Genomic DNA, 132598 nt, shown 5'->3' on the forward strand with positions numbered 1-132598 from the left:
TTAAGATCCTCCTTCCTCAGCCTCCCAAGCCCTTGGGATTACAGGTGTGTACCACCGCACTTGGCTCCCAGCCCATTTTTAAAAGTTGTGGTTTTTTTTTTTTTTTTTTTTTTTTTTTTTTTTATACTGGCGGTTTATTCCTAGGACACTGTCACAGAGCTACACCCTCCAGCTCTTTTTTTTTTTTTTTTTTTGAGACAGGGTTTTACTAAATTGCCAAAGCTGGCCTCAAACTTGCAATCCCCATGGCTCAGCCTCCTAAATAGTTGGGATTACACACACATACCACACAAACTCACTTTTGAAACTGATAAATACAAGAGGTTATCTCCTGGCAGATAAGATAGGTATTCGTGATGGTGGGAAGGGAAAGATAAAAACTATGAAAGTAGAGTAACAGAGAAGCAATTCCATTTCGGAGCAGACATTGACATCTTGGGAGATTTTAAATTGAGATGAATAGATACAAGTATTTTTTTGAGCTGAGTGCCATGGTGCACATCTGTAATCCCGGTGGCTCAGAGGCTGAGGCAGGAGGATCACAGGTTCAAAGCCAGCCTCAGCAATTTAGTGAGGCTTACAGCAACTCAGCAAGACCCTGTCTGTGAATTTAAAAATATAAAAAAGGGCTGGGGTGTGTCTCAGTGATTGAGTGCCCCTACATTCAGTACCCAGTACCAAAAAAAAAAACAAAACAAAAAAACATTTTTCTTGGAATTCCTCAGCCAGACTCGACTCTGACACCCAGGAGAAACATCAGGCTTTATCCCAGCAATTTCCTCAACAGAATGTGAGGAAATTTCCTCAACAGAACTAAGACTCCCCATCAGACTGACCCCTGAGGGTTCAAACAGGACTTAGTCACTGTGACTTCCCCCCACCACACTGTGTCCACACTTGATACCTCTTTCTAATCTGTTTCTGCAACCCCTCAGAACTAGTCATTGAGTCCCTATCACCAGGCTGCTGATACCTGGTACCTTTATTGTTTTTCTCCTCAACCTTGGTGTAATCTCTTTCTTATAAACATAACATATAATACCCAGAAGTGGCTTCTTTCTTTTCTTTTATTTCCTTTCCTTTCCCTTTCTTTTCCTCCCTTCCTCCTCACTCCCCCTTCTGGCATTGAGCATGCTAGACAAACACTCTACCAATGATCTACTTCCACAAACCTCTTTAGTTTTTATTCTGAAATAATTTTAGATTTACCAAAGAGTTGCAAAGCCCTCAGAGATCCCATACCAATCATCTACCTCCCCCTAATGTTAAATTTACTTAACTATGGTAACACTTTGTGGGGTGCTGGGGAGCATTTAGGGTCTTAACCATGCTAATCAAGTGCTCTACCACTGAGCTACATCCCAGATCTCCCCCACCTCCATATGGCACATTCATCAATACTAAGAAAATAGCATTTATAGAGTACATTTAGCTCAGTTTCAGACTATTTGAGTTTCGTGGATTTTCCCACTAATATCTTTTCTGGAATAGGATCCAAGTAAGGATAATACATTAGTTATCTATTCCTGTGTAACAAATGATCATAATCTTAGTGGCTAAAAAAAGCATGTTCATTATCTCTCATGCTTCGTGGGCTAGGAATTCATACTGGACTCACCTGGGTCCTAAGCTTCAGAGTCTCTCTTTAGGGCACAAAGAAGGTATTGGATTGAATTGAGGAATCATCTACAAGTGACTGGGAATGGATCAGGCCCACATGCCTCTGGTTGTTGGCAGGATTCAGTTCTGTGCAGCCTGTCGAATGGTGGGCCCCAGTTCCTCGATGGCTGTCAGCCAGAGATGCCTTCAGTCCTTACCATGTTTGCCTTTGTGTAAGGCATCTCACAGCATGGTAGTTTACTTCATCAAAGCCAACAAGAGAGGGGCTGGGGTTGTGGCTCAGTGGTAGAGTGCTCGCCTAGCATGCACGAGGCACTGAGTTAAATAAAGATAGTGTCCACCTAAAACTTAAGAATAAATATTTTTTAAAAAAAGCCAACAAGAGAGTCAGAAATTAAAACAGAAGTTCCAATCTCATATAATCTAATCATGGAAGCGACATCCCCTCCATGTTAAAGCAATCTGTTGGTTTGAATCAAGTTACTCAAGGGGAGGGGATTACACTAGACCATGAATATCAGTAGGAGGGACCACTGAGGGACATCTTAGAAGCTCCCTACTACAGATACTGTGTTGCATTTTAGTTGTCATATGTTCTTGATATCTTCTGAAAGGTTCTCAGTCTGTCCACTGAGAAGGAAAAAAAAAAGCTATTCCAGAAATAACAAGTACCTCATGCCCAGATCTTGGTTTATTTCCTTTTGTTTTCTTTCTTTCTTTTTTTCCAGTACTGGAGATTGAACCCAAGGACAATCTACCACTGAGCTACACCCCAGCCCATTTGAAATTTTTTCTTAGTACATTATAGGTGTACTTAATGGTGGGATATGTTGTTACATATTTGTACATACACCTAACTATGAGTTCACACAGCCCTGAGCTCTAGCCACAGCACTACCCCCCCCCAAAAAAAAATTCCAGAAACTACATGTAGAAGGAATGAGAAAAGTAGAAAACTTCCTTTTAGAATACCATTATATTAAGCCAGTTCAGTGGTGCATGCCTATAATCCCAGCAATTTGGAAAACTGAGGCAGGAAAATCTCAAATTCAAGCCAGGCTCAGCAACATAGTGAGGCACTAAGCAACTTAGCAAGACCATGTCTCAAAATAAAAAAAGAGAAAGGACTGCTGTTCAGTGATTAAGCACCCCTGGGTTCAATCCCAAGATACCAAAAAAAAAAAAAAAAAAAAAAAAAGAATCCCACCATAACAATTGCTGCAGAGCAAGCACAGTAGCACACACCTGTAATCCCAAGTGCTTGGGAGGCTGAGCCAGGAGGATCAGCCTCAGCAACTTAGATCCTACCACAAAATAAATAAATAAATAAAAGGGGCTGGGTATGTAGCTCAGTAGTTGAGCACTTCTTTAATATGCCTGAGGCCCTTGGTTCAATTCCAAGTAGCTGGGGGGAATTCACTAAATGCTAATACTAGTAGGCAAAACTTTAAGGTGAAACATGATAGTTACACAGCCTTAAAGTCTCACCTCCAAAATATATATTAAATATTTGATTCTTAGACTGGAGTTGTAGCCCAGTGGTAGAGCACTTCTTAGCATGTGTGAGGCACTGGGTTCAATTCTCAGCACTGTGTATAAATAAATACATAAAATAAAGGTCTATCAACAACTAAAAATATATTTTAAAAATATTTGATTCTTATCCCTTTAAGATATGGGGCTTAAATCCTCTCCTCCTTTTGAATGTGAGCTGGTCTTAGGGAATTGCTTCTCCTGACAAGACTATGCAAAGTGAAAAAAAAAAGTAACTTTGCAGTAGAGAAACCTGGCAGGCATCACCTTAACCAAGACTTGAATGTTCCATTTTCATCATGATGCTTTATAAATGAAAGTGTTTTATAAAATATTCAGACTAATTGTATAATAGATGGTGTTCTCTAGAAGGCAATAAAATTAGACAAATATGGTGAAATAGTCTCTGGGTGATTTTACATGTTATGTTTTTTGCAAAAATCAATTTATCTTTTAAAGGATCACAAGAAACTATTGGAAGTCCCATTTTGGGAATGTTTCTAAACATAGTTGAACTTTTCTTTAAGGTTCTGGGAATTGAACCCAGGGCCTTTCACATGCTAGGAAAGTGCTCTACCACTGAACCACATTCCCAGCCTATAAATGTAGTTGTAAATCAATATAATAATATATTTAATCATTCAAAGCGATCTTTATCTTAATCTTTATCTTATTTTTAATAAATTTAAAATGCTACTGGGAAATCATGCAAAAGCTAAAATACCTTTTGTGGTAAAAGACACAAAATCTATTTCCCTTCTTTTTATTTATTTATTTTTTCATTTCATGCAATTCCTGGGGATTGAACCCAGGGACACTCTACCAGTGAGCTACATTCCCAGCTTTTTTTCATTCTATTTTGAGACAGGGTCTCATTAATTTGCCCTGGCTGATCCTAATTTGCAATCCTCCTGCCTTAGCCTCCCCAGTTGCTGGGATTACAAAATATGTGACTTTACCAGCTGTTTCTATACTTTTTGATTATACAATATATGTATCCCATCATTTATTATGTATCAGATCATAAGATATATCCGCATTAGGAATAATGCTAGCACACATATAACCCCAGTGTCCTGGAAGGCTGAGGCAGTAGGATTGCAAGTTAGAAGTCAGCCTTGCAATTTAGGGAGGCCCAAAGTAACTTGCACCCCACCTCCAAATAAAAGATTAAAAAGGGCTGGGAATGTAACTCAGTGGTAAAGTGCCCCATGTTCAATCCCCAATGCCAACAACAACAACAAATTAAATAAGGATTCAACAGAAGATTTATTGTCTTTTTTTAAAACTGGTAAGATTTATTTAAGTTGTAGATGAACACACAATACCTTTATTTATTTTTAATGCAGTGCTGAGGATCAAACCGAGTGCTTCACATGTGCTAGGCAAGTGCTCTACCACTGAGCCACAACCCCAGTCCCAGATTTATTGTCCTCATTGAACTAAAGAAAACCCTGGATATAGTTTGTTTATGAATCTGTTAATAAAAGGAAAAAATATGACATTGACTTAAAAACTAGTATGGCTGGGGATATAATAATAGAGCATATATGGTAGGAATATACAAGCCATTATTTCCCAACAAAAGGATTATACTAAATTTTTGCCTTACTCAGCTCATCATCATTTTTTATGTGTGTTGTTTTAGTGCTTGAATCCAGGAGTACTTTACCTGAGCTACATACCCAGCCTTATTTATTTTTATTTTTTTTAATTATGAGATAGGGTCTCACTTATTTGCTGAGGCTGGTCTTGAACTTCAAATCCTCCTGCCTTAGCCCTCAAGTCTCTGTTATTATAAGGTTAGCGTTACTGCACACAAGGCTCATCATCTTAATATAAGATGCAAAATACTACACCTGTGAATTTAAATATGATAACCTTTTTTAGTACCATTCAAAGGATATATGTATTTTGGTGAATTAGATAGGATATTCTTATGGCAGCTCTACTGCATTAAAAACATATATACCAGCTACTCAGGAGCAGAGGCAGGAGGATTGCAAATTTAAGACCAACCTGGGCAATTTAGTGAGATCCTGTCTCAAAATTAAAATAAATAAATAAAAAGGGCTGGAGATGTAGCTTAATAGTAGAGCATTTACCTAGCATGTGTAAGGGCCTGTTCAATCTCTAGTACCACCATGGCATACACCTGTAATCCCAGCAATTCAGTAAGCTGAGGCAGGAGGATCATAATTTTGGGGGGTAGAGGGGAGGGTACTGGGAATTGAACCCAGGGGCATTTAACCACTGAGACACATTCCCAGCTTTTTACTTTTATTTTTATTTATATATTTATTTGTTGGGTACCAGGGATTGAACTCAGTGGCACTCAACCACTGAGCCACATCCCCAGCCCTATTTTGTATTTTATTTAGAGACAGGGTCTCACTGAGTTGCTTAGTGCCTCGCCATTGCTGAGGCTGGCTTTGAACTTGCAATCCTCCTGTCTCAGCCTCCCTAGCCACTGGGATTACAGGTGTGCACCACTGCACCCTGCTGAAAGTGGTTTTGAGAACATTTTATTTATTAGTGTTTCCCAGCTAAGGGCCTGCTCAAGACCAGGGCCTCCTGCAATGTTAAGTAAGTGCACTATGACTCAGCTATGCTCCTAGCCCCAAAAATTATTAAAATTTTTTTTTTTTTTTTAGTTCTGGATGGACACAATACCTTTATTTTATTTATTTATTTTTATGTGGTGCTGAGGATTAAATCCAGTGCCCTACATGGGCTAGACAAGCACTCTACTTCTGAGCCATAACTCCAGCACCCCCCCCCCCCCCCGCAGAATGTTTTAATACTACCAATCATAGTGTTGTCCTACAAAATAAGTTTCTGTAAACTGAAGTTTAAAATTACTTCTATTGTTACTTGGTCAAGAGAGCTGTCAAATATGGCAATTGTCTCAACTGAAAATGAAATAAGCAAAGAAATATATTTTGAAAATATTATGGGTGAATCTGCTCCATTAAAGTAAGAACAGCAATATACATAATTCTGAATTTGTCAACATTTTTCAATGACTTTAAGGTTCTAGAATTTTTTTTTCTTTTGGTTCAGGGGATTGAACCCAGGGGCACTTTGCCCCTGAGTTACATTCCTAGTCCTTTTTGTTTTTTATTTTGAGACAGGCTCTCACTAAGTTGCTAAGGCTGGTCTCCAACTTGTGAATCTCCTGCCTCAGAATCCTGAGTCACTGGGATTACAGGTGTGCACCATTATGTCCACATTGAAAAAAATTAACCATTAAATATTTTTTTTTAAAGAGAGAGGGAGAGAGAGAATTTTAATATTTATTTATTTATTTATTTATTTTTAGTATTATGGCGGACACAACATCTTTGTTTGTATGTGGTGCTGAGGATCGAACCCGGGCCGCACGTATGCCAGGTGCCCCTTAACCATTAAATATTACATAAAAGAGCATGCACAATGGGCTGGAGTTGTAGCTCAGTGGTAGAGCACTTGCCTTGCAATTGTGAGGCACTGGGTTTGATCCTAGCACCACGTAATAACAAATAAAGGCACTGAGTCCATATACAACTAAAAAAAAAAAAAAAAAAAAAAAAAGAGCTTGCACAAGGCCCTAATTTCAATCCCCAACACTGGCAAAAAAAAAAAAAAAAAAAAATCATTATATATGAGTGTGTGTGTGTGTGTTTTCTTTCTACCTCCTGTCCATTATGGCTTGGGATGGCATTGGGTCCTATTCTATGCTGTCTACAAAAGAAACACACTAAAACAATAACAGTTAAAAGCTGAAACATAATTGGGGCTGGGTTGTAGCTCAGTGGTGGAGTGCTTTCCTAGTTCATGAGGCACTGAGTTCTATTCTCAGCACTGCATATAAATTAATTAATTAAATAACAATCTCATAAAAAACTAAGAAAAAAGGTTAAAACATAATGGCTGGGGGTGTGGTTCAGCAGTAGAGCACATGCTTAGCAAGTATGTGGATTCCTTGGATTCTACCCCCAGACACCCTGCCCAATTAGAGCACAGAAAATATATATGATGCTGGGCTGGAGTTATAGCTCAGAGGTAGAGTGCTTGCCTAGCATGCATGAGGCACTGGGTTTGATCCTCAACACTGCATAAAAATAAAATAAAGGTATTGTGTCCACCTAAAAGTAAAAACTAATTTTGTTTTTAGAAAAAGAAAAAATATATATGATGCAAACACTAAGTTTAAGAAAACTAAAATAGCTGGGTATGGTGTAACACAGCTATAATCCCATTAGCTCTGAGGCTGGGGCAGGAAGATAGCAAGTTCAAACCCAGCCTCAGCAACTTAGTAAGGCCCTAAGCAACTCAGCAAGACCCTGTCTGTAAATAAAATATAAAATGGGCTGGGGATGTAGTTCAGTGGTTAAGCACCTCTGGGTTCAATCTCTGGTATCAGATAAAGAAAAAAAAAAGGAAAGAAAAGAAAAAAGACTAGAAGTCTTTCCCTGGAGAGGGGTAGAGAGAGGGACATTTCATAATGATAAAAGGGTGAATTCATCAGGAAGACTTAATATTACATATAAATTTAAGACATCTAATAATAGGATTTCAAATTACATGACAGCCCAGTGTGGTGGCACATGCCTGTGATCCTAGTGACTCCAGAGACTGAGGCAAGAGGATACAAGTTAGAAGTCAGCTTGGGTAAGACCCTGCTTCAAAATAAAAAAATAAATAAATAAAAATAAAAAGGACAGGAGACATAACTCAGTGGCAAAGTACCTCTGTTCAATCCCCAGTACTTAAAGCAAAACAATGAACAAACAAAAAGTCATGACACAAATCCCAACAAAAATAGAGAAATAAGGCTGGGGATGGATATAGCTCAGTTGGTAGAGTGCTTGCCTCACATGCACAAATCCCTGGGTTCAATCCCCAGCACCACCAAAAAAAAAAAAAAAAAGTAGGGAAATAGTCAAATCCACAATCATGATCACAGGTTTTAATATCCTGTGATCAATAATTGATAATATGAAGCAGTAAAGAGCTTTCTATTTCCAACCAAGATGGAATAATGGGGACCAGATTTGCCCTCCTGCCTGAAACAAATAGAAATCCAGACAAATATATGAAACAACAAATCTCAAGATACTGGACCTCAGACAATGAAGGAAAGTGATCCCTGAGAGATGATAAAAAGAAACAGGGTGAGCCTTATGATTACCCAGCTTGTCGCTTGGAGATAAAGGGCCAACTCATGATGAATCTTTTTTTTTTTTAGCTGTAGTGGGACACAATATCTTATTTAATTTATTTTTGTATGTGATGCTGAGGATCGAACCCAGCGCCTTGCACATGTTAGGCAAGCTGAGCCACAACTCCAGTGTCATGATGAATCTTGAAAATATTATGTTAAGCTAAATAAGTTAGACAGAAGACAAATATAATTTAATTTCACATATACCAGGATCTAGAATAGGCAAACACCTAGAGAAAGAAAGTAGAATAGAGGTTACCAGTGGCTGGGTGGTGAGGGAGAATGAGGAGCTATTGCTTAATGGGTACAGAGTTTCTGTTTGGGATGATGAAAAAGTTCTGGAAATAGATAGTGGTGATGGTTACACAATGTTATGAATGTACTTAATGTTCCTGAATTGTATGCTTAAAATGATTAAAATGGTAACTTTCATTATCTATATGTACCACAATTTTTTTTAAAAAAAAAGGATAATGGGGAACATTATGAACAACTTTATTTTGAAATAATTTCAGACTTGTAAAAATGTTGCAAAACAATAATATTATATTCTTCATCCAGTTGCTCCAGTGTTAACATTTTACCACCTTTCCTTCCTCTTGCTTTGTCTCCTTATCTCTGTGTAATTATGTTGCAAGTCACCAGGACAATCCTCCAGTTTGGTGGCTCAGATCAGACACACACACACACACACACACACAAACAAACAAACAAACAAAAAACAGGCGGTATCTGAGAAATCCAGGTACAGGCTTTTTTATGTTCTATAACTCCACGAGCAAAGAAGAAAGGGTCACAGCCCAAAGTCTAGAGGAAACCAGGCAAAGCTTCAGAGTCCTCTCTCAGTGGAGCCACATAAAATTCAATTCCTCCAGCAATGCGTATGACATCCAGTGTGAGGTATTGTCTACCAGGTAAACTCATAGAAACCCAGTGCCCAAGGTTTTTAGTGGAGGCTAGTCAGTGGGTGCCTCTATCCAGCACATACCAAAATCCCAGACTCTGAAGGAATGCAGGTGTTTAGCATAAACCACATTGTTTCTCCAAACAGTTTCATCATGATGAACCACTTTCTTGTGTGTGTGTGTGTGTGTGTGGTGCTGTAGGTGGAACTAAGTAAGGGCCTGGTGCTTTCTAGGAAAGCATTCCAGCATTGCTCTTTACCCCAGACCCAGCCACCCTCATTAGGAAAAAATGTTTTATCAGTGTAGTGAACTGTTTACTACCAAGTTACCATATAACAGTCAAGAGCCAACCCTACAGTTAGGTCATTTAAAGGCATTAGTCTTATTTTTTTTTTCTTTATGAGGACATATAAGAGAGAAACATTGTCTTATAAAACCACAATATCAGTGTCAACATCAGGAAATTTAAAAATGATATGGAACTGGGGATATAGCTCAGTTGGTAGAATGCTTGTCTCACATGCACAAGACCCTACTGATGTCCTTTATAGAAAATTGTGGGGTGGGGGTAGGGAATTCAACCCAAGGGCACACTCCAACTGAGTTACATCTTCAGCCCTACTTTAAAAAAAAAATTGTGACAGGATCTCACTAAATTTCTGAGACTGGCCTCGAACTTGCCATCTTCCTGCCCCTGTCTCCCAAGTTGCTGGGATTACAGGTTTCCTTTATAGTATTTTTTTTTTTTTTGGTACCAGAAACTGAATCCAGGGCACTTAACCACTGAGTCACATCCCAAGACCTTTTTTTTAATGATGTTATTATATTTTTATACCTTTATTTTATTTATTTTTTAATGTGGTGCTAAAAAACAAACCCAGTGACTCACACATGCTAGGCAAATGCTCTACTGCTGAGCTACAACTGCAGCCCCTTCTCAGACCTTTTTTCATATTTTATCCTAGAGACAGGGTCCCACTAAGTTGCTTAGGGCCTCACTGTGTCTGACTTTGAATTTGAAATCCTCCTGAACCACTGGGATTACAGGCATGTGCCACTGTGTGTGACCCTTTATAGTAAAATCTAAACAAACTTATGGTACAGGCTTCAATCCAAAATTGTTGCATTTTAGTTGTCATGCTCCTTTGGTCTCCTTTAATCTGGATCACTTATTCAATTTTTCATGTCTTTGATGTTTTGAAAAATCCTTTAATTGGGATTTGCCTGATATTTTCTCATGAGTCTATTCAAGTTATACATTTGTGGCAGAAATACCCCAGAAATTATGTTGTGTCTTTCTCAATACATTACATCAGGAGACCCATAATACCAGTCTGACCCCACATAGGTTTTTTTCCCCAATACAATTTTTTTTTACTTTGAAAAGTTATTTTATTTATTCAAGGATAGGATTAATATCCAACATATATGAAGAATTTCTACCAAAGTCAGTTCTTTTGACATATGTGTATATGCTATGAGCAATTCACAGCATATAATCGTGCAACAAGATTCAACAATCTGAAATAATCAGAAACACAGATTAAAAGCATAATAGGCCCCAGTATAATTAAGAAGTAATTTACTTGGAAGGCTGAGGCAGGAAGATTGCCGGTTTGAGGCCAGCCTTAGCAATTTACTGAGGCCCTAGGCAATTTAGAGAGGACCTATCTCAAAATATAAAATAAAAAAGGTCTGGGGATATAACTCAGTTGTAAAGCACCCCTGGGTTTAATCCTCAGTACCAGAGGAGAGAAAGAAGTAATTTTCAGGATATTACTTTTTTTTTTTTTTGTACGAAGGATTGAACCCAGGGATGCTTAACCATTAAGCAACATCCCAAGCTCTTTTTGTTATTGATTAATTGGTACTGGGGATTGAATCCAAGGACACTTAACCAGTGAGCCACAACCCCAGACCTTCTTTTAAATTTTGAGACAGGGTCTCCCTAAATTGCTGAGGCTAGCCTCAAACTTGCAATCCTCCTATCTCAGCCTTTTGAGTTGCTAAGATTACAAGAGTGGGCCACCAGGGCTGGGGATGTGGCTCAAGCTGTAGCGCACATGCATGGCATGCACGGGGTGCTGGGTTCCATCCTCAGCACCACATAAAAATAAAATAAAGATGTTGTGTCCGCTGAGTACTAAAAAATAAATATTGAAAAATTCTCTCTCTCTCTTTGAATAAAGTCTATCTTAAAAAAAAAAAAAAGAGTGGGCTGGGGATGTGGCTCAAGCGGTAGCACGCTCGCCTGGCATGCGTGCGAACCGGGTTCTATCCTCAGCACCACATACAAACAAAGATGTTGTGTCAGCCGATAACTAAAATAAAAAAATAAATATTAAAAAAATTCTCTCTCTCTTTCTCACTCTCACTCTCTCTAAAAAAAAAAAAAAAAAAAAGAGTGGGCCACCAAGCTAGGCAGGGCAATTCTTTAAACCTATGTAAATATAGTGTTCCTCATCATACTCATACCCATTAATTTTCACCCTTGATGACACTTGCCTGAGGCAATTACTACATCAGTGGTTGCCAAATGGAGATTTTCTGATTCCATCATTTCTTCTGCATTAATTAGTTAAAATTGTTTCGTAAGGAAGTTTTCACTTCCACTCCATTTATTTATTTAGATCAATTTGGATTAGTGGATTCTTTTCTTTTAATTCAAATTAGATCATTGGATGGTAAAATGAGAGGCTCCAGACTAATCTTGTGCTTTTCCTGCACTAGTCCTGGAATTGGCTTCTCTTCATGGGTCCCTCGTTGCTGGTAACAGAAAATAGTAATTAGATAAGAGAAGTCAGTTAGAAGCAGTCTGATTGATTGGAAAAAAGAAATAAACATAGCTCTCTTTTCAGATTATATGGTTTTGTATTTGACAAACTCTAGAGAATCAATGATAAAATAACTCTAACAATGAAAGTACTCAGTAAAGTGGAAGGATATGAAAATAACCTATAGAAACAAATGGCCTTTATACATACAAACACTAATCAGTTTGAGGATATGATGATAGTGAAAAAACCTCATTTACAAAGGCAAGGAGTGGATGGGATGAAGCTCAGTGGTAGAGTGCTTGCCTAGCATGTGTGAGATTCCTGATTGGATCCCCATACCCACAAAGAAAAAAAAATAATAGCAACAAACAAAATAGTATACTTAGGAAGGAACCCAAAAGGAAATGTGAAAAAAAAAAACTTATGTGAGGAAAACTAATTTTATATATATATATTTTTTTTTAAAGAGAGAGAGAGAGAGAGAGAGAGAGAGAGAGAGAGAGAGAGAGAAAGAGGATTTTCATTTATTTATTTATTTTTAGTTTTCAGCGGACACAGCATCTTTGTATGTGGTGCTGAGGATCGAACCCAGGTCGCACACATGCCAGGCAAGCGTGCCACCGCTTGAGCCACATCCCTAGCCCTCAATATTATATATTTTTTAAATGTTTATTTTTAGTTGTAGTTGGAAACAATACCTTTATTTTATTTATTTATTTTTATGTGCTGCTGAGGATCAAACCCCGGGCCTCACAGGCTCTAGGTGAGCACTGTACCTCTGAGCCACAACCACAGACCCCAATATTATATTTTTTATTGGTTCTTTTTAGTTATTCCTGACAGTAGGTTCTATCTTTTATTGTATTTTTATACCTTTATTTTATTTATTTATTTTTATGTGGTGCTGAGGATTGAATCCATTGCCTCACATGCTAGGCAAGTGCCCTACCACTGAGCTACAACTGCAGCCTCGGATACACACACACACACCAAAAAAAAAAAAAAAAAAAAAAAAAAAAAAAAAAAAAAGAAAGAAAGAAAGAAAAAAAAAGCATAGAATACATCTTATTCTAATTAGGATCCCAGTCTTGTGGATGTACATGATGCTGATATTCACTGTTGTGCATTCACATATATATGTAGGAAGGTTATATAAGGTTCATTCCACTGTCTTTCCTATTCCTATCTTTTTTGCCTTCCCTTCATTCCATTTTGTCCAACCCAATGAACTTCTATTCCCCCACCACAACCTTATTGTGGGTTAGCATCCACATATCAGAGAAAACATTCAAACTTTGATTTTTTGTCATTGGCTTATTTCACTTAGCATAATAGTATCCAGATTCATCCATTTACTGTCGAATGTCATAGTCATTGTTCTTTATGGTTGAGTAATATTCCATTGTGTATATATACCACAATTTCTTTATCCATTCATCTGTTGATGGGAATCTAGGTTGGTTCCATAACTTACCTATTGTGAATTGAGCTGCTATAAACATTGAGGTGGCCATGTCTCTATACTACGCTATTTTTAAGTCCTTTGGGTATACACGGAGGAGTGGGATAACTGGGTCAAATGGTGGTTCTATTCCAAGTTTTCTGAGGAATCTCCATACTGCTTTCCAGAGTGGTTGCACCAATTTGCAGTCCCATCAACAATGTATAAGTGGACCCTTTTCCCCACACCCTTGCCAACATTTATTGTTACTTGTATTCCTGATAATTGCCATCCTGATCAATAAATGGACAACAGAACTATTTTTTAATTTAAAAATGCACTTGATGGTGCATACACTCAGAAACAGTTGTTACTGCCTGCATATTTGCAAAAATAATAAAATGGGGGTACCATTCAAAAAAAATTTTTTTTAAATTAAAATGCACTTGACACCAGGCATGCTGGCTCATGCCTGTAATCCCAGTGACTAGGGAGGCTGAGGCAGGAGGATTGCTAGTTCAAAGCGAGCCTCAACAATTTAGCGAGGTCCTAAGCAACTCAGCTTAATTCTGTCTCAAACAAACAAATAAATAAAAATAAAAAGGTCTGAGGATAGTCTCAGTGGTTAAGTGCCTCTGGGTTCAATCACACACACACATACACACAAACATGTTAAGGGCTGGGGATGTAGTTTAGTGGTAGGGCACTTGTCTAGCATGCAGAAGGCTTTGGGTTAAATTCCCCCCAAAACACCCATATACATATATATTAAATTAGTCCTTAAACATACTAAAAGATACCCAGTCTCACTTATTCTAAGAGGAACACAAATCAAAACTACACTAAGGTGGGTCTGTGGTTGTGGCTCATTTTAGAGCGCTTGCATAGCACCTGTGAAGCACTGGGTTTGACTCTCAGCACCACATAAAAATAAGGTTCCTTTTGTAATTCCAGCGACTGGGATACTGAGGCAAGGTCGAGCTTCAGCAATTTAGTGCCATCCTACCTCAAAATAAAAAGGGTTGGGGTCGTAGCTCATTAATAAAGATTTCCTTTTTTTCCCCCACCGAGTCACATCCCAAGCCCTTTTTATTTTTTATTTTGAGACAGAATAGCGAGACAGGATCTTGTTGAATTGCTTAAGACCCTCCCTAAATTGCTGAGGCTGACTTTGAACTTGCGCTCCTCCAGACTCAGCTTTCAGGGCCACTGGATTTACTGGAGTGCACCGCCATGCCTGGCAAATGGGTGCTTTAATATAGTGAGATAAACAATGTATCTCAATAAAGTTCATTGAATCAAAGAAAAAAAAAAGAGCTCTGGCATTTTAGTATTAATTTGAATGTTTCATCATTCAGGTCCCCTCCTCCACCCTCCAGGTGCCAGAACACAGGATTCTACCTTTGGAATACACCCTCAGCCCTTGCTTTTGTTTTTGTTGTTTTAATAGAGCGCCCCTCCCCCCCCACCTAGTTCACTGCCATTCTTTCCTCTCAGGTATTTTTAATTTTTTGGTAGCTAGGGTCCTTTACCTAAAATGATGTTAATAAAATCATTGTCAAATCTTAGGAAAAAGGGGGTTCACCAGAGGCGGGATTCCCCTCAGGGGTCACTGGAAGGAGGGCGGGAACCAGAACAGAGGAAAGCTTCCGCTTTCATTTCTACGGTTATTAAGTCAACCATTCTTATTAAAGGAGTAGCGCAGAAGGGTCATTTTTTGTCGGCAAACACTTCCCTAGCGAAGAGTTCACTTATGAGACAGGGATGCCATAATGTCTCACAACAACTGGTAACCCATAGAAGTTTAAAAGGCAGATAGGATGATTTGAAATCTAGTAAAACATTATACTAAAATCCATCTGACCTATCAGTTTTGTTTTCTTTTCTCCGTTTCCCAAAATCTGAACTTCTGAATTAGGTTCCTCCCCCTCTATTCCTGGCCATTGGTTCGGTCCGAACTTAATACTGACAGGAGGCACGAGCTGCGTCTGCGCATAAAGCTGAAGGGGGGGTGGGGGGAGGAACATGGCGCAAGCTCTGTCTGAGGAGGAGTTTCAGCGGATGCAGGTGCCGCTCGCTGTGGGAAAGACCACCGGGCTAGGCGACGAGGGGGAGGGGTATAGAGCGGTCATGCCACCGGCTCTGAGAATGAGTTGGCTGGAACCGACATTGAGTCTAAGGGATTGATCTGGAGAAGGGAAACTGAGGCTGTGATCGGCGATACTCTTTGATTCTGAGATATTTGGGCTCTGAAGATTAGATTCTGTTAGGCTTGTGGGCAGGGGAGAGTGTACTTTACTAGGCAATACCTTACTCAGAACTGGGGGGACGAGATCTTTGTGTCTGTATAGGGGGGATACCATTGGTGGGTGATGATAATTTTGGGCTTTGAAAGAAGGAGATCCTGAGGGCGAAACCATTTTGTCTGGAGAGGAAGGAAGCTGGCGTTGGGCCGTTTGCGTCACGGTGGGGGGAGCCCTTGAGAGGGCAATACCATTACCCTGTGGGAGGTGGGAAGTTTGTGGGAGATACTACTATGCCAGGGGATTGGGGAAAGACCCCAGGTGTGTTCCTGGGAAGTGGAGATACTGTGCCTTTGGTGATAGGTGATCCTCAAAGGGCCAGTACCATTGGATTATTAGGGGTGATCCTTTAGGCCTGGGGTAAAGAAGGCCCTGAATGGGTAATACCATCAGTCCCTACAGGTGTGTGGGGGGGGACCAGAGAAGGTAAAAAAGTGGTATCTTGGACTACATGGAGAAAGGATCACTGCACTTTTTGGAGGTATCCTGAATTGGTACTATGATTACTTGATTCTTTTAGGGTGGGAACTCTTGAGAATGGATGAAAGGCCATAGCATTGCTTCAGGAGTGGGCTCTTCTCTAGAGAGTTCCTTGCTGAGAGAGTCTCTGAAAAGGAGAAAATCCTGAGAAGTGTCCTGTGGGTGAAGGGCAGGAACTCTGAGAGAAGACAAATAATTCTTTTGGTCCTTGAATGAGGGAAAACAGTTGTTCCTCACTGGGACTCTGGGGGATGAAAGGGCGAGATCTTTGAACCATTAATTGGAAAGACTTCCCTAACCTTCGCAAGGGATCTGAGTAATCCAATTGTCCCACCCAAGGCTTTGTATTTGAGAGAACTTGAAGTGTGTAGAATCATCCCATTCTACTCTGACTGGGGAGATCTTGTTGGGAGGTGGGAATCCTTGGGTGAGGAAGGTTGATCCCACTATGCAGTGAGTGAGAGAAAACCATTTCACTCTGTTGAGGAGGAAATCTAAGGGAGTGAAAAGAAGTGTTCCAGTTGGACCAGGACGTGGAGAGGGATCACTGAGTCCTGGTGAAGACAGGGGCAGGAAAAGTTTTATAGAGACCAAACCCTCTGACTTTGAGCAGGGGAAGAGAGGTAGATGTTAGTGTGTTTTGAGGGAGGAAAAAGGTTCTGGTGGGGTAGGGGATAGTGAATGAGTCTGGGACGAACCAGCTTCAGAGCCCTACAGGGTTTGTAGAAAGGACTATGCTGTTTAGAATGGCCCAAATTTCACTTTTTCTTAATTCTTCTATTTCTTTTTTCTCTCCTTTTCGGTAATAAGGATTAAACCCAGTGAGCTGCATTCCCATTCCTTATTAATTTTTATTTTGAAACAGCGTTCTCACTAAATTGCTGCTGGTTTCACTAAGTTGCTGAGGATGGCCTCAAACTTGTGATCTCCTGAGTCTCTGGGATAACAGGCTTGTGCCACTGCACCTGGCCCTTTCCCTTTTTTTTTTCTTTTTTTTTTTGGTCCTGGGGATTGAACCCAGATAGCCTAAACACTGAGCTACATCCCCGTCCCTTTTTATTTTTATTTTTTAGACAGGGTCTTGCTAAGTTGCTTAGTCCCTCTCTAACTTGCTGAGACTGGCTCTGAACTTGTGATCCTCCTGCCTCAGCCTCCTGAGGGAGTACAGGCATAGATCATTGGCATGCCCAGCCCTTTCCTTAATTTTTGAAGGGGGCCTGGAGATGTTTTGAGAACCTTTGTAGTTACAGGATCTTGGGAATGCTCTTGACTTAATGAAGGTTGGGGAGGAAAATACCATACCCTCTTCCCTTGGGAAAGAGGTGGGAAGGCAAGCCCTTGTTCCTTGCCCTCAGGGGCCTCCAGGTTTGGTAAGATAGTGTTCAGTGTGTGAAGGAGTCAGCCAAGATGAGAAAGAGAAATTTTATCGCATGTGTATGGACCAGCGCTCACTGATGGCTGGAGTGCAGAGTGGATTGGAGGGGTGAGATTGGTTGGGGTTATAAGTGGACCTGGAGGAGGTGGGACAAGGGCTCAGAGCCTGGCAGCTCATTTTAGGATGCAGTATGTTTAAGTAATAAGGAGTGGCTGAGGAAGCACTTGGAGGGTACCAGTCCAATCCATAGGGTTTAGGAGCTCGGTTCCCTTGTGGTGGGGGTGAGAGCACTTTTCCTAAATTTTTTCCCTTCTTTTTTCCCCAAAGGCTCAGCTCCTAGAACTCCGGACAAACAACTACCAGCTTTCAGATGAACTACGCAAGAATGGCGTTGGTGAGCCAAGAGGGTCTCATTAGGTGGGGATGAATTTGGGAGCCAGAGGCTGAGATTTTTACCTCAGAGGCCTGGCAGGAGGAGCCTTCAGCTCCTTGCCACTGCCTGAGGTTGCAATTCCCTGCTTTCCTCACACCAGAACTTGCCAGTCTTCGACAGAAGGTTGCCTATCTGGATAAGGAGTTCAGTAAAGCTCAAAAGGTACCTTTCTCCACCCACCCAGCCACCCACTCTCTGCTACCCTTTATTTGTCTGACTCATTCATGTAGCCAATGAGCACCTACAGTGAACTAGACCTAATATTAAATGCTGTTTTCATGTAGTCATTTAAATAATTCTCATGGAGATCTCTTTATTTAGCTAGTTTTACCTAATCCTGCTTAATTTATTGATTAACTTAATTTATTCTTATTTCATTCTGTGTTCAGTTACTTATTCATTCTTAGTCACTAACTTTTGATTGAATAGTCTAAGTTAATCTGCCTTCAATCTGCATCCCAACTTCTACCCACATTCCCACTTTGTCCCCCTATCTTCCATCCCTATACTGGTCCTGTTGGTAATATAAGACCCAACCCACCTCTTAGATCCCATAAAGATGAGATAGAATATAACCTATTAAAGCTCCTCAAGACATTCAAGATTCTCCTTTGTTTTCTTCACTGCTCTGTCCCCCTTATTACAATGTTATATGTAGTACATTCTGGATAAATATTTGTTGGATAAACACTAATACAGATTGCAGAAAATCTCACTGTCAGGAGGCTGGGCTTCTCTTTGTTAGGGTACTAATTCTTCAAACCTGACCATGCCCTCGGCTGCTGAGAAGCACTTTCCATGTTCTATGGGAGGGATCCATATAGATATGTTTGGATGATGTAGCAATAAAGCCACAATTTCTGAGCTTGGAGATCCAGCCTGTAAAGGGTTAAAGTCACAAAGGGTTAAAGTCATACTAAGTCACACCTCAACCTCAAGAACACAGAGAAAAGGAAGATTCTTATGTGCTGTAGCACCAAAGCAGTATTCTCGTTTGTTCAGTCTCTTATTTACTCACTCATTCATTCTGTTATTCCTATGGGCTCCAAATTGTCAAGAAAGTTCTGAGGTTGAAGACAATCTCAACCTATGACCCATGTCATCATTGTCCTCCATTAACACTAGTCACAGTAGTCTCCATACCCTACTGAGGGTAGGATATATTCATCGCTGTTCACTTTAGCTGTCTTTCCACCCCTCACTTTAGGCACTGAGCAAGAGCAAGAAAGCTCAGGTAAGGGGGCTCATGGTGGGCGAATATGTCTGAGAGACTCTAAGTGGGAATATATCTCTGTGTGCTGGGATCTCTTCATATTAGCCTGCCTTTCTCTGTGTGTGCTCTTGCATCTACCATTTCCTCACTGTCATGTTCTGTGTCTGTCTTTGTTTTCCTGTATTTGTCTTATATTCTGCCTCTCTGTGTTTTTCTTTCTTTCTCCATTTCTGTCTTTATTCTAATTCTGTCTATTCCTGGCTCTGTCTTCCTGTTTCCTTCTCTCTGACTCTTGTTTCTTTCCTCAACCCTCTCTTTGTCTTTCCCCAACCTGTTCTTATCTCTGTCATCATGTGTCTTTTATGGTTTTTTTTGTTTGTTTGTTTATTTCTCTCTGACTCCTTGTTTCTCTTGTCCATTCCATTTTTTTCTTTTTTCCCCTTTGTTCCTTTATCTCATCCTGACTCATTTCATACCCTGACTTTCTCACTTCTCTCTCTGATCTGTTTTTTCCCTGGTGATTTCTCCCTGTTCCTGTCTTTTCTTTTTCTTTCTCTCTGATCCTTCTTTCCTTTCCTGTTATTACCTTTCCTTTTCTTTTCCTGTACTCCCCCTTCTTTGTCTGTCTCTCCCTCCCTGTTTTCCTTTCTTTCTACTTCCCCATGACTCTCTATCCATCTTTCCTCTCTCTCTCATTTTATCCCTCCCTGTATGTTTCTCTCCTGTATCACCCCTTTCTCTGTACCTTATGCTCTTCCCCCACATCATCTTCTTCTGTCTCTTTCTTTGCCATACCTCCTCGTCTTTTCTGCCTCTATTGGAGTCCTGGCCCATGTCTGCCACTGCAGGAAGTCGAGGGACTGCTGAGTGAAAATGAGATGCTGCAGGCAAAGCTGCACAGCCAGGAGGAGGACTTCCGTTTGCAGAACAGCACACTTATGGCCGAGTTCAGCAAGGTGCTGGTGCCTGGGATAGTTGGGGGAACAGGAATGCTGTGTGCGTGCTTGTGTGCATAAAGTGTGTGCAGGGGCTACCCAGGCTGAGACCTGACAACAACTGGTGGTTGGACAGGGTCTGAGCTTGGATCACTGTCCATGGTGCTGAAACAAGTCCTGAAATACTGTTGGGGGGGCAATGATTTGACAGATGGTGCCTTTCACTGTGGTGCAATCAGATGGCTTCAAGCCCTGAGGTCAGCTGGTTCCTGGCCCAGGCACTCCTTTTCTTTGAACTTCAAGTCTCCATAAAATTGGAGCTGATGTATGGAGCATCAGGGTGTTGGGGAGTTTTTAGCTAAAATTATTATGCTTAATATGGGTTGGAAAGGTATTTGAAGTGCTTCCCTTTTGTCTTCCTTCCCTTTGTCTGACATAAGCCTGGAGTTGCACTTCTTGCAGATAATTCATCCTGGATCAGTTAATTCTATATCCTCACTGATTTTAGTGTCCTGGCTGCTTTTGAAACTACTGGGCAGTTGGAGACTTTGTCTTTTTGTTCTCTTATGTATCTTCTGTTTCCATGGCTAATTACTTTGTAAATCTTTAGCATATTTTCAGGAAAAAAGTCCCTTGGTAGCAAAAATGGTATTTATAAGGCTCCATCTGATAAAATACTTCTTTTTTTAATTAATTTTTATTGTTGGTTGTTCAAAACATTACATAATTCTTGATATATCATATTTCACACTTTGATTCAAGTGGGTAAAATACTTCTTAATACCTTAATAAAACAAAGCAAAAATCAACCTTTAAGCAAGTACAGTGCCAGGAGAGGCAGTTCAGTGAGCAGTTGTTCTAAACATGTAGTCTGGTACCAGAAGACCCAGATTAAAATCTTTTTTTCCTCTCAGCACTGAAGATTGAACCTAGGGATACTTTACCACTAGGCTACATCCCTAGCACTTTTTAAATTTTATTATTTTTTTAAAATTTTGAGTCATGGTCTTGCTGAGTTGCTGAGGCTAACCTCAAACTTGTGAACTTCCTGCCTCAGCTTCCCTAGTTAGTAATATTGTAAGTGTGAGCCACCACTCCCAGCTAGGCCTAGATTAAAATCTTGGCTAACTGTGACCATGGTAAAGTCAATTCTCATTCCCAAATGTTTAAATGATGGAAATGATGGTGGTCATGGTGGCTCACACCTGTAATCCCAGCAGCTAGAGAAGCTGAGGCAGGAGGATCGCAAGTTCAAAGCCAGTCTCAGCAAAAGTGAGGCACTAAGCAACTCAGTTAGACCCTGTCTCTAAATAAAATACAAAATACAGCTGGGGATGTGGCTCAGTGATCAAGTGCCCCTGAGTTCAATCCCTGGAACAAAAAAAAATGGAAGTGCTACTGATAACAGTATTTGTCTTGCAGGGCTTTGTGAGGATTAATTGGATAAATGTATGTAAGTCACAACAGAGCCTTGGATGTAATATCAGCTATGGAAATGTTAGCTGATGATATTATCCTTCTATTGATTCAGTCTTACTCTAAAATATATTTTATTTTGGCATTGTTGGGGATTGAACTCAGGGCTTTGCATATGCGAAGCAGGTGCTCTGCCACTGAGTCACATCCCTAGTCCTCTAAAATATTTCTTGATTTTTGGGAAATCCTAGAGATTGAACCTAGGGACTCATGCATACTAAACACATATTCTGTACAATTGAGCTACATCACCAGCTCTTTCTTGACTTTTTAAGTTTTGATATTCTGGGGTTGGGGATATAGCTTAGTGACAGAACACTTATCTAGCCTGGGTTTGATCCTTAGTGTCATACACAAAAGCCATCAAGTATATGACTGGGGATATGGCTCAGTAGTAAAGCACCTGCTTAGCATGCATGAGGCCCTGGGTTCAATCACCATTACTGGAAAAAAAGTTTTATATCCATCCTATGGCCTTCACCTGCCTCAGCCCTTACTACCTCTCATTTGAGATATATATATATTTGGGGGTGGGTACTGGGAATTGAACTCAAGGCACTCAACCACTGAGCCACATCCCCGGCCCTATTTTGTATTTTATTTAGAGATAGGGTCTTACCGATTTGCTTAGTGCCTCACTGTTGCTGAGGCTGGCTTTGAACTTATGATCTTCCTATCTCATCCTCCCTAACTGCTGGGATTATAGGCATGTGCCACCATGCCCAGATTTACTTGCTACATTTTCACAACCCTCTCTCTGGTTTTCTCACTTCAAGTTTTTTTTTTTTTGGCAGGGGGTACCAGGGATTGAACTCGGGGTCACTCGACCACTGAGCCACATCCCCAGCCCTCTTTTGTATTTTATTTAGAGACGGGATCTCACTGAATTGCTTAGTGCCTCACTTTTGCTGAGGCTGGCTTTGAACTCACAATCCTCTTGCCTCAGCCTCCCAAGCTGCTGGGATTATAGGCCTGCACCTGGCTTCAAGTTTTTTTATTTATTTATTTTTATGTGGTGGTGAGGATCAAACCCAGTGATTTCATTTGTGCTAGGTAAGCACTCTACCACTGAACCACAACCCCAGCCCTCGAGTTTTTTTTTTTTTTTTTTTTAATTGGTCCATTCCACATAGGTTGTTTTGACCTGCAGGTCTGCCTCATCACTACTTTAAACATTAACTTCTGGTACTCCCCACCCGCTAGTTCCATGTCCCTGGTGCTCACATTACCACTGGTCTCACAGCCTTACTTGTCTATGCTTTTTGCCTCCATGGTATCTTGGTTCTAATGGGGTGAGGTAGGTCAGGCATTTTTCCATAAATCTAGCTCATGTTTCCCTGTACTACCCAGGGCTGGGTACTGGACCAGGTGTGGAGACTTCCTTCATAGTCACTTTCCTACTCCTCCCAGGCACTGGAAGTGCTCACAGGGAGGCATTGGGATCAAAGCCTGTATCCACCCCTTGTTTGCCAAGATATTTCAGCTCAATTGTTTCTTCAACAAATAGTTATTGAATGCTTGCTATGTTCTGTGTGTTCTGGAAATACAATTGTGAGCAGCACAGAATGTTCTCCACTCTTGCATAACTTACATTCTGGGGATGGGATTAGGAGAAAGACATAACATAATAAGCAAATAAAATTAGTAGGTAGTAATAACTGACATTTATATGGCATTTCCTATGTACCAGTTCCTATTTGAAGTGCTCTACATTATTTATTCATTTTAATCCTAGAAATAGCCTATGAGATATTTTTAGGATCCCTATTTAACAGATGTGGAAAACTGAGCCCCAGGGAGATAAAGTAATTTGTCCCAAGATCACCTGGTTAGTAAATGGCAGAGTATAAATTCATATCCAAGCAGTCTGGTTTCAGAATCTGTGCTTGTGACTGTTAAATTGTGATTAAAACCAGATAAGAAAGAAGTGAATGCAGTGCTTTGATAGAGTAGAATTTCGATGTTGAGGGATACCAATTTTTTTTCTTTTTGGTTCTGTGGATGGAGCTCAGGGCCTTAAGGCTATGCAAGTGGTCTCTCGCTGAGCTACACCTCTAGCCCATAGGATACTATGTTAAAGGTGACATCTGAGCAGAACACTAAAGGATGCAATCATGTGGAGAACTAGGTGAAAGAAATAATGTTTGGGATAGAAAATATCCCAGTCAATAAAAATAAAGATTTTCCTGGGCCTCAATGTTATCCCCTGAAAATGGGGACAAGGTATCATCTTGGAACTTCTATGAGAAGTGTACTTCAGTCAGGAAGTGAACAGGGGGCTGGCTTAGTTTTATTTTTATTGTTTACTCTCCAAGGCCAGGAGTTAGCAAGGCAGGAACTATAAGCAGTGCTGGCCCTGGAAATACTCTTAAAGTATTCTTAAAGTTTTCTGTGGTGCCTGAGCTGAGAAGGAACTATCCCTGGGCGTAAGACCCAGGACACAAAGCTGTTTATAGAAGTCACGGCATTGGGACTATCCATGGTGCTGACAATTTCCAGAGGAGTGTGAGGTCTTAGAGTTTATCTGAGATGTTGGGAACAGGCAAAGGGGAAATTGTTCTCACCATTCTCAACCTTTTTGATTCTGCTAAACAGATGTATGAATATGAAGTTGTTTAACATCTCTGTGCTTCAGTGTCCTTATCTGTAAAGTGTGAGAGCACCTATGTCATAGGTTCTTTATGGGAATTAAATGAATTATTAACTGCCTGGTCAAGTGCTATGTATGTTTCGGTGAATAGTGTTCTGATTTGCTGCTTCTGTGCTTCCTTACTCTTCCCCTTCTCAGCTCTGCAGCCAGATGGAGCAGTTGGAACGGGAGAACCAGCAACTAAAGGAAGGGGCTACTGGAACAGGTGCTATCCAAGCTGGACCCCATGTGGATGGGGAGCTGCTAAGATTGCAGGCAGAGAACACAGCCTTGCAGAAGAATGTGGCAGGTATGTAGAGGCTCTCCAGGGTATGTAGGGATCTCAAAACTTGAGTGAAACATAGAAGAATGTCTGCCTCTCAGGGGAAGGAAAAGGGCTTTAGGGCCAGGCTTGGCCTTGCTAAGAACTGCTGTGTGGCTTTGGACAGGCCAGTTTACCTCTCTGAGCCAAAGGGTCCTTATCTGCACAGTATACACAGTGATGGCTGCTACCTGAAAGATGGAAGTAGGAAGAGTTGGTATCAATCTGCATTTGGTTCAGGGCCTGGTCCCTAGCAAATGTTAGAGAGCAGCAGCATGAATGTTGAAAGGGATCTATTTACCAAGTGAAGAAAGTGAATGAAGGAGCTCAGATCATAGGTGGGGTTTGGGATAAGAGCTGAAAGACAGTTTGGTATATTGTGGGAAGGTCCTAATGCATGGACTTTTGGTGAACAGCTGGGGCTTGTTTGGTGGTGGGTGCTAGTTCCATGATCAGGAGGGAGACTTGCTAGAATGTGGATGGGTATTCTGAGTTTATAGTAAGGATTTAGCTATAAGTAGGGGAATGGAGCATGGCAGACAGGATCTCAGAGGTTGGTAGGATTTGTAAAGGCATGAATGGTGCTTGTGGGCATTTGGAGAAGGGTTTCTGTGACCTGAAGGATTGAAGGCCAGTTTTCCCTCTATTTGAAGCATGGCAAGGAACTTCAGAGACTACCTCATCCATCATAAACATACATAGCACTCCATCATATATTCTTATTCAACCCACTAGCCCTGCAGGAGCGCTATGGGAAAGAGGCTGTGAAGTCCTCAGCTGTCAGTGAAGGCCAAGGGGACCCCCCAGGGGGCCTCACTCCCACTATCATGGCCCCCATGCCATTGGCAGAGGTGGAGCTGAAATGGGAAATGGAGAAAGAGGAAAAGAGATTGCTCTGGGAGCAGCTGCAAGGCTTGGAGGTAAACCTGGGTCTGTTGTGGCTGGGATGTCTGGAGGCAGGCAGATGCCCTGGCTCTGCCTGTGGTCCCACGGAGATGTCTGTGACATCACCATCTCGTGGGCAGAAGGGAAGGGGTGAGGGAGGCAGGAGGACAAGGCGAAGCAGAGGCCTTCCCCTGTCCTTACTAACAACAAGCCCATCCCTCATCTTTCCTTGCAGAGCTCAAAGCAGGCTGAAACATCCAGGCTGCAGGAAGAACTCGCTAAGGTGGGGCTGCCCAGCTTATTCCTGGCATAGCATAAAGGAGCATTGTGCCTCCCTCAGAGCCTCAGTTTCATCATGGGGGAAGTGGAGAGACTCACACTTATCTTTCAGAGTTACTTTCAATATGGAATGGGCTAATGTGGCCCCACTCTATTTTGTGCGTGTCAGGCCCTATCCCTTTTGTCTCCTTCCAACTTTGCCCATTCATTCATTTATCCAAGCATTTACAGATTCCTTATTCTTATTTTAGAACCTAGCGGTCCAGCATTAAGATAACCAGTTAGGATCCTGATTTCTAGGCCTCCCAGACTAGCCATTCTAGGATGTGGCTATTGGCCACTATTTAGAGGACATAAGTGCTGGCCTTTGGAGCCCAAGGGATCTAAATGGAGATAATGCTTTTGCTGCTGACCAGCCAGGCAACTAAATTACTTATGCCTTCTGAGACTTAGTTTCTCAGTTTGTAAGACTGGTCGTAGTCACTTCTCAGGGCTATTTTGAGGATTCCATAGGATAACATAAGTAAATCATGTCTTTCAGAAAGGGTGCAGTGAAAATTATGTGAAAATATTAAGTTAATTTTTGTCTTTGTTAATATAATTATCATTCATCACTTGTCTACTCCCCTTTGTTCCTCCCATCCAGCTCTCTGAGAAACTAAAAAAGAAACAAGAAAGGTACACTTCCTTTTTATATGGTTTTTAGGAGCCTAAAGGGACACTGACTTATAAAACTGACCCATCTATGTCTGTCTTTCTGTGTCCAGCTTTTGCCGTCTACAGACAGAGAAGGAAACACTATTTAATGACAGCAGGTAACTGCCAGGGTTGGGAGCACTGGTAGACAGAGACTGGTCCATGCAGAATTACCTGAAGATCACAGGGGCAAAACTAGGAATCTGAATCTTGAGCCACATCCAGTGTGCCCTATCCCTGTCACCCCCAGGAACAAGATTGAGGAGTTACAACAGCGGAAAGAAGCTGATTTAAAGGCTCAGTTGGCTCGTACCCAGAAACTGCAGCAGGAACTTGAGGCTGCCAATCAAGTGAGAAGCTCAGTCCTGAGATCCCTGGGGTGGGGACTTTTGTTTGGGGAGGTCTGTGGCTCATGGAGACTGGCTGGGCAGTCTGTAGTATTTCCTATGTTGGAAATTCAGAGATTGGATGGGCCTAGGCCTTCCCCAGGAGGTAGAAAAATAGGACCTTAGGAGCCCCAAGAGTTCTAAGATTTGGGATAAGGGTCTGTATGGATCAGAGGTCCTGGGGCTGAGGACTTAGGGGATTGTGTGTCACAAGTTCATATCAGTCTGAAACTACCACTGGGGTTTAGGACCAGCAATAGGTGTGAATCTGAACTTCCTGGAGACTAGGTGATGTTGAGACCTTTAAGAGTAGGGGTGTCAGTAAATTTGGGATCTCCAGAGGCCTAGGGCATGGGACAGTTGGTACTAGAGGTGTAGTGCATTTGAGACTCTCAGGGTCTGGAGGTTAGTTTGGGTCTAAGATGTTTAGGAAGTGGAATTGCATGGGCTAGGTGGTCCTGAGACCCCTGGGGAAAGTGAACAAAAATCTGGTCAGTCTGAGACCTTCAGGGGCTGGTATAAAAGTGTAGGTAGTTCTGTGGCTCTTGATGGTTGGGGGCTGGCTGACTTTAAAGCCTCTAGGTTTTCCTCTAGAAGGGGTAAGTCATAAGTCCATTGGAGAAGGGAATATGGTGGTTCATGGTACTAAGGCCCCTAGAAACTGAGAATAAGGGAGCTGTAACAGGAGTCTAAGTAAGGCTGAGATGCCCCAGGACCTGGTAGTGATCTGTCTCTGAAGATCCTCAGAGAGTGGGGACCAGAGTAATAGGTGGTGGGAGTAAGTCTGAGACTTCTCTAGGAGCTGGAAACTAGAAGATTGAATGAACTTGAGACCTCTAGGGTCTGGAACTAGGAGTTTGTGTGGATCTAAAACCCTTAGAAACTTGAGCCATGGGGGTTTTAGTGTTTCTGAAACCCCTGGTAGTCAGGGCCTGGAGTCTCAGTAAAGCTATTGTCCCTAGATATTGACCACATCTGTGATTCCTGGGGTTTGTATGCATCTTGAGAATCTGGGGCTCCCAAGCTGGAATCTGAGTTAGTGTAAGACATCTTATGGATGGGGGCTAGGGGAGTTTGAGTCCTCCAAGAGCTAGGACCAGGAGCTTAGGTGTATCTGACATGCTTGAAGGATGAGATAGAGGGTACAAGAGTGTCTAAGGCCACCTCAGGTTGTGACCTGGAGTCTGGTGAACCTGACATCCTTGATGGGTAATCCAAAACTCACAGGTGCTGGGGACACACTGTTGGTTACTCAAAAGGGAGTCTGTATGGTTATATGTACCTCAGGGGTGGCTGAGGTCTGGAATGGGCTCCCCTGACCTCCTGGTACCCACAGAGCTTGGCAGAGTTAAGAGATCAGCGGCAGGGAGAGCGCCTGGAGCATGCAGCAGCTTTGAGGGCCCTACAAGATCAGGTACGTTGTACTGGGTGGGTTTGGAGATCTGAGGTTGAGGGAGTTGGCAGCCTGAGTGAGTGGGTGCTACACAGGTAGGCAGGTCCCTGGGGGTCTTGCTTCTCCTAGTCCTGGTCTGTGGTCCGTGTGTCTGTCTGTTTCCTTTCTTTCTTGGCTGCGGGTAGGTCCTGCCTTCCTGTTCTGGACCCGCTCTCACCTGTCGTGGGGGTGGGGCCAGGTGTCCATCCAGAGTGCAGATGCGCAGGAACAAGTGGAAGGGCTATTGGCTGAGAACAATGCCTTGAGGACTAGCCTGGCTGCCCTGGAGCAGGTACAGGACACATGAGAGCCCTTGCTGATCCCTCCTCATTCTCCCATCACTCTTCTTTCTGGTTCATACCCAGGCAGGGTGTTTGGATACCATGCTGTTTTCTGGCACCTATTTCTGTTTTTGTTTTCTGTTGGCTCCAGCCCTCTTCTCTCTGGTCATCCATCCTTGCTTCTCTGACATTCTAGTTTCTCTCCTGTAAAGTGCATGAAATATAATAATCTTAAGTGTATAACTCAGTGAATTCTATCTCTCTATCTCTCAGTCTTCCTATTTTTCTATCTCCACGTAGCCACCTCCCAGATCAAAAAATAGTGTATTTTCAGTACCCTAGAAGGTCCCCTTTACCCTTTCCAGTCAATACTCCCTCAGAAATAACCATCATTCTGACTTTAGCAACATAGATTAACTTCATTTGCTCTTTACTTTATATAAATGGAATCAATGTTACTTTGTCTTTGGCTACTTTCTGGCCCCTTTGTATACATGAGGTTTATCCAAATATAGCTTGGGTTCTTTTATCACTGTGTAGTACTCTATTGCATGAATATACCACATTTATACATTATCCTCACTGGTTTTCTTTTGAAATTTTCTCTCATTCTACTTTTCTTCATGCCTTTCTGGAACTGAGAGGCCCATGCCTCATGCCTGGGTCCCTGGGGCCCCTTCACTCCATATCCCATCACCACACTTTCTGCAGATCCAAACAGCAAAGACACAAGAACTGAATATGCTCCGGGAACAGACCACTGGGCTAGCAGCTGAGTTACAGCAGCGGCAAACTGAGTATGAGGATCTCATGGGACAGAAAGATGACCTCAACTCCCAGCTCCAGGTGATACTTCTGGCTCTGGTCTGTCTTACAGTTCCCTAGTACTGGTTCAGTGGAATCCCCAAGAGGTGCAGTAGGGGAGACTGTATAGTCAGGAGGACCTAGATTCCAGGCTGTTTCCCTGACTTTATTAGTATCCATATGTCCTGGCACAAATCATTTTGCTTCTCCGGAGGTGGGCCTCTTCAGTTCATTAGGATATACATTCTGATTCCATAGTATAGGTTATGTGTCCTTTATCCAACCTGTTTGGGATTAGAAATTTTTCAGATTTCTGATTTTGGGGATTTTAGAATATTTGCATATACTTACCAAGATGTATTGGGAATAGGACCCAAGTCTAACCACAAAATTCATTTGTTTTATATATACCTTATACATATAGCCTGGAAGTAATTTTATATCATATTTTTAGTACACCTGTATTTTTCCCTTGGGGGAGACAGATCTTGCTAGGTTATCTAGTCTGGCCGTGAAATTGTAATCCTCCTGCCTCGGCCTTCTGAGTAACTTGGATTATAGGTGTGTACTACTGTGCCTGGCTTGTACCTGTGTTTTTCTATTTTTTAATAAACCTTTTTAAATTTTTTTAAATTGTAGATGGACACAATACCTTTATTTATTTGTTTATTTATTTATTTATTTATTTATTTTTATGTGGTGCTGAGGATCGAACCCAGTGCTAGGTGAGTGCTCTACCACTGAGCCACAACCTCAGCCCCACACCTGTGTTTGACTGTGACCTATCACAAGAGGTCAGATGTGGAATTGTCCACTCTGGTCTCATGTTGGTACTCAAAAAGGTTTAAATTTTAGATTTTTGGATTAGGGATACACAAGTAGAAACTAGAATAATAATAAATTAAATAAGAGAGAAGTTTAAATCTCTTTCATGTAAAACTCCAAGTAGGTTGTTTAAGGATGAGTGATGGCTCTGCAATCATCAGTGACCCTCATTCTTTTTCCATTGCTCTTCTCCCACCTTCAACACAAGACTTCTATCTTGGCATTCAGGGTGGTTGCTCAAGCTCCTCCACCATCATTTTTGCATTCCATCTTGAAGGAAGAAGGAAATAGGGCAGGGAATAGTATTCCCCTTTCCTTTAAGAGCACTACCTGCCAGGCATGGTGGCGCACACCTCTTAATAGCAGCTACTTGAGAGGCTGAGGCAGGAGGATCCCAAGCTTGAAGTCAGCCAGGGAAACTTAGTGAGATCCTGTCTTAAAATAAGATAAAAAGGGCTGGGGAATGTAGCTTAGTGTTTGTCTAGTATGTGCCAGGCCCTGATCTCAATCCCCAGTACCAAAAAAAGCATAACCTAAGTTACATCAACCAATTTCATACATAAAAAGTAATCACATGAGTTGAGGGTAGTGGCACCAGCCTGTAGTCAGTCCAGCTACTTGGGAGGCTGAGGCAGGAGGATCCCTTGAGCCCAGGAGTTTGAGGTCAGCTTGGGCAACATGGCAATACCCTGTCTCATAAAATAAAATAAGAAAAAAATCACATGGGTACACCTAACTTTGAAGGAAGAGGGGTAATGCTTGCCAGACCATCATGTACCCAACCACAAACTCTGTTGCTAGGAATGTATGGGAGAATGAATATTGGGGAGCAACTAGCTGTGTAGAGGTTGAGATTATAACACTCACTTGACCAATGGAAAGGGAGATGGTCTACCAGAAGCATCCCAGGTAAATCAGCACCTATTAGCTCTTCATCAAACTCATCCCCTTTGTTCCTGCATTAGGAGTCATTACGGGCCAATAGTCGCCTTCTGGAACAACTTCAAGAAATAGGGCAGGAGAAGGAGCAGTTGATCCAGGAACTTCAGGAGGCTAGAAAGGTAGGGCACCATGGAGAGAGGTGGAGGGACTGGCTCAGTCCAAGGAAATTGGGAGATGTAATATGTTCAAATCCATGGGAATGAGAGGGGGAAGAAAATGACCCATTTTCTGAAGATGGGAGAGTGACTCAGCCAAATTGATTGGACTGAGAGAGGGGTGTCTGGCTAATTCCTTGGCCATGGGGACAGGGTGGTGGCCCTTTCCCAGTATTAGGGGAGGAGGTTGATTGCCATCCTTCTGGCCCATCCTTCTGACCCCCCCCCCCCCAGAGTGCTGAGAAGCGCAAGGCAATGCTGGATGAACTAGCAATGGAGACGCTGCAGGAGAAGTCTCAGCACAAGGAAGAGCTGGGAGCAGTCCGACTAAGGCATGAAAAGGAGGTGCTGGGGGTGCGTGCCCGATACGAGCGTGAGCTCCGAGAGTTGCATGAAGACAAAAAGCGGCAGGAGGAGGAGCTCCGTGGGCAGATCCGGGAGGAGAAGGTGGGTGGGTAAATTACAATGCCCTTCCTCCTCCAAACCTTGGGGACCACAGTGTTGTTGATGAGCCAATGAATGGCATGTGTGAGGTGCCTGGTCCTCAGCCTACCTTGCCCTGGATGCCCCTTCCAGGCCCGAACACGGGAGTTGGAGAATCTCCAGCAGACAGTGGAAGAACTTCAGGCTCAGGTACACTCCATGGATGGAGCCAAGGGCTGGTTTGAACGGCGCTTGAAGGAAGCTGAGGTGAGTTGGTAGTGCCCAGTGAGACATAGAGGCTGCTTATGGGGCACCCAGGCCAAACCAGGGGAGTAGAAGTGGTCAGGACCTAGAACTTTCTGAGACGTCCTGGACTTGTGTCTGTAGCCACAGTCCTGCTGGCTCAATAGCAGCCTTCTAGAGTAGACCAAGGAATGGCCAACAGACAGGGCAAAATGTTAGGTGTGCAGTGCCACCTCGCCTTTGTGCAGATTTGAAAAGGTACCTGCTCTTCCTGGAATTTTACTTCTGTCAGGAAATTGTTGTGATATACTGATTTGATTTGAACAAGAGCTTTTATTGCCATTTTCTGGAAAACTCAGGACAATACATAAGAGGAAATGTCAAGCAGCAGTGAAGAGCACAGACCAGAGCCAGTTTGCCTGGGTTTGAATTCTGGCTGGGCCATTTGCTAGCTGTGTGTCCTTGGGCAAGTCATCTGACTTCTCTGTGACCTGTTCTCATATTTGGTAGAAAAGGGATAACAATAGGGTCTGGGGTGTAGTTCAGTGGTAGAATATTTTCTTAGGGTGCATGAGGACGTGGTTCAACTCCCAGCATAAATAAATAAATATAATGCCTACTGTCTAGGGATTATGGGAGGATTAGGGAAGATGAGTTAATATATGCAAAACCCTTTAAATATTCCTGGCATGTAGTAAGTGTTATGTTATGTGTTGTTAAATAAAAGAAAATGTAAATGCAAATCTAGAGTTATATGAATGGCACAGGCTTAAATGTAACACTTCTGCCTAAGGGCATGTGGTGTTTTCCTGCAAGAAGTTCTTTTCTGCATGCCTGAAGGGCCCCACTGCAGTATACCCTTAAACTGGGCATAATGTCTTCTGGGGGGCTGTGGCCAGACCCAGGACTTGTCTTGTAGGAATCTTTACAGCAGCAGCAGCAGGAGCAAGAGGAAGCCCTAAAGCAGTGCCAGGAGCAGCATACTGCTGAGTTGAAGGTGCTTCTCCTTTGATGATGTTCCTCTTTCCGGGTACTGAAGGGCCCTCAAGGGAGTACAGAGGCTTCCCAGTCTGCAGCCTGAGCTACTCTATGCTTTGCAGGGCAAGGAGGAGGAGCTACAGGGTCTACGCGATCAGCTCCAGCAGGCCCAGGAGGAGCGAGATGGCCACTTGAAGACCATTAGCAACCTGAAGCAGGTCAATGGTCCCTCTATGGCCCCAGACACACCCTTGGGTAAAGAGGGGGTGTGCTGCAGGCAGCTGTTCTGGCATCTGTCAGCCATGCTGCCTTTACCTGACAGGAAGTGAAGGATACAGTGGATGGGCAGCGGATCTTGGAGAAGAAGGGCAGTGCTGCGGTAAAATGGGGAGGTGCCCTCATACAGCCCTTTCCTGGCATGTATGCCCTTCCTTTCCCTATGGGTCCCTTGGCCCTCAACCCTCATCTTCCCCCGTCCCTGCACAGCTGAAAGACCTCAAGCGGCAGTTGCACCTGGAGCGAAAACGGGCCGACAAGCTGCAGGAGCGGCTGCAGGATATCCTCACCAATAGCAAGAGCCGCTCTGGTGAGGCACCAGGACAGGAAGAGAAGGCTACGGTGCAGGGTAGCCAGGGCCTGGGCATATGGGTCCCGGGGCCTTCTTGCACCTCCATTGATCCTGCTCTCTGGCTTCTTCTGTCCCTCTTGAACTCTGTTTCTTACCTGTTTTCTTCTGTTTCTCTCTCTCTCTCTCTCTCTCTCTCTCTCTCTCTCTCTCTCTCTCCCTTTTTGTTTTCTCTATGTTTCTGTGTTCCATTTGTTCCCTTTCCTCTTAGTTTGCCTTTATCTCCCTGCCTTCTTTCTGTACATCTCTCCTTTTCTGTTCCCCACTTTTTATTCTTTCTGTCCATTTATCTCATTCTTTCTCTATCCCCTCTCTATGTCTGCATTCCCACTATCCCCACGTACACACTCCTATACCTCACTCGGTGTTTCTAAATCTGTTGTATCCATTCTCTCCTTCTATAAATTCCCACAGTCAAGTCCAGGGTTCCTGAAACAAAGCCCCCTGATTTGCTCCCCTCTAGGAACTCCCAGTGGAGCTAGGGAGACAGACATCCATGCAAGCGGCAACATTGTACTGTTTTATTATACAACCAAATCCAATTCATGTTATTTCTGCCACTTAAGGCAAAGACGGACATAAAAATTAGGTTTGTATTCACCTTTTTTAGATGGGGGTGGCCTATAAATACATTGAAATAAGTAAGATGCAGTGATAACTCTGTTGCATCTCTCAGATCACAGCCTCAGAGAAAACTCTTCTCTCTTGTTCTCCCACTCAGAGTACATGTGGAACCTCACTCAGCACCCCACCCATGCTAGAGAGCCCTTGGGGTGTGCTATTAACATACCCTTCTTGACACTGAGAAACAGCCACAAGAGCAGTGGCACAAATTCAATGCCCATGTTTTAAGTGACATGGCAAAATGAATGTTATCTCATTTCAAATCAATTTCTCTGTGAGGTACTCAGTTTCCTGAAGTTACCTCTTTATAACAGGAATTTTGTTTCTGTTTCTGTTTTGTTACAAATTAAGAGGCACAGAACAGATTAGAATGGTATACCATACCTCCATCTTGTCCATTAAATGGAACTGAGATCTAGGTGCATGGCTATGAGTCTGTCTCCATCATTTTCTTTTACTTAACAGTCTGGGGGTTGGACACAGGGGCTTTTACCACTGAGCTACATTGCCAGCCCTTTTTATTTTTTATATTGATACAGTGTCTCACTAAATTGTTGAGGGTCTTGCTGAATTGGTGATGCTAGTTTCAAACTTGTGATCCTTCTGCCTTACCCTTCTGAGTCACTGGGATTATAGATGCATGCCACCAAGCCTGGCTTCTCCATCATTTTTCTCTGCTCCATGTCTTTTGCCAGGGTCTCTGATCGTCTCCATCATCTGCTCTAGCTTCCTGACCCTCTGGGGTTTTCTCTGTGTGTGAGTGTGCCCTATGCCCTCTCCAGGGTTCTGTTTTCCTTTCTTCATGCCCAACTCTGAGTGCTAATGCTACTTGAGGCCCAGGTATCCCCTATTTCTCCTGGCTTCTTTCACCTTGGCTCTCTTTTATTGTGTGTATTTGCCAACTGAGACAGCTGTTTTTTGTTTTTTTTTTTTCACTGTCTTTCCCTGTCCTGTCTGCTTCTGACTTTCCCATGCCCTAGTGTGTCTCTTTGCCTCCTTCAAATCTATTTTCTGCCTCTTCCTGCCAGTTGGTGCCCTGGGACCCAGAGGGTTGGGCTCAATTTCTCTTCCCTCCACTTTCCAGGCCTTGAGGAGCTGGTTCTTTCTGAGATGAACTCACCAAGCCGGACCCAGACAGGAGACAGTAGTAGCATCTCCTCCTTCAGCTACCGGGAGATCTTGCGGGAAAAGGAGAGCTCAGCTGTTCCAGCCAGGGTAAGGGACAAGGAAGAGTGTGCAATCCCAGTTTTTCCTGCCCCAAATCTGGAATTGGGGCATCCCCCTATTTTTTTCCCTCAGCTGCAGCCACTCTGAGTCTAGCACAAGCATTTTTGTTTTCCTTCTTGGTGCTAGGATTTGAACCCAGGGCGTCAGGCATGTCAGCACATGCTCTACCACTGGAACTACAACCCAATCCCCTAGCACATGCATTTTTTTTGACAAGTTCTTCCCAATCTCATCAACTTGGATTGTTACATGGGGGACAGGCCAATCGTTTTCTCTCTTTGACCATCATGTTTCAGCATTTGTCAGCTAATTCCACCTTTCTGGGAGCCATAAAGTATGTGGTGTGTAGTAAGTGTATCTACCCATGTAGGAGGTCCCTTCTTCCAAATCACACTTATTATTCATTATTATTGCTATCTGTTATGTCAGTTTCCTTGCTAGCCAGTTTTATTTGGAAATTTTTTTATCATTCCATAAATCATATGTGTACATTATAGAATTTAAAAAAAAAAGTCGGTATGGTGGTGCATTCCAGTAATCCCACGTACTCAGGAGGCTGAGGCAGGAGGATCAAAAGTTCAAAGCTAGCCTCATCAACTTAGTGTGGCGCTGTCTAAAAATAAAAAGGGACTGGGGATGTAATTCAATGGTAAAGTGTCCCTGAATTCAATCTCTAGTACCAAAAAACAAACAAAACAAAACAAAACAAAAACAAGTGAGTAAAGATTTTACCACTCAAAGGACATTATTATAAATTCTCAGTTCAAGTTGGGCACAGTGTTGCCCATCTGCAGTTCCAGCTATTCAGAAGGGCAAGGAAAGATCATTTGAATCCAGGAATTCAAGGCAAGCCTGAACAACGTAGTGAAACCTTTATCTAAATAAAAACTTAGTTCATACCCTTCCAGATCCCTCATTTTAAAATCCTAAACGGCACTAAGAACATGTTTTAGTTCACCTGGTTTCTACCTTCCCAATTTTTAAAATTGTCATCTAATACTCTAGTTTACCTTAATCATATTTCTCTAGTTGGCCCCAAAATGTTCTTTGTTGCTGTTTTTCTGAAAACTGAAAATCAGCATTCCATTTCAGAGCACATGTTACATCATCTCGTTATTTTCTCCCCCTTTAATCTAGTGTGGTGGTCTTTTTAATTTTTGGTACTGGGGATTCAACCCAAGGCACTGACATGAGCACTGAGCCGCATCCCTAGCCCTTCTTATTTTTGAGAAGGGGTCTTGCTACATTGCTTAGGGCCTTGTTAATTGCTCAGGTTGGCCTTGAACTTGTGATTCTCCTCAGTCTCCCAAGTCTCTGAGATTACAGGCAGCACCATCATGCCCAGCTTTCTTTTGGTCCCTTTTTTGTGACATCATCTTAGGAACAAACCAGGACAGTTGACTTATAAGAAGTGTCCTACCTTTTGAATTTTTTTTACTTGTTTACTAGTGGTGCTTTTTCAGCTCTCACCTCCATTTCCTGTTGGCTAAAAGATCTCATTTGCTAATGTATCTCCCTTAATTTTCTCAGTAAGGCTCTGATGTGGTAGTTATTCTCTACCTGCCTTTAGACCAAGGGGAACACAGAGTTTCTGAGGGTGCCAAGACTGACCAACAGCTCCAGCCACAGGGCCCACACTTTCCCATCCAACTCCAGCTCTTGACTTGTGTCTGGGGTGGGCAGTGATGAATCTGGGGCTGGTCACTATCTCCTCTTCCTTACAGTCCTTATCCAGTAGCCCTCAGGCCCAGCCCCCTCGGCCAGCTGAGCTGTCAGATGAGGAAGTGGCTGAGCTCTTTCAACGGCTGGCAGAAACACAGCAGGAGAAATGGATGCTAGAGGAGAAGGTACTGTCTGTCTCTCTGCTTATCCCCATTTGAAGTGCTCTTGGCTGGGCAGTGAGGAGGGGGTCTGGTCAGGCCCTCCTCCTCTCCTCATGGGTGATCATGTGCAGTTGAGGGGTCTGATGTGGGCTGGGCTATTTTGCAGGTGAAGCACCTGGAGGTGAGCAGTGCTTCCATGGCAGAGGACCTCTGCCGGAAAAGCGCCATCATTGAGACCTACGTCATGGACAGCCGAATCGGTCAGTGCCCCCTCCCCTGTCCTCACCCCTTGCCATCCAGCCTTTACTTGGCTCTCCAAGTACTACTTTACTCATTTTCCATGTATGCTGTGGCTTTTCTCTTCTTGGAACTCAGTGCCTCTATTAACAAAATTACAACCCATGGAGAGGATAGCAAGGAAACTGTCTTTTTATCTTTCTTCCTCCCCTTTTCTGTGTACGTGTCATTCCTTTACTCCCCATTCCTCTAATGTGCTTCTCTGGCCTTCTGTCTCCTTTCTTTTCACCATGTCTCGGCTTTCTCCTCTCTCTCCCTTCTGTTTTCTCCTTGTGTCTTTTTTTCCGACCCCTCTCCTTCACCTTCTCTTACTGGCTATATTGTTCTGCCTCCACAAATTTTAATTCTCTGTACTTTTATTCTTTTTGAGGTTCTGATCTCTTCTCCCTCCTTCCTCACCCTCTCTTCCTCTCCCACCTGTCTCCTGCCTTCTCTCCCCTTTGCTCTTCCTTTCTGTCTTTATTTCTTTTGCTCCTTCTTTCAAATCTTCTTCTCCCCCTGATTTTTCCTTAGCAGAACAATACCTACTGGCATGTGCTGAGGGTTTACTGTGTGCTCTATAATTTGCATGCAGTCATGCATCTTTCCAACTCCATGATTTAGATATTTATCCCCATTTTCAGGGTCACATCGCTAGTAAGTGACAAAATTTGGTTTCACATGTCAAAATCTCCACCCCTCTACATAACATGGCTTCTCTCCCTCCCCTCTCCTCTGCTCTGTTCTCCTCTTTTCTCCTCTGGCTCTGCCCATCTCTCCTCTGGCTCTGCCGAGGGGGTAGTGCTCAGCTTGGGCCCTTGCAGATGTGTCTGTGGCAGCAGGCCACACAGACCGCAGCGGGCTGGGCAGCGTCCTGAGAGACCTAGTGAAGCCAGGAGACGAGAACCTTCGGGAGATGAACAAGAAGCTGCAGAACATGCTGGAGGAGCAGCTCACCAAGAATATGCACTTGCACAAGGCGAGTGTAGCCTACTAGCCTCCCCATCTATCTAACCACATGTCTCCCTAGCCACAGAGCCCCAGGTCTTCTGCCAGTCCCTGTAGTCACTTACCCAGACTTTGTCCTCCCAGCCATTCTCCTATTCTTATATACACCACCCTTTCATGCTCTCATCTTTCATCTTTGGGTCAACTTATTATTCTCTGACTCATCTCTCTTTTCTTCTACCTACCCATCCATCCATCTATTTATACACCCACCCAACCATTTATTCATCTGTCCATATACTTACTCTTTTACCTATGTAATCATCTTTCCCAGGTCTTCCAACCATATCCTGACCTATCCTTCTCTTTCCTCACTCACCCATTGTCTTACCTTGCCAACCTACCAGATGACTTGCCTCCCTACCTGTTGTCCTCCCTATGGCCTTTTCACAATGCATTTGTGCACCTGTTTGCCTGCCATAGATCCCTGATGTGTTTACCTACATGTCCATTGGCCCATCTCTCTCACCCAAATATTCCTCCCATCTCTGGGGGATTCATAAAGGAGTCAGACCCAGCTCCTACCTTGGAGAAGCAAGTTCACATTTAATAGAAGACAAGGTGGTGAGGGTGACAATTATATCCTCTGGCAGCACTGGGCCACAGCAGGTGACCTACTACATCTCCTTAGCTCCCATCTTCTCCATGTTCAGCCTTCTGTTGAAGGCTCTGTGAACTCCAAGAACCTTCCCAAACCAGGCCAGACACCATTGGAAATGAAGGAGCCTCCCCTACCTACTTCTCTGGCCCATTATGGCTTTTTTGTTTCTTAGGACATGGAAGTTCTGTCCCAGGAAATTGTACGACTCAGCAAGGAGTGCGTGGGGTCACCTGACCCAGACCTAGAGCCTGGAGAATCCAGCTAAAGACCTGCAGGCTGCATCCACTCCCTCCCCTTGTCACCTCCCAGGATGCTACTCCCTTGGGCTATGGAGGGAAATGGGGGCTGACACCAAAATCTAGTAGTTTGGGAGACTGGACATTAAAGGGGCTAGAGGCCTGATGGCTGATGTAAATGACCTGGTCAGGGCAGAGGGCCCCCACCCCAGTGGGAATCCCCAGGGAAGGGGTAGGGATTTCTTCTTGGCCCAGGCTCCCAGGGACATCTGCCTCCATCTCTGCATGAGCTTTCCCTCCCAGAGACCAACACTTTTTTATTTTATTTTATTTTTTAATTTATGTCTGAAAGCCTGACTACTCTGCACTTGGGATTGGGGGTGTCGGGTGGGGGTGCAGTCTGTGTTCAGCGTCCTAGCAACGTGTATGTGTGTGTGCGCGTGTGTGTGTGTGTATAAAGGCTGTGCAGCCAAAATACCATCTGGCCAGACGGGCCCACCCACTGACTGTCTGGTCTCATTTTTTTTTCAATCAAGGGGGATGTTCTGGGGGTCAGAAGGTCACTCTGTTGCATTGGGGAGGGAGTTCTATGACTGCAACTTTGTTATTTCCTCCAACCTCAACTCACTTGTCACCTGACCAACCTCTCAAACTAAGTGGAGCATAAATATCTGCAGATATATGTATGTGGGTAGATGTGCGTGGGGTTGTGGTATAGATCAGTGGACAAATGGGAGGATGGATAAGTGGTTGGATGGACTGATGATAAATAAGTGGAAGTTTGCATGGATCAATTTTGTTTAAGTTGGGAAATGGATGGGTGGATTGGTGGATGAATAAATGGATAGATGGATCAGTAAGTGGATAGCTAGAGAATGGATAAGTGGATATATAAATGGACAGATGATGTCTAGATGGACAAATGGTTGAGTGGATGAATTGAGTTCATGTAGCTGGATGGTTGGATTTATGAACAGGTTGGGAATAAACTCTTGGATGAATAAGGGACTGTATGGATGGATAAGCTAACGAATAGGGAGGGTAAAGAGTGGGTGCATAAGTGATGAGTGATTGGACAGATGAATGGATACTGATACATATGGATAGGTTGGTGAATAGTTGGATAGGGTGAACATACAATGGATGAGCAAGTGGGTTGGTGGATTAATGGCTAAATAGGTGGAGGGGTGGGTACAGTGATTGCTTATGTAGATGGGAGGGTGGACAAATCAAGAGTGTGATAAGTGAGCAAATGGAGGAATCCAATGGGTTGGTAAATGGATTGAAAGGCTACACTTCCTGTGTTACTGTGCCCTCATCACACAACTTTAGTTATCTAAGATTAGAAATCATCTGTGCCAGGCCCTGTGCCATCCCCTTTCACATCATTTCAATTAATGCTCCAAATGACACTGTCAAGTAGGGATAACTCCATTCTGACAGCCAAAGAAACAATGCAAGGCATTTCTCAAGGACACAGCAAATGTGGCAAAGCTTTGAGTTTGAACCCACCTATGCCTGCCATAGACTCTTCATACTCTGTGCTCCTGCCGCCCAGGAGCAGAGCCCTCTAGAGGATGTGATGTGATTTGCAGTCACTGGGTGTGCACAGATAAGGGCTCCTGCCCCCTTGGCGTGAAACCTGCCTGGACTGGGGGGTGGGGCCTGAATTGTCCCTGTCTGCACTCCCTGTACCCCACATTTCATATCGCAAGACAGTGGAAGATGCATGCTCCAGTCCCATGATGGAAGTTTAAAATTGGGGCTGTGGCACACTCCTAGGGGGTGGCTTTAAAGACCTGTCCATCTGGAGAGAGACAGCCCCCATCAATAATCCTTGCACCCCAGTTTCTCCTGCCCTTCCACAGCCTGGGGGGCAGGGAGGGGACACAGCGCTGCATCATTCCCCATGGCACTCCGCTCTGGGGCCATTAACAGACGCCTCCCCATCGATTGGATCTGCTAAGTGCTGCTGATTCAGGCGGGTGGGGGTGGGGGCCCATGGGGGTAGAGGGGGTAGGAACTGAGCAGGAAGAGGGGGGAGTCCAGGAAGGAGGTGGGGAGAACTGGCAAAGCTCCCTGCCACCCCCATTTTCCAGATGACGCGACTGAGGCCCAACCAGCTTTGTAGGAGGCGGAGTCTCCCCAGGGTCCCTCTCAGGCTGCCCTAGGGGAGGGGGCTCTGGGAGCCACGAGGCCCCTCCCTGCCTTTCCATCTCCCGGCAAGCTCAGAGGGGCGGGGAGAGAGCCGGAGGAGGAGGAGGAGGAGGAGGAGGAGGAGGAGGAGGAGGAGGAGGAGGAGGAGGAGGAGGAGAAGAAGAAGAAGAAGAAGAAGAAGAACTCGGGCAGCTCTGCAGAGGGGGCCAGCAGCTCCGGTGTTTGGTACCCCCAGCCCCACCGCTGTTGCTGCTGCTGCAGCGGGGACACAGGTGAGGACGTCCTATGGGGAGTGGGAGGGGGCCGCCAAGCACTGTCCTTGTCCTTCCCTGGTCCAGCCCCCACACCCTAACCCATCTTGGGACAGTCCCCAGGGATCCCACTGGACCTTGTCCTTCCACAGCCTCCTTCCAGGGACCCAACCCCCTCCCCTGCCTGTGCTGCCTTCCCTCCTAGGCCTGGCTGTGGCTGCCTTTCTTCCTCCTCCTCCTCCTCCTTCTCCTGCCGCCGCCGCCGCCGCCGCCGCCGCCGCTGCTCCTGCTGCTGCTGCTGCTGCTGTCTAGCACACACCGCCAGCCCCTCGGGGTGTGGTTTCCCCAGACCTGCCCCCATCGGTGGGACCCAGCCTTCTCCAGCCTCTCCTGCCTGTCTCCTGCAAGGTTCAGCAGCCCCCACCTCCCCGGAGACACACCCAACTCCCTTTCAACACCCCACTGTTCTCTCCAACCCATTTTTGGGGAAATCCTTGTGCCCAACTTCAGTCTGGTTGAATCCTAGCACCTTAGGGTTCTTCAGACCCCTCTTCTCTTCTCCCACAACTCTTCAGAGTGTGGACCAGGCTTCCTCTGCCCCTTTAGATATCCCCCTCACCCAGATATCTACCGTCCTCTTACAAAATAATCCAGTCCCATAACTACCTCTTTAGCTACCCCATTCCATTTCCAGCCCCACTAGGGGGCCCTCACTTCTTCTGCTTTCCCTAGAACTCCTGTAATATGTAGACAACACCCCCAGGCTATTCTTGGCAGCTCTAGGCACTCCCAAGACACTTTTCAGCCTCTTTACAACCTCCTGGCTCTACAGCCACCCTTGAGAAGCACCAGCCCCTTTTCAGATCCCATGAGGGTGCTTCAACCCCCTTATCTTTACCCTAGAAGTCTTGAGGGTATGGACCACCCTCCTCACCTTTCTCATCCCCTCTAGAACTAGCCCCCAGGTACACTCAGCCTCTTTCAAGCACCTCTGATCCCATTTGTACCCCTCTGGATGCCCCAATTTCCTCTCCAAACTGGCTAATGGGTTCCAGACCTATTTTTCCTTCCCTAAGAACTCTTGAGAGTGTTGAGAGCTCCCCACTTGTTTCTCGGTCCCTCTAGACACCCCCAAACATCTCTCAGGCACATGCTGACCCCACTAGAATCATCTCAGTCTCTCTAAAGATCCTGGGGATCTTCTTGTCCTCTCTGATCTCCTTAAGCCCTTATTAGTCCCTCAGGACACCACAAGGGCCCCTCCTAGACCCTCTAAATGCCCCCTAAGCTCCTGCCCATCTCTCTCTAGTTCCTCCTCCTCGTTCCTCTTGGCCTCTCTAGACACCCTCAGTTTCCTTTTCCGGGTGGCCCAGGGCCTCTCCAAGCCCCCACCATCCTGGAGACAGCCACATTCTCCTAAACGCCACCCCCCCCCCAAGTCTCTGTGGGCCTGGGGAGCCGCAGGATGGCGGCAGGCGTGGCCACATGGCTGCCCTTTGCACGGGCGGCAGCTGTGGGCTGGCTGCCCCTTGCCCAGCAGCCCCTGCCCCCAGCACCAGGGGTGAAGGCATCTCGAGGGGATGAGGTTCTGGTGGTGAACGTCAGCGGCCGGCGCTTCGAGACCTGGAAGAACACACTGGATCGCTACCCAGACACATTGCTGGGTAGTTCTGAGAAGGAGTTCTTCTATGACGCGGACTCTGGCGAGTATTTCTTTGATCGCGACCCGGATATGTTCCGGCACGTGCTGAACTTCTACCGAACTGGCCGGCTACACTGCCCACGCCAGGAATGCATCCAGGCCTTCGACGAAGAGCTGGCCTTCTATGGCCTGGTCCCCGAGCTTGTGGGCGACTGCTGCCTTGAAGAGTACCGGGACCGCAAAAAGGAGAATGCTGAGCGCCTGGCTGAGGACGAGGAGGCTGAGCAGGCCGGTGATGGGCCTGCCCTGCCAGCAGGCAGCTCCCTGCGGCAGCGGCTCTGGAGGGCCTTCGAGAACCCACACACAAGCACTGCGGCGCTAGTTTTCTACTATGTAACTGGCTTTTTCATCGCAGTGTCAGTCATCGCCAATGTGGTGGAGACCATCCCGTGCCGCGGCCCTGCACGGCGGCCACCAAGGGAGCAGCCCTGTGGTGACCGCTTTCCGACAGCCTTTTTCTGCATGGACACGGCCTGTGTACTCATATTCACGGGAGAATACCTCCTGAGGCTTTTTGCTGCCCCTAGCCGTTGCCGCTTCCTGCGGAGTGTCATGAGCCTCATCGATGTGGTGGCCATTCTGCCCTATTACATTGGGCTTTTTGTGCCCAAGAACGATGATGTCTCGGGTGCATTTGTCACCCTGCGTGTGTTCCGTGTTTTCCGCATTTTCAAGTTCTCCAGGCACTCCCAGGGTTTGCGGATTCTGGGCTACACACTCAAGAGCTGTGCCTCTGAGCTGGGCTTTCTCCTCTTTTCCCTCACCATGGCCATCATCATCTTTGCCACTGTCATGTTCTATGCTGAGAAGGGCACCAGCAAGACCAACTTTACCAGCATCCCTGCAGCCTTCTGGTATACCATTGTCACCATGACCACACTTGGGTGAGTGCAGATCCTGTGTTGGGAGCTGCACAATTACACTCACATTTTCTATAAAATCAGAAAGGTTAGATGAATGATCTCTTTTTATTTTCTTTGTGGTGTTAGAGATCCAACCCAGGGCCCTCACACATGCTAAGCACATGCTCTACCACTCTCTCTCTTTTTGAGCTTTAGTTTGTCCATCTGTAAAACTGGGGGAGTTGGATTTAATCTTCAAATCCAAGCTTTGACCATCCTTGATTTTCCAGGTCAGGAGACTTGGGGTCAATGATTGTCTTAGCTGTCTTTCTGTTGACATTTTCTCAGAGCCTCAGTTTCTCCCTCTATAAAGTGGGAAACAATGATTCCCTTTATCACCTAGAGAGAATTCAATGGCATCATGGTTGCAAAAGTTATTTGAATGTTTCTGGTGCAGGATAAATAGGTATTGGCTTCCAATCAACCATTTTTTCTTTTTTTGTAGGGATGTTGGGGATGGAACCCAGGGCCTCACATACGCTAGGCAAGCACTCTACCACTCAACTACACCCAACCACATCCCCAGCCCTATTTTATATTTTATTTAGAAACAGGGGCACTTAACCACTGATCCACATCCCCAGCCCTTTTTATATTTTATTTTGAGACATGGTCTTGCTAAGTTGCTTAGGTCCTCACTAATTTGCTGAGGCTGGCTTTGAACTTGCGATTGATCCTCCTGCCTCAGCTTCCTGAGCCACTGGGATTACCAGCGTGTGCCTCCATGCCTAGCCACCCCAACCCTTTTAAAAATATTTTATTTTGAGACAGAATCTCTAAGTTGTTGGTACTACGAATTAAACCCAAGGGTAAATTACTGAACTACTACATCCCTAGTCCTTCTTTAAAAAAATTTTTTTTGAGCCTGGGTCTTCCTAAGTTGCTTAGGGCCTTGCTAAATTGCAAAGGCTGTCCTCAAACTTGCCATCCTCCTCCCTCAGCCTCCAGAGTTGCTAGAATTACAGAAATGCACCACCACTCCCAGACCTCATTAGGTTCTTTTAGATTTTGCTTTTGATTTTTTCTTAGTATAGGGATTGAACACAGGTGGTGCTTAACCACTGAGCTATATCCCCAGCCATTTATATTTTTTTATTTTGAGACAGGGTCTTGCTAAGTTGCTTAGTTGCTTAGGGCCTGCTGAGGCTGGCCTAGAACTAGCCATCCTCCTGCCTCATCTCCCTGAGGGCTGGAATTACAGGATGCACCACCACACCTGGCCCTCATGAGACTTTTTTTTTTCCTCATGAGGTTCTTTTTTTGGGGGGTGGAGGGATACCAGGGATTGAACTCAGGGGCACTCAACCACTGAGCCACATCCCCAGCCCTATTTTATATTTTATTTAGAAACAGGGTCTCACCAAGTTGCCTAGTGCCTCACTTTTGCTGAGGCTGGCTTTGAACTCATGATCCTCCTGTCTTCAGCCTCCTGAGCCACTGGGTCACCACGTCTGACCCTCATGAGGTTTTTAAAGGCATTGTTTGGGGCAGATGCTGTGATCCTTCTTTAAAAAATTATATATATAATGTGTGTGTGTGTATACACACCACACACACATATTGTGGGCGAGTCTTTATTTTTATTTATTTATATGTAGCGCTGAGAATTGAACCCAGTGCCTCCCCCATGCTAGCAAAGCACTCTAACATTGAGCCACAACTCCAACCCCTGTGATCCTTCTTAAAGTTTCCATCAGTAGGATTAGATATATTGTTGGTGTCCTGCATTGGTTGAATGAATGACTGAATGAATTGGCCTTGCTCAGTGTCCTAATAGAGGTACAGAAAAATTGATTTGGGGTTTCTAAGCAGTAGAAATTAATTCTGGTTGGAGGTTTGGGATTGGATCAACAAAAAATATTGAGCCCTGACAGTGATTTGGCACTGGGTATTTTGGTGCCTTTTATCCTATTCAGTCCTCACAACAACTCTGTGAAGGTGGATGGCTGCCCATGTCTCATAGTGAGACACAGTCTGAGATGACACATCACAAGAGACAGAAATGGCCAAGTTGGAGAGACTTTGGAGCACAATCCTGAATACTTAAAATGAGTCAAAACACAGAAATAAGGAAAAGCCTTCCTAGGGCACAGCCTAAGCAAAAGCCTAGAAACTTAAGATGCAGAGGCTGCGTTTCTATAGAAGAGATCTAGTTGGTCCTGTGGTTAGAACAAAAGTGTGCTGTGTGTGATCCTGGGCAACTATGGAAATTCCCTGAGCTTCATTTTCCCCCTCTGTAAAACAAGCCAGTAAGGTGGGGTCTGCTGCACCTCCTGGGGAGGGAGTGTGGCATGGAGGAAGGCAGGGGCAGTTTCAAGGTTCCTCTCTACTTTTTTGTAGGAGTTCAGTTTCAAGGCTTCCCCTGGAGGGAATCAGAAGGGGTCCTACCTAGAGAACAGAGAGGCAGGCAAAACAGACAGAATATTCCCTCAATGGTGCAGAACTCCTTAGGTGGCCTGTGGTAGTGGAACTCTGTCCCCAGGGAGCTACATTTATTGCCTGTGACTCCCCTGGTCTCCTCTCTGCTTGGTATTATTAGATTTCCAGCTAACTTGGCTGTCCAGTGCACAGCTCTGATGGGGGCAGCAGATGGCAGCCCCATGTCTTATTTGACACCCCCTATTGGCCAGAGAGGTTATTAACCACATTTTGCAGAGCAAGAAACTGACACTTAATGAGTCTGAGTGCCTGAACAGGGTCACAGTGAGTCAGGGTTGAATGGGATGGAGTTGGGACAGAGAGGTGGGTGAGCACATTTCTTGACTTTGGCCTACCTCCCCCTTCCCCCAGCTATGGAGATATGGTGCCCAGCACCATTGCTGGCAAGATTTTTGGGTCCATCTGCTCACTCAGTGGTGTCTTGGTCATTGCCCTGCCTGTGCCAGTAATTGTGTCCAACTTTAGCCGCATCTACCACCAGAACCAACGTGCTGACAAGCGCCGAGCGCAGCAGGTAACTGCATCTTGCATCTGAGCATCTCTTATTCTTCACACCTCAATCTGGGCTACACTTGGACTCACCCACCTGGCCCTTTGTTTCCTTTTCTTTTTGTAGAAGGTGCGCTTGGCAAGGATCCGGTTGGCAAAGAGTGGAACCACCAACGCCTTCCTGCAGTACAAGCAGAATGGGGGACTTGAGGTGGGTAGGGGCCCAGATTGGATTTATGGGTAAGAAGTGATGCGCAGAGGGAGGTGCTGACCTTCTCTCTCTGCTCTGCCCACCCCAGGACAGCGGCAGTGGGGAGGGACAGGCGCTGTGTATCAGGAACCGTTCTGCTTTTGAGCAGCAACATCACCATTTGCTACACTGTCTAGAGAAGACAACGGTGAGGCCTAATGAGAGGTGGTATGTAGGAAGGAGGGGGTCCCTCTGCCACCAAGTCAGTCCCCTTCCTGGGATGGGAGGTTTCTACTAATTGTAGAAATCACATGGAACTTCCTGGGAAAGGCTGAGCAAGGGAAGGGAAGAGAATGAGTTCCATAAAGGAGAGAACAGCCTGAGCAATAGCCTGGGATTGGGAATAGCTCCCATGGGATATCCTGTGACTCTGCCTCCTTTCTGCCTACAGTGCCATGAGTTCACAGATGAACTGACATTTAGTGAGGCCCTGGGAGCAGTCTCGTTGGGTGGCCGCACCAGCCGTAGCACCTCTGTGTCCTCCCAACCAGTGGGGCCTGGCAGCCTGCTATCATCTTGTTGCCCACGCAGGGCCAAGCGCCGTGCCATCCGCCTTGCCAACTCCACCGCCTCAGTTAGTCGCGGCAGTATGCAGGAGCTGGATACGCTGGCAGGGCTGCGGAGGAGCCCTGCCCCTCAGAGGTAAGCACCCATTCCCTGGCCACAGCTAGTGAAGTGTAGAGTTTGGGCCAGTGGGTTTTAGATTTCATTACTCAAGGCCTACCAAATCAGGCTCAAACTCAAACTCTTCCATGTGGGGATCTTGGGCTTAATTTTTCTGGAACTCCTCATTCTTCATTACATCTTTCAAATATTTATTGAGCAGCCAGACATGGCAGTGGCACATGCCTGTCCTCCCAGCCACTTGAGAGGCTGAGGAAGGAGGATGGGGAGTTCAAAGCCAGCCTCAGCAATTTAGGGAGGCCCTAAGGAACTTAGTGAGTCTTTAAATATTTTTTTAAAAAGGGGCTAGAGATGTTGCTCAGTAGTTAAGTGCCCCTGGGGTCAATCCCTGGTACTATTAAAAAAAAAGGACTAAGGATGTAGCTCAGTGGAATCAGTCCCCAGCACCAAAGAAAAAGAAAAAAGGGACTGGATATATAGCTCAGTGGTAGAGTACTTGCTTAACATGCTCAAATCTCTGGGTTCAGTCTCCAGCACTGAAAAAAAAAAAGTAAAAATAAATCTTTGTCTTGAGCTCAGGGTGTGGCTCAGAGGTAGAGTATTTTCTTAAAATACAGGAGTCCTTGTGTTACATCCCAAGCACTGTGAAAAAATTTTGCCCTTTGGGAACTTACATTCTATTGTGAGATATTGATAAATATACAGATCACATAGTGTGTCAAATATGTAAACATCAAGGGAAAAATAAATGGATGCCATCTAGAGAGTGCAGAGCAGCAGTAATGAAGTTTGTTTTTTTTTAATGTATTATTATTGTTGTTGTTGTTATTAGTATTATTACTACAGTAATCGGGATTGAACCCAGGGTCTCACTTGTCAGACAAGTGCTCTACCACAGCCTCCCCCCCACCCGCTGTCTGATGCATTTTTTTTTCCTTGGTTTCTTTAGGTGATATCAGGGATTGAACTCAGGGGCACTTAACCACTGAGCCACATCCCAAGCCTTTTTTTTTCACTTTTTATTTTGAGACAGGGTCTCACCAGGTTGCTTATTGCCTCACTCAATTGCTGAGGCTAGCTTTGAACCAGCAATCCTCTTGTCCCAGAGCCACTGGGATTAGAGGCTTGCTTCACCACACCTGGCTGATGCAGTTTCAATAATGTGGTCAAGGAAGGCTTTACTAAGATGGCACCTGTGCCAAGGCCTGAAGGAAATGAGGGAATGAGCCATGCAGATATCTACAGGAAGAGCTTTCTAGGCAGACGAACAGCCCATGTGAACGCTGCAAGGAAGCTACTGTAGGTGGAGTGAATAAGGGGCAGAATGGGAGGTTGGCAAGTCAGAAAGGAATGAAGATATGGTTATATAGATTCTAGCGTAGACTCCTGCAAGGACTTTGGCATTGTTAGGCATAAGAATAAGAAAAAATACTTATGTGGGCTGGGGGTGTAACTCAATGGTAGAGTGTGCTTAGCATGCACAAGGTCCTAGGTTTAATTCCCAGCACCACACATCAAAAAAGTGTGTGTGTGTGTGCACTCATTATGATCCATGCACTACTCTGAATACTTTGTATCATTTATTCCCAATTCTCATTGAATCTCCACAACCCCTCAAAGTAGGGAATATTGTTATTTCCATGCTACAGATGGGAGTTTCAGTATGGTAAAGGGGCTCAGGACTTGAATCCAGGACTGACTCCAGAGCCCTTCCTCTCTACCACCATAATTAAGGATGCAGGGGAACACTTAGCTCAGAGATAGTCAGTGTTCAATAAATGCCACAATAGATATGGCAATTAATCAAGATGACTTTTAAAGAGCCTTCCATCTTCCTCATCCCTGTCCACAGCCGCTCAAGCCTCAATGCCAAGCCCCATGACAGCCTTGACCTGAACTGTGACAGCCGGGACTTTGTGGCCGCCATTATCAGTATCCCCACCCCTCCTGCCAATACACCAGATGAGAGCCAACCTTCCTCCCCTGGTGGTGGTGGCGGCAGGGCCAGCAGTACCCTCAGGAACTCCAGCGTGGATACCCCCTGCCTCCTCCCTGAGACTGTCAAGATTTCTTCCCTGTGAAATATGGGCCTGCTCATTCAGAGGGCCCTATTTTTTCTTGGGGGAGTCCTTTCCAAAGCCATATTTTGGGGATGCAGAGAGGGACAGGCCTGGGGACCCCTTCTGCCCACTTCTGAGAACTATGCAATTAGGTTTTATGGAGTGGCCCACTTGGGAATGGGAAACTTGCCCTCTCCCAGTCTTCTTGGTGGGAGCACTGGGCTTCCACAGGCCTCCAGCCTCCTTGCTCCAACACACACTGGGACCGGCCCCTCTCCTCTAGCTGGTCTCCTGCATGTTCCTCCCCATGGGTCTTTGGAGGTAGGTAAAGTTCCTGTCTAATATCTGAGCTCTGGCTTGACAAAGATTTGAGATTTCATCTTCTCTCTGACTGGTCTGTAGAGGTTTGGGGGTTCAGAGAAGGAAACCCTCACTCCTGATTTGACCTCTAGGAGAGGTCCTTTCTCTCTACCAGGCCCAACAGTTCCCCAATTCTGAAGCTTGGAATGTAACCATGGGCCTTGTGAGCTGTGGCCTCAGCAGTGACCTGTCACCCCCTGGCCCCCGGTTGAGGGGTCAGGCTGCCTCTCCCAACGTACAGATAGCACAAACACCACTGCAACTTCCCTGGCTGCTGGAAATGGGTCCCTGCCATCCTGTCCTCTGTTGGGTCCTCAGCAATTTCTAGCAATAGCAGCTGCTGCCATGATGATATGCAAAGCCTCTTACCAGTTTGCTAAAGCATTTACATCTGCCCTGATCAGATGGGCCACCTCTAACTAGTACTCCTCTTTTCTCTGGTTTGCTTCCTTCCTGGGTTGGGCTAAAGTCTGGACTGGCCAAGATAAGAACCTGGCAGCTAGCAAGAGCTGGGCTGCATTTGGTGATCATGGACCAATTCCATGTTCTTGGGGAGGAGTCCAGAAGCATCAGGGGCTGAGACCTGAAATGTTCTGAACTCTGGGAGGTGTAGGAGGCAGGAGGAAATTCCTAACCACCTCCTCCTTCCTCATAACTCCTTTTCATATATTCTTCTCTCTTTTCCCTCTTGGGTCACCTTCCAGAACTCTGCTCTCAGGCTGAAATCTGGCATCATCTCAGGTTCCCTGTCCCCAGTACTGTCCCCGTGGAGCTGGTGGCTGACAAAGATGTAGTTTCCATCAGTCAATAAAACCTGAGAGGAGAAACGAAGACTGAACACTTCCCAACTCTGTGGGTTTGGGGGCTGGGTTGGAATGGGGGGTTGAAACCACTCTGATCTTACTTCCTTGCAAAAGTGGAAGGGCTGGTGTGGGTAAAGGTGTGGGAGGTGAATGGTTGGTGATAAAGTCTGGAAGATGAGGATCTAGAAGAAGTGAGAGAGGGTGGTTTGAAGAGTAAATCTACAGCCAGTGGGAATAGGCCAGGGAGTCCTAAGACATTGTCCTTGGCCATCGTCTGCTCCAGCTCCCTCATTCACAGATGGGGAAAACACAATTCATGTCAGCACAAAGTGGACTTAACATCCTGGCAGCAAACAACATCAAATTTAACCCTAATAAAAGCATCTCTCAGCTTGGCAAATTTCCCTTCCTTGTGGGCATTTCCTGCACTCTTTTTTTTAATATACTGATGGACCTTTATTTTATTTATTTATATGTGGTGCTGAGAGTTGAACCCAGTGTCTCACACATGCTAGGAAAGTGCTCTACCACTAAGCCACAACTCCAGCCCTCCTGCACTCACTCTTCTGGGCTACTGGCTCCACTAGAGTAGTGTGACTGAGCTCCACAGAGCACCAAGAAGACAGACCTTATATTCAGGTCAATGTGTTCCAATCCCTGGATGAGAGAATCACTTACTTTCCCTTGTGCTAGGTTGCTAATCTGTGAAATAGAGATAACAATTAATTTATTCACCAAATATTGATTAACTTCTCTTCATGTGCCAGCCCTAAGGTACAAAGATGGACAAAACAGACATTGTCTCTGATGTATAGAGTTGAACATCTAAGAGAGACAATTAGGCAATTAAAACAGTGTGATAGAACTAAGATGAATGTATTATAGAAGCATGTAGACAGCAGGGGAAAATAATCTGGCCAGCAAACAAGGAAGAAGTTGGAGTTAGCCAGGCAAAAGATGAAAGGCTGGACATGTAGGCTGAGGAACAGCATGTGCAATGACCTGAAGGTTAGAGTGCAAGCTTGGATTCTTCAGGGAACTGAAAATAGTTGTCTGGCTGGAGAGGGGAAGAAGGAGGGAGAAGAAAAGCCAGATAGACCACTTTGGGCCTTCAAAGCCAGGAGACAGATTTGAGAGGATGATGGGGACTCCTGAAAGTGTAGAAATAAGAAAGTCCTGATGAGGTTTGTGTTTTAGAAAGATCATTGTGACTGTGGATGGTGAGTTACAGAGAATTCTCTAATTGAGAAAGAACAGTGAGGAGGCTTTTGTGGTGATAGGGAAGGGTGGCTTGGATAAGAGTGATGGGAGCAGAATTGGAGCATAAGAAATTGGAAGGTAAAATGGGCAGGATTTGGGATTAATAGGCTTGTGAGTGTTGGAGAAGAGGGAGTGATCACTGTTGACTCCTACCTCTTGGGCTTAGGCAATGACTGGCTAAGGGTGATGTTTTCTGTCAAATGGACCATCAAAGCTGTTAATGTACAGTGCCAGGCACATAGTAACTGGCAATTGGCTGCAAATAAATATGAGTTCAGTTTCTTTTTTCTGCCCCCCCCCTTTGGTACCAGGGATTGAACCCAAGGGCACTTAACCACTGAGCCACATCCTAAGCCCTTTTTTTTGAGACAGGGTCTCATTAGTTTGTTTACAGCCTCACTAAGTTGCTTAGGTTGACTTTGAACATGTGATCCTCCTGACTCAGCCTCCAAAGCTGCTGTGATTACAGGCATGCACTACCATGCCTGATTTCAGTTTCTTTTCTTTTTTTTTCTGATGGATCTTGCTAATTTGCTCAGCCTGGCCTCAAACTTAGTATTCCTCCTGCCTCAGCCTCTTGAGTAGTCAGGATTACAAGCATGTGTCACCATGCCTGGCTATGAGTTCAGTTTTATTTTTAATTTTATTAGTATTATTATTTGTGGTACTGGGGATTCAACCAGAACCAGGGCCACTTTACCACAGAACTTCATCCCCAGCCCATTTTAAAAAATTCTTTGAGAAAAAGTCTCCATTGCTAAGGGTCTTGCTAAATTTTCAAACTTGTGATCCTTCACCTCATCCTCCTGAGTCTCTGGGATTTCAGACATGTGCCACCACACCTGGCATGAATTCAGTTTTAGATGGGTAGTAGAGAGTGAAATGACCATGAGAAGATTCAATATAATGTGCACAGGCATTTGGGACAAGGCCCTAAACACAACAGTCCCAGTAAATGTTAAGTCCCCTCTTCCCATTAAGTCTCACGAGCAGAAAACACCACTAGGGCCCAGTTATTACTGCCACCTTTGTGGGGAGAACTTCTGTTAAAGTCAACACCTGAAGGAAAAAGGTTAGGTGGTACTCAGAAAAGGTTTAGGATGGTTTTAGTTTAAATCAGGTGTGTGGCTTTGCTCTTAAGAATGGCAGGGAGCCCTCACCTCTCACAATTCCTTTCTTAGTTTATAAACTCATTTGAACTCCATAACTATTTCCTAAGGTAGACTGGGAAGACATTTCCAACTTTTCAGATGGGTAATCTCAAGAGACAATGAATTTGCACGATGTCATACTGTTCATAATGGACAATCTGTGCCTGGAACTAAGGTCTTCCTGACCCCAAAGCCAGGGATCCTCGCACCGTATATGTCAGGTACAACACCAAACCATTAACAAGCGTGAGTTTCTGATCTTAAATTGGAATTACTGTCATTTTTCTATTTCTATGAAGAAGTAGAAATTCAGAATGTAGTGGGTGTTAAATGAATTGCCAAATATCACTCAGACTGGAAGAGCAGAGTTACGATGAGCCAGAGTGCTCTAGCCGCTCAACAGAAGGGATTTTGCAGTCCCACTGCGAGACGTTGGCCGGTGACAGAGCTGGTTCATAAATATTTTCCTAAGCAAACTCAATTTTTGGGGGGGGGGGGACGGGAAGGGGGAAAGAGGGCTTTACCGCGCCTGCGCACCAGCCGTAGGTGCGGAGAGGTCAACACCAGGGCGAGAGGGCGGAGGTGCCAGAGAAGGCGTCTGTTTCACAAACACCCACTGTCCCCACGGTGCACGCCTGTCCCAGGATTGGTCTGTCTGACGAGAGTGACTGCGTCTCTTAACCAATCACAGCAGGGCCCATCCTGTTGCCAGGGTGAAGTAACGCCCACCTCTTCTGCGGAAGGAGACTTGCAGGTGGGTGGGACAGGAAGTGATGTTACAAGGGAATGCTAAGCTCTGGGAGTGTTGATATTTTCCAGTCAGTCCGGCCGACTGCGTTCAAGTTGAAAGCCTGGAGGGGAGGCGCTTTTGTGCGCGGGACAGGCTACGTTGTTCTTTCGCAGTACCCACGCCTGCGCGTCAGATCCTCGCGGAGAGAAGTGAAGAGCAGAACCAGATCAACAAGAAGAAAGGCTGGGAGAAAGGGTGCCGACTTTGAAATTTGAGACGGAGGGCACGGGAGGGCGAGCACAAGCTTCTGATTGGCCCGCGGGCGTCATCGAGGACCCACGCAGCTCCTTCGATTGGTTGGTGTCTGCAATTGTTGTGGCGGCAGCGGCGATTTTGCCCACGTAGTTCCGAGCAAGGGGCGGGGCTGCGCTCTGGCGCGCGTGCGCAGCGCCCCGGGGCCCCACCCGGTAGTTCAAGAACCTGCGAGGGGGCGGGGCGAAGAGGTGCTTGTTTTGGTCCTGTTTCCTTTGAAGCAGAAGGCCAGAAGGAGCAGCAGTAAACTCGCTGGACTCGGAGAGAAGGCTGCGACAAACTTGCCGCCGTGCCTTCATCTTGGACTTCACATCCGGGTTCTCCGGGCGTGACTTGCGCACCGCCGACGGTTCTCGAACCGGCGCCGCGATCTCTTTATCCGGGTCTCGCTGTTCCCGTCGTGCTTCGCGCACTACAGGAGCCCCCTCATCCGGGTTCTCTCCCGGCGTGCCGCGCGCCGGGTTTGCTGGGGGGTACTCGGCGGTGCCGCCATGACTATTCTCCCCAAAAAGAAGCCGCCGCCTCCCGACGCCGACCCCGCCAACGAGCCGCCGCCGCCCGGGCCGCTGCCCCCGGCGCCGCGGCGCGGCGGGGGTGTGGGCGTGGGCGGCGGCGGCACCGGCGTGGGTGGCGGCGATCGTGACCGTGACTCGGGCGTCGTAGGGGCCCGTCCCCGGGCTTCACCACCACCTCAGGGCCCGCTACCGGGGCCTCCGGGCGCTCTTCACCGCTGGGCGCTGGCCGTGCCACCCGGCGCAGTGGCGGGCCCTCGGCCACAACAGGCCTCACCACCTCCTTGCGGGGGTCCAGGTGGTCCCGGCAGTGGCCCTGGTGACGCCCTGGGTGCATCAGCTACGGGGGTGGGCGCGACGGGAGTGGTGGTGGGTGTGGGCGGTGCCGTGGGCGTGGGCAGCTGCTGCTCCGGGCCTGGGCACAGCAAGCGGCGGCGTCAAGCTCCTGGGGTTGGCGCGGTTGGCGGGGGCAGTCCAGAGCGTGAAGAGGTCGGCGCAGGCTACAACAGTGAGGACGAATATGAAGCAGCTGCTGCACGCATCGAAGCCATGGACCCTGCCACCGTCGAGCAGGTAAGGACTGGATGGTGAGGGTGGGCACATATGTCATATCAGACCCCTAAACTGTGAGGTGACCAAGGGACCTAGACTCTCTTCCGGGGTCTGACGTTCATCTCTGGTGGAAGAGGCACGAAAGGCCCTCTTCCCTTTCCCCCAAGCATTTGAGTTAGAGGCCCTAGATAAAGTGTGTGGGGGGCGGTAATTGTCATTTTAGGTTCTGGGACTTCATCTGTAAGACCAATAGGTGGGGATTCCCCAAGCGGCACAGACAGAATGGGGGTACTTTTTGAGGGAGGTCTCAGGGGCTCACGTCTCTCTAAGGGATTTATGTCTATGTACAGTGGCTTGAGAACTCTTTTCCTCTGGGATAGAGTTTAAAATTTCCTTCCCAGGGAACTCAAACAAGGTCCCAACCTCAGACAGGTCTGGGCATCCCCAAGGAATGGTGAGCCTTCCAAGATTCTGTGACGTTCTACATAAAGGATAATTCTTTCTTCTCCTTTGTAAGCTAAACAATGGGACCTGAGGGTTTTTCAGCCTACTTTCAGGGGCTTTACATTCCCTTTTCTAGAATTACAGGCTTCTTGCACATCTACACACATCTTACTTATCTCAAAGAGATAAGATTTTTCTTCCTCTTGGGATCCAAGATTGTTTCTCTCCTTGGGGATGAAGGCCAAAACCAGTAGCCAAAGATTAATTTGGTACATAAAGTTTATCTCTTTTTAGAGTGACAAGGGTCTGTGTTTCCTGTAAGTGGCCTGAGACCTCTCTTTAGGATCTTAAGCTTCTTCTAAAGGATGGGATCTTGGTTTCCTGCCTTCCATCAAGGGCCTGAGCCTTAAGAGAGTGACACTCAAAGCTTTGGATACTGGAGTTTAAGGTCTTCCCGCTTCTTGATAAGGGTTTTTAAAGAATCTGAGGCTTCTTCAGAGGCTTGACATCCCTCAGCCAAGATTCCAGGCAAGAGAAGTTGTTTTTGTTTTTGCTTTTAGTTGAATCCAGGGGCCCTCTACCACTGAGCTACATACCCAACCCATTTGACTTTCTATTTTGAGATAGGGTCTCGCTAAGTTTCTGATGCTGGTTTCAAACTTGTGATCCTTCTGCCACAGATTCTTGAGTACCTGGGATTACAGGTGTGCAGTACCACATCTGGCGAGTTCTTTATGAGACCTTCCTCCTAAGGAAATGTTGTCTCAGTGTTCTCAGGGGTCTGAGGGCCTGCCAAAAGATATGAGACCCTTCTGCCTCAATTATAAGGACTGAAATACACCTTGGGGCTTTAACATCCCATTTTTTTTTCTGACAACAAGGTTGTCAGGGTCCTCTGTCTTTGAGAACTGCAGCCTGAGACCACTCCTGCAGCCTGAGACCACTCCACATAGGCAGCATAAGTTCCCAGAGGTGATGTCTGAGGCCACCCTGCAAGTATAAACTTATCTTCAAGGGCCTGCTACCCACTCTTCCAAGGACACCTTTAGAGACAGGAGACCCATACATAACTCAGTAACTGTTTTGTCTCCATAGATAAGGTCTGAACTTCCTGAGAGAACTTGAGGCACTTCTTATGGACAGCACAACTCCCCACCAGAACTGTGCCCTAACATTCTTCCTTTGAGGCACGGATATAGAGTCCCAGACAAACAGGGTCCTGTGTCTCTCCCCAAGGACTGTTGCCATCTTAGGATCTAAGACCTGAATCTTCCCTCAGGGTACTGACTCACTGACCTCAGAAAACATGTGTATCCTCCAGTCATAGGGGCTTTTAGAAACAAGTTTTCCTGCTTTGGGATTTTGGGCCTGCTTCCCACTACCCTCAGGGAGTTGGTTAAATTGGAATTACAAGGAGGAGTCTTGAGCTTCCCAGAGGCCTGAACTGGTCCCCTCAGGGACAAGGTATTTTTTGCCTTAGGTACTGAGGCTTGACCCTCCCCCTTTGGTCATGAGGCTCTCCTACCACACCAGGTGATTCTTTCTCACCAGGGAGAGGACATGAGGTCATCTTCAGTGTGGTTGGAGACTTCCCCAATTGGACAGAAGAACCTGTGTGCTCTTCAAGTCATTAGATCCCCTTAAGCTGAGCCCCTTCAGGTCAGGGCCAAGGTGGTCCCCTTATTTTCAGGAAGGTTGTCAGGAACAATAAAGTCTAAGACCTCCCCTCTGACATTGGGAGAGATTTTGACCATGTTCAAGTGAACTCAGTTTCTACTTCTATGGTCAGGGCAACATTCTAGCTTCTGAACTACTTTCTATACATATGTTTTTTCCCAGAGACAGGGAAGGGGCATGGGGCATCCCCACTCCTAGGAAATTCTATTCCCATATCCCTTTCCCCTTTGCTCATGTAAATCTTCTCTGTACTTCACAGGGGCCATGGTCTAGCCTTGAGCCCCCTCTTGTTGCTCCCTTCCCACCCATCATTATTTCTGGCAGGGTAAATCATCTGGACTCATGGGGTCAGGACCAGGAGTTTTGTTTTTTCTCTCCCTGGTTGGGGTAAAGTCTCTTTCCTTCTCACAGAAATAGGGAGCTATATTTCCCTGGTTCCAGGGACTGAGAAGAGGGTAATATACTGCCATGGTAATGCAAAAAGCCACCTTTTTACACCCCCTTACACTTGTCCCCATGACAATGTGGAAGTGAAGCTCTGTGAGCTCTTCATACTTCCTTTCCGATGATGGGGAGAGGCTTTCTGTCCTCCCACTGGGACAAAGGAAGGAAAAGGATGCTGTACTTTTCCTTGCTACCTCAGTTTTGGTCTGAAACTGTCATCATGGGTGTTTGTATCCCGGAGGCTAGTTGGATCCTTTGGGCAGAGGGGAATGTTGAGAGGGAGTCTGGACAGTAAATCTGGTCCTAATTCTGTGAATGTATCGTACTCCCTTTAGGACTCATTTTGGCACTCTGGGGTCCATTTCCTGGGAGGTGGTCCTTTCCAAGCCATGGCCCTTTCCAAGCCATGGCTGCCTTACTGGGGGACTACCCCTTGAAAAGGATGGTTTGTAAGCATCCTGAGCTTGGGGACACCACGGATCTCTTCTGTAAGGGGGCATGCTTGTTGAGATGGTGGAAGAAGTTAAACCTGGCACTGTAGTCAGGGTGTTTGGATTCTACCTCTGGGTCTCTTGGGTTTCGTTGGATGAACCAGAATAGGTTCTGCCTGAGTTTCCTCATTGGTAAGATAAGGTGCTGGTGAGGTGTTGCTTAGCCTTGAGATTTTAGGGAACTCGTTCCAGAGCACTTGCCCTGGAGGTGCCAGTGAATAGTGGTTGTCTTTTGAGGAGGAACTGGGCTACATGCCTATCCTCCCAGCCATCCAAGCTTGGTGGGCAGAACAAATGGCCTGTCCCATGTGAGAGTCCCTTTTGATGGGTGGCAAATTTTGTGGCCAGCTGTGCTATAGTGAATAAGGTCAGTGGGTTTGCCTATTGGGGCCTGTTGAATAGTGTGGAAAGGTAGAGTTGTGTGTGGAAAGAATATGGGTTTAAAGCTGGGAAGACTTTAGTTCAAACCCCAGTATCTCCTGCTGACCTGTTTTTGTTTGTTTGTTTATTTATTTTGAATACTGGTTATTGAACCCAGGGGATTTTACTACTGAGCTGTATCCCTAGCCCCACCTCTTTTTTTGAGACAGAGTCTCGTTAAGTTTCTTAGGGCCTTGCTGAGCTGCTGAGGCTGGCCTCAAACTTGAGATCCTCCTTCCTCAGCCTCTGGAGTTGCTAGGATAATAAGCATGCACCACCATGCCCACCTTGACCTCCTTTATGGCTGTAGTTAAACTGCTACCCCTCTCAGCTTCCATTTTTGAAAAGGTCATCCCTGCCCAGGGTTTTTTTAAATACATTTTTTAGTTGTAGATGGACATAATACCTTTATTTTATTTATTTTTATATGGTGCTGAGGCTCAAACCTCTAGTGCCTTATATGTGCTAAGCAAGTGCTCTACCACTGAGCTATAATCCCAGGCTTGCCCAGGGTTTTTGAGTGTGTAAGTATCTGACTTTGCTCACCTTGGACCTTGGCTGATTTTTCCTTTGGCTTAGGATGGGAGGTTTGCTCCAGGAATATCTGGGTTTTTCTTGTCCATCGCTAGTATCCCATCTAGGAACCTGCTGATTCCTTGGCCTTTCTTAGAATTGGGTAGTTAGCAGGTAGGGAAATAGAAAATGGTCCCTTCCTAGGCAACATGGATTTGAGTCCTGTTTCTAAACTAAATTTGTGTGGTTTGGGGGCATTTCTCTTGTCAGGCCTTAGTTTCTCTGTTCATGAAATGGGCAACAGTGAGCAAGGAAATCATACTCTGAACTTTCTCTGAAGCAAGTTGCATTCTATTTTTTAATCCCATGCTCCCCACTTCTCCTGCCTTGCATAAAAGTTTTAAGTGGGACTCCTTGGTTTTGGGGAATGTGTTACCTTTGGTGGGGGTGTTATGGCATTTCAGCTGGTATTCAGCTTGCTTCTCCCTGGTCAGTGCTATAGGCCCTTGGGTATTTTTTTGTGGTTAACAGCCTTTTTTTTTTTTTTTTTTGGTACCAGGGATTGCACTCATGGGCATTCAATCACTGAGCCACATCCCCAGCCCTATTTTGTATTTTATTTAGAGTCAGGGTCTCACTGAGTTTTGCTTTGTGCCTCGCCATTGCTGAGGCTAGCTTTGAACTCACGATCCTCCTACCTTGGCCTCCCAAGCTGCTGAAATTACAGGCATGTGCCACTGTACCTGGCTTGGTTAACAGCTTTATTGAGATGTAATTCACATACAATACAATTAACTGATTTAAATTATACAATTCAGTGGCTTTTAGTATAGCCATAGAATTGTGCATCCATTACCACAGTCAATTTTAGAGCATTTTCATCACTCCAGAAAGAAACCCCTTAGCCATTATCCCTCAATCTTCTCATCCCCTTGCACCCCCTGAAAATCACTAATCTACTTCTTGTCTTGATTTTTCTATTTTGAATACAATTGGAATCATACAGTATGTAGCCCACTATGATCTGGCTTCTTTCACTTAACATAATGTGATTCAATCTCATGCATGGTATAGCATGTATCAGTACTTCATTTCTTTTTTATTTCTCCATGGTAGGATCTTTGGGTTTTTAATCCCTCCCCAGCAGCCCAGCAATAGGATTGGGCCTGCTTCATTTCTCTTTCTTCTGCCCTTGGGGGCTTGTGTTAGTCCTTAGAGAGGGATGTCTGTATTTCTCATTGGATGGGTTGCCTGTTTTGCTTGTGGAGCTGAGCCAGTGTTCCTGGGTGTTTTGGGGGAGGGGTGGTCTTGGCACAAGGGTTGCTGGGACAGAGCTGTGAAGCCCAGAATACTAAATGCCTCTTGGCCATAGGCTCTGGGAAGACATCTGTCCACTGCTTCTGTCATCTTCTCCTGCCCTCTTTCCCCTTTAGTGGCCATTCATTTATCCATAGGCTGGGTCAGCAGTTTCCCAGACTGGGAGTGGGGATTCCAGGCTCTTGTCACATTAATTCTAACCCCTTTCCTGGGCAGGTGCTTGGGAGGTGGATCATGCAAAATGGGAGCTGTGCTACAAGGGGGTTTTCTGTGGCTTCTGTGTCAAACTATCATGAATGGGTATTAAAACAACAGATATGTATTCTCCCACAGTTCTGATGGCCAGAAGTAAAAAAAATCTGTCTTATCAGGCCAAAAGTAAAGTGTTGGTATGGCCATGTTTCCTCCAGAGGCTCTAGGGGGAGAATCTGGTACTTTTTCTAGTTTCTGTTATCTACCACCATTCCTTGGATTGTGGCTTTATCACTCCAATTTCTGTCTATCCTTATTATTGCCTTCTCTTCTGTGTATGTGTGGTTTCCTTTTCTATCGGCTTTCCCTGTTTCTCTTAAAAGGACACTGTGATTGCATTTAGGTTCAACCTGGTAATCCAAGGTGACTTCCCCTTCTCAAGGTCTTTAATCATGTCTGCAAATAGTGTTTCATTATAAGGTAAACATTTACAGGTTCCAGGGATTAGTATCTGCTATCTTTGAGTGACCACTATTCAGCCTAGAATAGACCAGGGAGAGAAAGGAAATTTGTGGTGGTCTCTTTCTGACAGAAGTTCTCTAATATTTTGATCTGCCCAGTATCCCCATTGTTTGGAGGCTTGTTATCTCCATTTCACAGATAGGAAGACTGTAGTTCAGAGTAGTTCATCACATGGCTAATAATTGGTGGAGCTAGATTGGAACCTGTCATTTGGGTTCCATATCCTGCTCCAGCTTCACTTAGATCTTCAGACCAGTAGATTGCAGAGTGTTACCTTGCCTCTTAGGATACTCTGTTGTCAGAGAAGATCTTTGTTCAGCCCTTTATTGAGGGACTCCCCCACAGGCTCAACGGTGAACTTGAAAAGTTCAGGGCTGACTTGACTTCAGGCCAGGGCATTAGGTAGCTTAAACTTACCTATGGCTGGACTATCTTCCAGCCCCCACTCACATCATCATTTCCTAAACAACATTTCCATTTTAAAGGGAGAGAGAGAAGAGACAGTGGGTGGCTGGTAGTCCAGCCTCTAGCTCCAGGCCTAGATGTCAGTCTGGCTGCCTTGGACCCATATCCTATTTGCACAGGGCATCTTCTCCTCAGGCCTCCTTTGCTATTAGGGACAAACCAGGAGTTTACCAGGATGGGCTGCCAGGTATGTCTTTACTGTGGCTCATTTGGCTTCCTATGTTGTTGGTTCTACACTAGACTTAACTGATGCCCCATCCCCAACTCCTTTTTGCCTTTGTAAAATGAGGATAATGCTTCCTACCGTTTGAGCTATGGTCCAGACAGCTAAATGAGGTCATCCTTTGCATCTGGCACCTGGCATGGGGCAGGCACTCTACTAATATGAATTCTTTCTTTCTGGCCCTTCCCTGTTTACCTGCCTAGTCCTACTCAGGCCTTTACTGAACTCATTGCTGGGCTCTGGCATCCCTGGTGTTTTGTGATAGAAGTGACTTCATTTCTCATCTGGTTAACCAGTGTTTCTGGAGGTCTTGGTGTCTTAATACTTTGCTTCAGTGCCAGCCTTAATGGCAGGGTCAGGTCCCTTCCTCTGTTTCATAACACCCCTTGTTTACCTCTTCTGCAGCCCTGTGCACACTGTATGGTCATTGACTGTTTCCCTGCTCTTCCCCTAGCAATTTGTGAGCTTCTGTCAGGTCTGGGGCTTTAGTTATTGTTGTAGCTTTCCTGTTGAACACTCCTGACTGTGGTAGCCTCCTGTGGATCTCAGAGATGGCTGTCCTGTGGGGTAGGAATGGATTGGGGATACATGGCTGTAGTGTGCTAGTCTACAGCCTCCAGGGCAGGAGGGGTACCTGGATGCTGGAATGTTGTATATAAAAAGGAGTCTTTTTGCTGTCCATGGAAGCTCATTAAGGACTTCCAGGTGCCTTTGTCATCTGGAAATCTAGTCATACCTTCTTGGGGTGTGGCCTTGATTGTGGGGCTGGCTAGGTATTCCCTTGTCTGTCTTCATCCCTCCTGTCCAGCTACTCACTTAGGGCTTTCTGTGGGCTTCTCAGTTGTACATCATCTGTCTATGCCAGTCTCTCCCCTTCTCTCATTGGTGACCATCTCACCAGTATATGGTATATAATTGACAAAGCCTCTTCAGGTACTAAAGCTCCCCTGAGCTTCTTGGTAGCTCTGTCAGGAAGACCACATATTCCCTAATTGATATGAAACTGAGGCTTGGTGATTTTGGGCAGCCTACTTGTAAATTGGGTGATAAGAGGAACAGCTGGGGTTGGAGCCTAGAGCTTTTGACCTCCAAATCTTGTGCTTACTACTTTGCCAGAGATTCTTCTCCCCTGGTTTTTCCTGGGGAATGCGTTCCACCCCATGCATAAGCTGGGGATGAATGGCCTTGCAGAGAGGTGGAATCCTCTGTCTGATCACCATTAACCTGGATCTGGTTAGGACAGTGTCCCCAAGGGGCAGGCTTGGGATCCTATCCTTTGCCACCCTGTTTGCGGGTCCGAAGGCCAGCAGAGGGCGCAGTGGGCCTGGGAAAGGTCTGCTGTTTCTGCTTTGTTTTGTTTTGAAGTGGAAATGTGTTTTAAGTGCTACACGGTCATTTTTTTTTTTTTAATCCAGAAATACACATTTGTACAGGCTCACTTAATCTGAACCTTTGGGGCCAGATGTGCTTTGAAACTTGGAAAAAATTTCAGAATTTCAGAATTTAGGAAAGTTGCCTCATAATACTTTGTATTAAGTAACACTCCAGCAAGGTTTGGGATAACATCTTATGATCAGATACCTGAATGTTTTTGCATTGAAATATTGGAATATTCACTCCCAAGTGGGATACCTGGGTGTATGTCAGTTTTGGCCAGGTTATGATGCAAAATGAGTTTTTCCCCCCTAAGACTTTTGATGGTCAAGCCTTCTTGGGTTTTGGGATTTGGGACAAGGGATTTTTTACCTTTGTAAAGAAGGAAGGTGAAGGAAAATCACCTGTGATACCACCACTTAGAGATAATATTTTGTTGTTTGGCCTTCCCAGTTTTGTGTGCATATATGTCTGTATACGTACATACGTATAGATGTGTGTAAACATATGTGTGTATGTATATTTTCTAAATGTGTTCAATCACAAATGAGGTCATACATTGCACACATTTTGCCTTACACTCCTTAGAATTACCCAGCTATATGTGGGGCTCAGGATCTAGATTCTTTACAGTCACTCCCTCTTCAACATCTCCCCTCGGTGAAAGTCCTTGAAGTTGAGCCAGATTATCCACCCAGGCACTTACTGGGTCTGGGCTTCTGGCTGCCTACAAGGTCAGCAAGGGTCAGAAGGCAGATGGGGTTTCTGCTGTCAGGGCACCTGGGACCTCTCTGGGAGCGAGTCCAGCAACTGATTCCCTGAAAGAAAGGGTTTCTTGCTCCAAGTGTATGGAGTATCCAAGAAGGGCCAAGAACTTTACCTTGCCCAGTGTCTGCCAGTCATCTGGGCCCCTCTGGAGCTTGAGGAAGGGCCCTGGGGAGGTGGTGCAGGAATTCCCTGTTGCTGACCCCCACCTCTTCCCTCCAGCAGGAGCACTGGTTTGAAAAGGCCCTACGGGACAAGAAAGGCTTCATCATCAAGCAGATGAAGGAGGACGGCGCCTGTCTATTTCGGGCTGTAGGTGAGTCTGTGCCTCAGCCCTTAAAGGGCCTAGGGCTGCCCCTGAGTTGTGTCCCAGTTGTCAGGAGTAGACACCGAGAGAGGTTTGAGGTGGAGTAGGCTAATTTTATTATGGTCTCTAGGCCCCAGCCTCAAATTAGTGTCCTGCCTCTATCCCTGGGTCATGAGAGAGTCTGGTGGTGCAAGAGTAATAATAACAGGAGTGATAGTAATAAAGAACAATAACATCAATTAGGGACAGATTGCTCTGCTGACACTATAAGAAATTGTTTTAATACTCTACCAAGCTAGGTGAGCATAGGAACTATCATTGCTTCCATATTTCAGATGGGGAAAGTAGCTCAGGGTCACACATATATTATGTGGTAGATTAAGCATTTGGATCCTGGAATAGATGGGTCTGAGGCCCATGCTCTTAACCACAGCACATTGCTGTCATTCTGAGATATAGAATACCTGGGTTTGCACCCAGACCCTCTATTTCTGGTGTATTTGGGGTTTCCATTCCTCGTGTGTATGTGTGTGTGTGTGTATGTGTATGTGTATGTGTCTATCAAGCTAGATATTTAGTTTTATTTTTTAACTTAAACAAAAGTAAAATAGTGAACCCTTATGTACGCATCATCCTGCTTCAGAGTAGTCATCAACACATGGCTAGCCTTGTTTCATCCTCACCCACTCTTTCTCACTCCCTTGAAACAAGAGTATTTTTAAATAAACCCTGACATTGGATCATTTCATCTGTAAATATTACTGTATGCTTCTCTGACAGATATAGACTTGCTTTCTTTTTCTTTTTTTTTTAGAGAGAATTTTTTAATATTTATTTTTCAGTTTTCAGTGGATACAACATCTTTATTTTTTATGTGGTGCATGCCAGGCGAGCGCGTTACCGCTTGAGCCACATCCCCAGCCCCCAGGCTTGCTTTCTTAACATAATCAAAATGCCATTATTGTACCTAACACAATTAATAATTTAATATCATCTGCCAGCCAGCCTGCGCTGGATCTTTGTGGTCTTTCTAGCTCTGAATGTGAACCCAACAAGAAGTCATGAGGTCCCATGCCATTAAGGGAAACTGGGAATATTGTAACCTTTTCCTCTCCCAAGAAGTGCCCTCTGATAGGAATCAGAAGACCTGGGTTCTAGTTCTAGCCCTCATAAGAGCTCTTTGGCCCTCAGCCTCTGTTTCCCAATCTTTGAAGTGGTGGTGTTTTCAAAGGTTCTTCAAATTCCTTCTGTATAAGCTATTTTCTCTGTTTCTGGGGACCATCCATATCTACTGGTGGGTTAGACTGGTTCAGGCAACACTCGTGGCTGTGCCACTGATTCTTGGTGTGACTTTTGGCAAGTAGCTCTTTCCTAAGCCTCATTCTTAGCTGGAAAATGGGGCTAAAAGACCCCACAGTTGTATTGGTTTAATGATATTACTTTTGGTAAATCCCTCTAGTACCTGACACATAGTAGACCTTCATGGAACAATGGCATTGATAAAGCCCAGATACTGTTTTCAGTGGTGCCTCAGAGTCAAAAATTTTGAAAGGGTCTGGGGAGGACTGGTTACCTTTCCCTAATAACCAAGCAGAAGCAGTCTAGGCAATAATATGTTCTGTTGGGCTGGGAGAAAAACCCAGTCTTTTTATCTCTCTGGCTAAAGTTCTCCCTAGGATGTTTCCTAGAGAAAGATCCGTGGGTTTGGGAGCATTTTGGGGAAAAAAAGATAAAGAATAGGTGGTGGGTTGTTAGAGGCCAGGCCCTGTGTCAAGAACTTGGGCTGGCTAAGGGCAGTGTTGCACACCTGTAATCCCAGCAACACAGAAGGCCAAGAAAGAAGAATCACAAGTTCAAAGCCTCAGCAACTTAGGCCTTAAACAACTTAGTGAGACCCTGTCTCAAAGTAAAAAAACAAAAAAGTCTGGGGATATGGTTCAGAGTGGTTAAATACCTCTGGGTTCAATCCCCAGTACCAATAAAAAGAAAAAAAAAAAAGAACTTAGGATAGATGTAGGAGAAGCAGGGTGGTGGCTGGTAGGGTTAAGCATCTGAGTCTTGGGTAATCAGTGAAGTAGTCCTTGGAGCTAGTGAGAATCTAGTGTGTGCAGTAACCCATATCAAGATCAGTGTTTGCCCAGGTGTGGTGGTGTATGCCTATGATCTCAGCTATTTGGGAGGCTGAGGCAGGAGGATAGCAAGTTTAAGGCCAGCCTTAGCAACTAAGTTAAACCCTGTCTCAAAAAGTAAAAAAGGGCTGGAGGTGTAGAGGACTCTTGGATTCACTCCCCAATGACCCCCACCATACACACACAAAACAGTGTACATGCATATGTATCTATCTGGCTATTTTCCCCAAACACAACCCCCCACACACACACACACTGGTGCCTTCCAGTAAGGGGCCCGAGCTTACAGGAAGAGCTGACCACAGCAGGTTGAAGGCCTTTCCTTATCAGCACTATGGCTACACATTTCCCCTGACTGGGCTGCCCTCAGCTTTTCTCTGTAAAACCTCAGAAGTCCCAGGGCCTCTCCCAGAAGTACGTAGGCCCTGGTCTCTAGGCCTCATTTAGAGGTTTCCCTGGTGCAGAGTACACAATACATGTGCCTGGGAAGGGGACTTTGTCCCCAGGCCTTTTGTCCCCTCCAGGTTTCTAGTCTAGCCTCCGCAAGGACAGATGGTAGTCATCTTAGGCTCTGGTGTGAAGGTCTGCAGGCTCTGACTTCCTGCCATGCATTGAATAGTTGGAAGGAATATATAACTGAGGGTTGGAGTTGGGTATGCTGCAAACTTAGAGGTCACTATGTTTTTTCCTTGACTACTTTTGTGTATCAGGCATTCAGCTTCATTCTTTATGCTTACTGAACAACTAGCAGGAGCAGAAAGGAATCTGCTTGAACATGGATCCATGTATATTGGATTTAATGCTGCTCTCTGTGGCCTAATAAAATAGTAAGCAGTCTTTCTCGGTGTGTCTTGCATGTAACACAGGCCAGAATAGCTGCTGGCTTACCAATGGCAGTGCTCCCATTTTTGGCAGTGACTGCATCTTTCAAAGGTTTTGTAAGTTTACCTTTGAGTACAGGTGATTTGAATTGTGAAACCTGTACTGTGGTACGGGGTAGACTTGTTGGTTTTGTTTTAGGAGGTCTGTACCCTGTTTTCCTGGCTATACCTGTAAATGGTGGCCTAGCAGCCAGGTATCAGTCAGCCCTGTTACCAGAGAAAGGAAACACATCAACTTACTGGATTAAAGTGTCTAAGCCTATCTTCAGAAAGATGTTATTTCCCATTTTACTTCAGACTATGTTTGCAGCATACCTTGGGTCTACACAATATAAAATACTTATAAAGGCCTTCAGTTCCCTGAATCTGGCCTAGAAATTCACCAATTTTGAGCAAATGTGTATACAAAATAAAATTGTAGAGATTAAAAAACAATCTGGATTATTACCCCATGAGACAGGTGAGAAGATGGAGAGTCAGGAGGGTTGGGGGTGCAGCTTAGTGGTAGAACACTTGCCTAGCATGTATGGTGTCCTAGGTTTGATCCCTACCATGGCCAAAAAAATGGAAATGGCAAGCTTAGTTATTAGTGGAAGAGCTGGTATGGGAATCCAGAAGTGTCCAAAGGACACATTCTTTCTATGATCTTAGGAATGAACCATAGCTTCTTAGCTTGGTTGTCATCTGACTGAGTGACTTTGTGTTCTCTTTTTTAAAATATTTTTTAGTTGTCAATAGATCTTTATTTTATTTATTTATATGTGGAGCTGAGAATCAAACTCAGGGCCTCATGTGTGCTAGGCAAGTGCTCTTCCACTGAGCCACAACCCCAGCCTATGACTTGTGTTCTTTGGGAGATGGTGTCTCACTATGCTTTCCAGGTGATCTTGAACTCCTTGGCTCAAGCAATCCTCCTTCCTCAGCCCCCTGAGTAGCTGGGACTACAGGTATATACCACAATGCCTGACTTGGCTGTGTTCCTTGACTTTTGGACTTTATCTCTTCTAGCTAGGAGCATGTAACTCTCTACTGTTGGGAATCCCAAGGCAGGTGGCCTTCTGCCTTCTGTTTTGCCTCTGAGGTCTGGGTATACCCTGTGTGAACCAATATCATCACTGCACCCAGTTCTCTTCCACCTCCACCATATTCGTGAGCAGCAGCAAAGGCTTGGGTGGAGTAGAAATGGTAGTCTGAGTCTCAGATGTATCCTGTGGCCCACCTTGCCCCTGCTATGCTCAGATAATCTCCTCCTAGAAATGTGAGTCTGAATCTCTCGCCCTCCCTCCCTTTCTCCATGTGGCTTTGACTCAGCAGAAACCTCTGTCTCTGGCCATGACTCTGGTGCTGGCCTCCAATCGATTAAAGTAGAGACCACATAGATGTGTCTGTGTGGGCTGTGTTATGGCAGTGAGTCCCCAAAACACTCCTCTGGGTCGTTTTGGTCTTGGAACATGGACCATCAGTACTAGAAGGGGTGGATCTTGGATCACTTTTGATTGTATTATAAATGGGGAGGTTGAGGCCTCAAGAGAAAGCCAGAACCCTGTTCTATCTAGTTCATATAGCCAGTGTTAGAACATCAGTGTTTCAGTTTGAATCAAGCCACAGAAGATTCCCATGGGCCACTTCCTGTAACCAGCTTCCTTTGACCTTTTTCTACCCTGTATCCTTTCATATTTTCATCTTTGCCACTGGAATCTTTGAGCAAAGGAGCAGATATCTCAGAGACCAGGCTATTGAGGTGGCTGAGTTCCTCTGTTTTTCCCTGCCAGGGTGTGTTGATTGGGGTAGAGGGGCTACAGCCTAGATTATATCACAGCTGCTTGACAGGCTGTTGAGAACTTTTTCCTGGCTTCTTTTTGCCACTGTGCAGCCAGGGTTCCCACTGGAGTAGGACAGCAGTGGAGAACAGACAGGGTAGCTGTCTCCCACTGCTGCTGTGTGTACCCACGTTTGTGTGGTTTGTTTTTAGGTTCCTTGCAGACACCAAGCTTCCTTTTCTGTCCTTAGTGGAACTTACTGAGCTCTTCTGGCAGGCAGGCTGCAACCTGGGGAGTAGGAGGTTCCCAGGCACCTCTAAAGCAAATGGGAGGGCCATGTACTTAAAGCCCTTTAGAAAGATAATCCGGGTTCTCTTGTCTTGCATCTCCACATAAGTCTAGGCAAATATTGGTTACATTTTAAGGAACCTGAGGAAGAAGGGCTTCCCCCAGGCAGCAAGAGTGAGAGGTTGAAGCAAATCTGTTAGAGGTATTAGTCATTCCCTCTCCCCTGGCAAAGACTTGAGAAGGAAGTGGGGCTGGTGGTTCCTGAGTGTTTGCACAGCCTCATATTGTGTCCACCTTTCAGTCTTCCCTGGTTGGTGGCAAGGTCATCTACTTGCTACATGTGATAGTTTTCTGTTGTTGTGGGGTTTGTTGTGTTTGTATTTAGTCTCAGAGATTACCTTTGGTAGGCCCTGCTGGCTGTATTTGGCTACTCACATGCATTTGGATACTGCTGTATGCTCAGAGAAGGGAAAGAAGAGTGAGTGAGTGAGTGAGTGAGAGAGAGAGAGAGAGAGAGAGAGAGAGAGAGTGTGTGTGTGTGTGTGTGTGTGCGCGCGTGTGTGTGTGTGTGTGTAGGATAAGATTCATGCAGACCTCTGGCCCTAGGGAAGGATACAGCCCCTGATACTTTTAATGTGCCCATTCCCAGGCCTTTCCTGGGTTCCAGCTGAGTTTTGCTTGTGCCATGGGGGAATTGAGGCCTGGCCCTTGAAAGCAAGGTGGCTAAGGAGACAGCTGACTGGCTTGGGTAGGGGGTGGTAGTATCACTTGAAGCCAGCAGTTATCCCTTAACAGCCTGGCCTCATCTTCATCCGTCCCCCCCTTTTCAAATGTGTAATCTTGGCCCAGCTGTGCCATGTTTCTGTGTCATTGTCCCTCCTGGGTAAAGGAGGATATTTTTTTTGGCGAGGATCAAATGAGTTGGGATTGTGAAAAGTCTTTGGTGGAACCAATTGTATTGTGCTGAGGATTTCTGAGCCCTGTTTTTTGGATGGGAACAGAGGTGGGGTGGTGGGGGACCCCTTCCAGCTGGACCCTGGGAGGGGAGAGCAGGTGCAGATGGCCAAGTGCAGCGTCAGCAAGAGGAGGAGTTTCAGTTTCTATCAAAACAAGCTCTCTGAATTCCCCTACCCCTGCAGGTCCATTGGGCCACTCTTTCCCCCACCTTGGATCCCCTGCAGGGAAGTCCAGCCTGGCCCCCAGCCCCATGTGCCAACCTGCTGGGAGGAGGAGGGCTTTCCATAGGAAGGAGGCGGGGCTAGGAAAGTCAGAAAAGCTAATCCATGTCAAGTTCTTGCAATGTTCTTGCCTGTGACAGATGGAAGCTTTTCCTGCTTTTATCATTGAAGAAATCCTGCTCTCCTTTGTTGGGCAGGCACTGTTGCCTTTTCCTTGGTTCAGAGATGCAATTTTTCCACATTAATGATTCCAAAATTAGGATATTAGCTTGTAATCAGTGTGGAGGGGTTTGTCCCAAAAGCTGTGATAAGTGTGGAAGTATTGTAACTTGCCCATACTTTAGGACTGGGTTTAGGAAGCCTGTCTTATTAGTTTGATATGAATTTGGTTACTAAATTTTTTCTTCCTTTTTTTTGGGGGGTGGGGGTGCTGGAGATTGAGTTCAGGGCTTCACACATGCTAGGCAAAGTGTTCTACCACTGAGCTAATTTTTCCTAGAGCATGTTTCTAAAGTTTTTTGTTTTTGTTTTTTCTTTTTAGTACCAGGGATTGAAGCCAAGGGTGCTTAACCACTGAGCCACATCCCCAGCCTTTGTTTATATTTTATTTAGAGCCAGGATCTCACTGAGTTGCTTAGGGCCTCCCTAAATTGCTGAGGCTGGCTTTGAACTTGTGATCCTCCTGCCTCAGCCTCCTGAGCCACTGGGATTAAAACTGTGTGCCACCATGCCTGTCTTGGTTTCTAAACTTTTGAATGAAATGTTCAGAAGGTAGGCCTGTAGAACTTTGGATTCAGTAAAGGAAGAGAATCAGTCTTGCTTGCAAGAGGGGGGTCAGCCTGGGCTCTGCATTTGGGGCTTTCCTCTGGTGGAGGAAGTGCAACAGAAATGAGGAAGGGCTTAATAAGCATTTCCGGCAGCATTCTGGCTGACTCGTGGGTGGCTAGCAATATTATGAAGTCATTGTCATCATGACAAATGGTGCTCCTGTTTGTTGACCATCTCCTGTGCTTCAGGTACTTGGCAAATCTTTCCATGTCATCTTACAACACCTGGTGGGTAGAAAAAGAGTTACAGTCTCTACTTTATGAGTGATGGCATTTTAGCCCAGAGAGACTGCCTTGTCCAGTGCCACACACCTAGGAGGTGTCAGGGCCTTTCTGCCAGGCAAAGGGATCAATGGCAAGGAAAGCGGGGAGACCCTCATGGGGTTCTCCCCTAGCTCCCTTTCCTGTCCCACCATCTCCCCTCTTTTCCCCCATTTTCCCACATCTGGCATCCAACTATTGCAGATAGATCTCCCAGGCCTGCCAGTGAACATTGACCCTTCTGTAGGAGATATGTATTCTCCAATACCTCCGCCTGTCTCCCTGAGCCTGGTGTTAGACCCCTGTGTAACTCTTTCACTCCCATCTCAGTTCCTGTTTACTGCAGCTGCAGATAGCACTGCCTCCAGACACCCCAAGCTCAGCCTACAGAAATAGCTCCTCCAGCAGCCTAGGGCAGCCACAGCGGTCTCTGTGGTCCTGGCTTCTAAGAAAGGCAGCAGCAGGGGGCCCCCAGCCTGTGTGCAGGACATGTGACTTGCTGGAAGTGCTGCTGGGGGGGGGGGGGAAGTGTGGCCACAGAAGCCACATCCTTGTTTACATCAGTGAAGGGGCTACCCCTTCCCGCCTTTATAGTCCCCACCCCCAACTCCTCAGTTCTCTTTACTTTTAGGAGGATTTGAGAGACATGGGCCTGGGTTCTATCTCAGAGTAGCCTTTGTCTCTTTATCACTCAGAACCCTCCTGTGAGGGCAACAAAGGATTTCTTCTGGCAGGTCTTCAGAGAGGTAGACTGCTGGGCATGGAAGAGCTCTGCAATGTTCCCTTTGTGCCCTGACCCTGTGCCCCAGGGAGATCCCATCACAGCAGTGGCCCCTCTGGGGAAACAAAGGGAAATTCCCTCTTTGTGGCAGCCGGTGAATATGAGGCTTACCTAATCTTCAAGTCCACTTTAATTTCCTAGGGAGAAGCACTCCCTGCCTGCGGCCCCAAACTATCTGTTCAGCAAACTGTCCCTGATTTCCTTTTCTTTATTGGCACAGGGCTGGGGGGTGGGCTTAAGTGGGAACTGCCTCTTGCCTTCAGTAGGACTGTGCTTAGGCTGAAGTCTTGTTCACACTTTTTATGAATGTGGTGATAGAGGTGCCCTGAGTGTGTATGTGGGGACTATGCTGAAGAACAGTTTTTTTTGGGGGGGGGCAGGTATATAGCTCCATGTTAAAGGGCTTACCTAGCAGGTGCATAAGGCCCTGCCCCACAAGAAAAGGAAAAAGAAGAAAAAATATAAGAACATATTGATGTTTGAGAAGTGGGCACTGAAGAGGATGGGAAGAATGTTCTAAAGAGAGGGAATAGCATGTATGAAGATCAACAATAGGGGAGAAGGAACCTGGTTTCTTCTCCCCTTAGTTGGACCAAGTCCTGTGGCACCTGGATCATTTGGGCCACAGGCTGCTTTTCCTGAATTAGTCTGAATTTAGGTGCATGTGTGTGTCTTAAATTTCTTAATAGACTGTGTGTTCCTGCAAGGATTTTACTAAGTCCAGTTACCTTTGCAGTATCGCACATTTACGCCTCACCATGAGGAGTCCCTGATTCACTGAGCCACTTCTCTGTCCCAAACCCATTGCTAGTCACTTTATACCTATTGTCTCATTTAATCCCCATGAGAGGCCTGCCAGGTCATCATCCATCTTGTTTACATTTTACAGGTGAGACATACAGAATCTCAGAACACCTAGGTCACTTGACTTTGTCTTGCCGGTTAGCTAGCTCACTAGTATCTGAAAGAGATGGGCCAGATCTATTTCCTTTCTCATTACCTTTTCTTTTTGAGGTGCTGGGTGGTGAACCTGGAGCATTATGCTTAGCATACTCTATCTCTAAGCTGAACCACCGAGCTATACTTTGTTTTTAACCTATAGTGGCCATGCTCACTCCTCAGAGTGGGAAAAACTGAATTCCTGAGTTGACTGTCATGGACTGACCCTTTGTGACCTAGAGCAAGTTACAGACTGACCCTGAGCCTCAGTGTCCTCATATAGGTGGGAGTGTGGAATGGATGGTGCCTGAGGCCAATGGTTAGACTTAGATTGTTGTTGATTTGTTTCAGCAGTCAGGCATGCCTTAAAACAATCATCTGTCTGAGAGATGATCCCATTCCAGCCAAGGGCAAGAACTCTACAGGCCTTGGGGTAGGAAAGGGAGTTTTCCTCATCCTCCAGCCTGCCCCCCCCCAAAAGATGTTCTTTGACTTGGAACTCTTAACTAGTGGCAGATCTGATCCCAGCCTTTCTTTTGTCCCCCCTAGCTGACCAGGTATATGGAGACCAGGACATGCACGAAGTTGTACGAAAGCACTGCATGGACTATCTGGTGAGACCGTGGGCAGGCCTTGGGGTAGAAGCAGGGCAATAGTATCTCCTTTGCATGCAGACCTTCATCTTGCAATCTGTTGTGCAGATGAAGAATGCCGACTACTTCTCCAACTATGTCACAGAAGACTTTACCACCTACATCAACCGAAAACGGAAAAATAACTGCCATGGCAACCATATTGAGATGCAGGCCATGGCAGAGATGTACAACCGTCCCGTGGAGGTGTACCAGTACAGCACAGGTACTTCTGTAGTGGGTAGGTGAGGGACTAATGGTGCCTCATCTGAACCTGCCATACCTGGCCCCCTGTGGATGCTCCCTCTTTGTCTTTCTCTGCAGAACCTATCAACACATTCCATGGGATACACCAAAATGAGGATGAACCCATCCGTGTCAGCTACCATCGGAACATCCACTATAATTCAGTAGTGAATCCTAACAAGGCCACCATTGGTGTGGGGCTGGGTCTGCCATCATTCAAACCAGGGGTAAGTTGTTCCCTGTGCCCAGTATGGCTGTGGATATGGAGTCTTGGTTCTGCCCCTAGCCCACAAAAATGTCCTGTCTTCTCTGTCATTCTCCTGTGAGGTCTCACCTCTGTATGAAATTAGAGAATTACAGTAGATATCTCTCAGAGTTCATTTGTGGTCTTTATTTGCCTGTCCATGAGCTATCTTACCCATCTTGTATGCCTGTTGATGGCTGGCATTTTAGGATGTAGAATCCTGTTTGGGAACAGTAAGCCAGGACATGTTTGATGTCCCCATGGATTTTTCTCCTTGACTCAGAAGTTACAGATAGCAGGGGGTCACAGAAACTTGGAATGTTGTCCTGGCCCACCACTTACTGACTGTGTCTCCTAGGGCAGATTGTATAAGCACTCTGGGCAGAAGCCTGACTGATACACAGAAAGCACTTCCCACTGGGCCTGGGACCTAGTAGGTGTCAGAAGGTAGCTTTATATTTTTTTTTAGCACATGCTGATGCTCATGTTCATTCATATTCTCTCCCTCTCTCTCATCAATAGTCATCAACTGAGGATTTTGAGGTCTTTTATTCAGGTTTCACTTCCTACAAACAAAGTGCTTCTGCCTCATTTTAGGAAATACCTTAACACCAACAAACCCTCCAGCACAGGGGATTTTTTTGTTTTTGTTTAATTTTAAATAAACAATTTTAGAAAAATCTTAGGTTTACATAATCATTGTGAGGATATTACAGAGAGTTTCCATATGCCCCACTGTCATTATCATGTTATAGTACATTTGTCATAATTAATGACCCATATTGATGTGTTGTTAAAGACCAGACAATTCAGATTACTTCAGTTTTCCCATGATGACCTTTTTTCTCTTCTAGGATCCTATCCATCATATCACCTTACTTATTTAGTTGTCATATCCCTTTAGTTCCTTGTGGCTATGACAGTTTCTCAGAATTTCCTTGTTTTTGATCTGTTTATCAACCCTGTAAGTTTTTCCTTTTATTTAATGTCATAAAATTGGAATCATGCAATAGGTATGTAGCTGTATTAAAAAAATACTTAGTTTTAGGTGGACACAATATCTTTATTTTTTATTTTTATGTGGTGCTGAGGATCGAACCCAGTGCCTCATGCATGCTAGGCGAGCACTCTACCACTGAGCTACAACCCCAGCCCAGTATATAGCTTTTTCAGGTTGTCTTTTGCACTTCACACTATGCATTTAAAATTCATCTATGATTTCCCCTGGTTTCACTGCTCATTTTCTTTTTCTTTAAAAATTTAAATGTTTTGGGGCTGGGGATATATAGCTCAGTTGGTAACATGCTTGCCTAGCATGCACAAGACTCTGGGTTCAATCCCCAGCACCACCAAAACAAAATTTGAATGTTTTGGCCTGAGGATGTAGTGCAGAGGTAGAACACTTGCCTAGCAAGCAAGAGGAGGTCCTGAGTTTAGTCCCAAATACTGCAAAGTGTTTTTAAAAGTATTTTAATTGTTTGGAACAGTTTAAATTTACAGAACAATTGAAGAAGACAGAGTTAACATTTAACCCCACCCCCTACAGTTTTACTATTATGAACATCTCTGGTGACTCTGGCACATTTGTTACAATGTGTGAATCAATACAGTATTATTAACTGAAGTCACTATGTCTCCTTCAGTTGCTTTGTCTGTGACAGTTTCTCACACTTTCCTTGTTTTGATGACCTTGACAGTTTTAAGAAGTACAGGTCCAGTGTATTGTAGGAAGCTTCACTTATGGAATTTCTCTGATGTGGGGGTTTTTTAAAGAATTTTTTTAGTTGTAGTTGGACATAATACCTTTTATTTATTTATTTATTTATTTATTTTTATGTGGTGATGAGGATCTAACCCAGCGCCTCACACGTGCTAGGCAAGTGCTCTACCATTGAGCCACAATCCCAGCCCCTCTGATGATATTATGATTAGACTGGGGTTGTGTCTTTGGGGAGGAAGCTCACAGAGGTAAAGTGTCATTCTTGTTACATTATATCAAGGACATATACTGACTATGGCTATGGATGTTGTCCTTGATCACCTGGCAGAAGTAGTGTTTGTCAGGTTCCTACACTATAAAGTTTCTCTTTCCCACCACTTTCATACTGTATTGTGTGGAAGGAAGTCACATTTAAGGAATGAGGACTACCTTCTATCTTGCTTGGGACTATTTGGAATTCTTTTGATTGAGAGATCTCTTATTTCCATTTATAAATTTATTCAATAACCCGTTTATATTAGTATGCACTTAAGGGTTATAATACAACTTGATTTTAATTATCTTGTTACTCAAATTGTTCCATATTTTTTGTGTGTGTGGTGCTGGGGGTGGAACCAAGGTCTTCCAAGCTAAGCAAGAGCTCTACCACAGAGCCACACACAACCCCCCCCCCACCCCTATTGCAAAGTTTTTTTTTTTTTTTTAAACACTTCCTTACTTTTTGGTGCTATGAGGTGTTCCAGGTTCATCTTTTATATTTCCTGTCCTAGTCCTAGAAACAGCCATTTTTCCAAGGAGCCCTGGAAATATATATGTGTGTATACTAATCTGTATATGTATATACACATATAATCTATGAGTGTTTCTGTATATAACCATCTGAATGGACAGTAATCTTACACATGAGGGTTTTAAAAAACTTTGTGATATATGGACACAATACTTTTTAAAAATTTATTTTTATGTGGTGCTGAGGATTGAACCCAGTGCCTCACATGTGCCAGGCAAGCACTCTACCAATGAGTTACAAATCTAGCCCTAAACTTGAGTTTTTATTGATATCTCCCACTTAAATGTTTGCCTTGTGCATTATTTTAGCCTTCTACCATTGTTCATCAGTAAATTCTTACTCCACTGGTGAGAAAGCCTGGCTTCACTCGTCAACCATTCGCTAATCTGCTACTTGAATAGAGCACAATGATATGCACAGTTCCTTTTGTCTTTGGTTTTACAGATTCCATTCATTTCCAAAGTGATTTGGGCCTCCAATCTCTTCCCCAGGTCCTTGCATACATTTGTAATTCATTTGTGAATTCTTTTGTCACATTCTGCATTCCTTGGTGGAATTTCCCCACCTCCTAATTGATTGTTTTTTTTTAATCAGCATACATTAAGCGTTAGCCTTTGTTTTGTAAATTTCGAGGGGTTTTGACAAATGCTTAACAACTTCATGTATCCATGCATTACAAGATCATTTGGAGTAGTTTCATCACTCTTAAAATTGCCTATGCTCCTTATGTTTGCTTCTCCCTTCCTCCCCTTCCTGCAACCATTGATCTGTTTATTGGCCGGTATTGCCCATTTCAGAATGTCAAGTAACTGGAATCATACATATGTAGCCTTTTTTTTTTTTTCTTTAAGAATTAGGGTTGTAGAATTAGGGCCTCGCAAGTGCTAGGCAAGCGCTCTACCGCTAAGCCACAACCCCAGACCAGCTTTTTTTTTTTTAAATATTTTTTTGGTTGTCAGTGAACCTTTAATTAATTAATTGATTGATTAATTTATACGTGGTGCTGAGAATTTAACCCACTGCCTCATATATGCTAGGCGAGTGCTGTATCACTGAGCCACAACCCCAGCCCCCATATGTAGCCTTTTCAAACTGCTTCTTTGGGGCTAGGGTTGTAGCACAGCGGTGGAGCGCGTTCCTAGCATTTGTGAGGCACTGGATTTGATCCTCAACACCACATAAAAATAAGTAAATAAAGATATTGTGTCCATCTACAACAAAAAATATTTTTAAAAACTTCTTTCAGTTATCAGCAAGCATTAAGATTCCTCTATGTTTTTTCATAACTTGTTAGGTCGTTTCTTTCTTATCACTTACTATTCCATTTATGGAGGCATGACAGTTTGTTTTAATCATCTATTGAAAGACAGTCTTGGTTGTTTCCAGCTTTTGATGATTATGAATAAGCTGCTGTAAAATGCTGTACAAAGGTTTTTGTGTGGACATAAGTTTTTAGATCAGTTGTGTAAATAAATTCTTGGAGTGAGATTGCTAGACTATAAGAGCATGTTTTGATTGCAAGAAACTGCCCAAACTATCTTCCAAAATGGCTGCACAGTTTTGCATCTCCACAATAATGAATGAAAATTCCTGTTGTTTAACGTTCTTCCTAGAAATTTATCTTATATTGTTTTGGAATTTAGCCATTCTGGTAGGTGTGTAGCAGCATTGTTGTTGATGGACCTTTATTTTATTTATTTGTATGTGATGCTGAGAATCAAACCCAGTGCCTCACACATGCTAGGCAAGCTCTCTTCCACTGAGCTACAGCCCTGGCCTTTGTGTGTGGTAAGTATACATGCATTAAAATAATGTTAACTAGGGGCTAGGGTTGTGGCTCAATGGTAGAGTGCTTGCTTAGCATGTGTGAGGCACTGGGTTTGATTCTCAGCACTGCATATAAATAAATAAATAAAGGTCGAATGACAACTAAAAAAAAATATTTTTAAAAAATGTTAACTTGGGCTGAGGATGTGGCTCAAGTGGTAGTGCACTCGCCTAGTATGCATGAGGCACTGGGTTCGATTCTCAGCACCACATAAAAATAAAACAAAGATATTGTGACCACCTAAAACTAAAAAAAAAACAAATGTTAACTGAAGTTTCATGAAGCAATATTTAAATTGCTCCTGGAATATACTCTGTTATTTTATATTCAATTTAAAATAAAGTTTTTAGTTGTAGATGGACACTGGACACAATATCTTTATTTTATTTTTATGTGGTGCTAAGGCTCAAACCCAGTGCCTCACACATACAAGATGAGCACTCTACCACTGAGCCACAATCCCAGCCCCTATTATTTCAATTTTTATGATGCTATCATATCTCTTAGCTTGACATGTAGCACGCTTCATACATTGCCCTATCACTCATAGTGTCCACCCCATGCCAGTTCTGTTCCCACCTCTCTAACACAGCCACAAGGGTTCCCCAGCCCCTTACATGCTTGACTACTCCCTCCACTCTGTGTCCACACAGTTCATTTTTCAGGTCATTTTATCTCTTTGACCCATCTAGGCCTATATGAGGAAGGACTTGCTTTGTGAAAAAGGGCCCTTATTGGATGGGACTTACTTTAAGTTAAGGCTTACGCTTGAGGGCACCTACAGCCCCAGACTTATTAGTGCCTCAATTGAGATATCTCACTGTGGGGCCAAAACTTCTGAGCATAGGAGTTTGGAATAACAGGTCTCAAAACAAGTCTGCTTTCTCCCAGTCTCTGATAAGCAAGCAGTCTGCTGAGGAGTGCTTTGTGGGAGTACCTCCCTTCCTCTCTTCTGTTTTCGGGGCCTGTGGGCCTACCTCCCTAAACCTGTTCTGGTTCTTGGCCAGGTTCACCGTATCACCCCATATCCTTACTTCTTTCCCCTTGCAGTTTGCAGAGCAGTCCCTGATGAAGAATGCCATAAAAACATCAGAGGAATCATGGATTGAACAGCAAATGTTGGAAGACAAGAAACGGGCCACAGACTGGGAGGCAACAAATGAGGCCATAGAGGAACAGGTGGCTCGGGAATCTTACCTGCAGTGGCTGAGGGATCAGGAGAAACAGGCCCGTCAGGTTCGCGGCCCCAGTCAGGTAGGTCATGTCATTGGCCTGGCTACGAACCCATTACTTCACATGCTTTGCCCCCAAATAAGCAGGAAAAAAATTAAGCAGTTTTGACATCTGGGAGGAAGAGCAACTCCCAGGCTCGTCTGTAACTTGTCTTGGACCCTAGTTTTGGCATTGTGCCTTAACTCTGAACACTTGTACAGAACAAGCTCTTAAGGAGTCAGGGAAAGCAGCCATTGCTCCTGATAACATGAAGGAGCAATGAATGAAAAACTGCAGAGAGACAAGTTTTATTGAATGCCTTTGTGTGCCAAACTCTGTGCTGAGGAATGCAAAATTAGATCCTGCCTGCTGTGCTTTCAGTGATTCTGTGTGTTAAGGAAGACCCCATTAGTGAGGCCTATGATCCTTGCTGTGACACCAGTGGAGGTAGGGGATCCGGTCACCTCTTCAGAGGAAGGTTGAATTGTTAGGGCAGGGAAAAGGCAGGGCAGACAGGCATCTGAGGAATTACAAGGAGTTCAGAGTGATGGTAGATGTTGACAAGACCTGAATAATTTGTTCAACAAACATTTATTGCAGGTCTGTGCCAGGAGGTATTATTGTCAGTGAATGAGGATATGTTGGTGAACCCAGCAGACCAAGATCTCTGTTGGTGTGAGGCTTACATTTAAAAAAATTTTTTTTTTAGTTGTAGATGGACATAATACCTTTACTTATGAATTTTTTATTTATTTTTAAATTTTGTATTCTTATTTATTTTTTAGTTGTTGGTGGACCTTTATTTTATTTATTTGTATGTGGTGCTGAGAATTGAACCCAGTGCCTCACGCGTGCTAGGCAAGCGTGTTACCACTGAGCCACAACCGCAGCCCATGCCTTCATTTTTTAAAATATATTTTTAGTTGTAGATGGACAAATACCTTTATTTTATTTTATGTGTGCATGTATGTATGTGGTGCTGGGATTGAACCCAGTGCCCTCCCACATGCTCAGCAAGTGCTCTACCACTGAGCCACAACCCTGGCCCCATAATACCTTTATTTTTTTTTATTTTATGTAGTGCTGAGGATTGAACCCAGTGCCTCACACACACTAGGCAAGCACTCTACCACTGAGCCACAATGCCCAATCCCTGATGCTTACATTTTTGTAGTGAAACAAAATAATTTTAATGAATAAATTAGCTGAGAGTTAAATAAATAAACATAAATTAGTTGATGAACAATGTAGAGCTAGGGTAAAGGGGATGAGTAGGTTTGAGTGGGGATAGGTGGAAGTTCACAGTATTAAAACACTGTGGTCAGGAAGGGCTGAGAGCTGGTGAAATTTGAGCAAGAGCTTGCTGAAGGTGAGCTACTCAGCTGAGCACACAATCCAGAGAAGGGAGGGGGGGCTAGCACACCTGTTGTGATTCAGGCAGCCCAGAGGTGGACCAGAGTAGCTGAATGGAATGTAGTGAAGGATAAAGTTGGAGGTGGTGGGGCCAAGTTGTATAGGGGCTTATGCATTCTGAGAGGCAAGAACAATGGGAGGGTTGTGAACAGATCTAAGTTAGGACATAACAGGATCCCCCTGACTGCTGAATACAGAACTGGAATCTGGAGAGCGCGAAACAGGGTACCAGCAAGGAGGAAGCTACTGTTCAGGTGATTGGTGAAAATGCTGGCAGTGGATGGGCTGGGGATGTGGCTCAAGTGGTAACCCGCTCGCCTGGCATGCGCCGGGCGCTGGGTTCGATCCTCAGCACCACATAAAAATAAAATAAAGATGTTGTGTCCACCAAAAACTAAAAAATAAATATTAAAAAATTGTCTCTCTCTCTTTAAAAAAAGAAAATGCGGGCTGGGGATGTGGCTCAAGCGGTAGCATGCTTGCCTGACATGTGTGCGGCCTGAGTTCGATCCTCAGCACCACATACAAAAAACAAAGATGTTGTGTCTGCCAATAACTAAAAAATAAATATAAAAAAAAGGAAAGGAAAATGCTGGCAGTGGAAGTGGTCAGAAGGGATTAGATTCAGGTTCTGTTTTGAAAGAGAGTGACTAGAATTTCCTGTTAGTTGTCTGGAAGGGTGTGAGAGAGTGGGGTTAAGGATTTTAGCCTGTGTCCTGTAAGATGCCCTGTGGTCCAGTATGGGGGGAATGATGGTGCCACACACTGAAGCTGTATCATAGTCAAGATCTGGGGAAGAGAGTGAGTACTTGATGCTTGGGCACAGAATGGACTTGGAAAGTGTTGGTCTTCACTGCTTTTTCCCTCTCCACTGCAGCCCCGGAAGGCCAGTGCCACATGCAGTTCGGCCACAGCGGCGGCCTCCAGTGGCCTAGAGGAATGGACCAGTCGGTCCCCACGGCAGCGGAGTTCAGCCTCATCACCAGAGCACCCTGAGCTGCATGCTGAGCTGGGCATCAAGCCCCCTTCCCCAGGCACTGTCTTAGCTCTTGCCAAACCTCCTTCACCCTGTGCACCAGGTCAGTCTCTTGCTTACAGGATGCATGCTAGGCTCAGGAAGCCTTGTCTGGGTCTTGGGCCCTACCTCAGACTGTCCATCTGCCCCAGGTACAAGCAGTCAGTTCTCGGCAGGGGCTGACCGGGCCACCTCCCCCCTTGTGTCCCTCTACCCTGCTTTGGAGTGCCGGGCCCTCATTCAGCAGATGTCCCCTTCTGCCTTTGGTAAGCCTCCTCTGGGAACAGGGGCCAACTGGAAGTTGGGGAGAGAATGGAAGCAGCAGCAAGTCCTAAGAAAGGGTTTCTGGAACCTCTGGCTCATCCAAGAAAAGAAGTCAGAAGCTGGGCATGGTGGCTCAGATGTATAATCCCAGGGGCTTGGGAGGTTGAGGCAGGAGGATTGCCAGTTCAAAGCTAGCCTCAGCAACTTGGTGAGGCCCTAAGCAACCCTTTTTCAAAATAAAAAGGGCTGGGAATATAGCTCAGTGGTTGAGTGCCCCTGAGTTCAATCCCTGGTACAAAAAAAAAAACAAGTCAGTAGGGGAGATTTTCAGGCCCAGGAGGGTTTCCTTAGAAGGGATCTAGCAGAGTTTCACAGGCTTAGGGAAGCCTTCTGTATCATAGCCAAGGCCTGGGAGTGACAGGGGCCTGAATGGGATTTCTCAGAGCCAAGAATCAATAAAGGGTGAGGGAAGGCAGGGTGTGGTACCCCATCATCCTTTTCTTTTTCCTCTTGCCCAGCAGGTCTGAATGACTGGGATGACGATGAGATCCTAGCATCGGTGCTGGCAGTGTCCCAACAGGAATACCTAGACAGTATGAAGAAAAACAAAGTGCACAGAGACCCACCCCCAGACAAGAGTTGATGGAGAACCAGGGACTGGATACCAACTCCCAATCCCCCACTCCTGCCCTCTGGTGCCACCCCACCTTCTTTGGCTTTCTTCCCTCTTGCCTCCTTCTGTTCTTTCCTCTCTCCCCTCTTCCCTACTCCTTACTTCCCTCTGGCTGGCCCATCCCTGTGCTCCTTCTCATTGCTGCCACCACCACCTGTCTCCGCCAACTGAAGTGCCCTGTTGCCCCCTGCACAGCACCATCCCTGCATTCCACAGGGGACTTGGGCAAGGGTGCCGAAGGTAGGCGAGAGGCACACAGAGAACAGACCTGGCAGCCAGGCAACCCCAGAAGAGAGAGACACTCAAGAGAATTCTCCTGCCTGCCCACCCTTCTTTCCTTCTGAGATCAGATAAACTTGTTACCCTTCCCCCAACAATGATGCCAGGGAGGTGGGAGGAAGAAGTGGGAAAATTCCCAGTACCCCAAGAATGTCTGAGCCTTCCATGTCAAATTTTTTCTTTGTTAAAATGTACTTTTATCTTATAAAATCAACCAATCAAAAATGATATATAGACAACAGCATTGGCTCTGTGAGGACGCATCTCTCTGGTTTCGGGGCAGGCAGGCTGACCATGGGGCATGGAGGGGGCACAAAGATGTGGGTTATCACTGTCTTCTGGTCTCCAGCTCCATGGAGGTCAACAGAGAATCTAGAGTGAGCCGGGGCTGGGGGTGGGGGTGGGGGGTGGCAGGTGGCAGACTGGCTTTGGACAATGAGACCCTGACCTTGCTGCATTCCTTTTGCTTCCACCACCACCACCACCACTAGTCTCTTTGGAATCTTGGGGTGGGGGGCATCTGTGGCTACCACCCAGGATTTGAGTGTAGGGAGTGGGAGCAGCCTCAGCAGATGGGGCACCCGTGCCCTGCAGGTGTTGACAAGATCTGCCATCTGTAATGTCCTTGGCACAATAAAACCAAATGTCAGTTTCCCTGAGCGGCTCTGTTCTGTGTGGGGTAGGGGGTGGGGGGGCCTCTGGGGAAAAGTGGTGATGGCACAGGGCTTGAGTTGGCCTCTGAGGTCCCCATGCTCTCCAATAGGGTCAGTGTGAGAGCCCAGGGTTCATATTTGATTTTCTTATTAAATTTCCTTCTGGCCAGGCATGGGCCCTTAGTCCCAACTATCTGGGAAGCTAAAGCAGGACGATCCCTTGAGGCCAGTCTGGCCAATTTAGGGAGACCCTATCTTAAAAACAAGCCTCCTCCTGGGCTTGTTACCATAAGAAAAAAACTCCTTCTTTGTCTGCTGATGGAGTCCCTGTTTGCCTTATTTCCTGGGGGGTTGGGGGGATGGGAGCAGGGGACTGTGAGCTAAAGACCAGGTTTTGAATTTCCTGTCCGAATTCCAACTACCCTGCCCCCATCTCTCACCATCAATGTTTGCTCTTTCTTATAATAATCTGATGAGGAAATTCTTTGGAAATGCACAACTGACACTTCATTAACAAAATGAGTTTGGGTAGAAGTGACCAGAGGAGCCTTTCCCACTGGGTTTTAGAAGTTGGAAGATAAATGAGCTGAATCCATTTTTGTTCTTATTCTGCAATCTTCTTGACACCTCTGTTCCTGCCCCTACTAGAGGTAAAGCCAAGGTGGAAAAGGCTGACTGGCCCCCAGTCCCCCAGGTTTTCTCAAAATGGCATCTTTTCTGCTGTGCCTCAATAATGGGATCCCTGTTTGTGTCTGGCCCTGCAGGTGAGGCCATAGCTGGCTGAGTGGCTGTGTGGGGTGTCTGGAATACAATGGTCAAGCATGAGTATGTTAAGAGGGTTGATTGGAAACCTACCTCAGTTTTCTAGCTGTATCGCTTTGGACTCTCTAGAATTTCATCTGTCCCATCTGCTCTACAAGGGCTACTAGCATCTACTACCTCATGCTGATTGTGAGCATCAACAGAAAATGTGTATGGTCAACATGATTCACTACTGCGCACAGTTCTTGGCACATTCTGAGAGCACAAATGTTAGTGCATATTAATTATCCCATTGTGGAAGTTCCAGCACCATTTGACCTCTGCCTACTTCTTGCCACTCTGTCAAGTTTCCTTGACTTCTGCCTGCAGGTACCAACTTGTCTTTAAAGACAAAGGGTCACCTTCTGAGGTGCCCTGAATGACTCCCATTCACATTCTCACTTCTCTCTACAAATATCCCCAATAGCTGTACTAGAAATAAACTTCCTGGGCAGGCACTGTGATGCATGACTTGTCTGTGTTTATTAAGATACACATCCCCATCAAAGCCTGGTAGGCTTATAGTAGACCCCTAGAACCTAGTATTGCTGGATCAACAAGGGAGTGCACATGCATTTGCTTTTTTTTTTTTTTTTTTTGAACTGGGGATCGAGCTTAAGGTTTTGCAAATGTGAAGCAAGCGATTTACCACTGAACTAAACCCCAGCCCTGATGTGTTTGCTTTTTGAGTGTTGTCTGTGTGACTGTGGTGAGTCCCAAGTCTTCACATGTATCTCAGTATTTCCAGTCGTGTGTTGTGATGAGGGCTTGTTTCCAGGTGTGTCAGATGGTGACTGTGTAGAACTCTTGACAGTTTGTGTCTGTATCAGAGACAAGTGCATGTCTGCGTGGGTCTGTGACAGTGCATCTGTGCTTTCTGTCTGGGGTGGATGTCCGTTTATATTCCTGTGACAGATTCTAGGTAGCTATTTCTGGACAATTTGTTTCAGTGACAAGGCTGTGTGTCTGATGCCATGTGTCTGTGACCAAGTCTATGTCCACTTTTGTGACACTGCTTATATGGCTCTCAGATCACATGCCTCCCTTTGAACAATATGTGTGTGTCTAGAGCATCTGTGTATCTTCTTGTGACAGACTCTGTGTCCCTCATTTCTGGGACTGTACAAGTCTTTGGTATCTGATGGTGCCAGGTACCAATATATGACAAATTTTGTCAGTGTCTGGCAGGACGTTTGTGTCATTACATGGCATTGGAGTTCTCCTGGAGTGCCTCTTTTGGTAACGCATTTCTGGACATCATTTTTTGACATGTGTGTCTATGTGTGCCTATGACAAATTTACATGAATTTGTTGATGTCTCATGTTGATTCTTTGTATCTTTGGAGTGCATGTCTGTCTTCCTGGATCGTGTGAGGCCTTCTCTAACCATTTTCACAAATTTGTGCCAAAAGCTGTCTAACTGCTTCTCTATACCAGCATTTTTCCAGGTCTTTTAGCCCCTCCCTCTCTCTCACTGGGAAGCACAATCCCCCCAATAATCACCCCCTGCTGTTCTAGATTGCAGGCTTCCAGACTGGGCCCAGGGTTGTTTCAGGTCTGATTAGGTTCTAGGCTGCAAAAACCTCGTAGTCTGGGCACCTGAACTCTGGCCTTTGATGGGTGTGCGGTCCATAACAATAGTCAAGTGTTATCCCTCCCTGGAAACTGGACAGGTTCTTCTAGGGGCCTGATTTCAGTTTTGAGGCCAGGGCCAATGGTCGCCTGGAGGAATGGTCCTGGGTGAGAAGCACCCTTCTAGACAGGATCCTAGTTAGCCCCAGGCTCGGATTCTTAAAAGACTGTCTGGCGTTATCTCTGCGCTAATCTCGACGCTGCGGCGGCAGCAAAGCAGCTTCCTGGGAAAGGAGGCTGCGCAGTTTTTTAAGTGTACACACATACACACACCCCCACTAACAACAACCTCACGCAACAACCAAAACAAACGCGGTTGCTGCAAAGGGATTCCCAGAACCGGTGTCCTCTCCGTGTGCGCCCCCATCATTTGCATGCAAGCCCCGCCTCCACGGAAGAACCAGGCTTGTATTTGCATAAGGGGGCGCTTGAAACGTTGAGGGTGGTATGCAAATAAGGATTGGCTCCGATTGGCTGGGATACAGCAGGTGCCGCGTCCGGATTGATCAAAGCCAGGTGGGCGGAGCTGTCGCGCAGGGCGACTCTCCCGGGAGGCGCGTGCCCCTGCTCAGTAGCGTTGGGGCTGGCGCGCGCGGCGAATCTTAACGCTGCGCTGTCTGCGGACGCTTCCGGGCCACCAGTTTCCCTGCCTTCCACCCTGGCGCCCCCCAGCCCTGGCTCCCCGGCCCCGCTGCCCCGGGCTTCTACGCCCTGCGGGCTTAGCGGATTCAGCGGGCTCAATCTGCGCAGCAGCACCTCCATGTTGAACAAACCTCTGCAAGGGCTTCCTGCGCCCCCTGTGACCCCCACGCAGCCGCCAGGTGAGCGCAACCTCCCCTACTGCGTCCATGTGGGGTGGGCTGGAATGGTGGGTGGCAATGCGTGGGGGAGGGAATCACGGGTGAGCTTAGCACGCAGCCACCCTGACTCCCTCGCCTCCGCCTGCGTAGGAGGCAAGGATCGGGAAGCGTTCGAGGCCGAGTATCGACTCGGCCCCCTTCTGGGGAAGGGGGGATTTGGCACCGTCTTCGCGGGACACCGCATCACAGATCGACTCCAGGTATCTACCTTGAGGGTCTTGGGAGGAGGGTCAGGTTTATTTCGCGGGGGCGGGGATCCTGGGACTATAGGATGTTAGATGACCCAGAGAGAGCCTGCAATGTGTCTAGTAGGGTCATGAAGACCAGGATTCGGGTTGCTGGGGGTGTGAGCGCGCGTGCGCGTCTGTCGCGGTCCAGGTGGGTATGGGGGGCCAGATTTCAGGGGGGAGAATCAGGAGGTCGAAGGAGTTTGACTGGAGAGTGTGCACTTGGACACTAGACCCCAGGACCTAGAGAATGTGTACATGTATGGGAAGGTGGGGGCCTAGACACGAGATCTGGGGGATCTTGGAGGTAGACGTGAAGTCCTGAGGACCAGAACCCTGGTGCAGAGTTGGTGTCCTGGAGATAGGAAGGAAATTTGAGGGCTTGAGGCATCACGAAATTTCCACCTCAGGGCTTGGGCTATACCTTATTGGTAGGGTGTTTGCCCAGCATGATTAGGTTCAATGTTCAATGCGGAAAAACAAATATAAAATATGAAGAAAATGTACAACCAAATCCCTGGAAGCTGAGGGGTCCCGATGCCTGAAAAGAGATCCCTAGGCTAGGGATGGTGGGAGAGGTGAACTTTGTTGGGGGGGGAGTCTTGTGTGGCAGGGTATTAGTACTGGCTCATTGTGGGCTGTGGTGTGGCCGGGGACCAGAAATACTGGGGTGCTGGGAGAGTTATTGGAGGTTTTCAAGTCTCTGGACCGGGAGGGATTTGGGGGTCACCTGCTGGCCCCCTTACCTCAGCCCACTTCTCCAGGTGGCCATCAAAGTGATTCCTCGGAATCGTGTGTTGGGCTGGTCTTCCTTGGTAAGTATCCTTGGTGTGCTTCACTTACTGACTCCTTCACTAATGATGAAATCCCCCCCACTTTTTCTAAAGAATGTATAGTCCCTGGGCCCTGTAACCGTGAGAACGCTCCACCAGACCATGTTTATTACCTTGGAGTGACATACAGTTCTGATTCACCTCAGTTTCCCCAGAGCTCTAGATTATCCCCTCCAACTCTTTTCTCATCCTCCTTTTAAAAGCTGCTGTGGGGGCTGCCCACAGGGCATGCTGGAGGGGAAAGAAGGGCAGAGGTCACTGGTTGCCATGGTGATGCTGGCTGCTTCTCTCCTGCCGCCGTTAGCGCTCTAACGGACATAAGGGCGGGTCTGTGCAAGCTGTAGAAGCGAAAGCGCCCTCTGGCGGGCTTTTAGGAGACTGCGCCTGCGCAAGCCGTGAGACCCACAAGGAGAGGATGCACCTGCGCAGTAGCAGGAATGTGCATCTCCGTGAGAAAACGTCTGCAGCTGTGTAAGTCATTGGCATGGCCGGTAGAGGGCCCCACTCAGGCAGGAAGGCTCTTTCTGACAGTCACTGCCTGACAGGGCTTAGGAGGGTTATTGAGCAATTGTAGGTACTTGGTTACAGTTAAGTTATTGCAATAACATTGAATTTTTATTCTTTGGCAGGTCCCTTGCAGTTAATCATAAACTATCTGAAATAAATATTGGACACCCATATGTCAGTTCGAATTTTAGATATTTGGGCAAAATACTTAATATTTATGAAAGCCTATTTTCCGCTACATTCCCTTCTACCAACTGCTTTCCCCTGTTCAACACATATTTTCTCTACTTTTCGCCTCCAGTCAGACTCGGTCACATGCCCCCTGGAAGTGGCACTGCTATGGAAGGTGGGTGAAGGCAGTGGGCACCCTGGTGTGATCCGCCTGCTTGACTGGTTTGAGACACCAGAGGGCTTCATGCTGGTCCTTGAGAGGCCTCTGCCTGCCCAGGATCTCTTTGACTACATCACAGAGAAGGGCCCACTTGGTGAAAGCCGAAGTCGCTGCTTTTTTGGCCAGGTAGTGGCAGCTGTCCAACACTGCCATACCCGTGGAGTTGTCCATCGTGACATTAAGGATGAGAACATCCTGATAGACCTCCGCCGGGGCTGTGCCAAACTCATTGATTTTGGCTCTGGTGCCCTGCTTCATGATGAACCCTACACTGATTTTGATGGTAAGGCTTCCCTAAATATCATGGATTTTTTTTTTCTAAACCTTTGTGCTTCTGACTTTCTCACCTTGAGCTCCAGTGGTGGGTTTTCTTGTAATACTTGACCTATATTGTACCTTTATAAGGCTCTTGATTTCTAATACTGAGGAGTCTCATCCTTGGCCATCTCATAAACAGTCTATCTTATTGATCCAAAATCATCCTGGGCTTTTAATCTAATGAGGGGATCTTGTTATTATGAGTTATTTTATTTTTGGTAAGGGGATTCTACTGTTACATGAGCTACATCCCCAGCCCTTTCTGTTTATATATTAAGCCAATATCTCACTAAGTTGCTGAGGTTGGCCTTGCTATCCTCCTGCCTCAGTCTCCTTAGTATCTGGGATTACAGACTTATACTAATATGCCATGCTCTATTGTTACTTTTTAAGTGATTTTATTCTGTCAAGGGGGCTCTCCTATTTAACTGCTCTTTTTTTTTGGTGATGGGACTATGATGTTATATTTACAGAGCTACTGTTCTACTAAAGAGTTACTGGGCTAGAAGAGGGCAGCATCAGAATGACTTGACTCTTGCTTTTTGTGCAGGGACAAGGGTGTATAGCCCTCCAGAGTGGATCTCTCGACATCAGTACCATGCCCTCCCAGCCACTGTCTGGTCATTGGGTATCCTTCTCTATGACATGGTGTGTGGGGACATACCCTTTGAGAGAGACCAGGAGATTCTGGAGGCTGAGCTCCATTTTCCTGCCCACGTCTCCCCAGGTGAGGCCCTCACAGATCCCAGCCCAGCAGATTTCATCCTTCCAAGGTACTGTTACTCCTACTAATTGCAAATCTCCCCTGTGCTTCTTGGCCCACAGACTGCTGTGCCCTAATCCGCCGGTGCCTGGACCCAAAACCCTCTTCCCGACCCTCACTGGAGGAGATCCTGCTGGACCCTTGGATGCAAATACCAGCAGAGGAAGCACCCCTCAGCCCCCCCAAAGGAAGCTCTGCCCCCTCTGCCTGGTCTGCGCTTCCCTAGGCTTAGCCAGGCTCCCACTGGTTGGAATCCCATGGCTATGCCACAGGGATAGATGGACATCTGTTGACCTGGTTTTACAGGTTGTTAAAATCCAGTATTACTAAGGTCTGTGATTGGGGATTAGGGGGTAGAAGACAAGCCAAGTCTGCCCACTCCCCATTCCAATTTTGTGAAGGAGCCTTCCTCCTAGAGCCTGTGGTCCCTTATTCCGGAGGAGGGAATTCCTTGTATCTTGTTTTGCTAAGGATGGTTATTTGGTTGAAGTTATTTCCCCTTTGAGCCCCAGGACTCTTTGTTCTGACGAGTTGTAATCCCTACACTGGCACCTCCTACTACCACCACACAAACTTAGTTAAAATGCTCTCACTTGGGGCAAGGGTGCTTTCCTTAAAATACCCCAGCAGCTCTTATTTTAGTAAAAGGACCCTTTCCCTTTCTCCTAGCCTAGGGTCCCAGATTCATCAAGCTGCTTGCCAACCTTAACCCAGTATTGCTTATTCTGGGAAAGGTAATGCCCTATTGTTATCCCAGGGCTCTTTTTTTTTCCTTCATTTTTTTTTTCTTTTTCGGTGAGGGGACCCTACTCTGTTATCCCAAGTGCTCTTATTCTGGTGAGAAGAACCTTACTTCCACAGCTTGGGGAAGGAATGGGAGATGGACACCACCGGACACCACCAGAGATTAGGATGGGATGGATGGTTTCTGGGGGATGGGCTGGGGGAAATAAGTCTTGCTGTTTGTTCTCCTGGGGACTCCCCTCTCCAACTTTTGCGATTCTTGCTGCCTCCGCCTGAGCCAGGATTGTCCAATTGCTACAATGTAAATACTTGTGTATTGGAGGGAGTGGAGCTACAAAGTGTGCCCTCCTGTCCCTTCTCCCCTGCCTGGATTATTTAAAAAGCCATGTGTGGAAACCCACTATTTAATAAAAGTAATAGAATCAAAATTGACTGGCCGTGCATCTACTGTAGGCTAAGCTGAGAAGATGACCTCCCATGAACCTCGGTCTTCTGTGTCATAGAGCCCTTTTATGGGTTTATTTCAGCTGGACCACAAAAATGTTTCCTCCTCATTTAAAAAATATTTTTATTAGCTATTGATGGACCTTTATCTGTTTATATGTGGTGCTGAGGATTGAACCCAGTGCCTCACATGTGCTAGGCAAGCGCTCTACCACTGAGCCACAACTCCAGCCCTCCTCAGTTTTTGTGTTTCCCAGTGTGTACAAAAGGATTCTTAGAAATGCAGTAAACATTGAGGACACTTAGGACACATCACCAAAGATGCCAGCTCAAAAACAAGAAGACCTGTACCCTTTCCTTGGAAAAAAAAAATCCTTTTCAGAGTACTTGTGTGATCAGATTTGAGTGCTAACTGGAATATTAACTACTTCCTCCTTGGCATTTTAATAACATCCAGGGTGTAATGACATTTTCAGCTGGTCTTAATTTCTTTCCTTGTTCTATCCTGGTTTCCTTTTGACCCTGGCCTACTTCCCATCAAAAGCAACTAACCTGTGAACCTCACCAATTCCCTCATTTCCTAAGGTGGCACGTTGGCCCTTAATTCCATCAACTCTCCTGTGTCTTGGCTTGCTAACTATACAAATCACTGGACGCTCTCCGGCGCCGCCCTCAAAACCTCCCTCCCAGAAGTTTGGGGGCGGGGCCTCGGTGGGAAGGTTGGGCGGGGGAGGAACTTCGGCCCAACCAGAAAGGACCTCAAGAATTTCTGATGCGGGAAGGGCCGTACCATCAGAAGAATGTCCCAATAAAGAGCCGAGGTCGAGATGTGGTGGAACCAATGAGATGAAGAGAAAGGATGGGCGGGTAGTATGGAAAGCGGCATTAGGATCTGGTTGAGGGGACACTGGGGCGGATCCAGTAAGAGGTGTGGGCCAGCGCGCATCTGTAACGACGGGCTTAGAGTCGCCCTTGTCCTGGTTCTCCCTTTCTCAAAGACCTTGGAAACTTCCCGGGTCAGTACTTCAGCCAGCCTTTACGAAGGGCGGAGGAAAACCACCCCTTTGGCCAGGCAGGCACTCGGCTCCGCCTTCGCTTCAGAGGCCCGGAAGCGGAAGTGATTGACACGGAAGTGGCCTGCTGTTGCCGAGGGGACGGGCCGGGCAGATGCCAACATGGCAGCGGTTGGGGTTGGTGGTTCCACCGCGGCGGCCGGGCCAGGGGCGGTCTCCGCGGGGACTTTGGAGCCTGGGACCACGAGTGCGGGTGAGACGCACAGTGGCCGAGCAGTCGGCGGCGGGGCAGAGGTCGGGATCGCTAAGGGTCGAAAAGATTCCTCACTGAAGTGATAGGGAGCATCACTTTTGCAGCGGGAATGTGTGTGTGTGTGTGCGCGCGCGTGTGCGCGCGTGTAAAAGGGAAGGGAGAACGGAACCGAGCATTGCGAGTGTGTTGGGGCGGGGAAGATACCATTCTGAGGGTGGTTGTGGGGAGAGTCCTTCCGCATTTGGAGGGTGAAGACCACTCTGAATATGGAAGAAATTTCCTTTTGGAGAGGATAAGACCATGGAGACCTTTCATTCTGAGTGCAGTAGGTCTTTTCCTATGGAAGGGAGAGACCATTCTGACCGTGTGGGAGTTCTTCCTTGAAGAAGGAAGAAACTGTTCTGAGGGTGGTTGTTCCTTCCTTATAAAGGGACCTTATAAATTGTCAGCTAGGGTGGGGCAGGCCCTTCCTTATGACTATAGGGTCCATTTTGAGGACGATGTTTGTCTTTCATTATATGTGGAAAATTATATATTTCTGTGGCGATCCCTTCCTAATGGAGGTAGAATTTATTGTATTTTGAAGTGGGAGGGTCCTTCCTTATAGGTCACAGAAAGAACATTGAAAGTGCCAGGTCCTTCCTTATAGCAGAGTGAGTTCATTGTGAGTGTGGGTAGAACAAGGAATTATTCTTTGGCTGGGGAAGGAGGGTGTGCAACGTTAGGAGGACAGAACATGTGTAATATAGGGAAGTATTTCCTTATATGGTTGAGGGAACCAGACCATTCTTAGTGGGGTTACTGTTCATTATATGAGGTTCAGTCCTTGGGACAATGGGGGAGATGAGAGAAATACCATTTCTTGGGGGGTGGACATACCTTAAACAATAGTCCCATTCCCTGTATTTGGGGTATTTTTCTTTACATGACCCTCATTAAACAAGACCATCATTTCATATAAATTCCCAATTTGTTCATCCATAAAATGGGAATCTTCATAGTTTCTTAAGAATCAGGGTGATGTAAGAGTCTATTGAGAAAATCTGTAAGGTTCCTTTACCTGGCAATAGGCACCCAGTGAGCAATATCAATAAATGTTGAGAATATAGTTGTTGGTATTCTGTTAGAGAGATAGGGAGGAGAGATGGGGTGGATGTCTAGGGCCTGCCCTAGCCATTTCCTGACATCTCAGCAAGGATTCAAGATATGAGCTGGACAGAATGGATCTACTTGTCCATTTTTAGCTCTCCTGCCTGTGGTTGAAGGAATAGAAGCAGTTAGAGGTCAATCCCTCATTGGGTCAGGGTGGACAGGCAGATGGAGGAAGTTGCAGTGGCACAGATAATCCTGGTTGAAAAGGGAGACGGGTTGGGTGGTGGTTTGGCTGTGCCCCAGCAGCTTCTGACCCCCTCCTATCCCCCTCCCCTTCCATTCCCCACAGCTCACCGGCGCCTCAAGTACATATCCCTAGCTGTGCTGGTGGTCCAGAATGCCTCCCTCATCCTCAGCATCCGCTACGCCCGCACGCTGCCTGGGGATCGCTTCTTTGCCACAACTGCTGTGGTCATGGCCGAAGTGCTCAAAGGTCTCACCTGCCTCCTGCTGCTCTTCGCACAGAAGAGGGGTACGAGCCAGGGAGGGGTTGTTGGGAAGGACTCCCCACATACCTGTATGTGTTCACATGGAGGGTTTGCTGTGTGAGTATCCCCATGTCTGTGAACCTGCCTGGGGATTATGTAAGTGCACCTCAGCTTCTTTGCCTTCCACAGCATCTACACTTTTATACCCCTAATAAGTTGGGGATGTAGGAATGAGATCATACACCCATGAGGTAGCAGGGAACTCACATAGTGATTGATTGACTTACCTTTAACTTTGTATAATAGAGAATTCCAAACTTAGACAAAAAATTTAGAGAATGATAAAATAGTAAAATATCCATGTATCCATCCCCCAGATTTACAATTATCAACTCATGGCCACTTTGCTCTGAAACAGCATCAATGGTTATCCAGTCAGTGCTAGCCAATATGTCTGTCTATGTAGTTCTCCTCATATTATTTCAAAGTAAATCCTTCCTTAATTTATTTTTTATTTGTTTTAATTTGTCCTTATTTATGCCTGTTGTTGTTTTTGCGGTACTCTGGATTGAACCCTGGGCTTTTCACATTCTAGGCAAGTGCTGTACCACTGAGCTATATTCTAAGTCCCCCTTATTGTCTTGGGTAAGTTATTTGATACATATTTTTAAGGATAATACCAGTGAGGTGTGGTGGCACACACCTATAGTACCAGCTACTCAGAAGGTTGAGGCAGGAGTATTTTTTGAGTTCAGGAATTCAGAGTCAGGTGCAGTGACACACACCCATAATTCCAGCAACTTGGGAGGCTGAGGTAGGAGGATTGCAAGTTCAAAACCAGTCTCAGCAATTTAGCGAGGCCCTAATCAACTTAGTGAGAACCTGTCTTAAAGGGCTAGTGATGTGGTTCAGTGGTTAAGCACCCTTGGGTTCAATTTCTTGTACCAAAAAAAAATCAGAAATTAATATTCAAATATTCAATCTGAATTCAAATTTATGATGATTTCTTAAGTGTCATAAAAGTTTTTAAAATGCCAGGCATGGTAGTACATACCTGTAATCCCAGCAGCTTGGGAAACTGAGGCAGGTGAATGTTAGTTCAAAGGCTTGTCCTCATAGGACAACATTTGAGATGGGAAGTGAGAGATAGCTAAAGACTGCATCACAGGCCTTCAGCTTTTTTCTCCCAGTGCTGGACATTTAACCCAGGGGTAGGGGTATGTTTCTCTCAGCCCTTTTAAAAAAATTATGTTGAGGCAGGGTCCTGATAAGTTGCCCAGGCAACTCAAACTTTGGATCTTCCTGCTTCAGCCTCTTGAGTGGCTGGGATTACAGGCATGCATGACTATGCCCAGCCAGGCTTTTTTTTTTTTTTTTTTTTTTTTTTTTTTTTTTTTTTTGTGGTGCTGGGGATGGAACCCAGGGCCTTGTGCATGGGAGGCAAGCACTCTACCAACTGAGCTATATCCCCAGCATCCCCAGCCAGGCTTTTTTAGCTTTTATCCACAATTTTAATTTGTTTTTCTTTTATTTGAAACAGAGTCTCCATGATATGTTTCAAAGCCTGATCTACTCAAACTTGTAGATTCAAGCCATCCTCTTGCCTCAGCCTCCTGAGTAGGCGAGGCTTGGGTTCCATTCCAGCACTGCAAAAAAAAGAAAGAAAAGGAAAAAGTAGCCTGACCTAATGTGGACCTCTTGGTAGACTGTTTTTTATTTTCCCATTTGGTGTGAATATTCACAATTCACCACAGTAATATGAATATGCACATTTATGCTTGTTTATGGCATATAATCTTGTTACCTTATTTATTTGGAATACTGGGGATTGTATGCCTGGAATCCCAGCTGCTTGGGAGGTTTGGGCAAAAGAATCACAAATCCTAGGCCAGCCTGGACAACTTAGTGAGACTCTGTCTAAAAATAAAGCAAAAAAGAAAGGTCTGGGGGCTGAGTACAGTGATGCACACCTGTAATCCAGTGACTTGGGAAGCTGAGGCAGGAGGATAGCAAGTTGGAGACCAACCTTGACAATTTAACAATACCCTCTCTCAAAGTTTTTTTTTTTTTTTAAGGGACTGGCACCATCATGATAGTGTCCATCTATAATCCCAGCAACTCAGGAGGCTTAGGCAGGAGGTTTGCAGTTTTGAGGCCAGCCTTGACAATTTAGCAAGGCCCCAAGTAACTTAGTGAGACCCTGTCTCAAAAAATAAAAAGGACTGGTTAAGTGCCCCTGGGTTCAATCCCCAGTACCAAAAAGTTTAAAAAAGGGGCTGGGGATGTAGCTTAGAGGTTTTCCCCAGTACACAAAAAAGCGGGGCTGGTGTATAGATCAGTGGTCAAATACTTCTCTACCACGTGTGAGGCCTTGGGTTTAATCTCCAGCACCAAAAGAAAAAGGAAGAAAAGAAAAAAAATTGAGGTGAGCTTTGCAAAGGCTGTGTTGATGATTTTCAGTTGGTCACTGGAACAGGTCCTGGCCAGACTTCTGCTTAATAATCAAGACTGCATTAATCCATGGGTCAGGGGAAACTGATTGGTGTGTCTAGGTCTGGCTCCTGCTCACACGTGGCTTATGGGCCACTAAGGAGCTAAAATAGTGTAAATCTAAAAATCTAGCCTTGAGATGGAGTTTATCTCAGTAGTAGCATGCATGAGATCCTAGGTTCCATCTCTAGTACCAAAAAATAAAACAACTAGTCTGAAACTTCCCGTTTGGAATATGACTTTCCACCCGAACTCCAGGGCTTCTACTTAATAAGTTCATGGATAGTGATGATTTTTTCATTGTACAAACATGTATTAAGTGCTTACTCTGAATGGGGTTCTATGCCAGGGTGGTGGGCTCTCAGGTGAATGAAGTGTGCTCTATGATTATCAGACACAGTGTGATGGATAATTTGTGTGTGTGTGTGGTGCTGGGGATTGAACCCAGAGTCTTGTACATGCTAGGCAAGCACCCTACCTACATCCTCAGCCCTTTTTTCTATTTTATTTTGAGACAGGGTCTCGCCAAGTTGTCAAGGCTATCCTTGAACTTGGGATCCTCCTGCCAAAGCCTTATAAGTAGCTGGGAATAGAAGCATGTGACAGCACACCCTGTTTGAATGATTCTTCTGGGGACATTTTATTTTCTTTTTATTTTTTGGCAGTGCTGGGTATAGAAACTTGGGACTCTGCCTGTTAGACAGGTGCCTTGCTACTGAACTACCCCCAACTCCTTTTGCAGTGAATAAACTTAGTATCAGAAAGTCTTCCTAGAGATATATTTATATCATAGGGAGAAACTGAGCACAAATGCTGGAGATGTAGCTCAGTAGTAGAATACATACTTAACATGCACAAGGTCCTGGATTCAATCTCTAGCACTGAAAAAAAAAAAAAAAAAAAAAAAACTTGAGCGCCAGACCTCATTCTAACCCCTAGGGTATTGGGTAGGTGGGGGAGGGCAGGAGCCAGGCCTGGTCTCAAACTTTAAGGGATCCCTATCTTTGATAGTCTTTTTTAAAAGGGACTCTCCTTCTCCCACCTAGGTAACGTGAAGCACCTGGTTCTTTTCCTCCACGAGGCTGTCTTGGTGCAGTATGTGGACACACTAAAGCTTGCAGTGCCCTCTCTCATCTACACCTTGCAAAATAACCTTCAGTATGTTGCCATCTCCAATTTACCAGCTGCCACTTTCCAGGTGAGCCCTGAGCCCAGTATGGCCCCAAGGGAACTGGCTGGGTTGGGGGATAGAGGGTAGGGTGGGGAATGAGCTGCAGAAAGCAGGGGCTGTGTCATTTGGGACTCTCTGTCATCTGGAACTCCTTCAATCACAGTGTCCTCATCTGTGAGAACTGGGAATAGGGGATGCTCATGGGGATGCTGGGATGATTGAAAGAAATACCTGGAAAGAATCCTAGGTTAGATATTCATGGGCAACCTTGTTAAATAGAGAGCCAGGATTCTAGGGCTGAATTGCCTGGGTTCAAATCTCAATTCTGCTACTTTACAGCTGTGTGATTTTGGGGCAAGTCACCTATGTATTTATGCCTGAGTTTCTTAGTTTATGTATCTTTGAATTGGAGGTTACAATGATGCCCACCTTCCTATGGTGGTTTCATGAGGATTAAGTGAACTTATTTACATAGTGTTTAGATCCACACCAGCACCTACAATGCACTATGTAAATATTTGCTGGTTTTATTGTTGTTGTGGTTGACTCATTTGTATCCAGATCTCCCTCATCACAAAACCTACCTGCTGTGAGATGGTTTATATACTTCAGCCTTATTTTACAGATGAGATTGACAGGGCTCAAACAGGGCAAATGCTTTGTCCCTGATCACACAGCCAGAAAATGGGATTGGGATGTGAACTTGGGTGTAGCTTGGGACTTCCTGGCACCACCACCCTTCTGTGTACTCTCTGGGAGGGTCCTTGGACCTTTGAACCACAACTCAACCAATGGCTAGTGACTGGCTCTTTTTGCTATTTTTATTTTCACCCATTGACATCCTGTGTCCCTCCATTGTGCCATAGTGGGTGCTGTCCCCCTACACACACCTACTGGGACTCAGGATGAGCCCTCAATATCTTCCACATGTCACTCACAGGTGACGTACCAACTGAAGATCCTGACCACAGCACTGTTCTCCGTGCTAATGCTCAATCGCAGTCTCTCCCGGCTACAGTGGGCCTCCCTGCTGCTCCTCTTCACTGGTGTCGCCATTGTCCAGGCACAGCAAGCAGGTGGAGGTGGTCCACGGCCACTGGATCAGAACCCAGGGGCTGGCCTAGCAGCTGTTGTGGCCTCCTGCCTCTCCTCTGGCTTTGCAGGTGTCTACTTTGAGAAGATCCTCAAAGGCAGCTCAGGGTCCGTATGGCTTCGCAACCTGCAACTGGGCCTCTTTGGCACAGCATTGGGCCTAGTAGGGCTCTGGTGGGCTGAGGGTACTGCTGTGGCCCGCCGTGGCTTCTTCTTTGGGTACACGCCTGCCGTCTGGGGCGTGGTACTTAACCAAGCCTTTGGCGGGTTGCTGGTGGCTGTTGTTGTCAAGTATGCTGACAACATCCTCAAGGGCTTTGCCACCTCCCTGTCCATTGTGCTGTCCACTGTTGCCTCCATCCGCCTTTTTGGCTTCCACTTGGACCCATTGTTTGCCCTTGGCGCTGGCCTCGTCATTGGTGCAGTCTACCTCTACAGCCTTCCCCGAGGTGCAGTCAAAGCCATAGCTTCTACTTCTGCCTCTGCCTCTGGGCCCTGCATTCACCAGCAGCCTCCAGGGCAGCCACCACCACCGCAGCTGTCCTCCCACCGAGGAGACCTCATCACGGAGCCCTTTCTGCCAAAGTCAGTGCTGGTGAAGTGAGGGCTGGTGGCGGGGGGTTGGGGGGACAGGGAGGGGGGATGGGGTGAAGGATGTCAGGCATCTGTAGGACCCAAGTCATCACCAGGGCCTGGCTCCTCTGGGGTTGGAAGATGGTCTTTTCTCCCAGGACACTGAGACTTCTGGGGGGGTGCGGGGCTAGGGCTGGGTGTCAACATGAACCCCTACTGGTAGACTGACATCCCCCATAAGGGGGTTTTTAGAGCTGCTTCCTCTGCCCCAGTCTAACCTCTTTAGGCATAGGGTTGGGAAAATGGTCATTCAAGGCATTTTGTCTTGTCTACCCACCCCTGTTAGCTGGAGGTGTCTTGTCTCTCATGCCTGGGACAGTCCCTTCCAGTCATCCCTCCAATTTTGTAAAGACAGACTGGACAAAAGCTCTTTAGTAATGACTAATGCCTACCTGTGGGGTTCTGTTTCCCATCCTTTGAGGCCTTCTCTCCTCCCTTACCATCACCCTGGGTCATGTTGGCTTGGTCTCTTTTGTGGCCTTGGGGCAGCTTCCCTGGCACTGAGACCCTTAAAGATGGGCCTGCTGCAAACACCCAGGGCAAGAAAGAGGCACGAGCTGAGAGTTTGCATCTGGGGGAGGGTGCAGTAGGGGCCATTTGTTTTTTAGTCATTTGGGGATTTGTGGTATAATCAGATCATTAATGATCCAGAGTGTGGGAAGTAGGGAAGGGAGGTCCTTGAAGTGGCTAAATCTCATTGAACTTAAGACACTGACGGTTGCCAGATGCAGGGTTATTTTCTGAGAAGAAAATTAAAGCTGCCAATCTCACTTTTGCTACCCCGTTGGCTGTATTATGAGATACCCTTACTTCAAGGTGGGGTGTCTCAGAATTGATGAGCCGTGAAACCTGCTCCCTGCACTCCCCAAAGCTTATTAACCCCTTAACTGTATCCCAGGGGATGTGTGTGTGTGTGTGTGTGTATGTGTGTGTGTGTGTGTGTGTGTGCGTGTGTGCATGCACACGTGTGCTCATGGGAGATGCCTGGGCTGTCTTTGCTATATGTAAATAGGGCCACTGGATCTTTATTTTATTAATTTGTCTGATTTTTTGGTTTGTTTTCTAAGGAACTGTAATGAACAAATGTCAGGATACCCAATGCCAAATAAAGATGTTGTATTTATTTAGTCCATGTGTAGCTTTCTGACCCAGTGGGCCCTCTCCGCATAAGCACTGTTACTAACCCCAGGACTACCAGCCTTACTGCCACCACCCTCGCTTGGCTAGGAAACCCTACTGCTAGCCCACCCCAGTTTTCTGTGTTTCTCTTTCCTCCCCATTCCCACCACAGGTTGCTCACCAAGGTGAAGGGTTCGTAGCCGCCGGGATTGAAGATGTTGGCCTGGCATCGTTCTCCCTTCTTGCCCTGGCCCAGCTGGGACCAAACTCTGATCAGTATTAGGGGTAGGGTGAGGCAGACACCGAACTCCCTATCCACACTGCCCCTGCTCCCATGCGGGGCAGACGTGACTAAGCTTTCTTTTGTTAATGTCCCACCTCAGCCCTCAGCCCTTGCTACCCCAGTATTATTTCTTAGGTGAGTTTTGCAAATAAAATGTGTTTTGGATCTTGCCAGCTTGGGTTGGGGAGCCTGAAAAGAGTGAGAGGGAGGAAGCACTTAAGCCTCATGAACATGATCCACAGTAAAGCTTTTATTAAAAACACCAGGGGGGCTGGGGGAATAGCTCAGTGGTAGAATGCTTGCCTAGCATGTACAAGGCCCTGGGTTCGATATCTAGTATTGCAAAAAGAAAAGAAAACTGCCAGGGCTCCAGAGAACAAAGGTTCAGTCCTGCTGCTTGGTTCGGGAAGCCTCAGCATTGGCTCGGAGCACAGCCCCTGGGGATGGGTATGGACGCTGCTGGAAGAGGGGTCCCGCTGCTGTCGTGTCAGCACCCGTTTTAGCCTCATTCCGCTTGGGGAGTCCTGTTGACCATGTGCCCCTGGAGGTGATAGAGGATCAAGGGGGTGGGAAAGGGGTATAGTGATCATCCCCCAACCAGTCAAGACTGAGGAAGGAGAAAGGAGATGGTGAGGAGGATGGTATTCACAGGTGCAGTGAGAGTCATGAAGAAAGAGAAGGGCTCACAAGGGGTTGTCACTTACCTGGGTGCATCAGAGTATGAGCTGGGGTCCATGGGGTCTAACTCATCATCCTTTCGGCTTGCCACTAGGGAAGTAAATGGCAGGGGAAGTTCTTCAACTGAGGCAAAAGGAGTCCCTCATCACATAGCCCCCCATCCCAGGAAAAAAATGGAGCCTGTAGCTGCAATGGACCACAGCACCCTTCTGCAGGATACCAGGTTCAGGCACCCGCCTGAGAGAGGGCTTCTTCATATTGTATGCCCTGGCAAGCTGAGTGCCTCACCCAAGTCCCAGCCTGCTTTGCTTACCCTTCTTGCTCTTGGGGTAGGGAGCCAGTTCCTCCCTGCGATGGTGGCGCCGTTCTTTGCCCTCTTCCCGGTCTGCCTTGTCATACCCACGGTCCCGATCCCGTTCCCTGTCCCGTTCTCTCTCTCTGTCTACTTTGTCATAGCTACGTTCTCGATCTCTGTCAGACTTGTCATGGTTCCGATCCGACTTATCATGGCCCCGGTCCAGCTTTTCATGGCCCCTGTCCGACTTCTCATGGCCCCTGTCTGACTTCTCATGGCTCCGGTCCGACTTCTCCTCAGCATCTAGGGAAAACATGAAAGTCCTGAAGTGACTTTCTCCCATTCCAGGACCCAGCAGTCTCCACCTTTAACATCCGCACTAGCCTGGGGCTGAACCTGCTTGGTCTCATCTGCCCCTCCTTGATCCACTAAAATTTACTTGGCCCCTCTCAGAACTGCAAATCTCGAGGCACCACTGGATCTGCCAACTCACCTGCATTACTGCTCCTGAGCTTCTTGGCAGATTTGGTAACCACGGAGTTGGGGTCATGTGGGGAGAGCCAGGACACGAGGTCTGTGTCCACATTCCAGTAGTAAGGGAGCCCGCTGTGGGGCAGTGGGAGGGAAGGAGTGTCAGCACAGATGTCTTCTACTTGTAAGAACTCTTTGTCTCCCCAATCTCTGCCTATATCTGCCCCATGTCAGGACCCCAGATCTCTTCCCGTGTACCCTGTATGCCCCACAGTCAGGGACAACAAGGAAGGGCAAACTCAAAAGTCAGTTGCCCTTCCCCCCCAGGTCCCCAGGCTCACCAGGAAGGGTCGAACACCTTGTACCAGCTGGGTGGCAGGCCCTCCAACCGGGTGGCCTCATAGTCCACAGGATCATCATCATAGTCCTCAGCAATGATCTCTTCCTCCGGTTCTAGCAGAACGAGGAGGAAGAGGAGGAGGAGGAGGGAAGAGGGGGAGGAGGGGGAGGAGGGGGAGGAGGAGGAGGAGGAGGAGGAGGAGGAGAGCAGTTAAGGAACAGGGGAGTTCTCATCCTACAGTCAGGGCCTGGAGAGGCACACTCATATCCACACAAATCACATGTGGAAGACACTTGGGTGTATGTGTGTGCCAGGAAGCAAATGAAGTACTTCTTGCATTTCAAGCATATCTGTTTTAGGGAATTTGCCAGAAAATTTACCTAAATCTTTTGGTTCTGGGTCCAGATGATGAGTTTATAGTGTTATCCAAACCTATCTGGTTTCAGAGTTGATAGGAATTCATAAAAAAAAAATTATCCATGTCATGCTGGGGGTATAGCTCAGTGGTAGAGCACTTGTCCAGCATGCACAAGGCCCCATATTCCCAAGAAAAAATTTATCCATATCCATTCAGTTCCTGAGTTCACATTATCCCAACCTATGTAGATGAAGTGAGTTTGATCAGCAAGGGGGTTATCTAAAAATAATGTCCAATCTATTCAGCTTCCAAGTTTGGTGAGTACAGGGTTCCTGAGTCCTCTATATTGAGTAGCAAGAGTTTGGGTAACAAAAGAGACTTATCCAAACATTGCTCTGAACCCATTAAGTTTCTGAGGTTTTAGTAAGCCTGCAACAGATGTCAATTAATATCAACAGAATAAAAAGTATCTACTATCAGCTCAGTGCTGGCTATCAGTAGATCCTATAGCAGACTTTAGCTGTGGATATAATTAACAATGAAATGTAGATGCCAGCAATGGCATAATGACTGTCACACAGTAGGCCTGAAATAGATATTAGATATAATCATCAATATTGCTAATAAGATGTATTTCTACATCAGCAGTGCACCTAGTACTTAATAGGCTTAAAAGAAATGTTAATGATATGGAATTGGGGGTGTAGCTCAGTGGTAGAGCACTTGCCTAGCATACTCAGAAACCTGGGTTCAATCCTTAGCACCACCAAAAACCAATACCCTTAATACTATTAACCACAAGTTCTATGCCTGGCACACAGTGGTCTTATAATAGATATCAATAAGGAAATAGTATGATACATTTTTTAGTGCCTGGCACACCATAGCCTAAAATATATACCATGTTTTAATATTATTGACCATAAGATATAATTAGCAGCCAGAAACACAGCAGGCCTAAGTGATAGATCCTAACCATCATTGTAGACTGTTAGGCATAATAAGTATGCCATGTTCTTAGGTCCCAAATACATGTCAGCTGTTGATATCGTGAACAATAAAGTATACTTCACCACAGTTGTGTCAATCACCAGAGGACCTGTGAGACACATGCTATCTATAGTAGACAACAAAACATCACCCCACCACTATACTTGACAACAAGAGACTGCAGGATTTGTCAACTATCCTTCCTATTAGATAGCATGTAGTTAAACCCTACAGATTGATTCACAGATTTATTTTAATTATTTTTTGAAATTGTGTCTCATGATTGTTGTCCAGACTGGCCTAGAACTCCTGAGCTCAAGAAATTCCCCCCACCTTGCCTCAGGCTCCTGAATATCTTGGTCTGTAGGTGAAAGTCATTGCACCACCTTGATTCATGGATTGAACATGGCATCTGATATGGGTATTGATAAGGATGAAACATCTAACCTCCAACCCTTCCTACATACAGTGCTTAGCACACAGTAGGAATGGATGTCAGGAAATAATATTGTTAGCAATGAGATGCCTGCCATGTCACTGGTTGGGGCACACTAGGCCCTTGCTGGTTACCAAGTGCTGACATAAAAACAAAGTGCCCGTCAAGACTGGCAAATCGTAGGCCCATCTACTCTTAGCTTTCTCACCAGGCTCCAGATGTTTCAGGATCCCTCTCTTGGCCAAGCGGGTCTGCAGTGCAACCGGCAGCGGCATAGCGGTAGGTGACAGACCTAGGGACGGAAAGACAAGACTGAAAATCAGTTCAAATGAAGAATCTAATCTAGATCTAATAACCAAGAATCTCCCTGAAGCCTGTACTACTCTTACGATCTCCACCTACCTAACTGCACCAATAGCTAGACTAACAATCTACGTGCTAAGAGATGGAAGAGATAGGTGGCAGTATCACCAAAATTCTCACCAACCCTACTCTCGAGACCGGATGCTGCAGGACCCAGTTCCTCTTCCAAGCACAGGCTCCGCCCACTGCTGAGTGTGCCATGTGCCGCACCCCTGCACTCCAGAAGTGGGCTCACCCACTGTCCCTCAAAGACTGCTGGGTGGGAGGAACTAAGGCGTTGGGATGGGGGAGCTGGATGCAACACCTCCTCCAGATCTAAAAATATGTGCCCACCCCAGGATTACCAAAACAATCGTGCGGGTAGTGGAAAAGCTGTTAGACCGGCCGACACACCCTCGTCGCCACTATTATCACCAGTACCACACGAATCTATATTTTTCCCCCTCCAAGCACAGAATGAGGTCTTCTTCCCCGAAGCCTTGAGGTAACTGGGCGACGCAAGGGCTGCAGTGAACTGATGACGCAAACATAGCTGACCAATAAGAGTGCTCCTTTGGCTTGACGAGTAGCGAAGTGACCCAATCGTTTCCCTGGACGAAGTGAAAAGCTCGCGCGCCTATGTGCGTTGACACTGGGGGCGTGGCCTGGTTAGGGTCCCGCCAGACTGCGCCGCCAGACGCGGGCGCCATGGAGGAGCCTTGGTACGACAACAGTCACAGGCACTGGGACTGCGGTTGCGGCGCCCAGGCCAGCCATGGGAGGTGGTCGGGAGACACACAGGCCACACAGTGTCACGTATCGAACTCGGGAGACTCTCAGAAACTTAACTCCTTCCGCCCCCTCACCTGGCTCCTCCCACTCAGGCTCTGTTAAGAGAATCCACAGTTGTGTGCTTGAGTAGGTGAGGTGCAGTACGGACTACCAAACGTTTCCCCTGACTTCGTATCTCATAGTCCCTCTTTGTTATCAAAATGATACCGCTGGTCAAATCCACTTCAGCGGAGGGGGGGCTGCGGTGTTGAGTGGAAACCCCCAGGGTTATAAAACATGGTTTTTCCCACGTCGCTTTCGTAAATAGGGGCGGGGCGTGGAATAGCCTATTTGTGGGCAAGGCGGGGGCGCTGGGATCCTCCTTGTGGTCTTTTTGGATTTTCCCTGGTGTTAGGTGTAAAAGGAGTGGGGCTTGGATGTACAGGGCTGATCGTCTGAGAAGGGCGTGTCACCAGGCCCTACTTTAGTAACAGTACTAACTAATTAAATATCTATCTCTCTCTCTCTCTCTCTCTCTCTCTCTCTCTCTCTCTCTCTCTCTCTCTCTCTCTCTCTCTCTCTCTTTTGTGGTACTGTAGATTGCACTCAGGGGTGTTCTTGCCCTGAGCCATTTCTCCAGTCCTTATTTTTTTGAAACAGGGTCACCCTAAATCGCCCTGGCTGACCTCGATTTTGCAACCCTTCTGCCCCAGCCTCCTCCAGAATGGCTGGAATTACAGGCATGCACCACCGTGTCCAGCTAGTTAACACTTCTATATCCCTAATTGACATGTGCCAACTCAAATTTTAATAGGGGTTAAACAGTTGGCTGATTCCTTTGTTGGAATAGAGTAATAATTTCGCCCTTTTGACCCGTTTCTCTTGTGAGGGGGGGAAAAAGATGATAAGACAATCTTGTTGCTTTTGGGGGGAGGGTAGTTGGAATTGAATCCAGGAGTATTTTACTATTGAGCTACATCTTCAGCCCTTTTTTTTTTTTTTTTTTTTTTTGAGACTGGATCTCACTGATTTGTTGAGGCTGGCCTTGAACTTGTGATTCTCCTGCTTCAGACTCTTTGAGTTGCTGGGATTATAGGCATGCACCCACCATACCAAACTTACTTTTTAAAATTTTGAGTAGGGTCTTACTAAGTTGCCCAGACTGGCCTTGAATTTGGGGTCCTCCTTAGCTTCCCAAGTGACTTGGATTATAGGCATGTGCCATCAAACCTGGCTATCTTGTTACTATCTGAAGTGTTTTTCTCTGCTGCATGAACTTCCCATTCTGGTGACATGATTTCTCCCAGTTGGAAAGAGTCCAGGTGCTGGGGCCTGGGGTAACCAGCTTGCATTAACTCCATCTTTCCCTTCCTGCTTGCAGTCCATGGCGAATTGTGGATGATTGTGGTGGAGCCTTCACTATGGGTGTCATTGGAGGTGGAGTCTTCCAGGCTATCAAGGGCTTCCGCAATGCCCCTGTTGTGAGTCCTGGCTTTCACTGGTGTTGGGGGTCAGAAGACATTCTTATACAGAATGCTGCTCTGAAAACTGCTGGGAGCAGCCATTCCATGTGCACTTATTCATTCTGGTACCTGCTCACCTACTGTATGCCAGGCCTGGCTTCTGGACCTGGGATTTTGGAGGAACTATACACAGACCCCTGTCTTCCTTCCACCCATCTAGAGCTGCTCTGTGAAAATAGTATACTTTCAAAACAGTAGTTAGGGTTTGGGGTATGGCTCAGTAGTAAAGCACCTACTAGCATGCCTGAGTCCAGGTTTGATCCCCAGCACGCAAAGAAAAAAAAAAAAGTCTCCAAATCCTAAATGTGTATGCAAAGCCAGACAGATTTTACCTAAAGACAGATTCTGGGTTAGAAACCTAGATATAGGGAAGTGACAGGAGTTTAGTTGGCAGAGAGAATAAAGTCTTACAATTGAGAAAATCCTTTTTTTCCCCCACTACTAGAGATTGAACCCAGGGACATTGTACCACTGAGCTACATCCCCAGCCTTTGTTATTTTTTTTTCTTTTGAGACAGCATCTTGCTAAACTGCCAGAGCTAGCCTCCAACTTTGAATCCTCCTGCCTCAGTCCTCTAAAGACTCTGCGAAAAGAAAACCCTTTTGATTTATAAAAACATTTATGGGACTGGGGATGTGGCTCAAGTGGTGGCTCGCTCGCCTGGCATGCGTGCAGCCCGGGTTAGATCCTCAGCACCACGTACAAACAAAGATGTTGTGTCCGCCAAGTACTAAAAAAAAATAAATGTTAAAAAAATTCTCTCTCTCTCTCTCCCTCTCTCTCTCACTCTTTCTTTAAAAAAAAAAATTATGTATTTATTTTTGGTACTGGGAATTGAATTTAGGGGCACTTGACCACTGAGCCACATCCCCAGCCCTATTTTGTATTTTATTTAGAGACAGGGTCTCACTGAGTTGCTTAGCACCTCACCATTGCTAAGGCTGACTTTGAACTCAGGATCCTCCTGAGCCACTGGGATTACTGGCGTGCACCTGGTTTAACATAAACATTTTTGTCTCTTGCTCTCTCACCTGCCCAGAATATCTCATCAAATGTCATTGAAAGATCTCTACAATTTTTACCTCTAGTTCTGTCCCTCCCCTCAACTCTGGGAATGCTCTTTCCTGGATCTTTGCCCACATTTCTCATTCTGAGGATCTTAGCACATACTGCTCCCTTCCTTATTTATTTATTTATGTTTTGGGGGTGCTGGGCATGGAACCCAGGACCTCCTGAAGGCATGCTAAGCATGTGCTCTACCACTGAGCTACATTTCCAGTGCCCCACATGTGCTCCCACCTTAATGAGGCCTTTCCTGACTCGTCAGTCACTATCAGATCTCTTCATCCTATTTTTTCTAGAGTTTGTGTTACTGTCTGAAACTGTCTCATTTATTTGCTCAGGATCTGTTGTCCCACTACAATATGAGCTCTGAGAGGAGAGGGACCAAATCTACCTTGTTCACTGCTGTATCCCTGCAGTGTGGTGCCTGGTACATAGTAGGTGCTCATTAGCCATTTATTGAGTGAATGAGTGTACAAAGGAATTAATTAGAACTTATCAACCCAACTTTGGCAACACCTATGCTAGAGTGCCCTCAAGACCCCTAGTTCTTGGCTGCTTTTCCACATCTAATAGGTCACCTGTGTCCTTCCCTATTTTTCTTTCTTTTTTTTTTTTTTTGTATGTGTGGTGCTCAGGATTGAACCCAGGGGCTCAGAAATGCTAGGTAATGCTCTGCCACTGAGCTACATCCCAAGCCCACCTCTTTCCTTTCTTTTTTTTAATATATATATATATATATATATATATTTTTTTTTAGTTTTTGGTGGACACAACATCTTTATTTTATTTTTATGTGGTGCTGAGAATCGAACCATGCACATGCCAGATGAGTGTGCTACCGCTTGAGCCACATCCCCAGCCCCCTCTTTCCTCTCTTAAAGGCTAGAAATCCTGCCAGTGGCCTCAACTCTGCCCTTACTCATTTTGTTACTTTTCCCAGGGAATTCAACATCGGTTAAGGAGTAGTATCAACACTGTGAGGATCCATGCACCCCAGATTGGAGGTGAGAGTCTTATAATGCCATAGGAAATATGATGGTAGTGTTGAGGGAAGTCGATCCTTTAGGGACAGATGCAAGTGGGAGGTCCAGATTTTAGCTCGACTTTGCCTGAGTTTTTCCAATGGAGGTGACATTTCCAAATAATTAAACATGGAAGAGCAAGAATGTAGATTCCAGAGTTTAAATATAGCCCCCATGTCTTCCCTGTTTTGTGGCCTTGGGCTAGTAGCATGCCTTTCTGAACCTCATCTATAATAGGGTGATGATGATTACATTAACCACCTTATCAGTAATTTTGTAATTTACGTGATTTACTTGGTACTAAGTGCTGGTTGCTATGCTAAGCAAACCCTTAAATAATATTAACTAATTTAAAATTAACAATGTCAACTAACAGTATCTCATATAGGTCCTGAAACACAATAATCCCTCAAACATATTAACTACAAGTATCCAAAATGCTTGAGACTAGAAGTATTTTGGATTTCAGAGATTTTTCAGATTTTAGAATATTTGCATATGCCTAATGAGATATCTTAAGAATGGACCCAAATATAAATAGGAATTTAATTTGTTCTTTATATATTACCTTATTTAGATAGGCCAAAAGTAACTTTACACATATAACTATATATATATATATATTTTTTTTTTTTCTTTTTTGTACAGTGCTAAGGATCAAACCAAGGACTAGGTCATTCTAGGCAAGTACTCTACCACTGAGCTACATCCCCAGTCCTATAGACTTACTTTTTAAGAGATGGGGTCTTGGAACTGGGGAATCTACTTCAGTGGTACAGTGCTTGCCAAGCATGTACAGGGCCCTGGGTTTGATTCTCAGCAACACCCACACCCTAAAAGGTGGAGTCTCACAGTGTTGTCCAGGCTGGTCTCAAACTTATTTATTTTTTTAGTTGTTGATGGACCTTTACTTCATTAATTTTTTTGTGGTGCTGAGAATCGAACCCAGTGCCTCACATATGCTAGGCAATCAGTCCACCACCAAGCCACAACCCTAGCCCTGGTCTCAAATTCTTTTTTTTTAATATTTATTTTTTAGTTGACACAACACCTTTATTTCACTTGTTTATTTTTGTATGTGGTGCTGAGGATCAAACCCAGGGTCTCGAACATTCCAGGCGAGTGCTTTACCACTAAGCCACAACCCCAGCCCCCCTGGTCTCAAATTCTTGAGCTCAAGTAATACACCTGCCCTATCCTCCTGAGTACCTAGGACTACAGGTGCTCACCACCACACCCTGCTAATTTTTGTAGTAGTTTTAGTTCATCTGCATTTGGATTGTGACCCATCATGTGATGGCAAATGTGGAATTTTCCACTCATGGTGTTATGTCCATACTCAAAAAGCTTTGGATTGGGAGCATTTTATATTTCTGGATTAGAGATGTTTAACCTATATATACGTTTCTTCCCTGGTGATAGTGCTGGAAATTGAATCCAGGGCCTCATGCACACTGTTTAAGCTCTCCACCACTGAAAACTAATGAGTTATAGCTAGTTTTTAAAAATTTTATTTTCAGGGGCTGGGGATGGGACTCAAGCGGTAACGCGCTCGCCTGGCATGCGCAGGGCGCTGGGTTCGATCCTCAGCACCACATAAAAATAAAATAAAAATGTTGTGTCCACCGAAAACTGAAAAATAAATATAATTTTTTTTTCAGATAAAGTCTTGCTAAATTGCCCAAGCTGACCTTTTAACTGGTGATCCTCCTGCCTCCACCTCCCAAGTTGCTGAGATTACAGGTGTGCACCACCATACCCAGGTGTATATTGTGTTATTAACTGACTTTCCTGACCTGTTTCTTTCTCCCTGAAATCAAGGCCTGAAATCCAGCTGTCTGTAGTGATTAAACGATCAAAGTTGTGCTGGGCATGGTGATGTATGCCAGTGGTGCAGTAGTGGTGCAGTAATTCCAATAACTTGGGAGGCTGAGGCAGGAGGATCACACATTCAAGGCTAGCCTCAGCAACTTAGCAAGGCCCTAAGCATCTTAGCAAGACCCTGTCTTAAAAAATAAAAAGGGCTGGGGATGTGGCTCCCTGGTGCCAAAATAAAGTTGAAGTTGCCTATTAAAAGCCATATAAAAGATGAATATGCTTGTAACGTTTGTCACCTCCTTATAAAGGTGAAGGGAATATCAATTGTTAGCATAATTGCAGCCATCTTCCTTTTCCCCAACCCCACTTTATGAATACTGTTCTTATTCCCAAGAATAGAAAGTAGCCCAAGATAAAACCTATCAGCCTGGAGACCTGCTGGTCTCTCCCTGTTCTCTCATTGAGAGATAGGAGACAACTTACCGGCCCCTGAGATGGGGACGTACTGGTTTCCCTGTTCTCTCCTTGAGAAGATAAAGGGACATGCCGGTTTCCCTGTTCGCCCTCTGAGAGATAGGAAAACTGCCTGTCTCTGTTCCCAAGAAACAAACTCGCCTTCCACAAGATGAGGGGATACTTACTATGTCAGTTCAGACTAAACCTGCCCCTAGCACATGGCCATGATTCTAGCCTATAAAAGGTAACATTCAAGGAGTTGTTGTGCTGCTCTCCCTAGCTTCTACTGCTGTCCCTGTCTTTGTGCAGAGCAGCCTTGTCAGCTCCTGACAATAAACCAGCATCTTATCCCAGGTGTGTATGATCTTATCCCAGTGTGTGCCACTTTTCTTTCATCAATGACAATTAAAGATGGCTTGAAGTGGAAGTTACGAAGGATGTGAACAGACATAATATTTCAGGGGAGTTTGCTCTCTTCCTTTATATCAGGTTTTCTCCCATTCTTTTTTTGTAGTGCAGAAGTTAGAACCCAGGCCTCACTCATGCTAAGCAAGCACTATACAACTGAGCTACACCCCTAGACTCTTTTTTCCCAATTTTGACCAGAGAATTCAAGCCTTAGGACTCCCCAAACCTCAAGATATGGGTTCTTGGGATGTCCCAGATACACTAATTAAGCTTCTGTCCCCATACAGGTAGCTTTGCAGTGTGGGGATTCCTGTTCTCAACCGTGGACTGTGGCCTGGTGCAGCTTCGAGGCAGGGAGGATCCCTGGAACTCCATCACTAGTGGTGCAGTGACTGGGGCTGTGCTGGCTGCCCGCAGTGAGTGCCCCCTCATCCCTGACCCTTGAGCCTCCCACACTGTTCTGCCTGCCCTCACTTTTTTCTCTCTTCACCCCTCAGGTGGACCATTGGCAATGGTGGGCTCAGCAATGATGGGGGGCATTCTATTAGCCCTCGTTGAGGGTGTTAGCATCCTCCTCACTCGATTTACCTCCCGACAGTTCCGCAATGGTGAGTACCTTGTGACGATTGTCAGGGAGAGAGGCAGAAAATGCTCTACCTTCCTCCTCCAATCGTCCTAACATCATTCTCCCTTTTCTAGTACCCCCATTTCTAGAGGACCCCAGCCAGCTCTCCCCTAAGGAGGATACCCCAGACACAGACTTTCCCAGCTGTCAGCAATATCATTGAGGAAGCCGCCACCTGACACCACCACTATGGGAGCTGCACCTCGGTTCTCTCACCAGTGATCTACCTCTAAGGGAAGGCTGACTTTCAGTGAGCCCTGGACTCTTCAGAGAGGGCCTTTATTCTGCTCCCTTGTCCCAGGTTGGGGGTGGGGCATCCCAGTGGCCTTGACAGACAGATTCCCTTTTTCTCTCTCAGGGCACCCTAGTCCCACATTCACATGTAATAAGTTCTCATCCCAGCTTCTTCGTGTTGCACCATGATGAGTTTTTTAAAGGCAGTTTTGAAATGCCTGTTTATGCACTCCCAGGACCTCCCTCTCAGGACAAGGGCAGAGCCCTTTTCATGACTCAGAAGCCCTAGGACTTAGAGTCCCACCATGAATGGGCTCTAATAAACATTTATGGGATGAATGAGCAGGAAGGGAAAAGTGCATGAAGATAAGAATTGGGTACATGCATAAGGGTGTGCAGGAGCCAAACAATGAAATGAGCAGACAGGAACATGTTTTAAAAGAAGTGCATGAACACAAGGATTGTTGGGGGTGCACATGTTTGTGCATGTTGTACCCCTGACACTGTACACATACACATACTGCTACCCTGACCCCTCTTCCATAAGCTCCCATGGCCAAGGCTGGGAAATTGACCTTACAAGAAACCCTTTTTTTTCTAGATACTAGTCACCCCATTTTCAAAAATTATCCCCATCCAATGTGGCCTCACTGTGGCCCTAGAATGGAAGTTGGTGTCAGGGAGATATGGTTTCTTCAAAAAAAGGTCTCCTGTGTCAGTCTCCCGTTCTATCACAGGGATACTTTTCTACAGAGTAGATCATGCAGTGTTGTCAGTTGTTTGGATCACTGTCTTAGCCCACCTTAGCCTCCAGAGTAGCTAGGATTACAGGTGTGCCTCACCATGATTGGCTTAGTTGTTTGTTTGTTCAGGCCAACCATAAAAGAACTAGAAATTAATTTTCATTTTAGGATAGGAAATAAATGGGGAAGAGATTTTTTTGGATGGACATCACACCCACGTGATGTCACTTATATGTAAATCCTATGTGGCTGAGGCAGACACTCTCCATTGGGGTGCAGATGCCACAGGGAGGCACAAAAGCTTCCTGAGAAATCAAGGGTTTCCTTTGCACAAATGGCTCCAGTACACATGACCTCATGGGAGACAAAACCTGTTCCTATCTGCAAGCCATTGCAACTTGATGGAAATGCTCTTTCCCTGGTACAATATTGGTTCATAGGGATGCAAAGGTGACAGAGCCACTATGCCTCCTGCATGAATGATAGTGCCAGGTAGTGCATGATCACCCCACCAAGGGCCTGAGAAAAGCAGGGCAGGGTGGGGTTAGTGTGCACCAGGAACATGGCTGGAGCCTTGGGGTATGACCCCTAACCATTGGTGCCACAGGCACTTAGAGCAGCAGTGCCTTCTGGACCCCTTCTGCACTCCTAGGCCTCATCCCACTCAGGATTATTCCAGTGGCCTTTTTGGTCTAGTCTGCTGGTTACTTCCAGCCCTCATCTCGCTTACTACCTCTGCCAGGCCTTTCTTTTCCATGAGTCCACCGGCCTTACTCCTTGCCCATCTTTCCATGCTGCCCTCTAAGGCAAATGCAGAACCTACCGCCTCTACACAATCCAGTATCTCCCTGGTCCCCTTTAAATGGGCCCTGGCCCTACAAACCCCTTACTATCTGCAGGTTCCCCATCCTCTGTAGCCTCTAAATTCTACCTCATCTAACTTTAAGGTCCCATCCCTTAAGGCACTTCCAAATGCTATGGCACTCAGCCCTCCTCTCGTGCCTGGGAATCCATTCAAGTTCACCACTGGGGGGCAACTGGACCAATGCAGTCTGGGCCCCTGTAGGTGGCTCGCCTGCTCACCAAGTAACATTCAGGGCCCCTTCCTACAGTAGTTCCTCCAGCCTCTAGTTGGGATAGGGTAGGCTGATGCCAGATTTAAAATATGAAGGAGAGGGGTTAGAAAGTGAGGCTTAGAAAATAAAGAATCTGCACCCTGGGTAATTTGTACTGCTAAAGTTTTAATAAACTTGAAATGAGAAGGAGGGAAAGAAAGAGTTGTAGGGCAGCTTCAGATTATGGTGCATGTGTCAGCTTCCTAAGAGAAATATAAGGTCAGATTCAGGGAGGGACTGAGATGGAGAGAAGGCAAAAAGAGACAACAGAGTTGAGAGATGAGAAGTAGAAACAAAGAGATGCACATAGGGAGATACAGAGGTGGAGGCAGAAAGAGACATGCAAGAGATAAATGAAAAAAGAGGGAGAGAGCAGGGCATGGTGACACATGCCTTTAATCCCAGCAGCTTGGGAGACTGAGGTAGGAGGATCATGAGTTCAAAACCAGCCTCCGCAACTTAGCAAGGCCCTAAGCAACTCAGTGAGATCCTGTCTCTAAATAAAATACAAAATAGGGCTGGGGTCATGGCTCAGGGGTAGTGTGAGTATCTAGCATGTGTGAGACACTGGGTTCGATTTTCAGCACCACATAAATAAATAAATAAATAAATAAATAAATAAAATAAAGGTCCATCCACAACTAAAAAATATTAAAAAAAAAAAAAAAACATAGGGCTGGGGATGTGGCTCAGTGGTTGAATGTCCCTGAGTTCAATATCTGGCACAAAAAAAAGGAGAAAGAATAAAGACAGAGGAGTAGAGGAGTAACAGGAATCTCTGTAAGAGTCAGAAATGCAGCAGGGAGGAGACAGTATATGCAGCGCCAAATGCAGGAGAGCAAGCAAGGTGTGAGTGGTTCCCATGGTGGCAGCATGGAGGTACCTACTGTACTGAGTCTGGACCCACAGCGAATGGTCAGGCCAGCCTGCCTCAGGCCTCTGGCCCTTTATCTTCTAACTGGGGTCCTTAAGGAAACACACAAGTGCTTCACCTGCATCCTCTTTCTCAAATACACCCCTACTGTGCTGGGAATGGAACCCATAGGCCCTCTCAGGCTAATTGCTGGCTCTACCACTAGGCTACACCCCCAGCCCTTCATCTCTGATTTATTCCTATTTACTAACATCTACATCCACCAAGGATTTCAGTGGCCCTCCTTCAGGTTTTTCCAGTCTCTTCCACACTTCCTCCCTGCCTCACTCCCATCTTTGTCTCCATCTATCTTGATTTGTCACTCAGCTCTTCTACCCCATTCTTCTGCTTTGATCTCCCTGGCTGATGGTTCTCACACTCCCTATAGCCCCTGGAATTGCCATCCACATATGTGCATGGGGAAAGGGGAAAATACTGGGTGGGCAAGGTGTTCTAAAGAGATGGGCTTAATCAAGGAAGAGGAAGAGGGTCTAAACCCTGACAGTAGGGTAGGGGTCACCCTATCCACTTGATCAAGAAAAGATCCTGAGTCATGTACAACTAATTAGAATAAATTAAAAAAATAAAATAAAAAGGAAGTGATCCTGAGAGGCTAGGGAGAAAGACAGACATGGGAAATTAAAGACAGGTAATAGAGAGACACACAGGAAGAATCAGAAGAATAGGGAGAAAGATACCAACAGAAAAAAAGCTGGGTGCAATGGTTAACACCATGGTATGTGCCTGTAATCCTAGATACTGGGAAGGTAAGGGAGGAGGATCTCTTGAACCCAGGAGTTCAAGGCCAGCCTGGGCAACATAGGGGCACCAGAGGTTACAGAGAAATCAAAGGAGAGACAGATGCAGAATGATACCCGGAGACACAAGAAGTGGTACAACAAGTAAAAAAGGACAAAGATTAATAGAAAGGAGATGGAGATAGTTGAGATAAAAGTTGAAAACAAAAATGAAAACAGATGGGCAGAGAAAGTGTGACAAGATGGAGATGGTAAGAAAGAGTGCCATGGGTTCAATCTCCAATAAAAAAAAAAATGGGCTGAGGTCGTGGCTCAGTGGTAGAGCATTTGCCTAGCACATGTGAGGCATTGGGTTGATCCTCAGCACCACATAAAAATAAATGAATAAATAAATGTATTGCTTCTATCTACCACCAAAAAAAAGCTTAAGAAAAAGAACATGTACCAATGTTAACCAAAGACAGAACAGAATGTTTATATTATAAACAGCTTTATTCATAATCACCCCAAGCCGGAAACCAATCAAAAGCACATCCACCCCCAAGAGTGGATGATAAAGTGTGGCATATTCACATTGTTGGGAGAGGGTCTTCAAGGATTGCTCAGGTTTCTGTGTAGTCCTGGTCTGAGCCAAGGGCATGTTTGAACAGTAAATTAAAGAATATATAACTCCAGAAAGATTGAGACAATTCAGGGTAACCTAGAAATGCTACCCTCACCTCCAACTAAGAGATTGCTGACATTCCAGGATAATGAGGAATCTGATGGAGAGGAGCTCAGGCAGGTATGTCAATAGCTTCTGAACATCTTCAAGTCTCCTAATTTTAGGTTCTTCTCCCATGCTGCCATCAGGCACCCACAGGAAATATCCAGCCCTGTACAAATTGGGGCATGAAATATCGACGCACAATGTTAGTTGCTCTGGTTGCTGGTTTGGGGTATAATAAGTAATAAATGGTCTGTTTTTCTGATTCATGGGTTTTTTTTTTTGTTTGTTTTGTTTTTGTACTAGAGATTGAACCCAGAGCCACTTTATCACTGAACCACATCACCAGGCATTTTTATTTTTTGAGACAGGGCCAACATAATTTGCTTCGGGCCTTACTAAGCTGCTGAGGCTGGCCTTCCTCCTTCCTCAGCTTCCTGAATTGTTGGAAGGACAGGTGCACACAACCATATCCAGTGGTCTTGTGATTTTATGTATGTGTGTGCATGCACACATGTGCCTAAATGTATCATGGATTAGGGATATATAGTTCAGTGGTAGAGTGCTTGTCTAGCATGTGTGAGGACCTGGGTTCAATCCTGAGCAATGCAAAAATAATTAGTTTAGAAAAAAAACCCGGCAGGCTAACTTGTCAGCTTCCAATTAGGGTAGAATCTCAGATCTTTCACGGTTTTGACTTACAATGAAAATAAACTTTCAGCCCCTATCCGGGTCCCCTTTTGCACCAACAAGAGTTCAGTTTCTATTCTTCACACTTGAATAAATCCTACTCTTTTCACTCTTGAAAAAAAAGAAAATGAACAAACTCTAATTTCTTTTGCATAATATGGATGAATCTCATCAACAGTGTTGGGCAAAAGAAACTGCAAGATACAAAAGAATACATAACATTATTATTCTTTTTAAAAAATATTTTATAGTAGATAGACACAATGCTTCCACTTTATGTGGTGGTGAGGATCAAACCCAATGCCTCACATGTGCTAGGCAAGCCCTCTACCAACTGAGCCACAACCCTAGCCCAACATTATTATTATTATTATACAAATTTTAAAAAGTGGGCTTGGGCTGGGGGTATAACTCAATAGTAAAGAGCTTGTGTTGTGGCTGGGGTTGTGGCTCTGCGGTAGTGTGGCTCACCCAGCACATGTAAGGCCCTGGGTTTGATCCTCAGCTCCACATAAACATACATACATACATAAATAAATAAATAAATAAATAAATAAATAAATAAATAAATAAATAAATAAAATAAAAGTATTGTGTCCAACTACAACTGAAAAATAAATATTTTTTTTTAAAAAGGAGCTTGTGTAGCAAGGCTTGGGCCTGGGTTAGATCCCCAGCACTGCAGATAAGTAAATAAAATAAAAACCAGGCTAAATTAAGCCATGACTGTTACAAATCAAGAAGTAGGTTACACTTAGTTACATTGGAAGTTGGTGGGGGAATGATGAAAGAGGCACAAGAAGCCAGGCACCAATGCATTACACACCTGTAATACTGGCTACCAAGGGGAGGGAGCTAAGGCAGGAGAAAGGCAAGTTCAAGGTCATCCTGAAAACTTAGGAAAACCCCGTCTCAAAAAAATAAAGTGTTGGGGGTGTAGCTCAATGGTAAAGCGGTCTTGTGTTCAATTCCAGGAAAGAAAGGGAGGGAGAGAAGAAAGAACTAAAAGAAAAAAGTATAGGAGAGTCAGTTGGCTTGTTACATGTGTGTTCATTTTGTGTTCATAGATTGTACATATTATGTATATTAAACCTCACTGAAAAGTTAAATGTAAACTAGAAATATATATGACAACATGGATAATTATCAAACCTGCCAACTTGAAAGAGAAGGAAGGTTTAAGACTGTTATATAGTATATGATTCCTTTACATTAAAAAAAATGGGGCACAGTGGTACACACCTGTAATCCCACTGGTTCAGGAGGCTGAGGCAGGAGGATCTTGAGTTCAAAGCCAGCCTCAGCAAAAGGAAGGTGCTAAAGCAACTCAGTGAGACCCTGTCTCTAAATGAAATACAAAATAGGGCTGGCTCGGTGGTCTAGTGCCCTGGGTTTAATCCCCAGTACCCCATAAATAAATAAGCTAAAAATAATACAAACAATATATACAGTTTATAGATCCCTAATTACATAGAAAAAGAATAAAAACATGGAAAGGAATGATCAACAAAACCCCAAGATTATACTTACCTCAGAAAAGAGAGGGAGGAGGATGGAATTGGATAAGGGAGGTAGGTTTCAGCTAGGAGTCTATTTTGTTTCTTAAATACACTTTGTTTCTTAAAGATACTTTGTTTCTTAAGAATACTTTGTTTCTTAAATAACAACTACAAAAAACTTGAGGCAAGTGAAAAATGTTAAGATGTAATGGGAAGAGGGTCCACAGGTGTTCCTTATTATTCTCTACTACAAATTTACCACTGGTATTAAATTGAATTTATAGATTAATTAGGAGACACATTGATCCAATATTGATTCTTCATGCCTGGAACATAATATGTCTCCCCATTGATCTAGGTCAGCTTTTCTTCTATAAAAATTTTTAGAGCTCATACTTATTTTTTTTGCTCTGTTTCACAATAAATTGATGGATATGGTTACCATGAATGACAGTATCCTTTTAAATTACATCTTCTAAATTTAGATTCTCCAAAGGAAGGCATTCATATTTGTATTTTGTATTCAGTCTCATTTTTGGTCACCTCACTTTTCTTGTAACCTATATGCATCCTATACACTTCAAATCATATGTAGATTACTTGGAAAATCTAATATATTGGAAATGCTGTGTAAATAATTGTTATGCTATATTGTATAAGGAATAATAGGGAATAATAGCAAGAAAAGATGTACATATGTTTGATATAGACATAGATTTTTTTTTTTTTTTTTTTTGGTACCAGGATTGAACTCAGGGGCACTCAACCACTGAGCCACACCCCCAGCCCTATTTTATATTTTTACTAGAGACAGGATCTCGCTGAGTTGCTTAGCACCATGCTTTTTGCTGAGGCTGGCTTTGAACTTGTGATGCTCCTGCCTCAGCCTCCTGAGCCACTGGGATTACAGGCATGCACCACAGGACTTGGCTTAGGCACAGATTTTTCCCAATATTTTCAAGCCATGTTTGATTGAATCCACAGATGAGGAACCTACAGATTTGGAAGGCAGACTGAACAAGGGTTCCAATTTCTCCTCTTTACTCATTAACACTTGTTATCTCAGTATTTTGATACTAGCCATCCTAACAGGTGTGAGATGATACTTTATTGTGGTTTTTTGAGTTACATTTCCTTGGCAATTAGGGATATTGATCACCTTTTCATATACCTGTTGAGCATTTGTATGTCCTCTTTGGAGAGATATCTACTTAAGTTTCTGTTCATTTTTTTTGTACTGGGGATTGAACCAGGGATGTTCAACCACTGAGCCACATCCCCAGCCCTTTTTTATATATATTTTTTAGAGACAGGGTTTTGGTAAGTTTCTTAGGGCCTTACTAAGTTGTTGAAGCTGGCTTTGAACTTGTGATCCCTGCCTCAGCCTCTTGAGCCATTTGCTCTTCATTTTTTTATGGTGCTGGGTATGGAACCCAGAGCCTCACACATTGTAGGCAAGCACTCCAACACTGAGCTACATTTCCATCCCTGTCCATTTTTTAATCAGATTATTAATTTTTTTTGGATGGGGATCCATTTTGTTTTGTTAATTCCTATTGAGTTGCAGTTACTTATGTAATTTGGTGGGGTTTTATTTTTGGAGATAGGTTCTCACCATGTTGTCAAGGGTGGTCTCAAATCATCTTCTGCCTCAGTCTCCCAAGTATCTGGGACTATAGGTGTAAACCACCAGACCTGGTTGTATTTGGGATTTTTTTTTAATATTTATTTTTTAGTTGTAGTTGGACACAATCTCTTTATTTTATTTATTTATTTTTATGTGGTGCTGAGGATCGAACCCAGGGCCTCACATATGCTAAGCGAGCGCTCTACCGCTAAGCCACAATGCCTGCCCTGTAGTTTGGATTTTAACCACTTATCAAACAAATGGTTTTTAAAATTTTTCTCCCAATTTGTAAGTTGCTGTTGATTTCCTTTGCTGTATAGAAGAAGTTTTTTGGTTTAATTTTGTCCCACTTGCTGCTGCTGCTTCTTCTTCTTCTTATTCTTATTCTTCTTGTTATTATTATTATTATTATATGTTTTTTGGTACCAGGGATTGAACTCCAGGGCACTTGGCCACTGAGCCACATCCCCAGCCCTATTTTGTATTTTATTTAGAGACAGGGTCTCAACTGAGTTGCTTAGTGCCTCGCTGTTGCTGAGGCTGGCTTTGAACTCGTGATTCTCCTGTCTCAGCATCCCAAGCTGCTAAGATTAAAGGCATGTGCCACTGCACTCAACCCACTTGTAAATTATTGCTTTGGGTGTCATATCCAAGAAACCATTGTCAAGACCACTGTTGAGAAGTTTTCCCCCTATGTTTTCTTCTAAGAGTTTTATAGTTTTAGGTCTTAAATTTAAGTCTTTTATCCATTTTGAGTTGCTATTGGTTAGTGTAAAATGGAGGTCCAATTTTATCCTTTTGCATGAAAATACCCAATTTTCCCAGCACCATTTGTTGAAGACCATCTTTTTCTTATTATCTTATTCTTGGTGCCCTCATTGGTCATTTGACTGTATGATTTAGTCTGTTTTGTGCTGCTGTAACAAAATACCAGAAACTGGGTAATTTATCTGATGAAGGCCTTCTTGTTGCATCATATCATGGTGGGAAGACAGTAAAAATGGTGCCTTTCTGGTAGTGGAGATTGAACCCAGAGGCACTTTTACCACTGAGCTACATTCCAAGTCCTGCTATTGTTTTTCTATTTTTAGACAGAGACAGACCCTCAGAGTTGCTTAGGGCCTCACTAAGTTGCTGAGGTTGGCCTCAAAATTGCTATCCTCCTGCCTCACCCTCCCCAGCTGCTGAGATCACAGGTGTGTACCACTGAACCTGGCTCAAAATTCTCCTCTTATGGGGGTGGGGTTGTAGCTCCATGGTTGAGCGCTTGCCTGGCATGCGTGAGGCACTGGATTCGATCCTCAGCATGAAAAAAAAAAAAAAATATATATATATATAAATTCTCCTTTTAGCTCATTGTGGATGTGTGCACCTATAATCCCAGTAGCTTAGAAGGCTGAGGCAGGAGTATCACAAGCTCAAAACCAGCCTCAGCAATTTAGTGAGACTCTAAGCAACTTAGTAAGACCTTGTCTCAAATTATTTTAAAAAAATTTAAAGGGCTATGGATGTGGTTTAGTGGTTAAGCACCCCTGGGTTCAATCCCCAGTACCCTTCCACGAAGGTCTCCTTTTATAATAAACTCACTCCCGTGATAATAGCAATAGTCCATTCATTCTGCCCCCATGGTTTAATCACCTCTCATTAGGCCCTATTGCCCAAGGCTGTTGAATTGGAGATTAAAACATAGTGCTTTGGGGGCACATTCAAAGCATAGCATTCTGCTTCTGACCTTTAGCGTTTATGTTCTTCTAACATGCAAAATATATTTTTATGTATGTATATATATATTTTTTTTGGGGGGGGGGTACTGGGGATTGAACTCAGGGGCACTTGACCACTGAGCCACATCCTCAGCCCTATTTTGTATTTTATTTAGAGACAGGGTCTCACTGAGTTGCTTAGCACCTCACTTTTTGCTGAGGCTGGCTTTGAACTCATGATCCTCCTGCCTCAGCCTCCCAAGCCTCTGGGATTACAGGTGTGCACCAACATACCCAGGTATACAAAATAATCTTTGAGTTTATATGTGGCCTTCTGGACACACTGGGATAGCACCACTCTGATGACCTTTCTGGGCCCAGTAATATGTTTTGGTTGGGAATCTTCATTTTTTGTTTATTATCCACAGGCTTGGGTTGGAGTCTTGAACCTTCTACTCTCCAAGGCCAGCATTGCACACTGATGACTTCAGTTTTGGGGTCTCAGGGTAACACCACTGTCAACAACTTCACTAGGCCTAGTGGGGACTCTCAGCATTAGCTCTGACCCCCACAACTTTGTTGTCAAGATTGCTATGGCTAGGGCTGGGGTTGTGGCTCAGTGATAGAGCATTTGCCTAGCACATGTGAGGCACTGGGTTTGATCCTCAGCACCACATTAAAAAATAAATAAAATAAAAATATTGTGTCCATCTACAACTAAAAAATATTTTTTTAAGAAAAGATTGCTTTGGCTATTCTGTGTCTTTTGTGGCTTCACATGAATTCTAGGACTGTTTTCTCTACTTCTATAAAAATAACATTGGGGGGCGCCAGTGGTGCAGCTTAGTGGTAAAGCACTTGTCAGTATGTGAGGTTCTGGGTTTGATTCCCAGCTCAGGATTTTGATGGCTATAGCATTGAAGCATTGAAGCTACAGATCCCTTTTAGAGACAGGGTCTCACTGAGTTGCTAAGCACCTCGCCATTGCTGAGGCTGGTTTTGAACTTGCACTCCTCCTGCCTCAGCCTCCCAAGCTGCTGGAATTACAGGTGTGTGCCACCTCGCCCAGCTCATAGGACTTTTTAAAAAAAATACTTCTTAGTTGTAAATGGATCTTTTATTTTGTTTATATGTGGTGCTGAGGATTGAACCCAGGGCCTCACACATGCCAGGCAAATGCTTTATTACTGAGCCACAACTCCAGCCCTCATAGGACTTTTTAAATGGACTTTTGTTTTTTGTGATATGGGAAATTGAACCCAGGATCTCATACATCCTAGTCAAGTGTTCTACACTGAGCTACAGCCTCAGCCCTATTTTGTAGGATCTTAAAGTGTTCCCTGCATTTTCATGTTCATTGTATCATTATTTATAATAATCTATATATGGGGGGGAGAAACTCTGATGGCCATCAAAAGATGCATGAATAAAGAAAATGTGGACACATACAATGATTCCAACCTTTCCATACCATTCAACCTTTAAAAGGAATGAAATCCGGCACTGTGATGGGTCACTTTCCTGACATTTGCAAGGCCCTGGGTTCTGTCACCAACACTGCAGAAAAAAAGGAAGAAAAAGAAGGAAACTTTACAATTTGTGACAACATGGGTGATCCCTAACACTGCAAAAATAAAATAAAATAAATAAAGGCAAGAGGGTTTATTTTGTCTTGTGATTTTTTTTTTTTAGTTTCATTTTTTTTTCAGTACTGAGGATTGATCCCAGGGGTCTTCTATTACTGAGCTACACTCCATGTTCTTTTTATTTTTAATTTTGAGACAGGGTCTTGCTAAGTTTCCCAAACTGGCCTCAAACTTGCAATCCTCCTGCCTCAGCCTCCTGAGTTGCTGGTATTACAGATGTGTACCACTACAGCTGGGTTGTCTCATGGTTTTGGAGACCTCAATTCATGGTCACTTGGTCCTGCTGTTTTGGACCTATGGCAAAACAGTGCATCATGGTGGGAACACAGGGAAGAGGAAACTGATCATTGGTGACCAGGAAACAGAGAAAGGAAGGTGTTGGGGTCCCAGTGTCCACTTCAAGGGCATGCCCCAATGACTTAACTTTCACTAGGCCCCCAGCCAGAGGGTCGTAGTTTTGTCTCTAATGAGTACCCTGAATAGACAGGATAAATTAGGAGTATAAGCCCAATGTCTAAGTAAGTAGCAACAATTATCCTAATGTGGCATAGTCTGGGTTAACAGTATATGTCTTGGGGCTAGGATGTAGCTTGATGTAGACCACCTGCTTAGTATGTGTGAGGCCCTGGGTTCCATCTCCAGCACCAACAACAACAACATCCCCCCACCCCCCCCCAAAAAAAAAACCATATGTATCATTTATTACATCATGAAAAAGCTAATCTGTATCCCTCATGGAGGGCAGTTATCTTAAATGGAAATAAACAATAGCAGCAAAACAGGCTGGAAGGTCTCTGAAGATAACAAAGCACCACAACATTGCAGCGTGTTCCTACTAGGTAAGGTATTGTTGATGGGGTTGCAAAGACCTAAAAGAAGCAGTTTTTGAGGCCAAGGTCCAGTTTTCAGAAGATCAAGGTTTGGTAGCAATAAGTTTTTGAGGGAAATGGAGTGCCAGAAAGGATTTATGGGAAAAAGGTTACTAAGGAATTTATTTTATTTCTATATTAAGTTTAAAAACAAATTTAGTTGTAGATGGACACAATACTTTTATTTCATTTATGTATTTTTATATGGTACTGAGGATCAAACCCAGTGCCTCACACATGCTAGGCAAGCACTCCACCACTAAGCCAAAACCCCAGCCCCTCTATATTAAGTTTTGAGATAAAGCCTCACTATGTTGCCCAGGCTGGCCTAGACCTGCTGACCTCAAGTAGTCCTTCTGCCCCAGTCTCTGAGTAGCTGGTACTGCAGGCACAGATCATTATGCCCAACATCTGAGGTATTTAAAAGAACAGCTATTATATTTTTGTCACTTTCAGGTGTGTGTGTGTGTGTGTGTGTGTGTGTGTGTGTGTGAGAGAGAGAGAGAGAGAGAGAGAGAGATTCACTAATCAAATTCAGAGGAGCCATAGTATGCAGTCATGGTAAGAGAAAACACTCTCAAGAAAGTTTTTCCCCCTTAAGTGACACATAGTAATAGGGTGCCTGCAACTCAGGAGCCTGAGGCAGGAGGATCGATAGATCCAGGTCAGCCTCAGCAACTTAGTGAGAGACCCTGTCTCAAAAAAATTAAAAAAAAATTTATGGCTGGGGATATGGCTCAATTGGTGGAGTGCTTGCCTTGCATGCATAAGGCCCTGGGTTCGATCCCCAGCACCACAAAAGAAAAAAATTAAAAAGGCTGAGGATGTAGCTCAGTGGTAGAGTGCCCCTGAGTTCAATCCCCAGTACCCCCCCAAAAAAGGTAATAGGGTGAAAACAGAGATAGTTCAGTTGGTTACTAGGGGGTTCAGTTGGTTACATAATGGATTAAAAAGAGGCTGAAGAACCAGAACATCAACCTTTTTCTGTTGTTTTGGGCAGAATCTGCCCATCTCTGCAGTTATCAGCTTCTGGAGAATTTCTAAGTATCCTCAGTTTAAGACTTGTTCATAGTCTTTTCTATTTTGATTCAAGAGCAGATTCTTTTCCCTTTGATTATGCAGGGTGTGTTTATATGGGGTATTTTAGAAATGCAACTTGAAACCTGGGAGGATTTTGGAAACATCATATGAATCTCCAGGTAAGTAAGTGTTAAGTCAAATTGGGTTGTAATACTGTAGAAGCTAGAATTCAAAGGAAAATTCCAAAACCCATGGTGGGGGGGTCAGTTTTAACAGAGTAGCAAGGGGAGGTCTCTGGAAGGGTTAAATCTTATTGTCACCCAGGCTAAGAGCAACACTCTTTTGTCTCTGGAAGTTTGCAGCTAGCTTGCTTTTTCTTTCTTCTTTTCTTTCCCTTTCTTTTATTTTCTTTCCCTTTCTTTCCAAGGGATTGAAGCCAGGGGCACTCATCAACTGAGCCACATCCCCACCCCACCCCCCTTTTTTTTTTTTTTGTATTTCATTTAGAGACAGGATCTTACTGAATTGCTTAGGCCCTTGCTAAATTGCTGAGGCTGGCTTTAAACTCCTGATCCTCCTGGATCCTCCTGAGCTACTGGGATTACAAGCGAACACCACTGCACCTGGCTGGAAATTTGCAGGTTTCTGAGAAGTTTATTTTATTTTATTTATTTTTTTATTGGTTGACTGATTGGTGCTAAGGATTAAACCCAGGAGTGCTCTACCACTGAGCTCCATCGCTAGCCCTTAAAAAAAAAAAAAAAAAAAATATATATATATATATATATATATATATATATAAAATTTAAAAATTTTAGTTGTAAATGGACACAGTATCTTTATTTATTTATTTTTATGTGGTGCTGAGGATCGAACCTGGGCCACACGCATGCCAGGCGAGCGCGCTACCACTTGAGCCACATCCCCAGCCCCTCTCACTCTTTAAAAAAAAAATAAAAATATTGTAAAATATACATACCACAAAAGTTACTATTGAAAACATTCTGAGGACACAGAAGAAAAAACAAACTTAGTTTCTCCTATACTCTCACAGAAGACTTGTGAACAAATATATGTGAGATTTTCCATACACACCAAACATGCAAGCAATTCTGCCAAGAGTCCAGGTGGGTGTTTTCTAAATTCAATTCCATTCTCACACTGTCTCCCTGGAGATAGGATCAGGATCCTGCTGGTTGTGAGCTCAGCTCCCCAAGACTGTTTCCCACTTCCTATGCCAAAATCACAAGGTCTGGGTTGTTTTACCTGAGCTTCCTGTTTTTGTTTTTGTTTGGAGCGGGGAGAGTGGAACCTAGGACCTTGTACATGCCTGGCAAGCATTTTACCGTTGACCTAGGGCTACTGGCCCTATAAATCAGGGTTCCTAGGACCTCCTCCTTTGGTTCAATTAATAGGCTAGAGCAACTCACAGAACTCAAAGAAATACTTTACTTAGGCTTACCCTTTTATTATAAAAAAATATTACAAAGGACACTGATTAAGAACAGATGAAGAGGGCTGGAGTGTGGCTCAGAGGTAGAGCACTTGCCTAGCCCCTGTGAGGCCCTGGGTTCAATCCTCAATACCACATAAAAATAAATAAATAAAATAAAGGTATTATGTTCATACAACTAAAAAGGAATTTTCAAAAAAGAACAGGTGAGGGCTGAGGTGGTAGCTCAGTGGCAGAACACTTGCCTAGCATGTGTGAGGCACTGGGTTTGATCCTCAGCACCACATATAAATAAAAAACAAAGGTCCATTAGCAACTTTTTAAAAAAAGAACAACAGGGACTGGGGCTATAGCTCAGTGGTAGAGCGCTTGCCTCACACATAGAAACCTCCTCTGTTTGCTATCCAGAGATTTCTGCATCCAGTTATTTTAGGTTTTTATGGGGGTTTCATTATAAGACATTGATTTATTAAATTGTTAGCCACTGATGACTAAGTTAACCTTCATCCCCCACCCCCTTCCTGGAGGTTGGGGGTAGGGCTAAAACTCCCAATCCTCTAATCCTGCCTTGGCGTTTCCTGTCATCAGCCCCCATTCTGAAGCTACTTAGGGGTGGCAGGCCACCAGTCCGTCATTAACATATAAAAAGATACCTATCATTTTGAATATTCCAGGGATTTTAGGAGTTGTATGTCAAGCAATGGGACAAAGACCAAATACAAATTTTGGAAAAATCACAATTTTTAAGTATAGCGGTTCAGCAGCATTAAGAACATTTATATTGTTAGGCAATCTACACCACCAACCATCTCCAGAACTCTTTGTTAATTTGTTTGTTGTGGTGCTGGGGGCGGAACCCAGGGCCTGGTGCATGCTATGCAGGAGCTTTGCCACTGAGCTGCACCCACAGCTTCTCAGAACTCTTTTATTTTGCAAAACAAAATCCTCCATACCCATTAAACAACTCCCCATTCCTTCCTCCCCCAACCCCAGGAAGCACCACTCTACTTTGTCTCTGTGAATTTAACTACACTAAAGACCTCATTTTAAGTGGAATCACCCAGGATTTGTGTTTTTGTCACTGTCTTATTTTCATTTAGCTTAATGTTTTCAAGGCTTGTCGTGTTGTAGCATATGTGAGATTTTCCTTCCTTTTAAGGCCAAGTAATATCCCATTGTGTGACTATAACACATTTTGCTTATTTGCTCATACTTCACTGGACAAAGATTCCTCTACCTTTTGGCTTTTGTGAATCATGATGCTATAAAAGGGGCATACAAATATCTCTTTATGGAGGCTGGGGATGTAGCTCCGTGGTAGAGGGCTTGCTTAATGTGCACTAGGTCTTGCCTGGGTTCTATCCCTGGCCATTAAATAAGTAAATAAGTAAATAAGTATGTATTTATATATTTATATTTATATAACTTATATAAATATATATGTACATATATAATTTCTCTGCTTTTGATTATTTGGGGTATTTACTGTTGGAACTCAGAAAAATACCCCCCAAACTGGTGCTTGAACTGCCGGGGCCTTTAGAACCCAACTTCCTATGGGGTCCCTCTGACCTTTCCAGGTTTTTACTGGGAAATTCTGCTCCCAGGGAACAAACAGGCTTCCTGCAAATTTCCCTTGTCTGTTTAAAGTCTGGACCCCCAAGGAAGAAAACAATTAGCTCTGGTCCCTTGCCTGAGTTTTCATTCACTGAACTCATTTCACAGGAAAAGAGACTAAAATCTGTCAATACACCAGTATAGTCTTTTGTCACACGCCATTGTCCTTGATTTCCATCCTATAAAGAATCATTTTGATCTTATAGAGAATCATTTACAAACCATTGTCCCTTCTGTGGGCCAAATAGACTTTGTCCCTGGCCATTGTAGGTTCTGAAAACCCATTGAAGTACCCTAAAAATCATTTACAGTTCCCCTGACATTCCCTATTCCTCCCTCCCCTATAGAAAAAGAGCTATATAGGTCTGAATAATTTTGACTCATCATGTAATCACTCTTGTGATTTTCCCCACGCTGTGATTTTTCTCTTTTTGCACATTAATAAATCTGCATGCCCTTTTCTCCTATTTGATTTTTGTCTGTTTATTTCAGTGAACCTTCAAATAGCAGAGGGGACATTTCCTATCACTGATAGACCCAACCTGATTTTCTCTCAAAATTGGGAGCCATCTCGCCACAAAGCCATGAAAAGGTAATTTCGGCTTTACTATAAATTACTGCAAATTCTGAACCTGCTTGGAATGCCTGCCTGTGCCTTGAACTCACCCATGCCTGGCTCTCTGACCAGATAGCAGCCCTCTCTGAAACTTTAGTGACACCTCATAAATATTGGCCTTCCCTGGCCAGATACCGATCCTCTCTGAGGCTCTAATGGTCCTCATAAATTCTGATGCTGGGGCCAGCAAAAAATGAAAACTACCATTAGTGTAACCCCCCTTTGTGTAACTTTCTGGGCTATAAAGCTGGGCTGCAGGAAAGCGGCTGCTGCTGTCTTGTTTCCACGGTTTGGGGGGGAGAGGCAGCCTGGCCGGTCGAAATAATAAGCTTGCTTTAATTTGATTTTAATTGGAGTCAGTGGTCTTTTCTTGCATCCTGGTCTAACATCACCTTGACAACACTCAGCAGTGGAACTGATGGATCATATTAGTTTTTTTTTTTTTTAATAGGCACTACCTATCACACAATTCAAATAGGGATAGCTGAAGGAGCCTCTGGCAGGTCTGTTAAGCAGTGGAAAGCTTCCTAACACAGGTAAGCAATCACAGTGCTCTCTTTGTTCAGGTAATCCTGATGGGGGAGGGGGTAGTCAGAGCATTGGTGCAATGTGGAATAATGTGTGAGGGAATCCAACAATAATTCATATACTATGCCTTGGATACAGGGTATAATGAAAAACTAAGCAATAAATCTCAAATGATGCCCATGTAATTTAGTCCATTGTCCTAATACTTATTTAAACTTAAAACAAACAGGTTTCTGGAATGCTGGAAACAAATATTTTTGCAGACAGTTCTTCTAGCAATGTTTGTGGTATTGTACTATGATTATGCTTCTTTATTTTATTTTATTTTTTGGTTCTGGGGATTGAACTCAGGGGCACTTAACCACTGAGCCACATCCTTAGGCTTTTTACTTTTTATTTAGAGACAGGGTCTTACTAAGTTGCTTAAAGCCTCACCAAATTGTTGAGGCTGTGTTTAACTTGTGAACATCCTGCCTCAGCCTCTGAGCTGCTGAGCTTACAGGCCTGAGCCTCCACACCCAGCTATGCTTGTTGTAAACACAAAAAGATCATAATCAGGCTGGGTGGGTTAGTGGCACATGCCTGTAATCCTAGGGCTCTGGAGGCTGAGGCAGGAAGATCATGAATTCAAAGCCAGCCTCAGCAAAAGTGAGGTGCTAAGCAACTCAGTGAGACCCTGTATATAAATAAAATACAAAATAGGGCTGGGTATATGGCTCAGTGATTTCAATCCTTGGTACCCAAAATTAAATTAATTAATTTAATTAAATTTAAAAGTTCATGCTCTGGGGGCTGAGGATATATAGTTCAGTTGGTTGAGTGCTTGCCTTGCATGCACAAAGTCCTGGGTTCAATACCCAGCACCGCACACACACACACACACAAAATGTCTATACATGTATGAAGACACAAATTGGTGTGAACATACTTTATATACAACTAGAGATATGAAAATTTGTGCTCTATGTGTGTAATAAGAAATGTAATACA

General features: G+C 45.1%; 7 protein-coding genes and 1 pseudogene across 14 annotated transcripts; 7 read left to right on the forward strand and 1 right to left on the reverse strand.

Annotated features, from left to right (window-relative positions):
* Positions 1-15493: 15493 nt before the first annotated feature.
* Gripap1 (GRIP1 associated protein 1) lies at positions 15494-39891 on the forward strand. Of its 2 annotated transcripts, XM_077106865.1 has the most exons (26): positions 15494-15549; positions 17968-18034; positions 18174-18235; positions 19281-19307; positions 20135-20242; positions 24486-24636; positions 25384-25568; positions 25769-25816; positions 26459-26490; positions 26580-26627; positions 26759-26858; positions 28231-28308; positions 28526-28618; positions 29319-29453; positions 31202-31297; positions 31568-31780; positions 31910-32023; positions 32919-32996; positions 33100-33195; positions 33300-33356; positions 33464-33563; positions 35311-35441; positions 37178-37300; positions 37443-37536; positions 38377-38531; positions 39334-39891. In XM_077106865.1, the coding sequence occupies exons 1-26, from the start codon at positions 15508-15510 to the stop codon at positions 39424-39426; spliced, it is 2526 nt and encodes an 841-aa protein (XP_076962980.1). In that variant the 5' UTR covers positions 15494-15507; the 3' UTR covers positions 39427-39891. The 2 variants fall into 2 exon arrangements, with proteins under 2 accessions (XP_076962980.1, XP_076962981.1); XM_077106866.1 differs by lacking the exon at positions 28526-28618.
* Positions 39892-43270: 3379 nt separating this feature from the next.
* Positions 43271-51050, forward strand: Kcnd1 (potassium voltage-gated channel subfamily D member 1). The gene is made up of 6 exons (XM_077107097.1): positions 43271-44391; positions 47200-47362; positions 47465-47548; positions 47637-47735; positions 47979-48229; positions 50064-51050. The coding sequence occupies exons 1-6, from the start codon at positions 43271-43273 to the stop codon at positions 50290-50292; spliced, it is 1947 nt and encodes a 648-aa protein (XP_076963212.1). The 3' UTR covers positions 50293-51050.
* A 3557-nt stretch (positions 51051-54607) lies between these two features.
* On the forward strand, positions 54608-85124 carry Otud5 (OTU deubiquitinase 5). 4 transcript variants are annotated; one of them, XM_077107176.1, is made up of 10 exons: positions 54608-54931; positions 55112-55972; positions 65021-65114; positions 74699-74763; positions 74851-75007; positions 75106-75254; positions 80660-80863; positions 83112-83313; positions 83402-83515; positions 84032-85124. In XM_077107176.1, exons 2-10 carry the CDS (start codon positions 55379-55381, stop codon positions 84154-84156), a joined length of 1704 nt encoding a protein of 567 aa, XP_076963291.1. In that variant the 5' UTR covers positions 54608-54931; positions 55112-55378; the 3' UTR covers positions 84157-85124. The 4 variants fall into 4 exon arrangements, with proteins under 4 accessions (XP_076963291.1, XP_076963290.1, XP_076963292.1 ...); XM_077107175.1 differs by having other exon boundaries at positions 54608-55972; XM_077107177.1 differs by having other exon boundaries at positions 54608-55972; positions 84035-85124.
* Positions 67964-68507, forward strand: LOC143639298 (transmembrane protein 126A pseudogene; annotated as a pseudogene).
* A 2989-nt stretch (positions 85125-88113) lies between the features above and the next one.
* On the forward strand, positions 88114-92622 carry Pim2 (Pim-2 proto-oncogene, serine/threonine kinase). Its single transcript, XM_077106886.1, has 6 exons — positions 88114-88372; positions 88502-88611; positions 89403-89453; positions 90280-90652; positions 91238-91414; positions 91513-92622. The coding sequence occupies exons 1-6, from the start codon at positions 88312-88314 to the stop codon at positions 91674-91676; spliced, it is 936 nt and encodes a 311-aa protein (XP_076963001.1). The 5' UTR covers positions 88114-88311; the 3' UTR covers positions 91677-92622.
* A 1179-nt stretch (positions 92623-93801) lies between these two features.
* Positions 93802-102401, forward strand: Slc35a2 (solute carrier family 35 member A2). 2 transcript variants are annotated; one of them, XM_077106677.1, is made up of 5 exons: positions 93802-93904; positions 95346-95528; positions 99021-99172; positions 100676-100822; positions 102162-102401. In XM_077106677.1, the coding sequence occupies exons 1-5, from the start codon at positions 93814-93816 to the stop codon at positions 102270-102272; spliced, it is 684 nt and encodes a 227-aa protein (XP_076962792.1). In that variant the 5' UTR covers positions 93802-93813; the 3' UTR covers positions 102273-102401. The 2 variants fall into 2 exon arrangements, with proteins under 2 accessions (XP_076962792.1, XP_076962791.1); XM_077106676.1 differs by having other exon boundaries at positions 100086-100822; positions 102162-102271.
* Positions 102402-102500: 99 nt separating this feature from the next.
* Positions 102501-106681, reverse strand: Pqbp1 (polyglutamine binding protein 1). 3 transcript variants are annotated; one of them, XM_077106588.1, is made up of 7 exons: positions 106548-106681; positions 106049-106132; positions 104058-104169; positions 103739-103851; positions 103264-103548; positions 102977-103040; positions 102501-102813 (listed from the first exon to the last, which is right to left on the reverse strand). In XM_077106588.1, exons 2-7 carry the CDS (start codon positions 106113-106115, stop codon positions 102657-102659), a joined length of 798 nt encoding a protein of 265 aa, XP_076962703.1. In that variant the 5' UTR covers positions 106116-106132; positions 106548-106681; the 3' UTR covers positions 102501-102656. The 3 variants fall into 3 exon arrangements, with proteins under 3 accessions (XP_076962703.1, XP_076962704.1, XP_076962702.1); XM_077106589.1 differs by lacking the exon at positions 106548-106681 and adding an exon at positions 106328-106348; XM_077106587.1 differs by lacking the exon at positions 106548-106681 and adding an exon at positions 106243-106329.
* Positions 106682-108361: 1680 nt separating this feature from the next.
* Timm17b (translocase of inner mitochondrial membrane 17B) lies at positions 108362-114337 on the forward strand. Its single transcript, XM_077107255.1, has 5 exons — positions 108362-108434; positions 110483-110546; positions 113534-113662; positions 113744-113854; positions 113946-114337. Exons 1-5 carry the CDS (start codon positions 108375-108377, stop codon positions 114032-114034), a joined length of 453 nt encoding a protein of 150 aa, XP_076963370.1. The 5' UTR covers positions 108362-108374; the 3' UTR covers positions 114035-114337.
* The last annotated feature ends 18261 nt before the right edge of the window (positions 114338-132598 follow it).

This window comes from Callospermophilus lateralis, chromosome X, assembly GCF_048772815.1.
Source record: "Callospermophilus lateralis isolate mCalLat2 chromosome X, mCalLat2.hap1, whole genome shotgun sequence".
NCBI classification, from domain to species: domain Eukaryota; kingdom Metazoa; phylum Chordata; class Mammalia; order Rodentia; family Sciuridae; genus Callospermophilus; species Callospermophilus lateralis.

Bases quoted from the DNA above. Each gene is read 5' to 3' on its own strand.
- Timm17b (XM_077107255.1), top strand. From the start codon at position 108,375: ATGGGTGTCATTGGAGGTGGAGTCTTCCAGGCTATCAAGGGCTTCCGC. The intron at 108,435-110,482 runs GTGAGTCCTGGC...TACTTTTCCCAG, and splicing joins GCTTCCGCAATGCCCCTGTT to GGAATTCAACATCGGTTAAG. The intron at 113,663-113,743 runs GTGAGTGCCCCC...TTCACCCCTCAG, and splicing joins GGCTGTGCTGGCTGCCCGCA to GTGGACCATTGGCAATGGTG.
- Otud5 (XM_077107175.1), top strand. From the start codon at position 55,379: ATGACTATTCTCCCCAAAAAGAAGCCGCCGCCTCCCGACGCCGACCCC. The intron at 65,115-74,698 runs GTGAGTCTGTGC...TGTCCCCCCTAG, and splicing joins CTGTCTATTTCGGGCTGTAG to CTGACCAGGTATATGGAGAC. The intron at 83,516-84,031 runs GTAAGCCTCCTC...CCTCTTGCCCAG, and splicing joins GATGTCCCCTTCTGCCTTTG to CAGGTCTGAATGACTGGGAT.
- Slc35a2 (XM_077106676.1), top strand. From the start codon at position 93,814: ATGGCAGCGGTTGGGGTTGGTGGTTCCACCGCGGCGGCCGGGCCAGGG. The intron at 99,173-100,085 runs GTGAGCCCTGAG...TGTCACTCACAG, and splicing joins TACCAGCTGCCACTTTCCAG to GTGACGTACCAACTGAAGAT. The intron at 100,823-102,161 runs GTCAGTGCTGGT...TTCCCACCACAG, and splicing joins ACGGAGCCCTTTCTGCCAAA to GTTGCTCACCAAGGTGAAGG.
- Pqbp1 (XM_077106588.1), bottom strand. From the start codon at position 106,115: ATGCCGCTGCCGGTTGCACTGCAGACCCGCTTGGCCAAGAGAGGGATC. The intron at 103,852-104,057 runs GTGAGCCTGGGG...ACTGCCCCACAG, and splicing joins AAGGTGTTCGACCCTTCCTG to CGGGCTCCCTTACTACTGGA. The intron at 103,549-103,738 runs GTGAGTTGGCAG...TGTTTTCCCTAG, and splicing joins GCTCAGGAGCAGTAATGCAG to ATGCTGAGGAGAAGTCGGAC.
- Pim2 (XM_077106886.1), top strand. From the start codon at position 88,312: ATGTTGAACAAACCTCTGCAAGGGCTTCCTGCGCCCCCTGTGACCCCC. The intron at 89,454-90,279 runs GTAAGTATCCTT...TTTCGCCTCCAG, and splicing joins TGTTGGGCTGGTCTTCCTTG to TCAGACTCGGTCACATGCCC. The intron at 91,415-91,512 runs GTGAGGCCCTCA...CTTGGCCCACAG, and splicing joins TCCTGCCCACGTCTCCCCAG to ACTGCTGTGCCCTAATCCGC.
- Kcnd1 (XM_077107097.1), top strand. From the start codon at position 43,271: ATGGCGGCAGGCGTGGCCACATGGCTGCCCTTTGCACGGGCGGCAGCT. The intron at 47,549-47,636 runs GTGGGTAGGGGC...TGCCCACCCCAG, and splicing joins AGCAGAATGGGGGACTTGAG to GACAGCGGCAGTGGGGAGGG. The intron at 47,736-47,978 runs GTGAGGCCTAAT...TTCTGCCTACAG, and splicing joins ACTGTCTAGAGAAGACAACG to TGCCATGAGTTCACAGATGA.
- Gripap1 (XM_077106865.1), top strand. From the start codon at position 15,508: ATGGCGCAAGCTCTGTCTGAGGAGGAGTTTCAGCGGATGCAG. The intron at 26,491-26,579 runs GTACACTTCCTT...TTCTGTGTCCAG, and splicing joins CTAAAAAAGAAACAAGAAAG to CTTTTGCCGTCTACAGACAG. The intron at 33,564-35,310 runs GTGAGGCACCAG...TCCACTTTCCAG, and splicing joins CAATAGCAAGAGCCGCTCTG to GCCTTGAGGAGCTGGTTCTT.